Here is a 144179-nt window from a genome sequence, read left to right as displayed (position 1 = left end):
GAAGAAAAAACAACCGGAAACAATACAATTTAATAATTGATCAAAGCTAATACTACCTGGGCAGCTAGAACGGAAATAAAAGACCTCTCACAACATGGTATGCGATTCCACTTTGTCTCAATCAAATGATTGATATCTAGGCATGTGTGTATTACGACAGGATGAAAGCGATATGGTCACTTCCTTTTGAATACATGAAAATAACATTACATCTCCATGGGAACAGTGACTCCAATAACAGGGTAACTATGACAAACATATCTGTGTCGTATATCAGGAAGTGACCCTGTGATCACGTGACATAAACTCACTCTACAACATGTTTGTTGATAGCATATTAAATCACTTTGTCGATTACCGACAAAATCATTTGATATATAATAATGGAAGAACGGTATTTCATCATGCTTTTTGTTTCCGGGACAAGTAATACGTTTTCATGGGTGTCGGTTTTCCCTTCATTTTCGTTTCCCCTCTGTAAGTTAGCTCGATATTAGGATCAAAGCAATCTTTGTCTTCTGTTAAGTATCTGCAAAACGAAAATACAGGATGAATTTGTATACAAGCTAACATGTTGGTATCTTAAATTATTAAAGCACTACTTTCATTCATATTCTGTTATGATTCTATATTCAACACATACAGTCTTTCCTTTATATAACGTCAAAACTTTCACTGGCACATGTTACAACCACTTCGACTCAAAGGTCACCATATACAACACAAGGCTTCACAAGTGATACAAATCCTAATGGCATGCAAAGTATACCCGCTGAAATACCCTGCAATAAGCCCCGGGGCCAACTTGTTGAATGTATTCTCATGCTTGACCAATAAATGAAGTTATGAAAATGTGTTTGAAATGAAGTCGCTGGAGAGATAACATATTGTCTAAGATGCCGAAGGTTCTGCTGCATCACCCACCTAGTTATTGCAGTAATCATCACTAACAATTTTCATTTAAGTTATATTACAATTGTTTTCTTGCTGTCTCTCCCAACTTAATTTGGTCTATATCCTGTCATTCTTTAAGAAAAAAAGGATTTCTGATTTTTGTTTTTATATTTCCCCTTTTAGTCCCCATATCTCCGGCGAAAGGGATCCGCACCCTCTGTTTATACATTGCTATGTCTCATTTTATCTAATATCTAATTTAAAATTGGCAATACAATATTATGTGTTAAAATTATTGTATATATGAGGTTTTTTTTATTATTTTTAAAGAGATTTTTAATGCATAAATACATAAGATCCATTCCATCATCATCATCATCATCATCATCATCATCATCATCATCTTTTTAAAATATTTTGATTTATTTTCCATAGGTATACAAGTGATAATGCCCTGACGCTGGGTAACTCATAATCGACCGTTTACATAACCAGAATTTATAGATCTGCTTCCAGAAACATTTGAAAAACTCTGAAGTAAATCCATCCGACCCGAGGCTCTTATTATTTTTCTTGTTTTTAAGTGTTTCAGCTGCCTCATTTAGAGTTATCTTACCTTATAAACAAGTTGCCTTTTCTTCATTTAATTCAGGAATATCATAATTTTCCAGAAAATCTTCCGAGTTAACCTCACTAATATCACTATCAACCCCATATAATTGTTCGTATGAAGATTTAACCTCATCTAAAATAGCCCATTGTTCTGTTATTATTTCCCCATTATCTCGCTGTAACTTTAGAATTACTTTTGACATAAAGTTCCTATTTTCTAGACTGTAAAAACAATTTGTTAGTTTTTTCACCTTCCTCAAATCATAATGCTTTTGCTCTTATTATACTTCCCTTAATTCTATTTACTTAAATATTCTCTTATTTTTTCTTACCCAATTTTCCCTAATCTCCATTATTCTGACTTTCCATCTGCTGCATTTCATCTCTGAGATTGTTTTCACTTAACCTGCTTTGTTTTTTTTTAAAGATGTGTACGAAATTGTTTTTCCTCTAATTTCAATAGTTGATTGTCTTTAACTAATTGTAAATATCTGTCTGGAATATTATTTATAATTTTAGGATTGTAAATAGGAAGACAATATTGGGCTTTTATTTCTTTAAGGGTATTATTTATAATATCAAGATAATTTTGGTCATGTAACAGTGAACTAGTAAATTTCCACAAACCTCTACCTTTTTTAAACTAATTAAATTTCAATGTAATTTCTTGGAAGGAATGGTCAGATCTGTAACCGGAATATATGCCTGAATCAACAATACTTGGTAATAATCTTACAGATACTAAAATAATAGAGTATTACCTTACAGATTCTAAAGAAATTTAGCCTGGCTTTTTCTTGGTCTACTCTTCTGTTATGTATTTCTTGAAATATCAGGATGTTGCTCTCTGAAGACATCAACTAAATTAAAATTATCCGAGTTTGTATTACTCAGAAAAAGAAGGATTTTGACCGGTACCGGAGTAATACTTATAGTAAACAGGGTCTTCGAGTAATCAGAGTTCAGGTTAATAAAGTTTGACTGTAAGTGATTATAAAAATCTTCAAACGTTATAAATAGGTTTTGCTCTTGCATTTTTAGGTCATCTGACCCGAAGGGTCAGGATGACCTATAGTCATCATGCTTCGTCCGTCGTCGTGCGCCGTGCGCCGTGCGTCGTGCGTCGTGCGCCGTGCGCCGTGCGCCGTGCGTAAACTTTTCACATTTCAATCTTCTTCTCAAGTTCCACCAGTGGGATTAAGCTGAAACTTGCCTGAAATGATCCTGAGATGGTCCTGACCAAGTGTTGTTATTTTTCGGGTCAGTCCGAAATCCAAGATGGCCACCATAGCCGCCATTTTGAAAACACATTTTAAACTTCTTCTCAAGTTCCACCAGTGCTGTTGGGCTGAAACTTGCCAGAAATGATCCTGAGATGATCCCGACCAAGTGTTGTTATTTTTCGGGTCAGTCCGAAATCCAAGATGGCCGCCATAGCCGCCATCTTGAAAAACACATTTTAAACTTCTTCTCAAGTTCCACCAGTGCTATTGAGCTGAAACTGGCCTGAAATGATCCTGATATGATCCCGACCAAGTGTTGTTATTTTTCGGGTCGGTCCGAAATCCAAGATGGCCGCCATAGCCGCCATCTTGAAAAACTTATTTTAAACTTCTTCTCAAGTTCCACCAGTGCTGTTGGGCTGAAACTTGCCAGAAATGATCCTGAGATGATCCCGACCAAGTGTTATTATTTTTCGGGTTGGTCCAAAATCCAAGATGGCCGCCATAGCCGCCATCTTGAAAAACACATTTTAAACTTCTTCTCAAGTTCCACAAGTGCTATTGAGCTGAAACTTGCCTGAAATGATCCTGATATGATCCCGACCAAGTGTTGTTATTTTTCGGGTCGGTCCGAAATCCAAGATGGCCGCCATAGGCGCCATCTTGAAAAACACATTTTAAACTTCTTCTCAAGTTCCACCAGTGCTATTGAGCTAAAACTTACCTGAAATGATCCTGAGATGATCCCGACCAAGTGTTGTTATTTTTCGGGTCGGTCCGAAATCCAAGATGGCCGCCATAGCCGCCATCTTGAAAAACACATTTTAAACTTCTTCTCAAGTTCCACCAGTGCTATTGAGCTAAAACTTACCTGAAATGATCCTGAGATGATCCGGACCAAGTGTTGTTATTTTTCGGGTCGGTCCGAAATCCAAGATGGCCGCCATAGCCGCCATCTTGAAAAACACATTTTAAACTTCTTCTCCGGTTCCACCAGTGCTATTGAGCTGAAACTTGCCTGAAATGATCCTGATATGATCCCGACCAAGTGATGTTATTTTTCGGGTCGGTCCGAAATCCAAGATGGCCACCATAACCACCATCTTTAAAAACACATTTTAAACTTCTTCTCAAGTTCCATCAGTGCTGTTGGGCTGAAACTTGCCTGAAATGTTCCTGAGATGATCCCAACCAAGTGTTGTTATTTTTTAGATTGGTCTGAAATGCAAGATGGCCGCCATATCCGCCATCTTAAAAAACACATTTTAAACTTCTTCTCCAGTTCCACTGGTGCCATTGAGCTCGAAATTGGTGAGGATGTTAAGGAAGGAGTGCCAACAAAGTGTTGTTATTTTTTCTTGGCATGGCAACTTTGGCATGGCAGCAATGGCAGGCATTTTGTAACATGATTGCGCAATCATGGTTTTCCTGAACAACACCTATTTCAAACTTCTTCTCAAATTCCACCGGTGGGATTCAGCTCTAACTTACCAGAAATGATCCTTAGATGGTCCAGACCAAGTGTTATTATTTATTGGGTCGGTCAGATATCCAAGATGGCCACCGTGGCCAACAGTGCCACTATATACTTGCTACAGAGAATGCATACTACAATAATATAAGGGTTTTAATTTAGAGTCAGATGACCGTTAAGGCCCCTGGGCCTCTTGTTTATTTATTTTATTACTATTTAAAAAAACAAAACAAAAACAAAAAAAAAAGTTTTTGCCGTAGGTGCTCCAGCATATCGCCCTTAAACTTGCTATATTGCCTTTGCTGAGAGGTACATGTACATGTATATTCATTTTTAACTTTCTCTATATACATTTATATTTCAGATATTTAAACTTTAATGCATGCATGTATGTTGTAAGAAAATAGGGGAAAATACAATTCTGTATGCCGTGTGGAACACAGGTAAATCTCAGGTGACTGTACAGTAAAAAAGACAACTTATATGAAGCAGTATATAATTGCCTTCCCATTGTTTCCTGAAACAACACCTACCTATTGTTAAAAAAAATGTTGGCGTTCAGAGAAAAATTCATCAAAATCCATTCGGTCGTACAGGACTAGTAGCGATTCGAATGATTTAACACAGTTTCCCCTATTGGTCCCCGCCCCTCCAAACCCAAAAGGAACAACACTCTCCATCCAGTTAACATTATATCTCCTTTAGCCCAAATTATATTCCAGATCAGATGTCATCAAAATCCATTCAGTCGTTCAGGACTAGTAGCGATTTAAAGAAAATGTTGACGGACGCCGGACGCAGCGCCACAGGATAAGCTCACCGGCCCTTCGGGCCAGGCGGGCTAAAAAAAACGTAACAGTGACTTTGTCCTTAAGTCTGGCAACATGGCGTGCGAATTTGTTTGAAGTACCTTTAATTTTAACCAAATATATGGCGTTTAATTTATATGCATTGAGTAATGAAGTAGCCAGATCGCTGACAAAGATTTTGTGACCTTGTCCTTGAGCTTGACACCTGAAACACGAACTCGTTTGAAGTAAATAGAGTTGGAAAAAGTCCGTTTAAAATGAAGACGCTAGAGCTTACATACATAAAGTGTACACACGCACGTGCGCACGGAACGCTATATCCCCTCCCGACCTTGTTCTGAGGGAATTATTAGCATATAATTGAAGATCAATATTACATACTTATGAGCATACTCCGACACGTTGATTTTGCCTTTCTCTCCTGTTGTTTCAGTTCGACTTGTCAAGTTGACGGTGTTTCCGAACAGACAATATCTGGGCATGCGCTTTCCGATTACTCCAGTCACCACCTCACCCGAATGGATACCGATTGTTGTCTACAAAATAAAAATAGTGAAAAGATTGTACAAAAGCCATTTAAGATTTCGTATTTCTAAACAAACTGATATTTAGATACAGAAGATCCAAGATAAATTAATCTGCATCTTCGTCAGTGATGACAAGGGATAAAGTGTGGATAACTAGGAGACTGAGAAAACTACAATTAGGTCTGATATACGACCGTCACGGTATTACGGTATTTTGCTGTTTTGTTGAAGTTTTACATGCATTGTCATAACTTGTCTAAAGATGTATTAGAGACAAAGCACTAGTTATACCTTTTGAATTATACTCGTAGTGTTATTACTGTCGAACCATGACATTCCAAAGCTGTCTTAAATACACTAATCATTTCATCAAATTATCGACAAAATTGATATAAATAAAACGTTATCATTGCTTCTGGTTCTGATTTATAGCAATGTAATATCTAAAGTGCAAGATTAAAAAATTCAAACTCAATTACTTTTCCTGACGCTACAAAAAGTTTATTCTTTTGTCTAAAATTTCCAGTTTGATTCACTAAGAAAAATAAAGACTCGTGTATCCTATGTCAGACACTTAAGATTCAAACTTACAACAATCTTGTTTCCATCAGGGTCAATAAGATCCTTTGATATATCCATCATATCTAGTGCCAATCGAGCTATACATCGCGTATGTTCATTGCAGGGAACCGGAAGTCCACTCACCGCCATGTATTTGTCTCCTACAGTTTCAACCTATGCGATAAACATTAAACGTGTATATACAGTTAATGTAACTATGATGTTTTGCTTCATTTAAATACATATGAATAGCAATCAGTCTACCATTTATGTGAACATCAATATTCAATGTAATTTGCATAAACAGGAAATAGAGGGTAACTGTTAAGTATGCCACAGTTTGACACCATTTTCATGTTAGAAAGTATAATTATCTCCATAGCACGCCTTGACCAAATTATTTAAATCATAGAAGCCTAGTTCATATCACAGACCATCAACAATCGACGTGAATTCCACACGGCGATATTTGCATATTGAACGTTTTATCTTCATTTTGCTAATGGATTCTACACTAAAAACTCGATATATAGACTAACAACCCCATTGTGTATCATACGTGTAGTAATAGATATAGGGTTCCGTGTAACATTGTCTGAGATATCATTAGCCAATCAAATTTCCTATAATCACCTTATAGACATCCGGGTTATTCCCGAGCAGGTCGTCGAATTTCGTATAGACAATATTCAATAATTGAACGATAAGCTCGGCACCTTTAGCGTCAGAGTGCCGGGCACAAAACTCGTTGAAATCTTTGATACCGCTAAACAAGATTGTGACCTTCTCAAATTTTTTGGCGGGAACTGGACGTTGGTGTCGAAGCTCGTGAGCAACTGATTCCGGAAGTATCGAGTACATCAATCTAGGAAATAAAACAGCAAAAGTGGTTGTATATATCTTAAGAATTCTTGACAGCATACCCTATCAAATGTTATTGTTATACATATTATATAATTGGATATGTAACATTGAAACCCACATGCGAATAAAGACATATTCTGACCAATCAATTAAAACACACAGACAGTGCTATACATAGGCTATGTGCAACAACGTGGCAAAATGTCCGTCATGCATACGCAGACAGAAGAGAGAGAGTATTGCGTTCTTTGAGAGAATTAACGCATTCAATGTCCACAGAATTCACAGCTGGATTAGCAGAAAGCTCCCAGAAGATATAAAATGGAGATCTCGGCAACGGCGTTGGTTTAACGAGCGGATCCACTATCCCTGTTAATTACCAGGCTTTCACTGACGAGGTAGAAACAGCAACATCGTGTTATGAAAATCAACAAAGAATCGTGATCTTCTAAATGAAGAAATGACCATTCCACGGAAACTCGCCATGAGTACATGTACAAATGATCTATTCCGATTCAAATCAATAAAGTTTGTGGATTAACGGACAACATTCAGGAGTCAATATAGCATTAAAAGAAACATTAAAGCAAAGTCTAATTAGGTGTTTAGAGTACCAGGTTGTTGTCGGTAACAATCATTCTCTGACCTAAATCTATCGATATTCTCAAAACGGACCTGTCATTATTTGATCCAAATCAGTCAGTGTAACCATGGAAACAAATTCCATTACAGTAATTACAAATCGTACACAATGTTCAAATGTGGAAATAAATGCGAAATTTGGAATAACATCGAAATAGGTATAAATATAATAAATAAATATATCCCTGCGGAAATAAGTAATGAGCTTAAAGAAATAATAATTAAAAAACTACGCGAAAAAGATACGCAAAACTATTATGACGTGGACACAGTTGACAAGACACGGAATGGAAAAAAACAGTAAAGGATTTTACAGCTTTATTTCAGGCATATATGTTATCTGTAGTCGTTAATGTCTCTTCCAATGTAATATCAATGAAATTAATCTCGTGTCGTGTAAATGGCCAAAAAGAAGCACAAGCTGTAAAGAGATTTATTATCTCTACCCCGTTTAGAAGGAAAGTCCACACGAAAATCTTGCCTGTTATCGGTAAGTAAACAATTAACCAGATAGACTGCACACTTCTTTTCCATCATCGCAAGAGATCGAATCAGAATTAATTAGATAAATTAATGGCTTAAAATGCACGCTTGACTGCACACAATCACAAACGTCCTCGTAAAACTACACCAAAAATAGTTAAAACCTAGCAGATATTAACTTTGCGGAAAGGACTGTGAAAATTTTGAACAAGTGCAGAAAATTATGTAGCTATATCTGGTACTTATAAGTGCTACAAAGTTTGAGCTTAGTTTTAAAGACAAGCCTTGGTTGTTTAGGCCATTATTACATCTTAACGAAAACAGAAATCAGTCGAGTTTGCCAGTATTTAATATATTACATAAGAACAATACCGAAGTCATAGTAACAATAAACTTGTCGATGGTCTTTGCCATGACTAGTTGTGGATGGTCTTCGCCTCAGACGGTGAATAAATACACTAGCATGTGTCGTATGGTTGAGTCTAGGAACTACTAAGTGAATATGGGTCAAGTGTGACTCGATTATTGACGAATACCATCAAAGGACATATAGGTCGAGGTCAAATGTAAAAATCTGTTCTGGTTCCATCAATATGAATAATAAGACCGATCTTGGATTATTTACAAAGAAAACAGTGAACGTTATCGGAGTTTCCTCGAGACAAATCAGCATCAGTGTTACATTGAGTACATATTTACTGTAACGGTCAGGGATGTAAAGCTCCTGTCAGCGCTAATTTTCTCTGGCAACATCCATGGTCAAGGTCGGGCTTATTGTGAATCTAGTACTGTTAATGAAAGAGTTATAATGCCACCACTTTTATACAGACCTCATTCAGGCAGAAGGAAAATTGATATTGGAGAAAGCTTTAATCAAATTATCGCGGGATTATAAATAAAACTAAAACGAGTGTAAAAAGATCAGAATCACGTTCGCGATTCGTAGTGACTTAAGCAATAAAGAAATATACAAAAAGAAAAAAAAGAAACAAAATATATTATATTTATTAAACTAGGTATCCCTTGTCAATGTGTTAAGACTAGATATTCCTTATCAATGTATGATACTAGGTATTTCTTGTCAATGTATTAGACTAGGTAATTTCTTGTCAATGTATGAGACAAGGTATTCCTAGTCAATGTTTGAGACTAGGCGATCAAATATTTCAAACGAAATGTCAAAATCTGTTAGAGGGCGTGTAAAAGATCCATAATTCAAGTAAATTCAAAATGTTCAATATAAGATTTGCGAAAAACGTTGAATTGTAATACGAAGTTTCGTCGTATTGTATCCCTGTTGTAGGTTTTTGAAACTCAAATTTGTTTAATCAATTACTTCTGAAACTCTTTTAAAAAGATAAACCCGTGTTAAGTATAAAATTGTAATCTGTTAAACGTGTTTCAAAATCACGTCCAATATCGAATGCAGTCCGTGGTGAATGTATCCCGATGTTTCATTAGAACCCTGCGTAATTTACCCAAACTTTTAATTGAATTCATTGCTGTTTCAAATCTAATTTACGTAAGATGTGTGCTCCTCTTCATTTGACAATGACCTGTACATTTCTTGAATGTCAATATATAACGAGCTGGAATAATAAAGTATTTCGTTTGAATGGTATTTGAGTGTCTTTATATCCTTATAATGATATATGTGTTTGTGTATTATCAACCAAGAAGTTGTAACCCATATTACACATATAACAAAACAACAGAGAGTATCGATATAGTAACGAAATCGTAATTCTTACTCAAAACTGATAACACAAGGATAAAATACGTAAACATATGTACAAAATAATCTGGATTGCTTAATCCGGTTAAATCATACATTGTGTGTATGTACAAAATAAATAGCATTGGTAAATCTCCTTAAATCATGCTCTTGTCTGCATTTTCTTTGTCAATAGACGAAATTACGCAGTGATCAAGCGTCTGGTTGACCGAAATTTCGGCATGCCGTGTCCAACCACACAAACTCATTCGGATAATTTAGTATCTGGTAATGATGTGTCGAAACTGATACAAGCGAAAAAGAAACCACATTTTGTGTATAGGTAGGTGCCAGTACTACAAGGTATACTCTACACTGCAAAAGGGTCCATTTTATAATGGATGACGGTTCGAACCCTCAGCTTAAAAATCAGGTTAGTGATACATAATTAATTTCCTGTAACTCATGCCGAAATACCGTAACTCCGTGAGATTTAATATTAAGCACGGTTTTCCTTTTTTGATAATGGATAAGTTTTATCTTTTTGTACGTTACATGTTCGACATCTGCGGGTAGACATGTGCTTTCTGTCAACCCAAACTGATATCGAAGAGAATCTACATTTCGAACAAATTCATATCATTGGTTATGAATTATATCATTTGAATATAAATGATATTCCACCATGCAACTGTTTTCATCATATGTGTGAAAATTCAAAAGGGAAGTCTAGGGAAATCAAACAAAATATTAATAACCGCATGATTAGATAATTTGGTGTAAATTGGAAACTCGTTAATGTTGATGATGAAGTCATATTTAGCAACACAAGTCATTTTGGTTTGAATATTGCCCTTTGGCAGATGGTTCTTTATCAGTGTCAGTATTCGTGTGTAGTTTGATACTGAGGTGATGTTATGTTTTTAATCATCTGTTAATCTTTATTTATAATGAACATATATCGCTTCCAAAGGTAATGAATCATCTCGGGGAAAAACCAAGACAATTTTGTTATATTCAATAGCATGCCGTTATACTAACGGCTTACCTCTGGAACTAACGATGACACAGGACAACGTAAGCATAACTGGCAATATTTAAGGAACGGAATGAAAATCCGATACCGAGACAGATTCTAGATACACGACTCTGGGAATAAACATAGCAACACATACCAACACCGGCCACTTCACGTGACAAGCCCAAGGTTCCATCTTAGTAAAAAAAACATGTAACGAAATTGTTGTGTTATTTGTTCCGTCGCAGACTCGTGGCGTGCCCTGGTTAACATTAGGGCGTGTTTGTGACGTGTAAGATACGCAATGTCTGGGTAAAACAAATAACAATAACATTCATAGGTAGGTTAGCCCACGGATTTAACACATCAGTAATTAGGAAGAGTATTATAATAAGTGAACGTACCTAGAACATTGTAATAATCAAAATAAGTAAGCAATAAATTCTTAAATTGATTTCAATTTGATATTATTTTCGCATTTGTTCACTGTTTTCTTCAGACAATTACTAGAGCCATCCAAGGACTGCAGACAACACTGGCCACGTGATAATCTTCAAGTAATCACTCCATTAATTTTACTCATTATATCAGCCACAGCACACGCTTGTTTGCTACTGTTTAAAGTTTTTCTTTGTTAAACAAATCTATTCTGTCATGCTGCAGACCTTCGCGAACAAATTGCCATGTCTGACCATTATGCTAGCGTTTACACGGTAGTTGTGCGCCCAACATTAGATAGGCAGTCTACTTCATCATTACCAAAGACGGATGCGTCCTGATTTATAATTGTGAAAACGGTTGCAGGGAATACACAGAACACACATGTTTATTGTATTGTACCTTACTAAAGAAATATGAAAAACAATACAGTTTTGATTTCGTTTTTCGATAAAAACAGCGTACACAATCATCGTGGATTCTACCGATGGCGAGAATGATAGATCTATGGTTTGCGTATTGTCACTCGATTTAGATTGGTCTCTGTCGTTCGTGCATCCACCAAAGTTACAACATTCGCGACAATCTTTCCTGTAATACAATCCTATGTAGGCTACTGTCACCGTACGCGTATTGAGTAAATAAACGTTAAATCTATCAGTGATATATGACGCTCGGTCTTTAATAAATCTTTAATTTAAGATTTCAGAAGTCAATGATAACTTTTTCGTGAAAATAATAATAAAAACACCATTCATAATTGCAAAAGGTAAACTATGTAAAGACGCACTTCAATGTGACAGTTAAAAATAATATCCCATGACAATTAATTCAGAAATGGAACAGACAAACCAGACACACAATACGACAATATTTACCATTTAATAAAGTCCGGAAACAGGAAGTCATATTGCAGTAGGAAAACTATCTACTAAAATCCTTAATAATACTAAAACATATCCACTTAATTCACCTTCCAATATCGACTGTATTAGCCTGATTTGTATGTAAATATGTATCGTATTTTTTTTTTTTTTTCATTTATATTGATCTTTATTACACAAATATTTACCGAACATTTTGTTGATTTGCATATATTATGGTAATTGTGTTCACTGTATGTGTACATTATACTTATAAAAAAAAAAAAAAAGCGTCAGAGTATGAGATGTATAAATTGTGTCAGTTGTGTGGCGAGTGAGAGCCCCCCTGCGTGGGGACATTGTTTATATTTTGAAGGCTGACCCCAAGGCCCCAACCTTGGCAGCCTTCCAATGTAAACATGTTCTGGGGTATTAAATGTTTGTGTTAAAAAAAAAAAAAAATATCCCAGGTATGTCGTTACTTCTATCCATCAATACGACAACATGACGCCATACGGGGAGGGGTATTGACCGAGTGTAGAGAGTTAACAATTAGAGAGTGTGTCGTTTGCCTAGATACCTACTGACAAAATAAGCACTTTGATAACATTAAGTGAATGTGAGATACCAAATGTCCCTCAAGGCAGCTTCAGTAAGTGATGACAGCTGGGAGAAATTTATTCATCGGACACGCTGTACATTTAATTGATTACACACGGGCTATTTCCATCCATAAGCAGTGTCCCTTCAGACTGCTGATTTCCAATGCAACATTGAAAAACGGAATAAACATGCACTCTCAGTGGATTTCTTCGTAACCTGCCCCAACAACTGACCACGGTTTCATAAACATTCCTCAATCTAAGAAACTTTTATGGAAAAGAATCCTACTTTAGGAAACTTTTCTCCATATGATTATGTATATTCTATATTTTTTGATATTAAGATATAATTCTATAATGTTTTCCTTTTCCTATCAAAAGTATTTCAAGATATTACCTTAAGGTAAAGAATGCTGATTATTTTTTTCTCACATTGAAAAAAAGCAACAAAACAAATGCAAGCGCACTGGGACGCATGGAAAATTATATGTATACATACATCTGCATGTGCGTATCTGATAGTGCACTATGAAACTATATATATTTTACCTGTCTGTCTCCTTCTTTTCGTGTTCCAGTTCTCTGTGTGTCTGCTGTAATTGGTCGTTCAGTATTTCTAGTTTCTGTGTAAGTTTGTACCCGGCGGCAAACTGTTCTGAAAGCAGTACCAGATCTCTAGTGGCATCATGGAGAGGTATGTCACTAATGTATAATCCTCTCCTTCCTAGGTCATCAAGATTGGCAACACTGGGTGAACACATAAACAACAGACAGTCTGATTCGGGCACGTAGATCATTTGACCCTTCAGACGCATGCGCGAGTTTTCATCTTTGTCAACAAAGAGTCCTCCTCCGGTGTCGTTCTGATTGACTCTTAATACAAAAACAGTATTGATGTGAGACAAAATATGATCAAATTCGAATGTCATATGTGGTCGTACCATTTCGAAAAGGTCGTCAATTTTGGCACCTATCTTGGTGGTGTCGGGAACTACCCTAAGCAGGGAACTTCCTACTTGCTGGATTTCCATCTTTCGGTCAAACAGAATGTGGAAAGGAAAGGCCCGACTGAACGTAGCGGGACTTATCTTTTTTTCATGAGAAAGATTGTGTTCAAATTCATTCAATTCGGCTTTGGTCGCCAGGTCTTTTGAAGCATCGTCGATAATGACAAATTGCACGTGGTCACAATCCTCGCCCTTTTCTTTGAGGATCTCCACTTGCACCTCCGCCTGGTGTAGTTGCTTGGCAACTGTTCTCACTATACCTTTGACGATATGTTCTAAACCTGGTCTGTCAGAATAGTAGTGTAGAACGGTTGCACCATCACTTTCCCGCTCAGTACACCGGAAGGACGGGGCGCGCATGCCTGGGTATATCGTAGCGAGATGATCATGAAGTGCATCGAGGTTCTGAAGGAAATCTTTCGTGGTACCGCCTAAGACTTGTAAAATTTTGTCATATCCTGATTCCTGACAGAATTCGAAGAACATCTTGCCGAACATTTCCAAAATCGTATTAGCGGGCGTGTCTGTAAAATGACAGAATAATAGTACTTAGCTTTAATTATGCAACACAATAACAGAGCATGGCAAAGTCATTACCGGAACATGTATACCAGTTTTACTCTTATTTATACTTTTGGTTTGCATCCAAATCTTGAAATAACCGGACGAAACATCAACTATTTGTGGGTATTTTTGTCTAAGAAAGGGCGTTATCCGTTACACTATTCCCGGTATACTGATGTTACAATTTATTTGTCACAGGGACATTAAAGAAACTACAAATTATCATTATCTCTCGCGGACTACCAGCAATTGCTTGCCTGAGAACTGTTCGGCTCGTGCTGATATTCATACCTTCAAAATTATTTAGCGTAATACTATGCCCTAATCAGAATTACAAGTTCAAATCGTCAGTATATTACCATGTTTAAAACCACGTGTTGGGTTAGCAACCCACATAAGAAACGTCTGTCCCCCTTAATGCGATCATTAACTCACAATAACGGATTAGGGAAGTTAATCTACGGATTAGTGAAGTTAATCTAACGTCAGGGATGGTTTATGGTAATATTTTACTAAAGCTTCAGAGGCTTCAATAAAACCCTTCTTGTCATAGATAGATTGATTTACAAAGTCGGCCGAGAGGCAAGAAAATCTTTAGAGCTTTAGACTTAATTGGGTCACTGTCCTTGACATTGTTTACAAAACGTAAATGGCTGGATATCGTATAATTACAAAAAAGACCAAGTACCTTGAATTTTCTTTTTGTGCATATGTCAGACTAGACGAAAATAACCAAAAACTGTAATAACTTGCGCTGGGTAATAAAATCCCACTGGAAATATTTGTGACAAATAGAGTTATCTTAATCCCAGATACAGAAAAGAAAACGGGATATCTGTAATGAGTAAATGGACGATAATAAAATTCCTAATATGTTAAAATGATACGGCTGACTTCGGAGAGTTTCATTGCATGAGCATGCGGTTCCTACGACACGGGATATTGGTATTAACATGATTGGGGTCGGTTTGAACTTCCGGTGCGATAAAACCTTTCACAAATGGAATTACCGATGTGAGTGAATTGTCTGTGTCGAATGGTGGGAACGATGAGACTGTGTATGTTAGGCTGGACAGCAGAAGGGTTTGTATTGGAGATCATATCTGGACGCAGTAGCCCGGGAGAGTGTTAGGTATTGTGTCAGCCTCCCTAGGAATAGGGTCAATATTATAGATTAAAGGCTGGTCAACACAGGTTTAGTTAGCAGTGAGGTTAACAGTTGACATGGTAGGGCTAAATAGAACACGGATATTTTGTTTAGTGTGTTCTGCTAGTGGTTTCTCGTAGCAAGCTGTTTTGATGACTACACAATGAAGACTTATTAAGAAACATATTCTTGAATATCAGCTGTATCGTAAAATATTATTAATCCCCAACCTGATGTTTTGGGAATATCTATAGCAATCTAATCCATATGGACATTAGGTATTATTTTATGACATCACGAGGAATGTTCGATGCTTGAATATTAGCAATGTATCATTGTTTTGTCATGAAAGCATCTGCCACTAGAAAATATTCATTGTGAAGTCAGGATATCAAATAGCTGTGTAGTTGCTAAAGTGTTTATTATGCTGTGTAGGTATTTAAATGCTTCGTATCGTGGTGCTGTAGTACTTCGTATTTGTATGTTGACGCTGTTTGACTTTGGTTGTTGACATTGTCTTACTTCGTATTTGTAGGTAAACGCTATAGTACTTTGTATTTCTATATGGACACGGCAGCACTTTGTATTTGTACGTCGACACGGTAGTATTTTGTATTTGTATGTTGACGCTGTAGTTCCTTGTTGTTGTATGTATAAATAATAATATGGATTTGTATGTTGACGCTGTAGTTCTTTGTTTTTGTATGTATAAATAATAATATGGATTTGTATGTTGACGCTGTAGTTCTTTGTTTTTGTATGTATAAATAATAATATGGATTTGTGTACTGACGTTGTAGTTCCTTGTTTTTGTATGTATAAATAATATGGATTTGTGTTCTGACGTTGTAGTTCCTTGTTTTTGTATGTATAAATAATATGGATTTGTATGTTGACGCTGTAGTTCCTTGTTTTTGTATGTATAAATAATATGGATTTGTATGTTGACGCTGTAGTTCCTTGTTTTTGTATGTATAAATAGTAACATAGACTTGTGAGTTGACCCTGAAGTACCAATGTAGTGACATTGACTATAAGGTGTGTCGACATCGTTGTTATGTGGTTGTACTTGTGTTTTTAGTATTTGCTCTTGTGTTTACGTTACACATATGCGTATCACTAGTTGTTGACAAATCAAAATCTTACTATTAACATGGAAATGCCACAGTTGATAAGGAATATCGGTTAGCATACATAACAGCAGACATATTTAGCAGCACTTTCGAAAACTGTCATGATTTTTCCAGCAATGTTATTGATATAGAGACATATTAACAGAGGAACATATGTTAAGATACATGTGTATGTCATCGTATGTGACCTGGCTCACTTAAAATGCTATACATCTAAGTGACACAATCTAAAATGTATCATTTATCAAACCAGTTCGATGTACTGGTACACGAGATTTACACACTCGTGACATTTCTGGCCTACATTTCTCGGTCATATATCAGATAACAATCTGAGTGATTCCTACAATGAATCGGGATGGCGCTACATTAGTGTATTGGAGTTTCAAAGACTCCAAAGCACTTTCTGGTAATTCAGACCGTAAAATCTTATAGTGGTCCATTGATTCTCTATGTCTACACAGGCTTAGGAAAACATTTGTCTGACAATACCGAAAATTATAGGCACTGATTGATAAATACAGCGCCAACTCTACGACCACATGAGTGTTGGCCTGACATCTGGACTAGAGCAGTGTCAATATAGCGGCCGGTATATCTTATAGTCGCTGGACATGTCATGTTTTTATGACATTTGATTAAGAACATTTGAATCATCACGAGATGTGTGCTGTCATTTCAGATGTCGTGTTAACCGAGTCATACGCGTAAAACATACCTTGTTATCTATGTATCACAAGGCACGTGTGTCAACCGACACGTGTCCTGTCGTTTATCAAAGATATACCTGGATAGTTTAGCATGTGAATAAAACTGATCATACCAGAATAATCACACGGATCATTGATATCTCAGAAACGTATTCTATTTCGGGTGGTCGGTTGGCGCAGTGGTAATACACTTGCCTTTCACCTATGTAACCCTGGTTCGATTCCCCGATCGGAACTGAAAAGATACGTTGGTCACCTCCCCTGCGCGCTTCCATCAAGAGCCAAATATAGTGACTATTATCAGTTTAGTCCGGCGTTTTTACAAAAACATACATAACAATCGGTGATGAAAATTGTGTGCCTGGGTTATCTGATAACCGCAAACCTGTGGGGTTTTACGTATAATTATTCTGGTACAAAAGACTTGGATTAAACGTCTAATTATATGTTTCCATCTCACACTATCTTATTAACAACTCCTTTTCGACGGGATTATATATTAACAAGGAGACGCATTATTATGTGTTATATAGAAAATTAGTCTTTCAGAACATGTGATAGATTGCATATTGCATAACAAATGATATATCTATTATTTATACCATTGTAACGTATAATTATTTTATCATCACGTGTTACAGATACGGGATAATGATATACCACAGTCTGTCACGAGATGGTGGAGTACAAGCGTGTGAATACCTGTGACAGTATATGTTAACACGGAATACTGCAAACGTACCCAGAACCTTGACTGCTGCACCGACCAAATCGTAGGTGGCGCCATCGTCGTACACCATCCGGACGAGGAAGTGTCCGTCCATCTCCAAACCAGCTTCCTGTCTAAGAAAGAAATTCCGGATTAGCAACATATTTTAAATCGACATAGCTGTTTTAATTCATTTTGTACTTTAAAAGAACATATTCTAGCGTGTGGTGGTGGTGGTGGGGGGGGGGGGGGGGGGGGGATACTTAAATCATTGCGATGATTTGTTTTCAGTTTCTGTCCACTGCTGCGCACGGTCATGTTGTGTTGATATACGAATTAATTATTGCTCTAATGTAAATTCGTAATTTGCTAAAAGCTGAGCACGTGAAAAAAAAGAAGCATTTTCAGTAGTTTGTATCGAAATGCCGGTTTCAGTAATGTAATGTGTTTCAGTTACACACTATTACATTTTAAAAAGGGCGTTATTTAATTCCGCTTCTGTTCTTAGATCTCGTTCAGAAATAACGTTTCAGGTGTGTGATAAAAAAAAAAAATTATTCAAAACAACACCCCTTTATTAGTTACCAAATTTTTGTAAGTATGGATGAAAATTTTGTCTTATTTAACTATGATTATGACATTTATCTCATACCACTGATAACAATAAACTTTTTCGCATTGGTTTTTCAACATTCGAAATTTACAGCGTGGCTCCGAGACTAGGGACGTTGCTGTAATGATAGTATAATGATATTGAAAACATTGAACAAAAAGGGCATACGTGTACTTACAGCAAATTTGCGTAAGAGGCCAAAGAGTAAAACCTTAACAGCTGCTAGCGTACTTACAAAGAATTTAATGATGTGTAATATATGCATTGCATTCACCACAACAAGCATTTCATTCGGCCATGTCTGATGACGTTATCATGACTAATGATATGTTCCAATTAAAGTGGCGGGTTATATTTATGGTTACTTGTATTTGATTACGCCTTTCAAATAACAGCCAAACCGCAAAAGAGAAATGTTACTGCAAGAACAATTATAAAGTGCTAAATCTCTTTCACGGGGCATGAGTAAGTCTATAGTACTTTTGCTTCTCCAGCAATCTCTCTAGTTAGAGTAATAGATCTTTACTACAGGTTTCCGGTAGTCGACAATACCGCTTACAAATGAGAAAATGTCTACTAGCGTTCATGATTCGTTCGTTTCTGTAACACAATTGTAAACTCATTATCGGGATCTATGCTTTAACTGCTGCCTCTGCAGCCTCCCTGTAATTTGTCAGTTATTTCTAGACCCAATAGACCATAAACTAGACCCAGCAATGTAACAATTTTTCTTCTTTGGCAGCAACAGAACATTCATTTCACAAAAGCATTTATTTAGGATATCCGGGTGCCTTTTTGCCTCTTCATTAAACTGTCCAAGTGCTGTTGTTTATCTTTCAGCCAGAGCTGGTAGAATTACACGAGAACAGCTTGCGTTAGAAGCCTCGCCACCGTCGTGTAGGCGTATCTCAACAACACCTCCTTAAAATCTAATCAACACTTCCTATATAACCACACGTGCCATACGTAATCGCGAGCTTCAACTCTCTAAATGTTGCTCTTAGATGCATGAAGATGAAACTTGATCAAATTCATGTATCTGAACAACATCTTAAAACCTTATCGATATTATATATAAATAAACCTTACTGCACGTGTTTTATGTGATCGCGTGTCAAACTGACAAACAAGTAAACCCAGTCAGATGCATCATGCTATTTTTTATATTATGATTACAGCACGTTCCCTAAATAATCAGTTTATAACTTCATATGCTGCGTTTATAAAGTACATCACTGATATCATGAAGTGCAGATAAATTGATATTTTTAGGGTGACCGGAATAATTTCCATGAAACTACAGCGCACATAACATAACAAAAATAATCTATGTAATTATACACCTAAACATGATTTATATCTAGGTATGCTAGCGTTAATATCTCGACAGGGTAGCGCAAGGAAGGGAAGCGTTAAAATTAATATCCAGACAGGGTAGCGTTAGAATTAATATCCAGACAGGTTAGCATAATGTATGGTACCGTTAGGATTAATATCAAGACAGGGTAGCGTTAGAATAGAAATCTAGATATGTTAGCAACTTAGCAGATGAATTAATATCAAGATAAGGTTGCGTCAGAATGAATATCTAGACAGGGTAGCGTTATAATTAGTATCTAGAGAAGGACATTAAAATTAATATTCAGATATAGTAACATTAAAATCATATCCATATAGTAGCATTAAAATCAATAACCATTCAGAGTACCACTAGAATTAATATCTACACAGATATTTGTTCCGTTATGACCACCCTAGTTCACATTTTTTGAACGTGACTTAATCATGATTTGACCTAGATTTGAGTGGCAGGTATCATCCGTGAATCAGAAGAGACGCTTACCCTAAAAAACACCTGAATTACAGTTATTATGTCGGTATTCTTTATCAGTTGTATATATCGGTATTCTGTTTGATTCTGTGTTACCACAATGAGCGTTCATGAAGATATTGTTCTTACAGAGAACAACTACATTCGACTAATTAGCTATCATTAAACAGAAGTGGAACATGTTTATCATGCCATATCTATCCTTGTTATCGGCGGTTTACAGAACACAGGCCGTAATTGGGTGGTTATGGCAACTTCAAAGCATCGTTTATCTGGATTTTAATCCTAATCTCGAATACATAACGATGACAACGAGATAAACGCTTATTTATAAGATCTAGAAACTGCAAATTAAGAAGAATGTGTAAATGTCGGGAATTTTGAAATAAAAATTAATCGTGTATGTCAAAAACATTAAGTTAATTTATTACTCAGCGTTTGAACGTTTTGTCTCCATAAAGAGTTGAAACTTCATCTCTGATATTTGAATTCCGAATATCAATCTCGACTCGCTATGAGGGTTCTCAATAAAGCGTTAAACAGTTTATTTATCATCAAAGAATTATGTTATTTGTGTCTAACGCAAAATGATTATTGATCTACGTGTTTTATGAAAATATTTAATCAATTTTGTTCTTTCACAGGCGCTGAAAAAAATCCTTGACAAACACTTTAAAAAAAAAACTCGAAATACTATCCCGCTGATAATGGTGCTAGGGTATCATAAACACTGCATTGAATTACAATTTAGAGATCAGAAATTGACATCTCCCATCGCAAAATAAACGCCAGAAATGTCGTAACCACCAAACTGTGGTATTGACCTTTTGCCTAACGATTATGAAATGACTCACACGACTCCATTGCAAGATGTTAATGAATTGGCACGATGTGACCTCGACACTTCTTCAAGGTCTTATAATATTTTTATGTTGAGAGCAAGCCACGAACCACATTAATATATTATTTCAAATGCCTGCACACCACGTGGAAAGTCGATCTTTCATCATGCAGTGTTTTACTAGTATCACTAGTAGTGTGACCCATTGTGTGATGGTACGGGGCGGTTATCCTTAACAAATCAGGAACACAATAACGGTCTATAGTTCTATATGGATATTCTTAAGATAACAAACACTTATCTTCTTTTGGATCGAAGGCATTTCGAAAATTTCTGTTGTAGTAGTATTTTCAAGTAATTGAAAAAATTCAGTCGAACCATTACTTCTATTTAATAATGTCTTTTATTTTAAAATGATATCTCAATTATTTTCAAGTAATTAATAAAATTCATAAAAAGCGACTGGCTCTATAAATTACAGTGTGAACTATTTGTTCTTTGTGACAGAAACTAAGTACATTTAGATAAAAAAAAAATCCCGGTCCTTGTCCTTCTTGACATGTTTAAAGTACAGATGTATTCGTTGTATTGACAAGGCATTTGTTGTTGTGTGTTTTACATTGAATTTGGACTATTTACTGCCGTATCTTATCCTCCCAGTATACGTCCGGGAAACAAATTGACTGTTAAACTGTCCCAGGTGTGATAAACAGAAAACATAGATTAGCCGAGAGAAAGATCCCAACACATCGTCAAGGATAGATCGGACACAGCCTCCTGTCACTCTTAATAAGATAATCAGAACGGAAAATATATCACATGTCAGGTTTTATCAAGATGGTCCATATGATACAGTGTCTTTATCTTTACCAAGAATTGTTGACACTTTCTGCGTTATTTTTTATTTCTGATTAAACTTCCTCGTCTTTTCGTAATTTACTATTGCGTTGGTCCATTGGGTTATAAACATGTTTCGAAATAATGGGTTGAACTCTCTTTTATAGTACATTTTGTCAAAGTAGAAAAAAGGCAGTAGAAAAACTAATGTGCTTGGTTCACTAAATTGAATCATTGTATCGCATCGATGCCCAAATGGAAATCAAACGTTTACTCTTCCTTAAAGACGCGTGTCTGAGAACTGTGTTGCTATAACCCGTGACATCGCCGTACATGACAGACATAGGAAAATCAAATTGATGGCGTATATACACATGTCAGGCAATTGCTGTCGAAATGATATATGGAAATATTGCCGACCTCGTTAGGTTGCTTGATAAAATCTTGCTATAGGTGTCATTACAAATCCTACTTCGGTGCAAAGGAAGTTATATCTGAATACCATTCAACTTGCAATGAACCATGAGACGATGTAAAGCTACGATTTATAATGCTTCATGTTTTCGTACTTTCAAATAGGTATTCTTGTTTCAATCAACCTTTTTTAATTAAAGCATCAAGAATGGTACTACCAACAGAAAGCTCACAAATGTCCGTTGTGTCCAAACGTTGCTAACGATCACTTATTTGGTAACCAGTAATTAACTGTCAATATAAACATACCCTTCATCCGAGAAAATAACCGTAAATATATACTTACCCTACCTCAGAGGAAATAACCGTAAATATATACTTACCCTACCTCAGAGGAAATAACCGTAAATATACACTTACCCTACATCAGAGGAAATAACCGTAAATATATACTTACCCTACATCAGAGGAAATAATCGTAAATATACACTTACCCTACATCAGAGGAAATAATCGTAAATATACACATACCCTACATCTGAAGAAATAACCGTAAATATATACTTACCCTACATCCGAGAAAATAACCGTAAATATACACTTACTCTTCATCCGAGAAAATAACCGTAAATATACACTTACTCTTCATCCGAGAAAATAACCGTAAATATACACTTACTCTTCATCCGAGAAAATAACCGTAAATATATACTTACCCTTCATCTGAAGAAATAACCGTAAATATACACTTACCCTACATCAGAGGAAATAACCGTAAATATATACTTACCCTACATCAGAGGAAATAACCGTAAATATATACTTACCCTACATCAGAGGAAATAACCGTAAATATATACTTACCCTACATCAGAGGAAATAACCGTAAATATACACTTACCCTACATCAGAGAAAATAATCGTAAATATATACTTACCCTACATCAGAGGAAATAACCGTAAATATATACATACCCTACATCAGAGGAAATAACCGTAAATATACACTTACCCTACATCAGAGGAAATAACCGTAAATATATACATACCCTACATCAGAGGAAATAATCGTAAATATACACATACCCTACATCAGAGGAAATAACCGTAGATATATACTTACCCTACATCAGAGGAAATAATCGTAAATATACACATACCCTGCATCAGAGGAAATAACCGTAAATATACACTTACCCTACATCAGAGGAAATAACCGTAAATATATACTTACCCTACATCAGAGGAAATAACCGTAAATATATACTTACCCTACATCAGAGGAAATAACCGTAAATATATACTTACCCTACATCAGAGGAAATAATCGTAAATATACACTTACCCTACATCAGAGGAAATAACCGTAAATATACACATACCCTACATCAGAGGAAATAACCGTAAATATACACTTACCCTACATCAGAGGAAATAACCGTAGATATATACTTACCCTACATCAGAGGAAATAACCGTAAATATACACTTACCCTACATCAGAGGAAATAACCGTAAATATATACTTACCCTACATCAGAGGAAATAATCGTAAATATACACTTACCCTACATCAGAGGAAATAACCGTAAATATATACTTACCCTACATCAGAGGAAATAACCGTAAATATACACTTACCCTACAGCAGAGGAAATAACCGTAAATATATACTTACCCTACATCAGAGGAAATAACCGTAAATATATACTTACCCTACATCAGAGGAAATAACCGTAAATATATACTTACCCTACATCAGAGGAAATAACCGTAAATATATACTTACCCTACATCAGAGGAAATAATCGTAAATATACACTTACCCTACATCTTAGGAAATAATCGTAAATATATACTTACCCTACATCAGAGGAAATAATCGTAAATATACACTTACCCTACATCAGAGAAAATAACCGTAAATATACACTTACCCTACATCAGAGGAAATAACCGTAGATATATACTTACCCTACCTCAGAGGAAATAACCGTAAATATATACTTACCCTACATCAGAGGAAATAACCGTAAATATATACTTACTCTACCTCAGAGGAAATAACCGTAAATATACACATACCCTACATCCAGAAATAACCGTAAATATATACTTACCCTACATCAGAGGAAATAACCGTAAATATACACATTTTGAAAACTGCGAACCTAACAGTAATTTCTGTAATGTTATTACTTTGGTATGACAATTCTTTAACGTGTTAATTACGAAACTGTTGCCCTATCGACTGATTTACAACGCGGTTGATTGCAACGTAATTGAAATTTAAATACAGCTTATCTGTCGTAGACAATCTGTTAAAGGCTTTAAAAGAATCACGACATGCCAACACGAAAAATTAATATAAATATCAGAATTATCGGCGTCGACTTCAAATAACTTAATACCTGAAACTATCATGGTGTTCTAATCATACTTATCTTAATATGGGCTGTATTTCTAAACATGGTACAAGTAATTTTGTTTTCTGAAAGAGAAATAATCCTACTAGTGGATGAATTACGAGTTAGTTGTCCTAGCCTTATAAATTTCAACGCCTTCCAGTAAATTAGCATGGTAATACAGCGCTGCGAGTTTAATGTAACGACAAGACATTTTCCCTGTGAATAATGAGAATTTTACTCTCTTAATTGCTTCCTCTCGTGAAATATATCATAGAACAAAAACAATTTGATTGAAAATCGTAAATACGTTTCGCCAATAGTACACACGCTGCTAATTATATTATGTTGCATGTCAGGTTGCAATGAGCATGCAATGTACGTGTTAATCTATTTAAAGCTACCAGCACTTCAACTTTTGACAATTGGTGTACCTGTACAACTGCACGTATTCAAATTACGATAAATCATTGTAATTTAAAGCTCTTGGAGAGTATCTTTTTCACGTATCGGCATAAATAAAAAAAATAATGATTACCATGTGTTGAGACGGATAATGATAGGGTGTAATGTTGCGCGCCTGTTGCGCTTTCCTGCCAGGTTTAATAGATTTATCATAAATTTGTTGTCTTCCCCTGTTATTTGTGCCAGGGACGCGAGATATTATGTGTGAGATGAGAGAACGGACAACTATATTTATTGTAAGGCCTTCTACGATGGTTTCCCTACTATAACAAACTTCGCAAATATCTTGACGCCTTCAATAAGTTAAACAAAACATGACTTACACGTTTTGTGTCAAGGAAGTAAAATGCTGGAACAAACGAAGAAAGAAATATTGGGTTTGCTTGGTCAGACTGCTCAGGGAGAATACTTATAGGAAAGAGTATATGTAAGTGCATTGTATTAAACTAAAAGGTAATATACCATTTTAACCATCGTATTGTCCAGAATATGGACACATCTGGACAGCCTTCCTAACTGAAAAGGCTTTTCAAGTTCATTTGCCTGCACTCACAGCTGTCTGTATTATACTGCCAAGTATATAAATCACTGCAGCTCTGTCTTAAGGGAGACCTGGCTGGACCCGGCGAGTAAACCCCAAATCTACGAGAAATATCGGAAGGCAATCATTTTAGTCAAAGGCATAACTTTTTGCCAACTGATGTTGGGTTTTCTCCAATGTAAATAGGACATTATCACAGCGCAGGCATTTAATGGAGATTGATACAGACTGCAGGAGATTATTTTAGAGAAACATATAGTTGATTGAAAGATTAATAGAGACGTACATCTATTTTATATATCATATATATAGCATCGCTTCAAAACGACGGACTTGAATTATAGTACATAACATAGTAATATGGGTTAGTGGGGCGGCACAGTGGTAAAACACTTGCCTTCAACCTAGGCGATCGGGGTTCGATTCCCCGATCAGACCTAAAAGGTACGGAGGCAAATGGAGTAAACAGTTTAACATAGTAAATAGTTATATATAAATACATGTATGGTCTGCGATACAAAATTGTAGAAGTTATATCACTATCTTATTAGTGGAATCCAATAAAAATACACCGTCAGAGAACCGCTTCCTGACCGTACAGGATCTGTGTAAAGATTGTTCATATGATATCAGGTCAGTGTACCTGTTAACCCCGAGGATGCGATGAAGAATCACTTCTCGCTTTGTATATGCAAGCGACTTTACGACTTTTCTGTTTCAGATCAGACCGGAAGAGGATTTCTAAATTTAGGAACTAATTCGCTTTGTATATAAACAAACAGTCAGACAAAGACAAACATCGCTAAAGGTCGAACGTAGTAGTTTTGTTTCCATCAGAAAATTTACCCTAAAACTAAACATGTGCTTCGTATATATGTCAGCGCTTCACAGAGTTAAGACACCGGAGGAGCCATATGGTTCACAGCAACGGCGACCAGAACTCTCCTGTGATGGAGGTAGCAAATGTATGCCTTGTAAACAATGGTCGTGTATCAGAGCCTTGAAGGTAATTTCAGAGGACAAATATTTACACGTTTATAATTATATAAATTAGTTTATATATCTATATTGAGTCGGGAACAAACCCAACCTGTACACATGTACATTGCTGATAGTTAGATAGCAGCACATGGTCATGTAGCCAATAATAGATAAAGCACCTGCATGCATTGCAAGAGGCTAAAGTGTCTATAAATTCATCACACAGTATGGTTTCGGTTTAACAGTATATTACCGGATTGTAGGTCAGTAAATTTATCAATAAAATAATATGTACCCAATAAAGACATAAGGCAAAGTAATTATTTAAACATTACAACAAGGTTATTGCTTCAATTATGGTAAATTTATTTCACTGATGTTGACTGACGTCACTCATGCAGACGCCACACTTGGACACGGTATCATAATATCCCATCCGGTCACTTATACTAAAACATGGCGAACCATTCCGTTCATTGAAAGCAGATCATCAAGCACGCAGCATGTGCCAATTAACAGATTTAACAGACTTCAATTTGTCTCGGTTTGGGGACAAAACTCATGACCCTACACTTAGGCGGTGGTCAATACTTAGGTCAAATTAAGTGAGGCATTAAGAAAAACGGTTAGGAAGTATACAGAGCATTCTACATTCCTAATGTTGCAATGGGTCATCAAATCGCTCTCAGCACTGTCATGTCCCAATGTAATGATGTTTCCGTTTCTACAGGGAGTCCCTAGATGAGTCACCTATCATACACAATGTATTCAGGTAATTGCAGGTGTGATCTTTGCTCATTATCCGGTCTAGATGGGCGAGATTAAAGTTATTGATTCAAACTATTAAAAAGATAGCTTGTTTAGATGTTATGATATAACTAAAATTCAATAAAGAGATTGGGCATTATTTTATTGATTCAAATGTCAGTCAAGAGACTAAAGCTGTGAAAAAAAAACATGTTTAGGTTAGGTTTCACTGTTGATGGTATCCGATCATTTTTAAACATATTCGTTCGTTATGGACGTTTAAACAAGTTTTCCCAGTTCCCATTTCTAATTTTGGTTTGATGTGTTTCTTCGTAAGAGTATTTTTTCTAGATTTTATTCTTTTTCCTCTTAAATTATTTGAAATGTATGTTGATGTGCCATAAAACAATAAACAAGTCACTTAACTGAAACTTATATGTTAAAGGTAATCTCGCTTTCAAATATAGAACTGAAGTGTATACACTTGTTCATTCCCCATACACACCAAGTTATGCAGATGATTATGCACCATATATTACGGTCGAGAGATGTTACCATCATGTTTGAGTTATTGACGGACAAGTATATGTTAATGTGTATTTAACAATATATACATAGACACTTCTCAGGACTATTCCCGTTCATTATTACGTCATTTCCAGGCATACAATTTCACAGTTTTTCATCATAGGCCTCTTAAATTCTTCTCAAACGACTGTATATTTTAGCCGGTAACATTCTTGCTCTGTATTTGTCTTTGCTTTACGGATTTATATCTTTGACTGTGTTGTTTAGTGATGGGTCGATAGAAATATTCTCTCGTTATAAACCACATACCAAACATGAGTTGTAAATAATGAGCGTGGACATTTTAAACCGACATATTTACGATAATTATTTTCGCAAGCAATGTGTAAGTGTACGATGGGATTATTTGTTTTTGTGTAACATTTATTGACCCAATGAGCTGCTGAGAATATTAAATTAAAAAACACTGAATCTTACTTTGTATGATAAACATCCGAAAACAAAGTCCGATTTTATAATGCTTAGATAGAAAATATGTGTACGGTGGAATCTCAGGAGGTATTTTACCTTGGCATTTTTACTTTGGTATTTTCCGTTGACAGGGTTTACACCGAGATATTCCGGATTAATAAATTTTATTACGGGGTAATAAGGTTGGAGAGTATTATAATTTATTGAACATATTTATATACCTTTTGGAGCCAAAACTCAAGTCAACCGCCATCTTGATTATGAGGACATAGTGCGTGCACATGAACCCTGTGATTTGTGATTACGTAAAGGAGAGTTCTCCATGCGGGAGAGGGTAATTGCAAAATCAGATGCGCTGGCGGGTCCCCATTACAACCTAATCCCTTTGTGCTGGGAATGATCAAACGATTGGGTATATTGTCGATGGTTGATAGACTTCTTATATCTCTCATCAGACGATCTGAATCGAGTCCAAGATGGAAATTGATCACACCACACCCCAGCGACCCTACTTGATTGTTTTTTTTATTTTGTTTTATTTTACAGCCTAAATTCGTTGATTTGTTAAATATTAATTCTCCAGAGACACATTCTGACAGCCAATCCAATTGTATTCACACCATTCAGCCACTGCATTATTTCCGATTCCTTTTCTAATCGTCGTCCCGTATCTATTCTACATGTTTCATTTCTTTATGGAACAATTGTATCATGTTTCGTTTCTTTGTGGAACAATTTATCAAGCTATATGCATTTGCTGTTCATGCGAAAACAGGCAAGAGTTTGCCAATATAGGCCGGGGATATGAAATATTCGATAAAGATTGTGCTAATTCGTTCATTTTCAGAAACGAAAAACCTTTAACCAACTTTGAAGTTGGAGCTTTGCGTGAAGCTCGAAATGCGATCGATGAATAGTACAAATCGTTTTCGGTCAGGGACAAACATGAACCGTCACAAAGAAAAATATTATCAGATGAGTTGAACACCGACCAAATCGATACCATAGGCTTCTTAACACAAAATATTGAAATTATAACAGAAAAAGTATAATCATATATAAATGTGGCTGAAAATTGGTCTTTTACATTTTATTTTGAATTATAGTGTCCAATAACGCTTAATATTTAACCCTGCATTCCAATGCGGATGGTCTACCACCGCTCGGTTCAGAATTAAATCTTCAGAACACATAGGCTTCCCCTGTAGTGTCGACCACATCTCTCCTTAAGTGTGTTGTTCCGTATTAGGTGTCGATAATAGCCATCCTTGGAAAGGAGTTTAAAAGATCGATGTTAGATATTTCATATCCTAACTAAAGTATGCATACAAATACTAACACGCCCAGAGAACAGCGACATCGTAAACACGCGCAGAGAACAGCGACATCGTAAACACGCGCAGAGAACACCGACATCGTAAACAGAATCGTGATCCTACCTCAAAGTCGATTAAAATGCAAAATTTTGATACAATATTGATTTTCATGGTGATACTTGAAAAGGTACAGGAATAAGATCAAGTGCTCCGGAAGAGAACTAAGGGGTATCTAGACTTCGTATCGTAAATTTATTTCATTTTATTTTATTTATTTTATTTTTTTGCGATCGATACAAATAATTCCATGCAGAAATGACACAAAATCGTGCCACGGAAAAACTTAAAAGAAAAAAACAAAGAAGAAAATTAAAATGTTATCGTGTTTGTATAGGAAAGGACATAAACTTGTGCAATCGGACCCCAATGTCACATCGTAGCTACTATTTGTATTGACTTGGTTAACATGAATGGTCTAACAGAATAATTATGTGTTGGACACACCGTAAGGTAATGTTAATCTTCACTTCTTGCTTATTTAATTTCAGAAAACATCTGTAGTTGTTTGGATGATCAATCTCAAATAGATGAAATACTTATATAAAATATGATAAGTAGAATTGATTTAATTTGCTTTGATCTCTGCATCAACCTTATCAACTTTAAAAATTCTTAATTTTGACAGCTTTTGCTAAAACATGACTGACGAGGCCCTGAATGACGAAACCATTATATGATGGAGTTTATGTTCATTATTCGGCATTTACTGTATCTATAACCAAATCCGGATCTTTTGAAGAATTCTTCTCATGGTTACGGCCATTCTCCCCAGTAGAACAGACAGTTAATGAGTTCACTATCTATAGAACATGCATCACTTTTTCGGTGATTAAAGGACATAACACGAAACATTCGACAAGATCTCGGGGATTTTTACTTCTCGGAAAGGCTGTAGATCAACTTTACAGACTTGTAATATATAGTTACAGTTACAATACAGTTCTAATCACTTATCGCCTTCATTAATGTCTTATGGATTTTACGATTTTGATCACATATATCCCCCTTATCAATGTGTTCTAGATTTTACTCTTCTGATCGATTATCTCCCTTGATCAATGTGTTCTAGATTTTAATATTCTCATCACTTATCTCCCTTTATCAATGTGTTATACATTTTAATATTCTCATCACTTATCTCCCTTGATCAATGTGTTCTAGATTTTAATATTCTGATCGCTTATCTCCCTTTATCAATGTGTTCTAGATTTTACTCTTCTGATCGATTATCTCCCTTGATCAATGTGTTCTAGATTTTAATATTCTCATCACTTATCTCCCTTTATCAATGTGTTATACATTTTAATATTCTCATCACTTATCTCCCTTGATCAATGTGTTCTAGATTTTAATATTCTGATCACTTATCTCCCTTTATCAATGTGTTATAGATTTTACGATTCTCATCAGTTATCTCCCTTTATCAATGTGTTATAGATTTTAATATTCTGATCGCCTATCTCCCTTCATCAATGTGTTATAGATTTTAATATTCTCATCACTTATCTCCTTTGATCAATGTGTTATATATTTTAATATTCTGACCACTTATCTCCCTTTATCAATGTGTTATAGATTTTAATATTCTGATCGCTTATCTCCCTTTATCAATGTGTTATAGATTTTAATATTCTGATCGCTTATCTCCCTTTATCAATGTGTTATATATTTTAATATTATGATCGCTTATCTCCCTTTATCAATGTGTTACAGATTTTAATATTCTGATCACTTATCTCCCTTTATCAATGTGTTATTATTCTAATATTCTGACCACATAGATCCAGGATATAGATCTGATCATTCCTTCCCAAAAATAACTTTAGAATTTAATGAATTTAAAAAAGGTAAAGGCTTATGGAAATTCAATAATTCATTGTTGCATGATCAAAACTATCTTGAAATTATAAATGACACTATTGAACAAATCAAAATGCAATATAGTCTTCCAGTTTACAATCCTGAAAGGATAACTGATATCCCTGATTCATGTTTGCAATTTTTTATAAATGATCAGCTATTCCTAGAAACTCTTTTAATGGAAATCAGAGGCAAAACTATTTCCTACTCATCTTTTAAAAAGAAACAAAGTCGACTAAGAGAAAAAAAACTCCTACATGAAGTGCAATTGTTAGAAAGTCAAAATAATGTTGACATTGAAGTTTTAAATCTAAAAAAAAAAGAATTGGAAGATATAAGGTCACATAGAATTAAGGGCAGTATAGTGAGAGCTAAGGCTCAATGGACTGAGGAAGGGGAAAAACCCACTAATTATTTTTGTAATTTAGAAAATAGAAACTTTACATCGAAGATAATTCCAAAATTACAGCAAAATAATGGGGAAATAATAACAAAACAGGAAGATATTTTGACTGAGGTAAAAACTTTTTATGAAAATTTATATGGAATAGATAGTAACACCAATGAAGTAAATATTGATGAATTTCTTGATGAGTTTGATGTTCCTAAATTAGATAGAGAGGAAGCTTTGGGTCTAGAGGGTATGATATCTTTAAAAGAAGCTTCTGTAACTCTTAAAAATATGAAAAATAATAAGAGTCCTGGGTCTGATGGCTTTACCTCAGAGTTTTTTTAAATGTTTTTGGAAAAAGATAGGTAATTTTATTGTACGGTCTATAAATTTTGGTTTTGTAAATGGCCAATTATCCATTACCCAACGACAGGGCATTATTACTTGTATTCCTAAACAGAATAAATCTAAATATTTCATAAAAAAACTGGCGACCGATATCCCTTCTAAATATTGTTAAAAAATTGCCTCTGGATCAATTACAAGTAGATTTAAATCAGTCTTAGATAAACTAATTAACTCGGATCAGACTGGCTTTCTATCAGGTCGTTATCTTGGAGAAAATACTAGACTTATTTATGACATCATGCAATATACAGAAGAAAATAATATACCTGGTATGCTTTTGCTTATAGATTTTGAGAAGGCTTTTGATTCTGTGTCTTGGAAATTTATTGATAATGTTTTGAAATATTTCGGTTTTGGTAATGATATAAGAAAATGGGTTAAAATATTACATTATAACAGTAATTCTGCCATTAATCAAGGAGGTAATTTGTCATCTTTCTTCAATATCAAGCGAGGCTGTCGCCAAGGCGACCCGATCGCCCCATATTTATTTATAATGTGTGTAGAGATTCTGGCAATACGAATCCGAAATAACAAAGATATAAATGGTATAAATGTTAATAACTGCCCTATTTTAAACTCTCAATATGCAGATGACACTTCACTAATACTAGATGGAACCGAGAAATCAATGAAGAAATCAATTGAGGAATTGGATTTTTTTGCAAAAATTTCAGGTCTAAAAGTCAATACAGGTAAAACACAAGTTGTTTGGATAGGCAGCAAAAAATACAGTAATGACATTTTTCTACCAGAGTTGAATTTTAAATGGGGAGTAGATAGATTTACCCTTCTTGGGATTGAATTTCATGTAGATTTACATAAAATACCTAGAATGAATTTTGATAAAAAACTTACTAAGATGAAATCAATAATTAAGAGTTGGAGTAAAAGGTTACTTACTCCAATAGGAAGAATCACAATAATTAAATCACTATTAATATCACAGTTAAATCATTTGTTTATTTCCCTACCAAATCCAGATGGAAAGTTTGTAAAAGAACTGAATTCACTTCTGTTTAATTTTCTATGGAACAGTAAAACAGATAAAGTAAAGAGGGATGTAATTATTCAAAATTATAGTGATGGTGGCCTTAAAATGGTTAATTTGATAGCTTTTATTGAGTCTTTAAAGATAGGATGGATAAGAAGGATTTTCAATTCAAAAGGGAAATGGTTAGAAATTCTTAAGACCCGAATAAACCTTAACCTTTTGGCTGTTTCTGGAAGGAAATATCTTGACAAAATATTGACTTGTTGTAAAAATGTTTTTTGGGTGGATGTTTTTAAAGCCTGGAATAATCTTAGAGTAAGAGAAGAAATATATAAGAAAGATGGTTATTCTATTCTTAAATCACCGTTATGGTATAATAAAAATATAATTGTGGGTAAAAAAGTAATCTTTTTTCCAAACTGGTTTAAGAAAGGAATAATAATAATTAATGACCTAATTAAGGATAAAAGTGATGGTTCTTTCTTTTCATTTGAAGAATTTTGCAATATATATGGGAACATAGCTAACTACTTACAATATCATGGAGTAATTAGAAGCATAAAAGAGTTCCTTAATAACTATCCTATCCTAAATAGAACCCCACAATACCCGATCATCCCTTTAGATTTAGAAATTATTTTTAAACAGAAAAAGGGGTCTCAAGATTTTTACAAACTACTTATAAAACAAGAAAACATTGTTTTAGCTCAAAATAAGTGGGGAAATATATTTGATTTTAATAATGATGCATGGAAAAAGATATACTCTCTCCCATTTAGAATAACAAAAAATACAAAACTACAATGGCTACAGTTTAGAATAAATCATCACATATTAACCACTAATGCTTTTATTTACAAGATTGGCCTAACAAATAATCCTAACTGTACATTCTGTAATGGTGACAGGGAGACAATCACCCATATTTTATGGGAATGTAATGAAGTTCAACAATTTTTGTTCACTTTTGAATCACTTTTAGAGATCATTACTATTCCTTTTGCAATTAATAAACAAGCTATGATTTTTGGATTATTTGAACATAAAGGCATTTATAATAAAGTTGATAATGAAATTATTTTAATTTTTAAACAATACCTGTACCAAACCAGGTGCGCTCATAAATCATTAAATGTTATGGCATTGGTAAATTTGATAAAAGATTATTACAAAGTCCAAAAGTATATTGCTCAGGGAAAAGGTGAACAGTGCCTCAATGTTTTAAATAATGAATGGAAAAAATGGTTAAAACTTGTTGAACTTGCCTGATCAAAAACGTTAAATTTAATATTTTTTATATATAAACCAAAAGTCTGACCACCTCTCACCCTAATATCCCCCTATCTCCCTATCTTCTCTATCTTTTCCATCACCATCAACCCCCCCCCCCCCCCCCCCCCCCCCCCCCCCCCCCCCCCCCCCCCCCTCTTTTCTGTCTCTTTCTTTACTATAGCTCTTTTATATGTGTTATATTTTTGTTCTGCTGTTTCTTTGTGCTTTGTCTGATTCTGTATGTCTTCATGTTGTATGCGAGTGTGAATGTAAGGTGGGTTGGATCTAACGTAAGTATTAGTGTGATCAGTTAAACTGTTCAAATGAGAGAATGAAGAAAATTTGTGAGCAAGTAATTATATAAATGTACTTGTGAAATGTAACCTGTTTGATGTTTATCATGCAAAATGTTTAAAAAATAAAAGAAATATAAAAAAAATATTCTGACCACTTATCTCCCTTTATCAATGTGTTATATATTTTAATATTCTGATCGCCTATCTCCCTTTATCAATGTGTTATATATTTTAATATTCTGATCGCCTATCTCCCTTTATCAATGTGTTATATATTTTACGATTCTGATCACTTATCTCCCTTTATCAAAATTTTGCAACCGATTATACGCTTATACATGATTTAGACTAGTTTATCAAATAATTAGGAAATACTGAAATATCCCACACTGGCTTTTAATGAGACGCTCCAGGTCGACGGTCTATTATTATTCTGAAGTATGGCATCAATTCGACATGCGCAATAAATCGACTTTGATGAAAACAAAATGAGGCGGCTACGCTATCTATATGACTCCCAACACCAAACGTGTTGGAACGACTAGCACACTTCTTTATCAATATAATATAAATTATTTAAACAACTAATCACGTTAATGTGAAAACATGTTCCGTATCTTAGTTATAAGTTTTAATAGCCGCGTTGATCGGTTTCCAATAGGACGTCTCCTGCAGAGCTTTAAGAGGCTAGGCGAAATCAAGATTGTATCAAAGGGAAACTAAACAATATCAGAAACCACTGCTGGAAACCAGTCTAAATGAGATATTATATCAAAATGTAAGGAAAAACAACAAATATAGCTGTAATTTCCTCCATCACAGCGACGTGAAATGGCTAACGCCTACAACGACGGCAATGACAGCATGTTGGTTTTACGTGAGGTTCATGCCCAATTAGATCCTTTCGTGTTGGTAGGTAACCGACGGGAAAAGGTGCATGTGCTTATTGGATAGCCCGCAGGCCGGGGATGCATTAGCCTCGCTCTAGATAATGCCTGGAACATCAATAGAATCGGTGCCTTCTGTATGCGTAATGCTTTTTAAAACAACGTTTATTTATAGACATGTAAAGTACGTGTTTCTATCATTATATATTTACTTTGTTTTTTTTCTAATACTGCGCACGCATTTTATAATTATAATTTTATCAAATGCGGTATATTTTATAATTATACAATATTTTCCAATACTACTTGCACCTAAAAACGGATGAATGGACAGAGCGATCATTATAGGGTGTCGGTATTATGTGGCGGGGCACTAATAACAAACTGATATAACTAAATACATACCATACTACATTATAAAGGGGATTGTGCACGCTTAACCACAGTCTACAGATTTATTTCTGCAATCAGAAATGTTAATCCCTCTCCTCGCCACACACAGGGTATCACTCTCGTAAGTGAAAACGCGTACTCCTACACACACAAAAGTTAATATCTAAGGGGGCATATGAATCATCCCTTATGAATGGTCCCCGTATTACATCAGTTGACCCCCCCCCCCCCCCCCGCCAAAAAAAATTTATATATGCATAAATTTAGATAATGAACAACAGTGAAGTAGGATGATCGACTATTAAGCCTGGTAATGTCACACAACTTTCTGTTTAATGGCCGGTATCTCAATAACTCCCACGGCAATAGAGAGAGAGACACATTGTGTGCGTGTCGATAGGGATTCTCCAAATAGCCTTCAACACTTGTGTTAATGTTATACATGCTATTCTGCGTTATCGGTGTTTTTTGTTGGTTTTTTTTTTATTTTGCATTTTCGTAATTTTGGACCGGCAGGGGTATTTTAGGGTTTTATTAGTCAAAAGGGCTATGAGAAGGCCATATTCTTTGAGGTGTATACACGCGAAATGAGGTATTTAGATTGTGTGGAGGAGTTAATTAGGATCCGATTCAGTATTCAGCAGTCATTTCTGGTGTATTAGGGGACCTTGTCCATAGCATCCATCCGTCTCACAGCGAGAAACGATTGTAGCTGATTAATAAGAATAAAACAAACACATAAAAATCAGTAAATATGATTTGTACGTGTTATTGGAATACAAACATTCAACGCTATTATATGGATCAATTAACATAATTGTACTTAACATAGGAATAAACAACCCGCTAGACAAGTTGTTGATGTAACTAGATGATAGTGTATGGGCTGGTTTTAACTTTATATAAACAGCTGTTATTTCCGTTGTCGATATAGAGACCCACGAAGATAAAAAACAAGGAATTCAGTTGGTATGTTTCTGATTTATAAGGGGTACCCACGAAAGTTTGTACCACGAAACTATCTAAACAGCTTGAAACCGTGAAGGATGTAGCGACGAATATTTAATTTTATACCGTAAAAAAGAGAATTTTTAAATGTCGGGAAATAGCTGAATACATGTATATCTAAGTAACTGTTGACTCTCTAGGACTCCGCCAGGTTCGCTGTTCTCCGATCGAGAAGATTTGGTCCTGATGGAATCGTTCACAATTACAACATTCCTGTACCGGCGTATCTCCCGTGTTTAATTGAATGTATAGAGCTCCACACACACAGAAACCTACTGACGAGAATTAAATCTTGTTTGTGATAATTAAGCTGTAATTACACCAATCTGGAATGGCACAGAACTAAATTGAGGGATGTAGTAAATAAAAAAAAAATACAATTGTTTGCACACTTGTATAATTTATCAAGAATAGTTTAGTTCTTTTAAAGCTTTTAGCAGAAACGAATGTCAAGATGAAACAATTCAGAGTACATAAAATTGTAATGTAATACTTCAAGCAAATGACAAAATTAATATAGGCAACACGCTTCATCATTCACGGCCATTGGCGATATCATAAAATCCCGTGAAACACATTATGCTAGAATATCAATTTTCGATGACTAAAAAACAGTTGAAATAGATATGAAACATCTCATATTTTAAAGTTATAAACCTGTTTCTCAGACTGATATGCATTTATAACTGAAAAGTTAAATGAAACATATTTTTGATACAATTCGTATATAATTTGATAAATCGATAGACAATTTTTAACACAATTTAGACTTTTTAAAGCATAAATGTATCTTTGATAACTAATAAGGCTTCGTTGTATTCTTTTAAGTGACATATGATATGTTTTAACAAAACATTTTTACATTATGCCAAACAATAAAGAAGGAACCATATCTAGTTAGAGTGAGTTTACCTATAGCGATGATAGTATAGAATATGAGGCAGCTCAATCAAAATCAGTTTGTCTCTTTCTTTTCAAACTTAAATGATTTTGTGTATAGGCACTCTTTTCGAAAAAAAATATATCAAATTTCACTCAATATTTAATAATTAATCAAGCAAAGAAATAATTGATGCATCATCAATGTTTATACTTCAGAAAAGCAATTTATTTCAATAATATCATGATATATCTTGACAACATTATTTGATTTCAATGTAAATTTGTCAGCGTTTATGTAGATGTATGGTCACAATAATTGAAGGCAATGCTTCAATATCAACTTTAATAAAAGCAATCTTGCCCATGTACGCAAATCGTTGAATCATGAATGCCACTATTACATAACCGCGTTATAAGAAGACACCATGGAAGGCAAGTTTTACGCACTTTCTAATCTTTCCCAGAATGCATTGCTGTCTCGCCGTATCACATGCTGTAAATAGGAGTGCAATTATGCTCTCTATGAGAAACACACACAACTCTGTCTTTTTCATTTGTCAATGTCTCCCTATGCATCATATTTTCAGCGTCATGTACCCGGGGTGTCATGTAACGGGGTGTCATGTATCCGGGGTACCATGTATCCGGGGTGTCATGTATCCAGGGTGTCATGTACCCGGGATGTCATGTATCCGGGATGTCATGTATCCGGGGTGTCATGTTACCGGGGTGTCATGTATCCGGGGGGCCATGTATCCGGGGTGTCATGTATCCGGGGTGTCATGTACCCGGGGTGTCATGTATCCGGGGTGTCATGTATCCGGGGTGTCATGTATCCGGGGTGTCATGTACCCGGGGTGTCATGTAACGGGGGCGTCATGTATCCGGGGTGCCATGTATCCGGGGTGTCATGTACCCGGGGTATCATGTAACGGGGGTGTCATGTATCCGGGTTGTCATGTATCCGGGGTATCATGTACCCGGGGTGTCATGTATCCGGGGTGTCATGTATCCGGGGTGTCATGTACCCGGGGTGTCATGTTACCGGGATGACATGTATCCGGGGTGTCATGCTACTGGGATGTCATGTACCCGGGGCGTCATGTATCCGGGGCGTCATGTATCCGGGGTGTCATGTACCCGGGGTGTCATGTATCCGGGTTGTCATGTACCCGGGGTGTCATGTACCCGGGGTGTCATGTACCCGGGGTGTCATGCTACTGGGATGTCATGTACCCGGGGCGTCATGTATCCGGGGCGTCATGTATCCGGGGTGTCATGTACCCGGGGTGTCATGTATCCGGGGTGTCATGTACCCGGGGTGTCATGTACCCGGGGTGTCATGTATCCGGGATGTCATGTATCCGGGGTGTCATGTTTCCGGGGTGTCATGTAACCGGGGTGCCATGCAACTGTGAAAACTACATATATTATTAACACTGGCAAATTGTAGCGGTACTAATTCTCGGAGATGAAGGAGAGAAATGGTGGCTACGACTTCACAAATATTTTCTGAGATAACGTTATTGAAAATCCTCAAATGTGACAATGTTTAGTCAGAGGTTTGGTTTCAACGCCTTTCAGTATGTGAGTGGCATTATTCAAATCAATTTGACATTGTTAGACGTGTACTGTCCTTGTTAGAAAGTAACAACGACAAAATAATAGATTGTGTCACAGATACTAGGTTACAAGTGTAGGACATCCAGGCCATACTCAACGATTTATAACATTAAATATGATTTTAACAAAATCGAAAAATCCAGATCAGTGGATGCTGTAATATCAAATAATATCTCCCAATGGGAAATAACTCTCTAGATCATTAGACAGTTTCTATACATGTAATATATCAGTAGGTAATTGTACTGCCGCTGAAAACAGTATCGCTTAATGACAACACTTAACATCTTCACAGTCAATATACAATGTTATATGTACGTACGAGTCATATGAGGGATGGAATGTTGTGCGTGTATGCGCGTGTATAGTTTGCAAGTTGCATGCTTATCTTTTCAGGATAGGATCATTCGGAAGTATGCTCGTTTTCCGCCTATCCTGATCTAGGCCTCGTACAACGACAGTCTGGGCTAACTAAAAATGTAGGTAAAATACCAAGTGATTCCCACAGTACCAAAAGATCGCCATGGTATAATGGCGTGCTGTGCGTTGTAAACGGGTTATATGTCGTCAAGTACCATACGAAATTAACTAAAATTGACATTTTGAAAAGGAATTTTACACTACCCATCCATGTTTGCCTCTTGTCGACATGGCTGTTTGTGTCATTTTACTTTGAACGATATGGAGTAAAAGATGTCCATCTCAACACTTTTATCTGTATACTGAATACTTCGGAGAAACACTTTTTAACAAAACGATTTTAGTTGCCTTTTGGTACATATATTAAAATAAGACATTGTAAAGTTAGTCTTCCGATGCGCGCTTTGTCAAAAAAATAATTTGAATGTGGTAAACCCCATCGAAAGCTGCAAAAGCCCGATGAAATATCCATTGCAATAACAAAAACATTTTTTCACAAATAAGAAATTTTATATGCAATTAAGATAAAGTTTGCGTTCAAAGATTACAATATCTAAAGTTCTAAACTTTAAATTTGTATTGGTTCCTATTCATTTCTCTTTGATTACAATTTACCAGTTCCAACATTTACATTTTGAATTTTTCTATCTTAATCTTTTTTTTAGACAAGAGTTGAAGAATTGAAGACAGGATTTAGACAAAATCTTTTAATGGCCATTCACTCTCGCGTTTTATAATGGTAGTCATTATCCAGTAATAAACCTGCTCAATCAATAAATTCATCATCTATTGTTTTATACATTTTCACTCAGTCTTTTCTTTTTTATTATCTTTATTTTTAAGCTTACGTTTAACGCTGCGCTTTGTCACCACATACAATGCATGTAATAGCTGGGATCAAGTCACCACATCTTAAAAGACACGATTCATCTGATACATGTTCTTCTAATAGCAAAGTCGAGTTATCCTTCCACAGCCTCATTGTCATCAACAGACTCTCAACTTAATGCACTGTACTAGAGAATGAAAAATAACTCACTTGATTTTCTCCCAGATTTCATCTCCGAAATTCCGTACAACCAGGAGCTCCAAAGCGTAGTTCACGAACCCGTACTGAAATACAGCGAACATAAATAAAGTATAAATAATATGTTTTTGATGTACAACTCTTGACTGGTAAACCGGGGTACTTAGAACCTCTAATTGCAGTTATCTGTTTGAAGCTGTTAATAACCTCTCTTGAGATATTGGCGGTATCTTATATTTGTGATGTAAACGTTTTTGAAATTGTAGTTTGAATTGTGCCTGTTGTGTTCGCTGATCCCTGTCTTCTTCAGAATATTCAAATTACTAAAAATAAAAAACGAGACTCACATTTTTATCTCATAGAGATAACTCTGATTCTGGAGAGTTAAAAAAATAGATGGGGGATGAGGCTGATTGGTTATCACCTTAAACAACACATGCAGTTGTTGGTTCAAAGTAAATTATCTTAAATTTCAAAGTTGATGCCCAGATATATATGAGATGATATGTTATTGAATATGAAATTTAAAAAAAAAATACATTACACACAAAAACACAAAGTTTTTGTAAACAGACAGAAACAATCAGATAAAAGTGTCATCAATTATGAGCCCAACGATTATCACTGGTTGGGAAGGTGGATATAACCGTTACAGGACGACTCGTATTAATGGTGACCGGGACCTCCAGTTTGGATCATTATAACTTGTCAGACTCCTTTCTATTTTGGGAAGGAGGAACGATTTCAAAGTTTCTATATATATGTAGAGATTCTTGAAATGTACCGATTAGGTAAATCTATAGTCAGTGTGTCGTACTAGAAAACCTTAAAATATCCATCTAGTACTAAATACAGGCAGATACGTACTGAGACCATCCGACATCAATCAAGTATTTATGTCTAATAATACGGCACCATTAATCGAGCTTGATATCCCATCATGCATCTGTCCCTACAGGCTGTGCTATCGATTGCGCCCCGAGTGTTGGAGACATAGGGTTCTAGGTCTAAAATCACATAATCAACGTCCTAATTAGTCGATAAAATGTTCGTGAGAGAAAGTGAACAGCGTGCCTTTTGCTTGTGGGGATTCATTGCTTACTTTTGCCTTCTTTCATTGATATATAGCACATGGACTTGTAAGTCACAAGAGGACGTGCTGCAGCGAACGCGCACTGACTGACCCCAATTTCAGTATAAGATAATACACGTGAGCCCCATTGGCGTTGCTATAAATACTCAAATCGTTAAAAAAAATGTTTGAATAATTTACATCGCGAAAATCTTTGTTCCGTAATATCTCTTGTCAATTTAAAGAACGCACATGAACATGCATACATCTTAAACACACACAAAGTAAACCGGAAGTAAGCATATGTTTCCTGGTTCTTGAAATCATGCACTTGCTTGATCAGAGCAAACCGTTGCATCTAAATTATGTTGAGGGTCCAACCTAAGCTGACAAACGAATTAGTACGCATGAACTTCGAATGTTGAAATTCAGAATTAACAGGGAATTGTTTGAGAACATATTTACTGTTTGATGTCTTCATTGGAAATGTCCCAAATCAGAGTTTTTTGTGAATTGTTTCCATACAATCTATATAACCTTTATATTTTCTCTGAGATTTGATTTTCTCCCTAAAAAGCCTCATCGTTCGAAATAAGATAAAGAGTTTTTATCAAATTTTGTGTATTTGTTTTAATCAGAAGCCCGTCGATGGTTCCTAACTTGAAATATCTGCTCCACAAACATAAAAACAACAAATCCATTGTGTTTATTTATGAAAGGCGGCAGTATGCCTTCAACATATCTAGAATCTAGTTTTAAAACATAACCGGCGTTTTGTGTAAGGGAGATCATATTCACGACACTGTTGCATTAAGATATTTCAATATGTTATGATAAACATGCACGCGCTGTTTGAGTAGATATTTAACATTATATGAATAAACCTACCGAAATTGACAGGATATTGTATACCAATATAGTAAATAATGTATATATCATATGAATAATTAGCAATGTAAATAATAACCTAGTTGGAGGTCGATTCGGATTACCTCTATGAGAAATCCCTTGGCACAAACACAGCCTTGTCCATGTCTGCTTACACTTAACGACTGTTCATTGGTTTGGAGTTATTTTAAAGTAAACTTAACAAATCTCATGACTGAATCACAAACCAGCTCTCGCCTTAGACAGTACACTAGTTTGAATTCAGAATAAACTCGAGCCCCGCTGTCTATAGCCTAGTTCTTGACACCTGAAGACTATTGACTCTCGGCCCGAAATGCTGACTACCTAGTACAGACCATTGATTGTCCACTCCTTGCCAAAAGTGATGGTCGATTCACACAAGTATTGATACACGTCCAACCCCAGGACTTGTACTACACATATGTTAATACACAAAAGACACTAACGAACTATACTTGTACATAGTCCATGGTACTGTTGATACTACAATGAAGCCAATGTGTCCTGAGAGTATGTCTTTGGTGTTTATGATAAATGTTCCCGACCACTTTTACATTGAATTAATCCAAGCTGTCAGATCTATAGATTTATAATCTTATAAAGTTATACTAATAGTTTTAATCAAATAAATATACATGTATATCGTATAATGATTATCAGCAAAGGATATATCTGTATACTAGTGATATATATGTGGGGGGGGGGGGGAAGAAAAGAAAACAAAACAAAACTTTCTCGTCCAGTGCGCATTTTCCATGGTAACACATCTCTACACGACATATTTTAGCTGATTTGGTTCAACAGGATTTCAGATTGAGAAGTGGAATCTTTTCTTCAGCTTACTAGGCTCTCCTGAACGTCCCAAACACAACGAATACTATGCAACACACTAATGACATATTAGACATGCATTTGCCACTCAGTATGAGAGACTTTACCACGGCTATTATTTATTTATTTAAGATTATACTGGGAGCTTCCTTAAGCTAAATGAACGGTAAGATATAATGGTATTGGTTGAACACCTGTTACGCAGTACGAAATACTGAAAAGTGGGATAGAGTTACGTAAGTTTGCTGTAAATAAAACTAGTGTAGCCAGTAGCCATTCGTTGCAGCAATCTTTTGGAATGAAGGCGTTGGTTGCATCTTGAGAATTTTAGATAAACAAAATTAAAATCATATTAGATTTTTAATGATATGAAGTGCGAATTGATACGGTAGGACAATAATCCACGTGATTTCATGACAATGGTGAACCTAGAACAGCATTCCCACGCCAATATTTAAATTGGTGTTTCCGTATCGAGAAATATTCCTTAGACATAACATCGCATTTTCCAACAAAGATCCGGATGGCTAACCCTGATCGGGAGATCAGGATGGCTGAGAATTGTTACAGTACCGGAAAAAAAACTGAGCTTTAGAAAAGTCGATTATATCGCCTACAATCAGTTATGACGTGGATACATGTGAACTATAACGGTCTGGTAACTGATTTCACAAATATCAATAGATTGAACTCGGTCAAAGGTCTTAATCTTGAGAAACTGTTGCATATGGTGGCCGATCGGATTTCCAATGCCAACTTCCGGTACACTTCACGGAGGATGAATATCAAGAGAAATTAGTCTGCTTACTGAAGCCATAGTGTCGTGATTATGAGCAGTGAACTTCCTTTGTAAGACCCGGCGATACAGGGTATCTAAATATTGACAGAGCCGGCCATTTATAGGGTCCCACTACAGTTTCCATTTTCCTAAGCAGTCATTAATTGATCCGGTGCACAGCTGCGTTTACACTATATCTACGTCCTCTGTATTCGGTTAGCCGCCAAGCCTTTATGAGAATCAGACACATCTTTGACTACATGAAAATGTAAAAATATGAATTCAATTGGATATGTTTCTACGATACGTACTTAGTTATAGTTGTAGATAATACATGTATATCACAAACTGTTATCATGCTAGTGTATGCAGTCAGATTTTATTCTTACGATAGTTACATATCTAAGATTTCATTTTATTTTGCGAAGAATATGGCAAGGTGGCCGTTGATACATGTGGTACACATATACTATAAATGACTGTTTTTTATGCATAAATTATTCCTCCCTGGCCGTGATAACCTTTGATTGAAACACTCTATGTTAATGATATGAAAATATTTTTGCAATTTAAGAGAAACTATTGATAAATATAAATATCTGAAAAAAAAACTCTGAATTTCAGTTATATAGATATCTTTTTTCATGCTATGGCATTTCAGTGAAATAGCACCACAAAACTGCCCCTAACTCATCCAATGCATGGACGCCGTCTATATGACCTCAGCTGACCCCTTAAAATAATTAACACAACAACAACAAAATATTCGATGTTAACACGTTTCTGAAGAATTCAACTTTATGCAGCAATGTAAAAGTATATGCATTATGTAATGTAGCGATTTGCTGACAAACATAAAACACATTTAAGAAAACTGAAAAGCATTGTAGTCCAGGATACAAGGGAATATTTGGGTAAACTTAAAATATTCAGAACAAAGACTTTCAGGGGTCTAGATGTGCACAAGGTCATTTTACCTCAATTGGAAATCCAAAATGATCGCTAGGTTTGGGAGAATTATAGGATATAACGACTGGCCTAGTGAAGCTATTTGATCAAACTTGTTGTCAAGTGATTCAAAATTTGGTTGTCATGGTAACAAAAGGGAGGCTTTCGATTGATCGACATTTATTGGTGGAACATTAATAAGACAATATAAATATATCAAGAATAAGCCCGCTAACCCCACTTGAACAGAAGCCAGCACTGACAAAACGTTATACTTTAACGGAAACCAGCACTTACAAAACGTTATACTTAAACGGAAACCAGCGCAGACAAAATGTTACACTTAAATCGAAACCAGCACTGACAAACATTACACATTGATGGAAACCAGCACTGACAAAACGTTACACTAAAACGGAAACCAGCACTGACAAACATTACACTTTAACGGAAACCAGCACTGACAAACATTACACTTAAACGGAAACCAGCACTTACAAAACGTTACACTTGAAAACGGAAATCAGCGCAGACAAAACACTACACTTAAACTGAAACCAGCACAGACAAAACGTTAAACTTAAACGGAAACCAGCACTGACAAAATGTTACACTTCAACGGAAACCAGCACTTACAAAACGTTACACTTAAACGGAAACCAGCGCAGACAAAACGTTACACTTAAATCGAAACTAGCACTTACAAACATTACACTTAAACGGAAACCAGCACTTACAAAGCGTTATACTTAAACGGAAACCAGCACTGACAAAACGTTACACTAAAACGGAAACCAGCACTGACAAACGCTACACTTAAACGGAAACCAGCACTGACAAACATTACACTTTGCTGGAAACCAGCACTGACAAACGTTACACTTTAGCGGAAACCAGCACTGATAAAACGGTACACTTTAGTGGAAACCAGCACTGACAAAACGGTACACTTAAACGGAAAACAGCACTGACAAAACGTTACACTTAAACGGAAACCAGCATTAACAAACGTTACACTTAAACGGAAACCAGCAAAGAAAAACACGTTACACTTAAATCGAAACCAGCAAAGAAAAACGCGTTACATTTAAATCAAACCATCACTGACAAACGTTTCACTTAATGAAAACCAACACTGACAAAACGTTACACTTAAAGGGAAACCAGCACGGACAAAACGTTACACTTAAACGGAAGCCAGCACTGACAAACGTTACACTTAAACGAAAACCAGCACTGACAAACGTTACACGTAATGAAAACCAGCACTGACAAAACGTTACACCTAAATGGAAACCATCACAGACAAAACGTTACACTTAAATGGAAACCATCACAGACAAAACGTTACAGTTAAAATGAAAACTAGCTCTTACAAAACGTTACACTTTAATACAAACCAGCACTGACAAATCGTTACACTTAAATGGAAACCATCACTGACAAAACGTTACACTTAAATGAAAACCAACACTGACAAAACGTTACACTTAAAATGAAAACTAGCTCTTACAAAACGTTACACTTTAATACAAACCAGCACTGACAAATCGTTACACTTAAATGGAAACCATCACTGACAAATCGTTACACTTAAATGGAAACCATCACTGACAAAACGTTACACTTAAATGAAAACCAACACTGACAAAACGTTACAGTTAAAATGAAAACTAGCTCTTACAAAACGTTACACTTCAATGAAAACCAACACTGACAAAACGTTACACTTTAATGAAAACCAACACTGACAAAACATTACACTTAAATGAAAACCAACACTGACAAAACGTTATACTTTAAATGAAAACTAGCTCTAACAAAACATTACACTTTAATACAAACCAGCACTGACAAAACGTTACACCTAAATGAAAACCAACACTGACAAAACGTTACACTTTAATGAAAACCAACACTGACAAAACGTTACACTTTAATGAACACCAGCACTGACAAAATGTTACACTTTAATACAAACCAGCACTGACAAAACGTTACACCTAAATGAAAACCAACACTGACAAAACGTTACACTTTAATGAACACCAGCACTGACAAAATGTTACACTTTAATACAAACCAGCACTGACAAAACGTTACACTTAACTTGAAACCAGCACTGACAAAACGTTACACCTAAATGAAAACCAACACTGACAAAATGTTACACTTTAATGAACACCAGCACTGACAAAATGTTACACTTTAATACAAACCAGCACTGACAAAACGTTACACTTAACTTGAAACCAGCACTGACAAAACGTTACACCTAAATGAAAACCAACACTGACAAAACGTTACACTTTAATGAACCCCAGCACTGACAAAATGTTACACTTTAATACAAACCAGCACTCACAAAACGTTACACTTAACTTGAAACCAGCACTGACAAAACGTTACACCTAAATGAAAACCAGCACTGACAAAACGTTACACTTTAATGAAAACCAACACTGACAAAACATTACACTTTAATACAAACCAGCACTGACAAAACGTTACACTTAACTTGAAACCAACACTGACAAAACGTTACACTTTAATACAAACCAGCACTGACAAAACATTACACTTTAATACAAACCAGCACTGACAAAACGTTACACCTAAATGAAAACCAGCACTGACAAAACGTTACACTTTAATGGAAACCATCACTGACAAAACGTTACACTTAAAATGAAAACTAGCTCTTACAAAACGTTACACCTAAATGAAAACCAGCACTGACAAAACGCTACATTGACCATTCTATTAAGTAGTTGACAAGAAGACCAATGTGTGTAACAGTTGTACGAAAAGCAGGAAATTATCTAATAAAGACGTCCTGTATTGATAATAAATCTCTGAACCAACACAAAAATATCGAGGCACACATCATTGTATAAAGACTGTAATTGTGTCGAGAGCTTGAACCATACATTGCTTAACAGTCTGGAGTTTTGTTTCGGGTAAAATTAAAAATCCTATCATCAGTGATCGATCGATGTTTACCTTATCAACTGTACTTAACCCCATGAAAGATAGTCACACTTCTCTCTCGCTAAATGTAGGACGTTAAGGGGACACTTCACGGAAATCCTAGGACACTACAACTCTACACAAACTTTAATGGGGCGGTTTTGTGTAAATACCGAACATGTGTGAACACGAAATAAGAAGTCGTCAATAATTGTCTCCTGTTGATACCACCATATCCTTCCTAAGAATAGTAACAGGGACCACCCTTTAAGTACATAGTATACAATATATATTCAAATATAACCCATCTTTAAAGAGACACCTGACAGATCAAGCAACAGGCCGTGAGAGATATGATAAGGTGTTCTTATCCCGTATTTTTGTCTTGGCTCGAGTTGATGAGGGGAGGATACATTACGCATTCTTGTCACCGTACATGGGCCAGGCTTAGTGTAAGCCATTTCATTTTAAATCCATTTCATACGAAATATTCATCGGTTATTGCTTTCAATACGCGAAACAACCACTTAAGATTTAATCACGAGTCAGTTCAGGACATTTCAGCACTGTTTGTACTCAACGCACCCCAAAACCTGATTGATGTCCTTAAGAAGCCAAAAAATTTAAGACCAAAAAATTCACTCAAGTGATGAATTCCCGACGAAATAAATGTTTTCACTTCTCATGTGCATATAATTTTAGATATAAAAACTTTAATCGGTCGGTCAATATTCTATCCGATGTTTGGATAAGTGATAAATTCCTCAGAGATAAACAAACACAAATTTTCTCATCCAAAGTACATATATTTCAAAAATATTTTAAGTTTTCATTAAAATTAAAATACCTAAGAATATACACTCAAACATTCTGCAGTGAAACTGAAGAGGAACGACGGTATGTCATGAACTATACAGAATATATGAAAATGAAAGTGTGTGAAACTGTACATCGTGCGAGAAAGATTGTTCATAGTACTGTACATTGTATGAGAATGCTATTGTACGTGTGGTAATGATAGTGTGTGGTATGTATAATGTGTGGTAATGATAGTGTGTGGTATGTATAATGTGTAGTAATGATAGTGTGTGGTATGTATAATGTGTGGTATGTATAATGTGTGGTAATGATAGTGTGTGGTATGTATAGTGTGTGGTATGTATAGTGTGTGGTAATGATATTGTGTGGTATGATATTGTGTTGTAATGATAGTGTGTGGTAATGATAGTGTGTGGTTATGATAGTGTGTGGTAATGATAGTGTGTGGTATGTATAATGTGTGGTAATGATAGTGTGTGGTATGTATAATGTGTGGTAATGATAGTGTGTGGTATGTATAATGTGTGGTAATGATAGTGTGTGGTATGTTTATTGGTATGTGTATTGTGTGTGTATGTTATGTGTGGTATGTATGTGTGTGTTGTTTATGTGTGGTAATGATAGTGTGTGGTATTGTTATGTGGTTTTGTTGTTATGATAGTGTGTGTTTATGTGGTATGTGTTGGTATGTGTGTGTTGTATGTTAGTGTGTGGTAATGTGTGTGTTGTTTTGTATTGTGTGGTATGTAGTGTGTGGTCATGTATGTGTTGTCTATAGTGTGTGGTAATGATAGTGTGTGGTATGTATAATGTGTGGTAATGATAGTGTGTGGTATGTATAATGTGTGGAATGTATAGTGTGTGGTATGTTTAATGTGTGGTATGTATAATGTGTGGTATGTATAATGTGTGGTATGTGTAATGTGTGGTAATGATAGTGTGTGGTTATGATAATGTGTGGTATGTATAATGTGTGGTAATGATAGTGTGTGGTAATGATAGTGTGTGGTAATGATAGTGTGTGGTAATGATAGTGTGTGGTTATGATAATGTGTGGTAATGATAGTGTGTGGTAATGATAGTGTGTGGTAATGATAGTGTGTGGTATGTATAATATGTGGTATGTATAATGTGTGGTAATGATAGTGTGTGGTAATGATAGTGTGTGGTATGTATAATGTGTGGTATGATACTGTGTGGTATGTATAATGTGTGGTATGTATAATGTGTGGTAATGATAGTGTGTGGTATGTATGATGTGCGGTAATGATAGTGTGGGGTAATGATAGTGTGTGGTAATGATAGTGTGTGTCTGGTCTGACACTGCACAATGTGTGAGAATGATAATGTTACTACCTCATTTTAAAATCTAAAGATATCAAAATTATAAAAAGAAAATACTGTCAATGATATTAATGTTAAATATTTCTCTGAATGTATTAATGATTATATAATTTGATTATTAGAATATTACTGTATGAACCCTCAATGGACACCGAGTAGCATCCTTACCCCGTTCCCTCTACTTCCTGTCCTGCGCTCTTAATCTCTTTAATTGAAGAAGCATTCATTCCTTCAGTATATGTTATATACACATGGTGGTGCTCTTTTCAATATGTCCATTCCGGTATTGAAGAATTAAGAAACAGATAATTCAATGTATGGTACAAATGTATTATAAATAACAGGGATATCGTAGTCAAATGTACGGGGAAATTATGATTAGTCAGCTTTATATCAACACAATTTTTATTTCCTACAGCAGTCAAGAGTCGCGCGTCAAGCTAACAAATTTAACATGCATTATAGAACCAGCTAATAATACAGGTATTGATTGTAGGATAAAGAATGTTCGTATTGCCAATAAAGATATAAACTGAATCTTTTTTTCATTTTTAATTCCAATTTTAAATCTGTCAGGGAGATCGTAAATGAGATGTGCCACGCCTGTCAAACATTGTGTGTTTTAGGGGTATTTGTATATTTTCGTCGCTTATCTTTAGATTTTATCTTGTTGCGAGCAACTGCGGAGCATGTTCGCAAATAATCTTCTCTTTGTATATTTCGTACAAAAACTTTTATTTAAAACGATGAGTATTTTATCTGTGTAATATAAACCGAACAGCGACTTATAACATGCATTATGCATGAAGACAAGAATATGATTTTGGAAGAATAATCTCCATTTTTGTTTTGCAACGCACATTAAGATTAAAACCAAAATCTGACGATAATAGAAGGTCGTTGTACTCACCATGGTTCAGTTAGGCGATTCCTTGTGTTGATGTAACGTACGGAGTAGTCTGTTAAGAGTCCATCACAAACTGCTGTACAAGCTATATAGTCCGTTGTCAAAATGTTCACTGAAAGTTCACGACTTCACTGTACAAATGAAATCCAGAACTACTCTCCAGCGCGTGATCCTTGGTGTAGTAGAGTTTGTTGACACAATCGCATTTCCAGTGTTATGTGTATTACACCTACTCACACACGCACACAATGTACATACTTGTAGTATAGATGTAAGACTAGGTCAGCGTTTTAATATAAACATCGTATTGTTGTGGAGGTTTATTGACAGCTCCTAAGGTGGATTACTTGTCCTGCAGCTTACCTGTCCAGCTTACCTGTCCAGTAATATTACATCCGCTCCTCAGGTGAGACAGGCGATGGAATACTCCGTGTACATCAGCCACTCTCTCGCGTTCGACGGGGTTAAATATCTAATATCAAATCACAACAAAAAGAGCTTTCCAATAAAGTTACTTAACACTCCCCGTCCGATAATCCCTCCGGATTTGGTTTTCCCTCCTCATTCCCTGTGGCCTATCACTCTGTCCGTATGATGTATGAACTCAAAGCTCGGAGATGGGACTTGTTGAAACAAAATCTCACCGTTTTCGCAAATTGGATGGAAGACAGATTCAGCAAGCTATATGATGGAGAGGTTATAGTTCTTCATGAAAGCGAGACAAATAATCGGTGACTTTACGATAGGAAACAGCTATAAACAAACGTAGATTTCACGTGTTGATGAACTCGGTGTGGCAGCTTATATATAAAGTGTTCAGTGAGGAAATATATGTGCAGCTTAAAGGCAGCAGGCTAGCCGTGTGACTGGCAAGTCATCATTTGTCTCTCTACATTGTTTAATATGATAATATAAGTAGTAATAGCGTAACTTTATCTTCATAAAAAGTCTGGAATTTAATAGGGACATTTTAAAGACAAATGATGTTTGATATCGAGGAGAAAAAGAGTTGTATGGTGAAACCATACGACCCTTACATATATCAGGATAGATAAGTTTAAGACCCAGGACGGTCGGTTCGACTTGGTCGTGTGTATAGACATTCCATCACCACTGTTCTCTGGCTAAATCGATATCTATAGCAGGTCTTCACTGGCGTCTATTAAAGGGGTACGTTACCATGAAAGGGGAACACAAACGGAATCGAGATTCAATTTCGCCGGCATTGTAATTATTAGATCCTTCACAATAGAACGGCGTTTGTACGCGAATACATACAATGTAATTGTACATATAGACATCTACCAATATCGGGCGACATTATCTATGCATCAACGGTCCGCAATCGAGGGGCTATGAATAAAAGGGGAAAGAGCATTAACGGCGATTCAGTTTCGATTTCTCAGTTATTTTGCCTTCATGTGTTATTGGTAATATAAGCCTACCCTGGGATTGGTGACTGTCGTACAGAACATACTAGGGCCATCTGGAATATTACATATATAATAATTTGATGCGGCATGCAGCTTGTATCAGCCTAATATTAAACGTATCTAAGACCCGATACATATAACATGTGTAAATGCTACCTCGGTTTTAAGCGCCACACGAATTACATTTGTACATCATTAAATTATTGTTCACAAACTCTTTAAGGCAATGAAGTTTTTCTTGAATGTACTTTAAGTTGATTTTTTTTTTCAAATTACAAGTGAAAGTGATTTATACGGCACTGTCAAATTCACGTAGAAAATTAATTCAGTAATATGAACGATTCGGAATATTAATGATGATGTAATCAGATTTACACAGATAACTGCTACACACAAAGGATATTTCTATTTCTGTCGGGGATGTTTCCGTATCGAGGTAACTTATGTTCAGTTTTACAGTCCGTCTTACGTTATACCGTACGTCTTGATGTCATGTATCAGAAAATTCCAAAAATTGCGATTTGGGTCGACACAGTCATTAAGTCTCCCTATGACTTCAGCAAGCCCCAGTCATAAAGACTCCCTATTGACTTCAGCAAACCTCAGTCATAAAGACTCCCTTTAACTTCAACGAACCCCAGCCATCTTATAAAGTCTCCCTATTGACTTCAGCAAGCCCCAGTCATAAAGTCTCCCTTAAACTTCAGCAAGCCCCAGTCACAGTCTCCCTTTAGCTTCAGCAAGCCCCTGTCACAGTCTCCCTATTGACTTCAGCAAGCCCCAGTCACAGTCTCCCTATTGACTTCAGCAAGCCCCAGTCATAAAGACTCCCTATGATTTCAGCAAGCCCCAGTCATAAAGTCTCCCTATTGACTTCAGCAAGCCCCAGTCATAAAGTCTCCCTATTGCCTTCAGCAAGCCCAAGTCACAGTCTCCCTATTGACTTCAGCAAGCCCAAGTCATAAAGTCTCCCTATTGACTTCAGCAAGCCCAAGTCATAAAGTCTCCCTATTGACTTCAGCAAGCCCAAGTCATAAAGTCTCCCTATTGACTTCAGCGAACCCCAGTCACAGTCTCCCTATTGACTTCAGCAAGCCCAAGTCACAGTCTCCCTATTGACTTCAGCAAGCCCAAGTCATAAAGTCTCCCTATTGACTTCAGCAAGCCCAAGTCATAAAGTCTCCCTATTGACTTCAGCGAACCCCAGTAACAGTCTCCCTATTGACTTCAGCAAGCCCAAGTCACAGTCTCCCTATTGACTTCAGCAAGCCCCAGTCACAGTCTCCCTTTGACTTCAGCGAACCTAAGTCATGATGTCTCCCTATGTCTTTAGCCAGAATCAACATCCGGGTATTGCAAAATGTATTTATTCATTTAAAATGTTTAATAGATACAAGTTCAAGTTCTTTATTTACCAAAAACCCTAAGACCTATAGGTATACAAGATATATAACATTAAACAATTACAGATTTGTACAGGAGATACAATTGTACATGTACATAAACTTGATGAAAGATTTTTTTTAAAAAGACCCCGATTGGAGTGTCGATCATTGGTCAGGCATTCCTGTCTATCCATTCCAACCCTCGCCACTCCTGTAGAATAATGTCTAATTTATGCTGGTGTTAATTAAATCATACACAATGTTGTGAAACTCCTTTACCAATAGCCTTTAGGAACTAACTTTATAGAGAAACCACTGACGTATTGTTTGGCACAGTCATAACTCTATATCAATATACATAACGGGCCTTGCTCATCACAATTCCAAACCAACCTCTCAATTTGTTGACAATTTCGCTATCTGAAAGCTTTAGTCGTAAAACATTATAAGTAGCTTGTGAATGTAGGCGTTGTGGTGGTCGGGATTCCAATACAACGTGCAAACATGGCCATACGACACGTGGAAAACACTTTTACCATTACTTAACATATTAGGTCTGATTACACGGAATATATATTGGTGTATTTGCTACACGACATGCCTGCCATTATGGTTTATTACATTTGTTGCAGGACCTAATAGCAATTTCTAGATACGTAATTGCATATTTCAAATTACTAATTCTATAACCTGAAATCGTGTATAACCACAGAAACATTTCCGGAGTAAAGGGAGTATATGTATCGACTATATTACCTGTAATATCATCGACAGGGTCAGATAAAGGTAGCTACAGTAATGTAGAATACACGAGATCCCAGAGGGATCTGGGCGCCCATCAGTTAATGATCTGTATATTAGCTATATGTAAGACTGATCTTTTCTCGGCTTTTCCCTTCTTTCCACCTTTCCTCTGAACCATTTGATTAAAAACAAACATCGAAGAAGAACTATAGCGATAAGACATTTCAAGATGGCTACATGTTGGTCATTATTTGTTTTCCTAATTAGTCTTTAAACTGAGCATGAACAAGTTAGGACCAAAGAAAACGTATAGATGAACTCTGAGGAGGATTCATAGAGAACTTTCTGAGAAATAGTGATAACAAACTTAAACTGTAAGGAGGGAAACATGAAGTCTGAGAAATAATATCCTTCCTTCTCTAGAAATAGTCATAACATCCATCAACCGTCAAAATCCAGCCGCTGGTCTGTTTTCCGATTCTTCTCAAAATTTATGCAGTAACAAGGATTGTTTACAGACGAACAGACGGACGAATAGCGTTAATTTGTTCCATGACTTATGAGGATTCAACACACAGTTTTTGATATTGAATTTCCGTTCATTCCGTCGCTAGGAAAAACACATGCGCAGAGGAGATTCCCTGATGAATTGTGGGGAAAAACGTCTCCTCTAGGCGATGAAGATATTTGCACGACCGAGTCCACCGGGACATCAGCGTTCTAGTGGATGTAGTCTTTTGTCTACGGACTTGTTGCTTGTTATTCACATTAAAGGAATTTCTGTTTAATTTCCGAATTTCTGTTTAATTTCCGTTCCTTTTAATGATGAATTATGGGTAAATTGTGGAAAGTGAAAAAACACACACACAAATTTGCACTTAGTTACATCATTTTAGACGGAAGACACCGCTACTTCACCCCATGGACAAAGGTCGATTTCGATAATCTTCGCAAGACACATCAGGAGAAGAAATTTTCATGATAAACATGTTTCATTGAATTTCGCTCACCCTGCAAATTCTGGAGTTTAAGACATGGTTGATCGTAAAGACTCTTTATTTGAACTTTAAAACAATGGCAGCATAATGATATTACTATCAGAATGAATCTGAAACAGAAATGTTGTAATATATCACCTGTAGCCAAAGGAATGTTGAGGTGGACAAGACAATAGCAGAGGTACCAATCTACGTTATTGTTGTCCGTTTCGGTTGACCACCTCGTGCGATATGCATGTGATCTATTAAATCAGGCATTGTACGAAATAAATCAGATGATACATAGCTTCACTTTGTTTGTCTTGGTTCCGTGAAGTCTGTATTTTTCACACCAATGGCAGCTAAATATGACCAATACGGCGGTAAAAAGTGGCTGCCTTTTTTACTTAAAACACAATCGAGTGATGGAACACCTGAATAGGACAAGGGATAACATTCGACCGATACATGTTTAAATAATATAGGGACCTCGGGTTGTTACATTATATAGGGACCATGTATTGTTACATCATATAGGGACCATGTATTGTTATATCATATAGGGAACTTTGGGTTGTTACATTATATAGGGACTGTGGGTTGTTACATTATATAGGGACCGTGGGTTGTTATATTATATAGGGACTGTGGGTTGTTATATTATATAGGGACCGTGTATTGTTATATTATATAGGGACCGTGGGTTGTTATATTATATAGGGACTGTGGGTTGTTATATTATATAGGGACTGTGGGTTGTTATATTATATAGGGACTGTGGGTTGTTATATTATATAGGGACCATGTATTGTTACATCATATAGGGACCATGTATTGTTATATCATATAGGGAACTTTGGGTTGTTACATTATATAGGGACTGTGGGTTGTTACATTATATAGGGACCGTGGGTTGTTATATTATATAGGGACTGTGGGTTGTTACATTATATAGGGACCGTGAGTTGTTATATTATATAGGGACCGTGGGTTGTTATATTATATAGGGACTGTGGGTTGTTACATTATATAGGGACCATGGGTTGTTATATTATATAGGGACTGTGGGTTGTTATATTATATAGGGACTGTGGGTTGTTACATTATATAGGGACTGTGGGTTGTTATATTATATAGGGACTGTGGGTTGTTATATTATATAGGGACCGTGGGTTGTTATATTATATAGGGACCTTTGGTTGTTATATGATATAGGGACCGTGGGTTGTTACATTATATAGGGACCGTGGGTTGTTACGTTATATAGGGATCGTGGGTTGGTATATTATATAGGGACCTTGGTTGTTACATTATATAGGGACCGTTGGTTGTTATATTATATAGGGACTGTGGGTTGTTATATTATATAGGGACCGTGGGTTGTTATATTATATAGGGACTGTGGGTTGTTACATTATATAGGGACCGTGGGTTGTTATATTATATAGGGACTGTGGGTTGTTACATTATATAGGGACTGTGGTTTGTTATATTATACAGGGACCTTTGGTTGTTACATTATATAGGGACAGTGGGTTGTTATATTATATAGGGACTGTGGGTTGTTATATTATATAGGGACTGTGGGTTGTTATATTATATAGGGACCGTGGGTTGTTATATTATATAGGGACCGTGGGTTGTTACATTATATAGGGACTGTGGGTTGTTACATTATATAGGGACTGTGGGTTGTTATATTATATAGGGACTGTGTGTTGTTATATTATATAGGGACCTCGGGTTGTTACATTATATAGGGACTGTGGGTTGTTACATTATATAGGGACCGTGGGTTGTTATATTATATAGGGACTGTGGGTTGTTACATTATATAGGGACCGTGAGTTGTTATATTATATAGGGACCGTGGGTTGTTATATTATATAGGGACTGTGGGTTGTTACATTATATAGGGACCATGGGTTGTTATATTATATAGGGACTGTGGGTTGTTATATTATATAGGGACTGTGGGTTGTTATATTATATAGGGACTATGGGTTTTTACATTATATAGGGACCGTGGGTTATAGGGACTGTGGGTTGTTATATTATATAGGGACTGTGGGTTGTTATATTATATAGGGACTGTGGGTTGTTATATTATATAGGGACCGTGGGTTATAGGGACTGTGGGTTGTTATATTATATAGGGACTGTGGGTTGTTATATTTGTAGGGACTGTGGGTTATAGGGACTGTGGGTTGTTATATTATATAGGGACCTTTGGTTGTTACATTATATAGGGACCGTGGGTTGTTATATTATATAGGGACCGTGGGTTGTTATATTATATAGGGACTGTGGGTTGTTATATTATATAGGGACTGTGGGTTGTTATATTATATAGGGACTGTGGGTTGTTACATTATATAGGGACCGTGGGTTGTTATATTATATAGGGACTGTGGGTTGTTACATTATACAGGGACTGTGGGTTGTTATATTATATAGGGACCGTGGGTTGTTATATTATATAGGGACTGTGGGTTGTTATATTATATAGGGACTGTGGGTTGTTATATTATATAGGGACCGTGGGTTGTTATATTATATAGGGACCGTGGGTTGTTACATTATATAGGGACTGTGGGTTGTTATATTATATAGGGACTGTGGGTTGTTATATTATATAGGGACCTTTGGTTGTTATATGATATAGGGACCTTTGGTTGTTATACTATATAGGGACCGTGGGTTGTTATATTATATAGGGACTGTGGGTTGTTACATTATATAGGGACCGTGGGTTATTACATTATATAGGGACTGTGGGTTGTTATATTATATAGGGACTGTGGGTTGTTATATTATATAGGGACCGTGGGTTGTTATATAACATAGGGGCCGTGGGTTGTTACATTATATAGAGACCGTGGGTTGTTACATTATATAGGGACCGTGGGTTGTTATATTATATAGGGACTGTGGGTTGTTATATTATATAGTGACGGTGGGTTGTTATATTATATAGGGACCGTGGGTTGATATATTATATATGGACTGTGGGTTGTTATATTATATAGTGACTGTGGGTTGTTATATTATATAGAGACTGTGGGTTGTTATATTATATAGGGACCGTGGGTTGATATATTATATAGGGACTGTAGGTTGTTATATTAAATAGGGACCGTGGGTTGTTATAGTATATAGGGACTGTGGGTTGTTACATTATATAGGGACTGTGGGTTGTTACATTATATAGGGACTGTGGGTTGTTATATTATATAGGGACTGTGGGATGTTATATTATATAGGGACCGTGGGTTGTTATATTATATAGGGACTGTGGGTTGTTATATTATATAGGGACTGTGGGTTGTTACATTATATAGGGACCGTGGGTTGTTATATTATATAGGGACTGTGGGTTGTTACATTATATAGGGACTGTGGGTTGTTATATTATATAGGGACTGTGGGTTGTTACATTATATAGGGACCGTGGGTTGTTATATTATATAGGGACCGTGGGTTGTTATATTAAATAGGGACCTTTGGTTGTTATACTATATAGGGACCGTGGGTTGTTATATTATATAGGGATCGTGGGTTGGTATATTATATAGGGACCGTAGGTTGTTACATTATATAGGGACCGTGGGTTGTTATATTATATAGGGACTGTGGGTTGTTATATTATATAGGGACCGTGGGTTGTTATATTATATAGGGACCGTGGGTTGTTATATTATATAGGGACCTTTGGTTGTTATACTATATAGGGACCGTGGGTTGTTATATTATATAGGGACTGAGGGTTGTTACATTATATAGGGACTGTGGGTTGTTATATTATATAGGGACCGTGGGTTGTTATATTATAAAGGGACCGAGTTTATGTATTTACTATACCTTGCATTAAAAATGTGTCGCATTGTAAAAAAAATTCAAACGTTATTTATAAAATTTTCTTCATTTAAGACTGCATTTGAGATTTCCCTCTTTATACCTGCATTAACGTTGTACACACATGTACAGCGTACAGTTATCCTGGGTTAAACCCATCGATTTGTTGCGAGACGAATCCATACATCTCACAAACATGTGTCAAAGGTTTTTTTTCTCGGATTCATTAAGCACGTGTGTCGTACACAGTGTCAGTTCCTGTGTTATAAGTTTGTATGCTAACATCGCTTCAGTTCTATTTCACCGTTACAAAACAGCAGCTGATGAAAAAACTGTTAAAATCACGTTTAAACTACAGTGATAAATTAAAGTTCTACTCTTCAGTCAATATCTTAATCAAATTGATTTTATCATTTGAGTGTACAATTTTTATATTGTTTGATTAAACGTGTTTACAAAGACTTTACCACTCTTACAGGACATTTCGTTAATGAATTGTCCGCAATGAAAACAGACACTGTAAATACACTGGCGTAAACACTGGTGCGGCCGCCATTGTAATCAGACAGAAGTGAAATGTGCGTGCTTCTATTTACTCACCAATTGAAATCCACTTACTTAGTTTAGAGAAAATTAATCTGCTGTAAAACAAATGTCTTGATTAGGAAATCGGAAATATTATCACTACAAATAAAGAATTGGATGAAGAAGTAAACGTGCATAGACCTATATTCATGAATCCTATTGACCACACCTATACCCTGTATAGACCACACCTATACCCTGTATAGACCACACCTATACCCTGTATAGACCACACCTATACCCTGTATAGACCACACCTACAATATGTATACCCTGTATAGACCACACCTACAATATGTATACCCTGTATAGACCACACCTACAATATGTATACCCTGTATAGACCATACCTACAATATGTGTACCCTGTATAGACCACACCTGTACCCTGTATAGACCACACCTATACCCTGTATAGACCACACCTGTACCCTGTATAGACCACACCTATACCCTGTATAGACCACACCTACAATATGTATACCCTGTATAGACCACACCTGTACCCTGTATAGACCACACCTATACCCTGTATAGACCACACCTACAATATGTATACCCTGTATAGACCACCCTATACCCTGTATAGACCACACCTACAATATGTATACCCTGTATAGACCACACCTGTACCCTGTATAGACCACACCTATACCCTGTATAGACCACACCTACAATATGTATACCCTGTATAGACCACACCTATACCCTGTATAGACCACACCTACAATATGTATACCCTGTATAGACCACACCTATACCCTGTATAGACCACACCTACAATATGTATACCCTGTATAGACCACACCTACAATATGTATACCCTGTATAGACCACACCAGTACCCTGTATAGACCACACCTATACCCTGTATAGACCACACCTACAATATGTATACCCTGTATAGACCACACCTATACCCTGTATAGACCACACCTACAATATGTATACCCTGTATAGACCACACCTACAATATGTATACCCTGTATAGACCACACCTATACTCTGTATAGACCACACCTATACCCTGTATAGACCACACCTATACCCTGTATAGACCACACCTATACCCTGTATAGACCACACCTACAATATGTATACCCTGTATAGACCACACCTATACCCTGTATAGACCACACCTACAATATGTATACCCTGTATAGACCACCCTATACCCTGTATAGACCACACCTACAATATGTATACCCTGTATAGACCACACCTATACCCTGTATAGACCACACCTACAATATGTATACCCTGTATAGACCACCCTATACCCTGTATAGACCACACCTACAATATGTATACCCTGTATAGACCACATCTATACCCTGTATAGACCACACCTACAATATGTATACCCTGTATAGACCACCCTATACCCTGTATAGACCACACCTACAATATGTATACCCTGTATAGACCACATCTATACCCTGTATAGACCACACCCATACCCTATATAGACCACATCTATACCCTGTATAGACCACACCTATACCCTGTATATAGACCACACCCATACCCTGTATAGACCACATCTATACCCTGTATATAGACCACACCCATACCCTGTATAGACCACATCTATACCCTGTATATAGACCACACCCATACCCTGTATATAGACCACACCTATACCCTCTATAGACCACACCTATACCCTGTATAGACCACACCTATACCTTGTATAGACCAAACCTATACCCTGTATAGACCACACCCATACCCTGATTATAGACCACACCTATACCCTGTATAGACCACATCTATACCCTGTATAGACCACACCTATACCCTGTATAGACAACATTTACACCCTGTATAGACCACATCTATACCCTGTATAGACCACACCCATACCCTGTATATAGACCACACCTATACCCTGTATAGACCACACCTATACCCTGTATAGACCACACCTATACCCTGTATAGACCACACCTATACCCTGTATAGACCACACCTATACCCTGTATAGACCACATCTATACCCTGTATAGACCACAACTATACCCTGTATAGACCACACCTATACCCTGTATAGACCACACCTATACCCTGTATATAGACCTCACCTATACCCTGTATATAGACCACACCTATACCCTGTATAGACCACACCTATACCCTGTATAGACCACATCTATACCCTGTATAGACCACAACTATACCCTGTATAGACCACACCTATACCCTGTATAGACCATACCTATACACCCTGTATAGACCACAACTATACCCTGTATAGACCACACCTATACCCTGTATAGACCAAACCTATACCCTGTATAGACCACATCTATACCCTGTATAGACCACAACTATACCCTGTATAGACCACACCTATACCCTATATAGACCACACCTATACCCTGTATAGACCACCCTATACCCTGTATAGACCACACCAGTACCCTGTATAGACCACACCTATACCCTGTATAGACCACACATATACCCTGTATAGACCACACCTATACCCTGTATAGACCACACCTATACCCTGTATATAGACCACACCTATACCCTGTATAGACCACACCTATACCCTGTATATAGACCACACCTGTACCCTGTATAGACCACACCTATACCCTGTATAGACCACACCAGTACCCTGTATAGACCACACCTATACCCTGTATAGACCACACCTATACCATGTATGGACCACACCTATACCCTGTATAGACCACACCTTACCCTGTATAGACCAAACCTATACCCTGTATGGACCACACCTATACCCTATATAGACCACACCTATACCCTGTATAGACCACACCTATACCCTGTATAGACCACACCTATACCATGTATGGACCACACCTATACCCTGTATAGACCACACCTATACCCTGTATAGACCACACCAGTACACTGTATAGACCACACCTATACCCTGTATATAGACCACACCTATACCCTGTATAGACCACACCTATACCCTGTATAGACCACACCTATACCCTGTATAGACCACATCTATACCCTGTATAGACCACACCAGTACCCTGTATAGACCACACCTGTACCCTGTATAGACCACACCTATACCGTGTATAGACCACACCTATACCCTGTATAGACCATACCTATACCGTGTATAGACCACACCTATACCCTGTATAGACCACACCTATACCCTGTATAGACTACACCTATACCCTGTATAGACCACACCTGTACCCTGTATAGACCACAACTATACCCTGTATAGACCACACCTGTACCCTGTATAGACCACACCTATACCCTGTATAGACCAAACCTATACCCTGTATGGACCACACCTACAATATGTATACCCTGTATAGACCACACCTATACCCTGTATAGACCACACCTATACCCTGTATAGACCACACCTGTACCCTTTATAGACCACATCTATACCCTGTATAGACCACAACTATACCCTGTATAGACCACACCTATACCCTGTATAGACCACACCTATACCCTGTATAGACCACACCTATACCCTGTATAGACCACACCTATACACTGTATAGACCACACCTATACCCTGTATAGACCACACCTGTACCCTGTATAGACCATACCTATACCGTGTATAGACCACACCTATACCCTGTATAGACCACACCTGTACCCTGTATAGACCACACCTATACCCTGTATAGACCATACCTATACCGTGTATAGACCACACCTATACCCTGTATAGACCACACCTGTACCCTGTATAGACCATACCTATACCGTGTATAGACCACACCTATACCCTGTATAGACCACACCTGTACCCTGTATAGACCACCCTATACCCTGTATAATCAGGGATCTGTATAGACCACACCTATACCCTACATAGACCACACCTATACCCTGTATAGACCACACCTATACCGTGTATAGACCACATTTATACCCTGTATAGACCCCACCTATACCGTGTATAGACCACACCTGTACCCTGTATAGACCACACCTATACCCTGTATATAGACCACACCTATACCCTGTAAAGACCACACCTATACCCTGTATAGACAACATTCACACCCTGTATAGACCACACCTATACCCTGTATAGACAATATTCACACCCTGTATAGACCACACCAGTACCCTGTATAGACCACACCTATACCCTGTATAATCAGGGATCCATGTCCTACACACCTCTGTATAATAAATAATATGTGTAGACGGTACCATCAGGAATCTGCGTACAGCAATCTATATACTGTATAATCAGGAAAATGTGTAAACCATACCTGTATAATCAGGAATATGTGTACACCATACCTATACAATCAGGAGGATTTGTACACCATATGTACCTGTATAATGTGGAATATGTGCTCACCATACCTGTATAATTAGGAATATGTGCTCACCATACCTGTATAATGTGGAATATGTGCTCACCATACCTGTATAATGTGGAATATGTGCTCACCATACCTGTATAATTAGGAATATGTGCTCACCATACCTGTATAATGTGGAATATGTGCTCACCATACCTGTATAATTAGGAATATGTGCTCACCATACCTGTATAATGTGGAATATGTGCTCACCATACCTGTATAATGAGGAATATGTGCTCACCATACCTGTATAATGAGGAATATGTGTACACCATACCTGTATAATGAGGAATATGTGCTCACCATACCTGTATAATGAGGAATATGTGCTCACCATACCTGTATAATGTGGAATATGTGCTCACCATACCTGTATAATTAGGAATATGTGCTCACCATACCTGTATAATGTGGAATATGTGCTCACCATACCTGTATAATGAGGAATATGTGCTCACCATACCTGTATGATGAGGAATATGTGTACACCATACCTGTATGATGAGGAATATGTGTACACCATACCTGTATGATGGGGAATATGTGCTCACCATACCTGTATAATGTGGAATATGTGCTCACCATACCAAAATTAGGATTAAGAATATGTGTACACCATATCTCTATAACCAAAAAACTTCTGTATTTCGATCAATTAATTTTGGCTGATATTTATGAAAAATGTACAATATTATAGAAGGGCGGTTGCGTATGCAGGGAGTAGTACAGTGTAGAGATCTGCCTAGTAGTGTTCGAGGAATGGGAAAGGCTTTAGAGAAGGGACGGGGCCAGAGGGACCTAGGTTAGGGGTAGAGTTGGGGCTGGCTAGATTTTGAGAAGGGGTATATCAATAGAGAAGTGTATGGAGGGTGTGTTTGAGACGTAGGGGAGGGGCGATGGGAAAGAGGATCAGCAACACGTTATCGGAATGGATGACAGTTTGCAGTTGACAAAAATCACATGTTAATATTTTACAAGCTCTGGAATCTCCTACATCAGTTCACTAGAGGCCACACTGCATATCACATGACCTAATTTCACAAGCTCTTTCGTGTTCATCTCCTCATATTGCCTGATATAATCTCCGATGAGGGCAGACATAGAACACAGCAACTTTCAATCTTTATATAAATATAAACACTAGTCTTTGATCGTTGTTTTATGAAGAAACGGTGTTTATCTTGAGATCCAAAATAAAACTTTTATTCCGAACCATGAGAGAATTTACTATTTCGGGGAGTTATTAGAGTATATTATGTCTATATCGATAGGGGTTAGATTACGTACCGATAGCGTGGCCTTGTACATTGCTTATGTTTGCCCTTTTGAAATAGACTCCTTTCAATTATTGATTAAATATCTAGGGTTTTTATTTCTATATCTGGATTTTCAAAAGAAAATATTTATTTAAAACGATAAAGTTTATCTGACATTGACTTTCAACATCGTTAACTTTGTAGTACCATGGCGTCATAATTTGGTTTTCTGCGAAATTTGCGTCAAATATAACATTTACGACTCATAAAAACAACTTCTCTCTCAAACACAACTATTCCTACATTGTACTTAACTTTTCTGAGCCCTGAAACTCTCGTAAGGTGTTACAAACACATGCACCATTGCTCAGATTTTCGCTGGATTCTTTATCAGTCGGAGAACGGCCAGCATTTTCCCCCAAAAGTGACGAAAGAAAAAAATATATACATCGCGCACCTGCTGGCGAAAGTTTCAAGGGTGGTTTTTACGTCGTGACAGAGATAGCAACCACGACAGGTGATAACACGCATTCGAATATCTATATATATAGGCAACATGAATCGTCAATGACAACACATTTCGATGAACACTAAAGTTAGTACAACTTATGGGTAATTCTTCTTCGACGACTCCTGGATTCATATATAGACCGATGACTTCAGCAGCACTTATTTCATTTTTGCAAGTGAAATATAGAAAATTATCAAATTAATAAAACTTATATTTTCACGTCAGCGATGAGATACAATAATCACATTTACTACAAACAATCGCCACATAAGTGTACTTTTAGGTTAAAGTCTGTAATTGTAGGGATAACGTTTAAATGTATACTATCTACGATATTATCTCATATATGATATGAATATATGAATTGTAATGAAATTAAGTATGAAAGTTTTCTTTTTCTTGAATATTTACCTTGAAATGCGATTTCTGTATGTTGATAACCGGTAGATCATTATTACCGGTACGATGGTAGGGAGTTGGGGGGAAACAATCATCAATAATTCCTTAATTGCGGTCATGGCAGTGAAAACAAAACAAATTTAAATATATTTTTTTAAATCATTTATTTAACTTGAGTTAGATCAATTTCCCTGAAAACTGAAGATATATTTTTACACAAAAATCGTAGCATCGGAATCGTTTGAAATAAATTCTAATTGTTTGTATACCAAATTCGTGATGATTTTCAGAACACAACGATAAATGCCATTGTGTTTGTTACTCTAAAGTACATTTTCTTCACTGAAACTAAAAATAATCACTTTCAGAAATAACATATCGTATGCAAGCTATGATTATAAAACTCACTCTGGTGCTGTGTTAAAGTTGTCGTAAACATCTCAGTTATATGTGTGCTGGGCTCTAACGTAACGAGAGTCTAGTGAGTCAGGAATTATCATTGAAAATCACAGTTGGATGTAGAGGAACCGTAACCCATTCGTTAAACACGAAAACATAGCTCAAATATCTCGGGCTGAGTAGGCGCAATTAACCTATCTTTAAGCGCCTTATGAATGGAAACATACGATTAGGGAAATCGAAAATTGCCGCAAATTACATCGATATGTAATTAAAGTTTATGGAATTAGAGAGAGCGTTCGCTCTCCAAATCCAGTCTTCGACAGCTGTTTCTCTTCTTGCCATGATGAGGGATGGCAAACTCGATACAGCTTCCTTTCAATCATCCGACAACTCAGATCTGCCGATGTACGACGCTGTTCCGATATACTACTTTTGAAAACCAAAAAAGTGGAGATCTTTGGCAGGTGCACAGGGCGGGAATCACAATAAAAATATTCGATAGTATTTAAAACTTCACGGTAGTCCAAAACTCGCCAATTTAATAGACATTATAGCTTGTTTTTATCTCCTGGGTACTGCGATCAATTTTCGATTACAGGTATCATGTCATTAAAGGCTACCTTGTAAGCTTCTCGGCACAGAATTATTGTTTTGAAGTAATGTTTGTTTATTGGCTCTGTCCAGAAGTAGACATACATTGGTTTCTTTGTGGGCAGAAACATGCCTTTCCGTACTGATAACGTTCAGTTTTTCACGACGACTGCTCCTGTTGTTGTAGAAGCCAGGATCATCCCGCCCGGGTCTCGCAAATTATCGATCACGTGACCATTGGATCACTAAAGCACGAGGACACGCTATATGTATAGGCCCGATTACTATCTCGGTAATGAAAATATATCCCTTTCTTGTACTGTAAACTGGCTGCATGAAGTCTGGCATCGCTGAGATCCATCACAATTTACTCTGAGTTCTGGCGTTCGTGTAGCGAAAGGATGGGCAAAGATGGTCGGTCCAAAAACGTTCTAGTCAGATAGCGATTTATTGTTCAGGAGATGGCTGCTTCAAGGTCACAACGGTCAAATCCGGACAGATAATAAGATTTAGAAATACATATGTAAGTATCAACATGCATATGAACTGTGGTCTCTATCACCAACATCACACGGAAACGATGACAGCTAGACATGGCAACAAAGCATCACGCTGGAAGTATCTCAAAAAAGACAAAAAATCAGAATGATGTTACCGCAAAATGGTAAACATTATTTGCTCAATAGTAGTTATATTCTTCCCTTATTTCATTTCACTCATGACGTCATTTACTGTCCGTTGTCAGTATAATGTGACCGTGTGTGGGTCCTGCCGGGTGTATTTGGCAATACGCTTCAGTGACATCGCACTATAAATCCGGTATTAGTTCCTCGCTATCACAACGAGACAACCACATACACACCATCACACACACGCGCGCGCGCGCGCGCGCTCACACTCACCACACGCATGCATCTCGTGTACAGTTAAAGGACCATAACTGTTGATATAGCAGCAAATCATTACCGTTTAAAGGGACATTCCTTGGTTCGGACAGCAGAACCATGAAAAAAATTGTATATGTCCGAACAAGGAGTATATGAATGTTTGTGCCTACTAAGAAATTAACGCCGGAATGTACAGAAAAATGACGAATCGTACACAAATACCTTCTGTCTTTGCGATAATTAGTGATACTTTGGGACGAATTAACAATTTTTAGGACTTAATACTTGAAGAACTTCGGTTTTCCTTTCGAGTAAAACTGTCGTATTAATATAAAGATTATAACTTTAACTACATGGGGAAAATACATATATCCCATTAAGTTCCATTTTAACGACCTAAACTTTATTCAAACGAAGGAATCCCCGTGTGATATAGTTGTTTGTTAAGCTTATTCTGTCCGAAACGGTAAAAATCAATACCTTTTGATACAAAAGATGAATACTGAATTATAGAAAAGGACTGAAAAATATAAAGAGTCTTCAAACGTGTATGATTCTCAAGAGAAACTGTATTTATAATAGATGTCGCCACTTCAAGTGAAACAATAAATATTGATGAATTCAAATCTTATCTGTTGTATCTATCCAATATAAATGTTATACTGGAACTTTAAAATATTTTGAACTTCTTCGGTGGTGTATGTGGCGAGTGGGGAAAGATATGTACAAATCATGAATTCTAAATCAAAAAGAAGCATCAGAGGAGATGAATGTCTAATTCTGTTACATGTATGGACACCTAAGTATGGTCTTATTTGAAAATAGATTACATGATTAGACATTGACTTGTAATCTACGAGAACAAAATCATAAATTTGAGGCTTCAGAAAAATAAAGACTTTTGACGGACCGACATATATGATTGATGGCTGATCTTTAGATACGGCGATGTAAACATCTGTAGCCGTGACGGTGGAACTCTTGGATTATTAATGAGTGGACAAAGATCAGACGTCATCAGAGGCAGCAGAATTGCATTCACCGAGATATCATTTCGTTTTGTTAAGAAATACTTTTCTAACTGAGGAACTATGTATAAGATTAGCCGCTGTGTTCACTATTTTGGCCTTTTGATCTATTTCATTGTTAAATTTTACGAGAAACACAATATATATAAACCACAAAACAAAAACAAGAAGAAAAATTCGGGAAGGGTAATAACTCTTTATGAAGTTTGCGACATTAAGCTACATTAAAGACACTAGCATGCACAATGTTGGTAACGGAAAGTGGCAGGGTGTATGTAATACGTGTATACTCCATATAAAATTATAGACAAATACAAGGACCATAATTCTTGATATTCCCACTTTTTTACATTGAGTGACATATGCATGAATATATATATATATGAGAAGTGGCCTGGAAAACAGCAAAAACGATGAATGAACAATAAAGGGCGTTAACTCTCGCATATGCATGAAGTGAATCCTTACGAGTGCAACGATTCGCAATTCTAAGAGATTCTGGCAATCATATGATGTACTTGTGCACACGCAGACTAGATTGTAAGCATGGAAATGTTAAAATATTTTTTTTGACACTTTTTTAACGAATACCATTTAATATCAAGTGGGATCTTTGCCAATCGTAATGCACTGACTAAAATTACATACTAAATACAAACAAACAAAAAACAAAACAACAGACAAACACGTAGTATAATTCGCAATTAAAACAATGTTTGATTAGCTATCAGTGCGGAATTTTAGACGAAATTCACTGAAGATTGAGATCCCGGCCGTAACGCCACCCAATGAACTGATCATGGGAGATTGACTGGCTGGTCCCGCACTATACCTTCAGGTTCTGTAATTAATAGTCCTACAGAAATCAACTATTTCCGGTCGTCTACTTGTCATAACTCATCACAGGAATATGCTGTCTGAGTATAAACATCTTTGACTGACTTATTCATGTTTGAGATTCAATATCTCCTGCTAGCTTGGTTTAGACATGGATTCTATCCTTGGCATCGTGTCTTAATCAAACATCATGTATAAAGTGACGTATTGATGCACGTATAGGTCTAATATATATACGGCTAACATGGGAAACACCTGTCTTACCATTAAAAATAAATAAGATTAATGTCTTCTTACAATTTAATTTGAATTTATCCTGATAAGAAGGTTCATATTTTGTATGCGTCCGGTAGCTGCAGCCGGAAACTCTTTTTAATCAACTTCACGATTTGTGGCACATGTAACCAAAGAAGGATAACTCTTACAGCATTGTGAGTATCTGACGTCAAGGACCGAGTCGTATGTCGGCCAAAAGTCTGTGATCTTGTGACAGGGAGAGGAATTGATACATGTATAAGCTTTCAGCTTGTTTTTCAATCCCTTATTTTCACTGATTAAAAATGCTTGTTGTTGTAAAATTTCTGAAATAAATAGAATATGGTTGAACTAAAATTAAATGTGTAATTTAGTCCATTGCTTGTCCTCCATATATAAGGGTATGTATATGCGTTTTAATGTTGATTATTCTATGTATGTAAAGAGAATGAAATAAACTGTTAAAGGGAGAAGGGTTAGCCCTCAGGGTATACAAAAATCAAAAACTCATAAAATCAAAAAAAATATTTGAGAGGAGGGGCTGACGAGTAGCCTGCATGTACCTAGCTAGGTTGCGATAAAATTTCTTTACCAAAAGGACCTAACGTATGCCAGGGACAATGCCTTCAAACTCAGAGGTACGGATTACGGAATCAACGAAAGAAAAAAAAGTTATACCATCACGAAGAAAAAGATGCGTGAGGATCACAGAACGGGAAAAATTACGAAAAAATGCATCAACGGAAAATTGGTAAAATTACAAAACGTTGGCGTTCAGAGATACACCCCACAAAAACAATCTGGTGAGAGATAGACTTAGTAAGTGGTCAACTTTCCATATGAAGGAAGCCGAAGAAGGTTTGAGTTTAAACGTATTTTATTGTAACAAATTTACAACAGGATTGGGCACAAGTTATTACAACTTATAAACGCCCTCTCCTAACACAATGACATTTAAATAATTACAAAATGCTATAAAATACATATTTAGTATTGAATAATAGATATATATTTTTATAGAAAGATGGAGAGAGAGAGAGAGAGAGAGAGAGTGAGGGGAAGAGATAGGAGGAGAGGGAGAGAGAGATAATTAATGGATGGGCAATAAAAAAGAAAAACAAATGTACAAAATAACACAAGCATTAAATGGTATACATTCAATAACATATAACGCATATAACAAACAAGTAATAGGGATAAACATTATCATTTAAGACACAATGGCTACACGTTTTACTTTAAAATATAAATCGATTGACTTCTTAAAAACTGTTACTGTCCTTTATGAAATGTTGAACACATAAGAATACTTCAGAATTAATATTCAAAGACATTTCTTGATTACCATATAACAGAAAGTCTAAATCTGGGTATTTCGAAAGCATAAAAACACAAACATAATTAGTGAATTAATACACTTTTTTAAATGGTCAAAGTTAACAGTTTGATTTTGATACCTACTTGAATAAGGAGGTGTAGAATTACTTACAGTCGGACCACAACTGTCAAAGTCATCACATGACAGCACAAATTTAAGTAATAAAAGAAAAACTATACTGTTTTGCTTCACAAAGACTTGCATACATGTTAGATAAACGAAACGTACACTTGAATACACAACTGTTTTAAACAAATCAAAAAAGAATCACACGGTACCAATGGAACACCTCCACGTATCAGTGCAACTCAGAGGTACGGATTACGGAATCAACGAGCAATTCCCGGCCGAGGAGAAAGAAAAAAAGTTATACCATCACGAAGGAAAAGATGCGTGAGGATCACAGAACGGGAAAAATTACGAAAAAATGCATTAACGGAAAATTGGTAAAATTACAAAACGTTGGCGTTCAGAGATACATCCCACAAAAACAACTTTCCATATGAAGGAAGCCGAAGCAGGTGTTGGTCACTAAGGTGGGGAGACCACATTACCCGACTGCCCAACCTTCCAGTCAGCGAGCTGCCCAACCTTCAGTCAGCGAGCTCCCACAAATTTCGTCCATAATCTAAACAATGTATGTAGTCTTGCTCGAAACGCCATCGCTGTACGACCTGACATACTCGTAAGAGCCAAGTAATTTCGCGATCTTCGATCCATTGCTTTCGTAAAAGTATTGACCAAACAACCACGCACTTCAGAATAACACTTACAGTAGTTTAATGTCAATAATAGAATAACAGAGATATTTTACTGTATTACACGGTCATATCATGCTTCGTTGCTCTCATTTGTTATACAATATGACGGATATTATAGACTTGTGACGTCACAGCTGCGTTACAATTTAGGACGAATGACATTCGGGTACAGGTGTGCATTCCACAAAATCGCTCGTATCTCTAAAATGACAATATTTTGATATAATTTCTTCAAAGTACTCATTCGGGGTAAACTTTAATTTGGTGCTAAACCTACCACAAATCATAAAACATATTCAATCATAGAAATATTTAATGATCTAATCAAAATATATGTACAGGTGATTTGAAATAAAACATGCGATTAAAAGCAATAAGGCACCATTCATAACTTGCACTTCATTTTGCCTACCACCAGCGGTGTTCCATTCTGTTGGTACTTCCTGTAAAGAATGACAAACGGTCGTTACACAACCTTCAAAGGTTACCTGACACGGACTTCAATTATATGCTACAGTATTTTCCCTATAGCGCAACAGAGAATACCGACATAATAACAAAATTGTAATTATAGCTCAAAATTGAAAAAAAAGATACGAGCAAAAAATAAAGATTTGCATGGAGACCAATAAAAAGTACAATGATGGTATGATCAGATGTTCCAGAATGATAAGCGTCTTCCGTTTCATCGACGACATCCGCGATATATATCTAGGTCAAATCAGGGCATAAACAATATAAACATGATATAAGATACATCGACAATGTATGATGTAGCATTATGCCAAATTTTGCCCTATAAGATATTAACGTATATTTGATTTCATTCTGAAACTAAACAGAAAAGATTTCAAAATTAGATTTCGTAAAAACAGACAAAATAACTCTCATGGAACTCCTTGCTGTCAATAATCGAGGAAGTACCTGATATGGATGTTTGCCTTTTTCAGCATAAGTTGTGATGCCTTTGCCTCTGCTTTGTGGATATTTTTATCGTCGTAATAGATGATGGATTTGATCCCAGACTGTATCATAATCTTTGTACACTCATTACATGGGAATAGACTGACAAACATCGTACACCCGTTAACATTCGCTGAAAGTTTGTTCATTACGGCGTTCATTTCTGCATGACAAACTGGAAAATATGTAGAATATGTTAGACATTGTACATATCATTTCATAAACTATAATGAATTAAAGTATTGATTAAGAAAATGTTTTATATATATATACATAAAATGTTCCTGATATTTGTTTTATCTATATTACAGTAAAAAGCATTAAAACCAAACAATAGACATCTACAATGTATTCGTTTGTTCATGCATGGTTAGTACAAAATGTAATATTATTGATAAAATACTTCATAGACTACTAATAATAAATAGATATTCACAGCTGTGAAAATATTCTATAGCAGCATCAACAATTTCATATTCTCAAAATGACCTCTTGCAAATAAAAATATAAAGTAATTAATGAAAATGAAAAGAATTTCTTACGATATACTGTAAACTATTTATTTTGGTGCACTCAAATTTTAGCGTATACCTGAATTTAAACAGATTAGCGTACCTATAATTCAACGCGAAAATCGCTGAAATAGGACTACCACATAAATATACCGTTCACAGTACGTTTTCGTGATATCTCTCCTTACCATATAGCTTCTTTGTCTCGAGAATATTGGCGGAGCTTTTTCCCCACGGTAAATCGTCGTCACTACATCCGTTAGGCATACCGTTGTACCCCACGCCTACAATACGGTTCTCCTGATTCACGATACATGCTCCCACCTGTAAGAGAGGATTGAAATTTGCCTGAATTCTACTCATTAAAAACTAATTATACATATAGATCACTGTAAATGAGAGCTTGTTAAAGCCGCTAATAATCTAAAGAAAACTAGAATGATAGAATGAAAGTAAGGATAAGTTTATCTATGAAACTGCGTTCTTGGACTTTTTAAGACAATCGAATTTGTTACATAGCCTGTCTTGTTCGTATGGTTATAAACGGTAAAACGCTGGATATCCGCCTCCTATTATTGCTTATTAAGCCAAGACAAAGAAGAGTCATCTCATATAGCGGCTAAACGATTTCAGGAATAAGAAATTGAGGATAACGTAGAGAATGATTTCTGCGTCTCAACCAAGCAACAATATGTTGAGGCCTGCTATGAAAACACTCCTGGAAATATGAATATGATGCTGGTTAATTCAAACCACCAGTTCTGAACAAGATCCAGTTGTAGCGAAGTAAATGAAGAATCATTAGCCTGATAAACGGAAGCTAAACATCAAGTCCTCCTTCTTAGGTCTATCTAGGTATAGTTTATGGAGTTGCATGCATCGCATTAATATTGTATTATTTTATCACTATTTCGAAACCAGTGTCTGTTGTTATTGTTTAAGAACAAAAGAATCCAGAGTGAAGTCGTCTAGGTCATACCTACAAAACAACAGCAATACCGACATGACAACGAGACCGTAATTCTATCTCAGAGTTAATACAAATATAGCCATTATCCCTTTAAAAGTACAAAGAGAATAAGGCCATGTGTACTGAAAGGATAATAATCTTCTGCTTCATCCCTGACACCCACCATTAGCCACGAGACTTATCAAACAAGCCGGTATCCTCTCGGCTTTATTTGAGTAAACGGTACTTTGGTCGGTGACTTAATGAACAAGCAACAATAGCCTAATCAGCTACCGTATATGTCAAGATGTCAATTACATGACACATAACATGGATGGTATTGACTTCTCGAATTATTGAAATAATCACCCTATTTCTAAGCAAAAAGGGGCGTGTTTTCATATGCATTTGAATAATCACCCGGGAGTGGAATAAGAACGGCTGTGATGTAGAATTTTCAGTATCCTTGTAAAAAACGAGTACCATGTAAAGACGAGTACCATGTTAAGACGAGTACCATGTTAAAGAATGCTTTGAAAACGGTAGCCAAACCGGCAGAGACAAAAGAGTGTAGACATTCTGACAAGTATATTTAAAGACATTTGAATACAAGCATTAAAGGAAATGGAGTGGTGGGTAGATGTTTAAGGAAATGGAGTGGTGGGTAGATATATAAGGAAATGGGGTGGTGGGTAGATATATAAGGTAATGGAAAGGAGTGGGGGTAATATAGGAATGAGTGGTGGTATAGTATAAGAAATAGTAAGGTAAATGGAGTGGGGTAGTATATAAGGGTGTAGTGGTGGTAGATATTAGGAATGGTGGTGGGTAGATATATAGGAATGGAGGTGGGTTGGTGGGGTGTTCATATATACGGAATGGAGTGGTGGGTTGATATATAGGAGGGTGGTGGGGGTAGTATATAGGGTAATGGAGTGGTTGGGTGATATTAGAATGGGTGGTGGGTTTAATCTCTAGGAAATGGCAGTGTGGGCGATCTATCTACGGAAATGGGTGGTGGTCTAATGATAAGGAAATGGAGTGGTGGGTAGATATATAAGGAAATGGGTGGTGGGTTATTATAGGAATGGAGTGTGTGGTAGTAGTCTATAGCCTGGAGTTGTGCATCTTGGTGGCTAGTGGTGGGCTATTATAAGGCATGGAGTTGGTGGGTCTATCTCTCCAGGAAAATGGCGTTGGTGGGGTATATGTATACGGCAATGGAGTGGTGGTCGATGGTTGTAGGGCAATGGAGTGGTGGGTAGATGTATAAGGAACTGGGGTGGTGGGTAGATTCATAAGGAATGGCGGTGGTGGAGGGTCTATCCGATGGGGTGGGGTTGGCTGGGTGTGATGTCTATGCTGTATTCCCCGGAAATGTGGTGGTGGTGAATGTTTCAAGGACATGGGGTGGGGGTTCTGTCTCGGCCTGGGGGTGGATTTCACCTGTGATGGGATGGGTGGGTAGTTTAAGGCAATGGAGTGGGGGGTCTGATCTATACTTTGGGTTTCCAATGGAGTGGGTTCTGTACGGCTGGGGTGGTGCGTACATGTTGGCCTGGGGTGGTGGCTCCTCCGATGGTGTGGTATTTGCTGGTGGTGGGTCCTTCTTCTGTCCTGGATGGGTGGTGTTCTCCCTTTCTGTGCGTGTGCTCTCTCGGCTGGGTGGGTCGTATTTGGTCCTGGCGTGGTGGGTCGCTTCTACCGGACTGTGGCTGGTGGGGGTGTCTTACGGATCTGGGTGTGGTGGGTGGACATTATCAGACTGGTTGGTGTTTAGGCTCGTGTGGTCTATTAGGCACTGGGTGGTGGGTTATTGTACTAGGCCTGGGTTGTGGTGTCTCTCCGCCTGTATGGGGGTGGTGGTAATTACGGAATGGGGAGTGGTGGTAGATATATAAGGAATGGAGTGGTGGGTAGATGTATAAGGAAATGGAGTGGTGGGTAGATATATAAGGAAATGGGGTGGGGTAGATATATAAGGAAATGGAGTGGTGGGTAGATATATAAGGAAATGGAGTGGTGGTAGATATATAAGGAAATGGAGTGGTGGTAGATATATAAGGAGATGGAGTGGTGGGTAGATATATAAGGAAATGGAGTGGTGGGTAGATATATAAGGAAATGGAGTGGTGGGTAGATGTATAGCGAAAAGGAGTGCTTTGGTTTGGTTTGTTTGGTTTGTTTTAAACCAGACCAAATCCAACACCAACACCTACTTGACATCATAGCTGACAACTCACTCACCCAAACCACAAACATACCAACACGTGGTGACCACATACTTGACCTCGGACTAACTAACAGACCATCTATAGTAAACAAGACAGAGACAGCACCAGCCATTGGCAAAGCAGACCATGACATAATACACACAGAAATAGATATAAGACTGAAAAGAACACGCAAACAACCACGACACATATACACCTACCACAAAGCCAATTGGGACAATATAAAAGAAGACCTCGCCAAACTTGATATTGCACTTAACCAACAGACTGACAAAACAGCAAATGACATGTGGAACACGTTTAAATCGACACTCCACGAATCAGTAAGCAAAAACATACCTCAAAAACTCCTGACCTACAAACACCGAGTTCCATGGATGACACACCCCCTCCGTTGCCTCATAAAGCAGTCCAAACGTCTACACTCCAAAAGCCGCACTAACCACCACCTCACACAAAAATACAAAACCATAAAAGCAGAAGTACAGAAACAAACACGCAATGCATACCTAAACTACATAGAGAAAATGATCAAAGACATACCCATAAACGAACCAGATTCTCCACACTCTAACCGAAAATACAACCCCAAAAAACTATTCTCTTACATCAAAACCACAAGAAAAGAAAATACTGACATCACATCCCTTCGCAAAGACGGACATCTGACTACAGACCCAACCGTAAAAGCAAACATCCTCAATCATGAATTTCAAGCCGCATTCACAACAGAACACAACAACAATATACCAGACAAAGGACCATTGCCACACCCCACCATGCCGCAAATCCACATTACACGCAACGGAGTAGACAAATTACTAGGAAACATAAATCTCCACAAAGCGACAGGACCTGACCAAATACACGGCAAAATTCTTAAACAGCTCAAAGACCCCATAGCACCCATACTCACAAAAATCTTCAACACTTCACTCAGCACAGGGACACTACCACACGACTGGAAACACGCAAATGTAAACCCAATATACAAGAAAGGAGACAAACACAACCCCACTAACTACCGCCCAATCTCACTCACCTGCATCGCATGCAAAATCATGGAACACATCATCACAAGCGCAACAATGAAACATCTAGAGGACAATAACATACTCTACAACCTCCAACACGGCTTCCGCTCCTCAAGATCATGCGAAACACAACTCGCCACATTCATACACGACCTAACACTTAATAACAATACAAACAAACAGACAGACATTGTCATAATGGACTTTGCCAAAGCATTTGACAAATTCCCACACAAACGCCTCCAGTACAAACTCAAATACTACGGAATTACAGGGAACACACTCACATGGATTACAGACTTTCTAACACACCGCACCCAAACAGTGTTACTTGAAGGAAAACAATCGGACAAAGTACAAGTCACCTCAGGAGTACCTCAAGGAACCTGCTTGGGCCCCATACTCTTCCTCATATACATCAACGACCTACCAGACTACATCAAACACAGCACTCTCAGACTCTTCGCCGACGACAGCATCATCTACAAGACAATCCACAACATAAACGACGCACACAAATTACAACAAGACATAAACGCAGCAGGACAGTGGGAACAAGACTGGCTCATGAAATTTCACCCAAACAAAAGCAATATCATATCCACTTCAAACAAACGCACCAAAACAACATACAACTATAAACCGCACGACCACACACTGCAACAAGTCGACGCCAGCAAAAACTTAGGACTCACACTACAGAAAAATCTCAAATGGGATACACACATCAACAACATCACCGCAAACGCCAACAGATCACTAGGCTTCCTAAAACGCAACCTGAAAATAAACTCACAACATATAAAAGAACATGCATACAAAGCCCTAGTGAGACCCAAACTGGAATACTGCTCTTCCATATGGGACCCGCACAACACAAACCAAATCAACCAAATAGAAAAAATTCAACGCAGAGCAGCACGTTACGTACAAAACAGATACCACAACACAAGTTCAGTACAAGACATGATGGACAAACTCAACTGGCCCACACTTCAAACACGTAGACTCAAGACCAGACTCATACTAATATACAAAATCATTCACCATCATGTCGCAAAAGACCCACACGGCATCATGCACCCAGCAGACCCTAGGACAAGGCAAACACACCCCTACGCCTTCAGACACCTATCTGCCACCAATGACACATACAAATACTCCTTCTTCCCACACACAATAACACAATGGAACCTCCTCCCGGTGGCAGCAGTACAATGCACTACACTAGAGATCTTCAAGGCACATATACACAATGCAGCCCTTGATGATCTCAAACACACACCATAAACACACCCTCATAATGTTTTATCTTATAGTTTCCACTAAAAAAAATAATTTAAAAAAAAAAAACTCTCACTGTACCCAAATCCCTGCACTTTTTTAATTCTTTTAAAGCATAGTACAATCCTTCTCACAACCGTAATCGTCATTTTTGAAGGAGGTTAGTCAACCAAAGAAGAAGAAGGACGTGCCAGGTTTTGGAGGTGGAGGAAAGCCGGAGTACCCGGAGAAAAACCACCAACCTACGGTCATTACCTGGCAACTGCCCCACGTAGGTTTCGAAACGACAAGGAGTGCACTTTTTCGTTAATATATAATATGTCATGCTTATTCAAGGCATAAATGTAGATGCATACAAAATATGGTGTTCTGAATCTGATATGGTTCCCATGATTACCTGAGTCACCGGGTCTTTGCTCCTTTGGGCAGACACAAGAGCTACTGCCATGAAATACTCATCCCAGTTGATATACCAGTCTCTCTTCTCGGACAAGCCATTATGTGGAGAGTTATCTGGAACACGTTATGGTTAGATCATTTCACAATGGAAAAGAATACAACTTAACTCGTAAAAGGACTAAATAAGAAAGCACAAGGTCAAATGGCAACAAAACTACAAAGTGTCATAACTCTGCGAGTTTGAATTGGCCCGATTGTCCAACTCATTCGAGATCTTATTGATATAAGACTGTATACCAAGTTCCATGAAAATCCGATCATATTTATCAAGTTATCGTAAATAGAAGGAAAAGTTTTAGCACGACGCACGATGATAAAAGGTCATTGCGATAGGGTTCGAATTGATAATTTTTTATATTGATGACTAAATATGCAGGTTTCTTGTTTTTGATTTTCCATTTAAGCAAATTACCTCTAAAAACTTAAACAAAGGAACGATGTATACAACAGCGTCAACACAAAGGAACAAATTATACAACAACGTCAACACAAGGAAACACAGTATACAACAACGTCAACACAAAGGAACAAAGTATACAACAACGTCAACACAAAGGAACAAAGTATATAATAACGTCAACACAAAGGAGCAAAGTATACAACAACGTCAACACAAAGGAGCAAAGTATACAACAACGTCAATACAAAGTAAACAACAACGTCAACACAAAGTATACAACAACGTCAACACAATAAAACAAAATATACAACAGCGTCAACACAAAGGAACAAAGTATACAACGTGAACATAAAGTATACAATAACCTCAACACAAAGGAACGATGTATACAACAGCGTCAACACAAAGGAACAAATATACAACAACGTCAACACAAGGAAACACAGTATACAACAACGACAACACAAAGGAACAAAGTATACAACAACGTCAACATAAAATATACAATAACCTCAACATAAAGTATACAATAACGTCAAAACAAAGGAACAAGGTATACAACAACGTCAACACAAAGCAACAAAGTACACAACAACGTCAACACAAAGTATACAACAACGTCAACACAAAGTATACAACAACGTCAACACAAAGTATACAACAACGCAAACACAAAGGAACAAGGTATACAACAACGGCAACATAAAGGAACAAAGTATACAACAACGTCAACACAAAGGAACAAAGTATACAACAACGTCAACACAAAGGAGCAAAGTATACAACAACGTCAACACAAAGGAGCAAAGTATACAACAACGTCAATACAAAGTAAACAACAACGTCAACACAAAGTATACAACAACGTCAACACAATAAAACAAAATATACAACAGCGTCAACACAAAGGAACAAAGTATACAACGTGAACATAAAGTATACAATAACCTCAACACAAAGGAACGATGTATACAACAGCGTCAACACAAAGGAACAAATATACAACAACGTCAACACAAGGAAACACAGTATACAACAACGACAACACAAAGGAACAAAGTATACAACAACGTCAACATAAAATATACAATAACCTCAACATAAAGTATACAATAACGTCAAAACAAAGGAACAAGGTATACAACAACGTCAACACAAAGCAACAAAGTACACAACAACGTCAACACAAAGTATACAACAACGTCAACACAAAGTATACAACAACGTCAACACAAAGTATACAACAACGCAAACACAAAGGAACAAGGTATACAACAACGGCAACATAAAGGAACAAAGTATACAACAACGTCAACACAAAGGAACAAAGTATACAACAACGTCAACACAAAGGAGCAAAGTATACAACAACGTCAACACAAAGTATACAACAACGCCAACACAAAGTATACAACAACGTCAACACAATAAAACTAAGTATACAACAACCTCAACACAAAGTATACAACAACGTCAACACAAAGGAACAAAGTATACAACAACGTCAACACAAAGGAACAAAGTATACAACAACGTCAACACAAAGGAACAAAGTATACAACAACGTCAACACAAAGGAACAAAGTATACAACAACGTCAACACAAAGGAGCAAAGTATACAACAACGTCAACACAAAGTATACAACAAAGTCAACGCAAAGTATACAACAACGTCGACACAATAAAACAAAGTACACAACAGCGTCAACACAAAGCAACAAAGTATACAACAGCGTCAACACAAAGCAACAAAGTACACAACAACGTCAACACAAAGTATACAACAACGTCAACACAAAGTATACAACAACGTCAATACAAAGTATACAACAACATCAACACAAAGTATACAACAACGTCAACACAAAGGAGCAAAGTATACAACAACGTCAACACAAAGTATACAACAAAGTCAACGCAAAGTATACAACAACGTCAATACAAAGTATACAACAACTTCAACACAATAAAACAAAGTACACAACAGCGTCAACACAAAGCAACAAAGTATACAACAACGTCAACACAAAGCAACAAAGTATACAACAACGTCAACACAAAGCAACAAAGTACACAACAACGTCAACACAAAGTATACAACAACGTCAACACAAAGTATACAACAACGTCAACACAAAGTATACAACAACGTCAACACAAAGTATACAACAACGTCAACACAAAGCAACAAAGTACACAACAACGTCAACACGAAGTATACAACAACGTCAACACAATAAAACAAAGTACACAACAGCGTCAACACAATAAAACAAAGTACACAACAGCGTCAACACAAAGGAACAAAGTATACAACAACGTCAACACAATAAAACAAAGTACTCAACAGCGTCAACACAAAGGAACAAATTATACAACGTCAACACAAAGTATACCAAAACGTTAACACAAAGTATACAACAACATCAACACAATAAAACAAAGTACACAACAGCGTCAACACAAAGCAACAAAGTACACAACATCAACACAAAGTATACAACAACGTCAACACAAATTACACAACAACGACAACACAAAGCAACAAAGTATACAACAATGTCAACACAAAGCAACAAAGTATACAACAACGTCAACACAAAGCAACAAAGTACACAACAACGTCAACACAAAGCAACAAAGTATACAATAACATCAACACAAAGCAACAAAGTATACAACAACGTCAACACAAAGCAACAAAGTATACAACAACGTCAACACAAAGCAACAAAGTATACAACAACGTCAACACAAAGCAACAAAGTATACAACAACGTCAACACAAAGTATACAACAACGTCAACACAAAGTATACAACAACGTCAACAAAAGAAACAAAGTATACAATAACGTCAACACAAAGGAACAAGGTATACAATAACGTCAACACAAAGGAACAAGGTATTACAATAACGTCAACACAAAGGAACAAGGTATACAACAGCAATGATAAGCCCTGTCCAGCAAAAGGAAAGGTATGTCATTTTTGTAAAAAGAACATTTTCGAAGGTATATATGTAAATAAAGGAAAACTAGTCAAACAAGAATAATATAAATCTGGCCAAAAATGCACGGAAAGTTCATCGGATGAAGACTATCTTTATGGTATAAAGACAGTATACCAAGTTAAATCAAAACAACCTAAAACTGTGGTAACTGATGGATTGACTCTTAATATCCTTGCAGACACAGGATCGAGCATCAATGGCATGGATGAAACAAGCTACAACAAAATCAGAAATAAGAACAACTACATAAGTCATCAACAAAACTATTTGCGTCTGTTTGCGTCTGGCATAACAAAACTGTTACCTGTAATTGGAACTGAGCAAATTTATGTAATGAAGGGATGCAACGTTAGTAAATCGTGTTGTATCAGTAAGGAAAGTAGAGAAACTATGCGAAAAATACGCACATTTTTTTAAGGGTATCGGGAATTAAGAAGAAACACATTGATGACAATGTGAAACCTGTGGCCCAACCACACATACGTATCCCCTTTCATGTCAGGAAACATGTAGAATCTGAGCTAGACATACTTGAAAAGTTGGATATCATTGAGAAAGTGACTGGACCAACAGTTTATGTATCACCAATCGTCATGGTTCCTGACCCCAAAAGTCCAGGAGAAATTTGAATATGTGTAGACATGAGACTACCCAATAAGGCTATACAAAGAGAAAGACACATCACAACGACTATCGATGACTTGATAGTAGATTTAAACGGTGCAAACATTTTCTCCAAACTAGACCTCAGTGCAGTGTATTATCAACTTGAGTTGGCAGAAAACATCACAACATTCTCAACACACGTTTGACTTCGAAGATACAAACGACTGTGTTTTTGGAGTATCATCAGCAGCAGAAATTTTCCAAGATAAGTTACGAACTTGCCTGGAAGAACTCAAAGGAGTAAGAAACATCACAAACATCTCGAAGCAGTATTTCAAAAACAAGTGCGATTTCAACAAGAAAAAAGTTGGAATTTGATGGGTACTCATATTCATATATGGAAGGAATATCTACTGATCCGAAAAAGCAATCAATAATGTCTCTATTTCAACAAACCCCTGGAAACATTGTCAAGATTACGCAGTAATACGAGCGATAGAACTGTCCCATGGGGGACATCAGAGAATTATGAAAACAAAACAGTTACTGCGGGAAAACGTTTGCCCAGTATATACGAAAAAGTTTAGAAGATGTGTAAGGGCTGTATTTGTATTCCGTGCCTTGCATCAGTACCAAAGACAACTACTGAACCATTACGGACGACAGAACTTTCAGAAGCTCCATGGACCAGAGTAAGCATGTACGTTTTTGGATGATAACTCAAGATATCCAGTATAGTTGAGATGCTATCGAACGTGTCAGCACGTACTGCCATACTATTACTAGACAAAATCTTTGCAATGTTTGAAATTCCACAAAAGCTCAAAACGGGCAATGGACCGCCGTTTAATGGAAACGAATTTCAGAAATGCGGATGTAGGTTTCAAACATTAAAAGGTTACACCGTTATTGCCTTCAGCTAATGGAAAGTAGAGCGTTTCATAAGGAATCCAGGAAAGTTGACTCGCGCTGTTCATGCTTGAAAGTCCCGTGTGGACATAAGAACTGTTCCGTAAACGAAAGATGAAGGAACAACCAGATGGCACAAGACATGCAACTGAGTCAAAGAGTAGGTGATACCGTTCTTGTTAAACAGAACAAACATGACAAGCTGACAATGCCATTTGATCCAAAACCATATTGACAGCTGAAAAAAATGATCATAAAACATTACGATAAATTCTTCATTTGTCAAAAACATCACCATCGGAACAATGCCCTGTGGATGAAACATACATGAAACCCAAGCATCAAGAGGTTCACATGACGAAAGAAACCACCGAACCTATAGAAAGATTTTGTGAGTTGTGTTTCAAAGGACATAACATTCCCTTGTATTCTTACAAACATAAGTTTTCGTCGATAATTGTATCGAGGTTTAAAGCACGAGAAAACATAATTGTTCACCATACAGTCTTATTCACTAAAATCTCTCTTTGTATCTCTGGCATGTCAATTTATATTTATACATTGTGCTTGCTTTTCAATGTGTGACGTTCAATCACTATCGATTAACACTAATACATCTGGTTCACTTCCGCGTCACGTATCAATCTGCTACACATACGCCTCAATACATCCATAAACAGTGGTACAGCTGTGGATCTACGTGGCCATCTTTGGGGAATAAGACAAATCCCTGGTAGGATAAATCTAAAGGAGAAAAATATGCAACTACATACGTTGTACAAAAGATAAAGTTGTATGAGGATGGGGGATGCGGGTGTATAGGTAATGTCCTTAGGCTCCATGGGGTGTAGAAACTCTATCCAGATCACCGTAGTACATACGCATACAACAGGCATATGTGTAATTTACACTTACCTGTTTTAGTCCCGTTCATAGAGCGGGTGTTCATGGTTGTATCACATCAACATAGCACCATACCTCCTCTCACACACGTAGAGCAGCCACCACTGTTATAATATACGTGTGTACATACATGTACATATCCCCCTGCACAAAGAACAGAAGCGTCAGCTCAGACCGGGAAAGCTATGTTAGCTTAATGCCATAAGCTAAATGGGAATTATCGCAATATACATAATTCTAAATTCTTGATATGATTAAATAAGGTTTTTGTCATCAAACATATTCACAAGCAAAATCTTCATAAAGTAGTACAATATGTATGGATGATTACAAAAATGACATATTAGGAGAAAGGAAGTCAGCAATGTTTATACAACGTTTTACATTAAATATTTAAATGAATTGGCTGATCGTTACGAACATGTTTAACAACAAACTGTCGTATATAAAGGTAAGGAGAAACCACAAGTCTATGTAGGCTACACATTGGAATAAATGTAAGATAAACATTCCAATAAATGTAGGCTACACATTGGAATAAATGTAAGATAAACATTCCAATAAATGTAGGCTAAACATTGGAATAAATGTAAGATAAACATTCCAATAAATGTAGGCTAAACATTGGAATAAATGTAAGATAAACATTCCAATAAATGTAGGCTACACATTGGAATAAATGTAAGATAAACATTCCAATAAATGCAGTCTAAACATTGGAATAAATGTAAGATAAACATTCCAATAAATGTAGGCTACACATTGGAATAAATGTAAGATAAACATTCCAATAAATGTAGGCTACACATTGAAAAATGTAAGATAAACATTGGAATAAATGTAAGATAAACATTAAGAGTAAATGTAGGATAAACATTGCAGTAAATGTCGGCTAACCATTCGAGTAAATGTAGGGTAAATACTAGGAATGAATGAATGATTAACATTGGAGTAAATAAAGGATAAACATTGGAATAAAAATAATATAAACATTGAAATAAATGAAGGCTAAACATTTGAATAAATATAAGATAAACATCGGAGTAAATGTAGGATGTACATTGTGAGTAAATTTAGGGTAAATATAAGAGTAAATGTAGGATAAACATTAAGAACTAGAACTGTCGCCAGGATGGCTGACTAATACCCCCGCAATCTGCACGAGTCAATGGTGAATTGGAACAGTTAATTAGAGGCCAACTAAGACAACCCAGTAATATAGTGGCCATAGCAACCATAATTTTGAGAAAAAGAAAGTGGCATGCACATCTACACATGGTCCTCTATATTTGTGTGAAGTTTCATTGAAATCGGCCCTTCGGTTTAGGAGGAGTTGTCCGGACAAACTTAAAGTTATGGTTTTTATCGGAAAACCTATTCATAGTGACCAATTGCCATAGCAACCATAATTTTGAGAAAAAGAAAGTGGCATGTACATCTACACATGGTCCTCTATATTTGTGTTAAGTTTCATTGAAATCGGCCCTTCGGTTTAGGAGGAGTTGTCCAGACAACATAAAAGTTATGGTTCTTATCGGAAAACCTGTTTATAGTGACCAGTTTCCATAGCAACCATAATTTTGAGAAAAAGAAAGTGAGATGCACATCTACACATTGTCCTCTATATATGTGTGAAGTTTCATTGAAATCGGCCCTTCGGTTTAGGAGGAGTTGTCCGGACAAACTTAAAGTTATGGTTCTTATCGGAAAACCTGTTTATAGTAACCAGTTGCCATAGCAACCATAATTTTGAGAAAAAGAAAGTGGCTTGTACATCTACACATGGTCCTCTATATTTGTGTGAAGTTTCATTGAAATTGGCCCTTCGGTTTAGGAGGAGTTGTCCGGACAAACTTAAAGTTATGGTTCTTATCAGAAAACCTGTTTATAGTGACCAGTTGCCATAGCAACCATAATTTTGAGAAAAAGAAAGAGGCATGCACATCTACACATGGTCCTCTATATTTGTGTGAAGTTTCATTGAAATTGGCCCTTCGGTTTAGGAGGAGTTGTCCGGACAAACTTAAAGTTATGGTTCTTATCAGAAAACCTGTTTATAGTGACCAGTTGCCATAGCAACCATAATTTTGAGAAAAAGAAAGAGGCATGCACATCTACACATGGTCCTCTATATTTGTGTGAAGTTTCATTGAAATTGGCCCTTCGGTTTAGGAGGAGTTGTCCGGACAATCTTAAAGTTATGGTTCTTATCAGAAAACCTGTTTATAGTGACCAGTTGCCATAGCAACCATCATTTTGAGGGAAAAAAAGTGGCATGCACATCTACACATGGTCCTCTATATGTGTGTTAAGTTTCATTGAAATCGGGCCTTCGGTTTAGGAGGAGTTGTCCGGACAAACTTAAAGTTATGGTTCTTATCGGAAAACCTGTTTATAGTAACCAGTTGCCATAGCAACCACAATTTTGAGAAAAAGAAAGTGGCATGCACATCTACACATGGTCATTAATATGTGTGTGAAGTTTCATTGGAATCGGCCTTTCGGTTTAGGAGGAGTTGTCCGGACAAAATGCGTCTACAGACGGACGGACGGACGGACAACCTGATTCCAGTATACCCCCCTAACTTCGTTGCGGGGGTATAATGAATGTAGGATAAATTTTGGAGTTAATATAGGATAAACATTGGAGTAAATGTAGGATAAACATTGGAGTAAATGTAGGATAAACATTGAGAGTAAATATAGGATAAACATTGGAGTAAATGTAGGATAAATATTAAAATAAATGAAGGCTAAACATTTAAACATTGGAGTAAATGTAGGATAAATATTAGGAATGAATGAATGATAAACATTGGAGTAAATATAGGATAAACATTGGAGTAAATGAAGAATAAACATTGGGAGTAAATGTAAGATAAACATTGGAGTAAATGTAAGAAAAACATTAAGAGTAAATGTAGGATAAACATTGAGAATGAATGTAGGATACAAATAAATATAGAATAGAAACATTGGAGTAAATGTAAGATACACATAAATATACAATTAACATTGAAATAAATATTATATAAACATTGAAATAAATGAAGGCTAAACATTTGAATAAATACAAGATAAAAATTGGAGTAAATGTAGGCTGAACATTGAGAGTAAATGTAGGGTAAATATAAGAGTGTAACGTCCGTTCTCCATGAACACGGGACGTGAAAGTTCTTTTTGGGATGGTTGTGGTGTGATAAACATAATTCAACACTGGATATAAAGTTTACTTATATTTATTAATCCACAGGAAAATTCCGAAGGTACAATACAATCCAATGAAGTTTCATCCATCTTCCACACTATCGCCGGCGCATTCACACTTAACAGTTCACACACATTTAAACAAAACTAAGTCCTCACATCCTAAATATGTACATCCAAACGGCACTAAGTCCGTTTAGACTCAAAGCTGCTGGAGAACTCCTTATGCAAAACGCGCAAGTCTTTTTATATCCCCTAAGGGTTAATTAATATGTATGAATTGAGGATGTGGTCAATTGACCAATCCTGACCTTTAACCCGAAATATGGGCGTATCTAAACCCCTATCTCGTCATTTCCAAATATAGCCCTAGGCACTGACCACTGGTCCCACGGACCGTGTGCTACCTAATAACGACTGACTTTCAGGTTCTACCGTTTGGTTATATTTTACCTTGATATAGAATGAAGGGTGAAAACCTAAAACGGGTTAATTAACTACAGATCTAAGGGAAGCAACTCGAATAGATTTGGCTGACTATAGCGTATAGCTTTAACTACTCTAGGTAACTTTGAACACATAACATATAAAACTTGTCTATTTCCTAGTTCACTACAAGAGTAAATGTTGGATAAACATTGGAATAAATATAATATAAACATTGAAATAAATGAAGGCTACACATTTGAATAAATATAAGATAAACATCGGAGTAAATGTAGGATGCATATTGTGAGTAAATGTAGGATAAACATTAAGAGTAAATGTAGGATAAACATTGAGAGTAAATGTAGGATAAACATTGGAGTAAAGGTAGGATAAACATTAAGAGTAAATGTAGGATAAACATTGAGAGTAAATGTAGGATAAACATTGAGAGTTAATGTAGGATAAACATTGAGAGTAAATGTAGGATAAACATTGAGAGTTAATGTAGGATAAACATTGAGAGTTAATGTAGGATAAACATTGAGAGTAAATGTAGGATAAACATTGGAGTAAATATAGGATAAACATTGAGAGTTAATGTAGGATAAACATTGGAGTAAATGTAGGATAAACATTGAGAGTAAATGTAGGATAAACATTGAGAGTAAATGTAGGATAAACATTAAGAGTTAATGTAGGATAAACATTGAGAGTTAATGTAGGATAAACATTGAGAGTAAATGTAGGATAAACATTGAGAGTAAATGTAGGATAAACATTGAGAGTAAATGTAGGATAAACATTGAGAGTTAATGTAGGATAAACATTAAGAGTAAATGTAGGATAAACATTGAGAGTAAATGTAGGATAAACATTGAGAGTAAATGTAGGATAAACATTGAGAGTTAATGTAGGATAAACATTGAGAGTAAATGTAGGATAAACATTGAGAGTAAATGTAGGATGCATATTGTGAGTAAATGTAGGATAAACATTAAGAGGAAATGTAGGATAAATATTGAGAGGAAATGTGAGATAAACATTGAGAGTTAATGTAGGATAAACATTGAAAGTAAATGTAGGATAGACATTGAGAGTAAATGTATGATGAACATTGAGAGTAAACGTATGATGAGCATTGAGAGTAAATACATGATAAACATTGAGAGTAAATGTAGGATAGACATTGAGAGTTAATGTGAGATAAACATTGAGAGTAAATGTAGGATGCATATTGTGAGTAAATGTAGGATAAACATTAAGAGGAAATGTAGGATAAACATTGAGAGGAAATGTTAGATAAACATTGAGAGTTAATGTAGGATAAACATTGAGAGTAAATGTATGATGAACATTGAGAGTAAACGTATGATGAGCATTGAGAGTAAATACATGATAAACATTGAGAATAAATGTAGGATAGACATTGAGAGTTAATGTGAGATAAACATTGAGAGTTAATGTGAGATAAACATTGAGAGTTAATGTGAGATCAACATTGAGAGTAAATGTAGGATAAACATTGAGAGTAAATGTAGGATAAACATTGAGAGTTAATGTAGGATAAACATTGAGAGTAAATGTAGGATAAACATTGAGAGTTAATGTAGGATAAACATTGAGAGTTAATGTAGGATAAACATTGAGAGTAAATGTAGGATAAACATTGGAGTAAATATAGGATAAACATTGAGAGTTAATGTAGGATAAACATTGGAGTAAATGTAGGATAAACATTAAGAGTAAATGTAGGATAAACATTGAGAGTAAATGTAGGATAAACATTGAGAGTAAATGTAGGATAAACATTAAGAGTTAATGTAGGATAAACATTGAGAGTTAATGTAGGATAAACATTGAGAGTAAATGTAGGATAAACATTGAGAGTAAATGTAGGATAAACATTGAGAGTAAATGTAGGATAAACATTGAGAGTTAATGTAGGATAAACATTAAGAGTAAATGTAGGATAAACATTGAGAGTAAATGTAGGATAAACATTGAGAGTAAATGTAGGATAAACATTGAGAGTTAATGTAGGATAAACATTGAGAGTAAATGTAGGATAAACATTGAGAGTAAATGTAGGATGCATATTGTGAGTAAATGTAGGATAAACATTAAGAGGAAATGTAGGATAAATATTGAGAGGAAATGTGAGATAAACATTGAGAGTTAATGTAGGATAAACATTGAAAGTAAATGTAGGATAGACATTGAGAGTAAATGTATGATGAACATTGAGAGTAAACGTATGATGAGCATTGAGAGTAAATACATGATAAACATTGAGAGTAAATGTAGGATAGACATTGAGAGTTAATGTGAGATAAACATTGAGAGTAAATGTAGGATGCATATTGTGAGTAAATGTAGGATAAACATTAAGAGGAAATGTAGGATAAACATTGAGAGGAAATGTTAGATAAACATTGAGAGTTAATGTAGGATAAACATTGAGAGTAAATGTATGATGAACATTGAGAGTAAACGTATGATGAGCATTGAGAGTAAATACATGATAAACATTGAGAATAAATGTAGGATAGACATTGAGAGTTAATGTGAGATAAACATTGAGAGTTAATGTGAGATAAACATTGAGAGTTAATGTGAGATCAACATTGAGAGTAAATGTAGGATAAACATTGAGAGTAAATGTAGGATAAACATTGAGAGTAAATGTATGATGAACATTGAGAGTAAATGTATGATGAGCATTGAGAGTAAATACATGATAAACATTGAGAGTAAATGTATGATAGACATTGAGAGTAAATGTAGGATAAACATTGAGAGTAAATGTAGGATAAACATTGAGAGTAAATATAGGATAAACATTGAGAGTAAATGTAGGATAAACATTGAGAGTAAATGTAGGATGCATATTGTGAGTAAATGTAGGATAAACATTGAGAGTAATTGTAGGATAGACATTGAGAGTAAATGTAGGATAAACATTGAGAGTAAATATAGGATAAACATTGAGAGTAATTGTAGGATAAACATTAAGAGTAAATGTAGGATAGACATTGAGAGTAAATGTAGGATAAACATTGGAGTAAATGTAGGATAAACATTATCCGATCATTTCCAGTATCCAAGTTTTTCAAGTTTTCCGGGGTTTTTTTTGTTTTTTTTACTAGGATGAAGAGAGAATTCAGCCGGGACTGACGAAGAACTTCGAGTTAAGCGGGGTATTAGAGTTTTCCGCTGTATTTATATCGGTCTCATTTCGTTTTCCTATTCTTGAAACGCTTGTAAAAAACGTCTCCTCAGTTAATCCGCATACTCCCAAAATTCCAGTATTGTTGACTCCTCCGCTTCCAATCTTGTCCTGCCTTCGTGTTCTTGTTTCGCTGCACTTCCTAATACCATTAAATTATTATCTCGCCTTTTCCTTTCTCATAATTCTGATATAATGAAGTCTAGTGCCATTTGATCCTTTGGCTTTACTTTTGTGATTCCCTCCTTGACTAATATCATGTACCTGGCCTTTAGAACAGATTAATGCCACAGTTTTTTCCAGTTCCGATATACGATCCTCGAAGTCCCTGATGTTCTCTTTACACCTGTAGTCTATCGTCTTATCGGTTAAGATGTTGTTCTGTTCTCTTTCCTACGGCCACCCGACAGGAACAGCAAAACCACATCACATCCGATTTTCTCATCATGTCGATATCTTTATCCTCTTTCTTTAGGCATTGTGGTAGAATTACTGGTGACAATAATAACATTCCAGCATTTCCATGGAGGATTCTGCCGTTGTCTTAGAACATATTTTACACTTGTTCTTCCAACTCCTCCCATGGTATCTTAAAACGTCTTCTGAACTGGAATTTGGCTGGTAACCCTATTAGATTCAGTCGTGGAAGCTGACTTGGCCCTCTCTACTGCACCTCCTCGACTCCTTCCGGATACATAATACACCCGCCTTTCGTTTTGTTTGTCGGTTTAGATATTTTCTGTAATCATTTCCAGTAATTTACATATCAAAATGACTCCGCAAATCGCTTAGAACTTCAAAGGAACTGCTAAAAAGGGTAGGCAATTTGCAACTAATATAATTTTATCAGGATGTCTGATCAGGAACTTAACTTGTGAATATATGCGACTTGCACTTTTTATTACGGTAGGACAATATCGATTATAGAAAATATTTTATCTTGTGAATGTATTTTCTCATATCTCCCTAAACGTAATTTCTAATGAAACTGCACAAATGACATGTTCTTGTGTCTCCGCGAAAGCCATCAAGTTCCAGTACAAGTTTGACACGTCATGTCCGGAATAGTCCTCCAAACAGTTAATCAATTTCAATCAAACTACACAGGAATGTTAAGGAATGAGTGGAAATGTGCATACAGGTGTTTCCCCTGGAAAGTTTGGCTGCCATTGTAACAAAGTCACCATACAGAGATTTTGTATGATGGTCAATAGCCCATCAATCCTTAGATTCCATGGTTGCAATTGAGTGGTAGTCATTAGCTCACAGTTCTAGTTTGAACAAACTTGGCAGGCCATTCACCCTAGCATAGTACAGACCCAATATCAGGTCACTGGGCCTCTTGCTTATTGAGATGAAGTCGTTTAAAGATGTTAGCATATTTGCTCCCTGTAACCTTGGATGTAGGTCAAGGTAATTAATTTGAACAAATATTTTAATCCTTCACCCCAGCATGCCAATGGCCAAATATCGGGTCTCTTGGTTTTTGAAAAGATTTGAATCTATTTGACCTCTGTGACTTTGTATGTAGATCAAGGTCATTCATCTGCCTGGTCATTATTTAGAAATCTAACACAAGTGTCTATGTGATATGACCCTGTCCCTCTGTCTTCAGGGAGTCAGACCTGCCACATTTTTATAAAGTATGTTTGCTCTCTCCCATTGATGTTTCACACCAAATTTGGTAGAAATCAACTCAAAATGTTTAGGAGAAGGGTTTCTAAGCAAAATTACAGCAAAGTTTCCCTTTTGGGTCCCACCACTGGGGCCCAATGGGTTAGACCATCCTCACTTATATAACATATGATTGCCCTTCCTCAAGGATGTTTCCAAAATTTGGTTGTAAATTGTAATCTACTCAAAGGTTTAGGAGTACGGATTTTTTTGTGTTGGTTTAGTTTTTTTCAAAGTTGCCGAAATGGTAAGACAATGTAAATATAAGTATTGAACGGTGGTTTTAATGTTATGATAGTTGATATGGCAGCATGACTATATAACAACATTAAAACCACTGTCCATTGCTTAAATGGCAGACAGTGGACAGTGCATGACACAGATGGAGCATGGTGGCTATAGGTCATCCTGACTCTTTGGGTAAGATGACCTAAAAAGCACAAAGTCTTAACAATTTGCATAATTTCTCAATACATCATTTATTTTATTGAACATTCTATTTTCATAAAGCAAAAAACTCAACTATCTGTTGATATGTAGCTACACACTTTCACTTATAATATAATAATATACTTTTACCTATAATATGCATTTTACAATTGACTGACTGAATTGACTGAAGTGATCAACTTGTACAATAAGAAATACTGATGATGTCTCAGATGGAAATGTACAGGGGGCTGTATATTTAAGTAACTCTGAGTACCAAAAAAAGACTACATGGTTAGGCAGGTGAATGTAAAACTTTCTAAATTAATCAAAATTCAACCTGGCTGCTTCAGGGAAAATACAGATACCACCACACCACCATTGGGGATCTTACATAAAGAATCTCTTTAAATAGGAACAAAGTGCCCATTAAATCCAAATACAATGTATATCTTGATCCTGAATAATCTTGCAAAACATTGTATAAAACTATCATAAATATTTGTGTATACATAATATGAAAGTTAATGTACTGACCATGTAGGATGAAAAAGTCCCTGAAGGATACAAACATTCTAAGCATTTTTTTTTTTTTTTTTACTTTTGCTCAGGGGTCAATGAATGTCTTTCATTTTTCTTTCCGATGACACTGTAAATACACTTTTGCAAGAGGCTGCTACAGACCAAATATCAAGTGTTTTTGTTCTCAAGAAGAAGACGTTTAAATGATTTTGGCATATTTGACACCTGTGACCATGAATGAATATCAAGGTCATTCATTTCATCACTCTTGATAGTTCTTCACCCAAGCATGCTAAAGGCCCAATATCAGGTATCCAGACCTCCATTTAGTGAGAAGAAGGCCTCGAAAGTTTTCAACATATTTGACCCCTGTGACCTTGAATGAAGGTCAAGGTCATTCATTTCAACAATATTAAAAGTTCTAACCTCAGCATGCTAAAGGCCCAATATGAGTTCTCTGGACCTCTTGCTCAATTAGAAGTCATTGAAAGGTTTTAGCATATTTGACTCCAGTGACCTTAATGAAGGTCAAGGTAATTGATTTCAACGATCTTGATAGCCCTTCACCCCATCATGCTATAGGCCCGATTCTAGGTGTCTAGGCTTCTTGGTTATTGAGAAGGAGTTGTAAATGTAATTTTTTTTTGAATGGTGTTTAGAATATGTCAATTGAGACTTCATCTGAGGTGATATAAAATTCTCAATAATTGGATGAAACAAATTTGTTACACTTAACACAAACATTTGCAGCTGGTCAACACAATGGCTGACACATCAATAGGATTGTCCTGTAATAAGTCCATGCTGCTAATACATAAAATCTGACACAAAATAGCACAGTGGGCTTATTACAGGACATTAAAATAGTATTATTATCACGGAGCCATGGTAGTCTAGTGGTCTAGTGGTAGGATGCAGGGCTATGTGACCAAAGAGTCATTAGTTCGAGTCCCAGCATGCTTGCTGTGTTGTATCCTTGAACAAGATACTTTACTCTGTTGTGATACTGTCGACTCAGCTGTAAATGAGTACGTGTTAAGGCAGTGCAAGAAATGTCCTGTGTAATTTGTTAGTGCTGAAATGGCAGCTCCGGCTGTATGATCCTAAGGGAGATGACAAAGACATTGGCTGGTTGAATAATGGCCCAATAACCATGGATCATTTTACCAAACTCTTGTAGACATGAGTGAGCTTATTACCAGACAGAGGCTTATACAGATACACATGTAGTAATGTTGGTATAGTTGAGCTTCGTGAGTTTCTGATAATAACAACCCAATATACCATGTACTTGTATATATACTATACATAGTATATCATAGATATCAGATTTTAACTTGGGCTATTGGTTACCAGATACAAGCACATGTGATGAATAATACTAGTGAACGTTCACAACCTGTGCCATACATCCCCACACAGAAATAGTTCAGAGAAAACTAGCACTATAACATTTACTTAGATACATCAATATATGTCCTTCGCAATCAGATACTGTAGTCTATTTCATACATCATTTTGCATTTCCTTAACAGTGACAATCACTTCGCGTCTCCATTAGATGTAACCTGTCCTCCCTGGACAATCTTTGGTTCTTCAGTTGATGTGCTTACTCCATTAGTCACTGCCTCTATTGATGAGAAATCTATAACAATTCTACTCTGTTTTGGTCTATATTGTCTGAAAAATAGAAACAAAAATCTATAAATAATTTTTCATGAATATTTTGATAATTTCATATCAATATATATGTTTTTTTAATGTTGGTGAATATTGCAGACAACGGCATGTGTTACATGACAGATGCATGTAAATATCACACATAGATTTCTTTTCATTTCTATACTGAATTTTTCTGTAAATAAACCCCTACCCACAAATAAGCCCCCTTCTTCATTTTTGCAAAGTAATCAATTTCAAAATATTAAGCTACAGGTGGTTTACAAATCATTTCTCCCCAAACTTTAATACAAATGTACTAAACTTTTGCACTAGAGGAGGGGGCTTATCTGAGGATATATACGGTACTAAACTTTTGCACCAGAGGAAGGGGCTTATCTGAGGATATATACGGTACTAAACATTTACACCAGAGGAGGGGGCTTATCTGAGGATATATATGGTACTAAACTTTTACACCAGAGGAAGGACTTATCTGAGGATATATACAGTACTAAACTTTTACACCAGAGGAGGGGGCTTATCTGAGGATATATACGGTACTAAACATTTACACCAGAGGAAGGGCTTATCTGAGGATATATATACGGTACTAAACATTTACACCAGAGGGGGCTTATCTGAGGATATATACAGTACTAAACATTTACACCAGAGGAAGGGCTTATCTGAGGATATATAAAGTACATAGTTCTTAATCCAATCACTTAACACTGGTAAATTACACATCAACACTACATAGTTGATTAACAAATTCACTTGAAATTTAAATTCACAATATTCAGTCATTAAATATAGTTAACAAGAGGCCAATGGGCCTTAAGCTTAATGACGACCTGAGTTCTGAAATATTTTGGTAGGTTTACCCTTAGCCCATCAGCCCCTGAGGTCACGGCCAACATATATATACCATCAAACTGTCATTCCATATTGATTATTCTAAAAAAAGTTTTATAATTATTTCCAATGACAATGAAACAAATCATGTTCATAATGTGATTTCCCAATATTAACTCATGACACAGGGTCATGAAATTCACAATTTTTGTTGACCTTTGGCAATGGAAAGTTTCTGTAAAATTTCATTGAATCTGGGTTCAGGGTTTTCTGAGAATAAGTCTTAAATGTAAATTGTTTACGAATGGACGAAGGATGATGATGGACAAAAGGCAATTAGATTAAATATACTCTTTGAAAAAATAAATGCCCAGCAAATATTAATATTTACACACAAATGTTTGTATAGAAGTGTTTACTGTTGAATGTTTACAGGACATAGTTTCATGAAGACCTAGAAACTAAGTTTTTATAGGGCAAATGCAAAATATTACATTTAAAAGTTTTACCTTTCTGAAACACATATATTCAAGTTAACTAGAAAAATGAACAGATCACTCTCATTCAAAATATTCTGAAATATCCTTTTCTCAAATTAAAGAATTTTTCGGAATATTTTGAAAACTGAGCTTTCAAAGCTTAGCCCTAGAATCATACTATACAGTTATATAGCAAACATCAAGCCCCTAAAGACAACAAAAAAGCAGGAGATTGTCTATTATTAACCAACATATAGCTTATCTGTAACATGTAACAAACAAGTCTAGATCTCTTACCTGTGTTTGATGCCAGCCATGTCCAGCATCCTTCGAGAAGCCACAAACTCGACTTTGTGATGATATTTGTCAGAGTAGTACACTACTTCCTTTATCCGGGATTGAATGAGAACTTTGGCACACTCATTACAGGGGAAGAGAGCCACATACACTGTACAGTCCTTCACGTCAGTAGAGTTCTTGTTCAATACAGCATTCAACTCTGCATGGCACACTGAATAAATATACAGTATCTTTTGTATACAAAATAGCTAACCTGCTTTAACTGACATCTAAAGTGTCAGTGTTACTTCTACCTTAAATTTACAACAGCATGTGCCTGCATAAAATTGAAATATAAAGTTTATAATGTATTTTCTTTCAAACAGGGAAGATATTCATGCTTTTTAACAGAAAATAATCCTCTTTTTTGTTGGGAGTATAAACAGGACAAACTATATCACCATATACGTCCCAGTCCATCCGTCAAAATTGGTGGGAAAAAGATAATTCAGTAAATTACACCAAGGACTAATATATCAGGATCAGCCCAGTGTTACCTAATTTGACCACAATTTTTGCCATCAAGAATCTAGCAGTTTAAGCAGATATTGAAATCATTTTTAATAACAAGAATTCCAAGAGAGATTGCTTGCAATTGGTGTCCACCATTGAATGATCTTAATTTGTCCTATATATGATCTTTTCTCCACTTTAATGATCTGATAACAAGGAAGCCTTCATATAAAATCTAAGAGTTATCATAGAACTTTATTGTGAATTAGAAATCTTCATACTAAACTTTTACTGTCAGCCATTTTGTTTTCTGGATAAAACTCAAAATAAAGCTAGAACACTGATGGGTCAGCAAAGGCCCAATTATATGTCGTGGGAGCAAAATATACATCATACACATCCCCTCCATATCTAGTTAACAGAATTGGAAATACCTGTATAAAACCTTTTTCTTAGATTTGATTTGTTTCATTTTAATCCTAAATACATCTCCCACTAAGAACCAGGGTCATATTCAGGTATCCACCTTTTCCTTAACCTTTTTAACCAAATAACCTTTCATTTCCTCCCAGAGACCTTGATCTTTGGAGAATTGATTCCCTGTTTAATTCCAACCAAGTTTGCTTCATAAGGTCTTAATTAAATGTAGTCAATGAAAAGATACAAAAATGGACCTAGACCTTTGACCCAGTGACTTCATAATCTCGCAACAAAATGTTAAAATTGGGATCTTTGCCTATAACGCAGTCATCTTAACCTCTACACCATGATCTTAACACTAGGTCAGTTGTCTCTTTATTTAGTTCTATACAACTTTGATTAATCATGTCAAAACAAACTTCTCTGACATTAAAAAAAATATACAAAATGTGACTTTGACCTTTAGTCAGCTGATTCCTTACTTAATTCTGACCAACTTTGCTTCATAATGTCAAAACCTTCAGTACTCCAGTACTTTTAAAGAAAAACAAACTTCTATCATCAAAATGTAAGATGGCTGCCAGTAGGTCATCTTGTCTCCAGATCAAACTCAAAATCAAATGGGCACAACTAGCGAACAAGGGGAACCTACATATGAAGTTTGCGAAAAATTCTTCCAGTACTTCTACAGAATTAGCGATTACAATGATTGTTTATGGCTGGACGATTGACCAGACGCAGGGCGATTTGATTAGCCCACCATCGATGGATGAGATATAAACTTCTCCGTTTTTTTCTTGGCAAGCAGCAGGCTGTTAAACAAAATCACTAACAGCTTGCGAAACTCTGGGGGAGTACATCAAATAAAATCTCAAAATAGAAGGGTTGGCTTCTAGCATGACAAAGTAAATGACAAAGTAATAGCATCTCTTAAATAGCATTGTATACTGAACTGCAATAGACAAGAGTGGGCTTTATTGCCAGACATTGAATAACTGTCAGATAGATTCAGTTATATTTGTTAGTAAAATGTTCAGTTAAAAAAATTTGCTAATAAACTCCAAAATAGAATGCTGAATTTCAAAAGTAGTTCTCTGGTGTATCATAAATTTTGTGTTGCTCATAAAATAGTCGACTCCAAAAGACCTCAGTTAAGTTTGTTTTTTGCCTGTAACACTGTCAACAAGACTTTATATTGAAGACAGATAGCCAATAAAATATTGATGCTATTGCTTTGAAAAATGTAGGATAAGGAATCACCATAGAGCTGTTTTGTGTCAAGAATGCTGTCTGCATTTCTGTTCCATGGCATGAGGTCATCATTACAGCCCTGAGGCATTCCATTATAGCCAATTCCTACTATCTTGTTTTCTGTATTCACTATACATGCTCCAACCTGAAACAGATAGGACTAATTGACCGATTCCATTTTCATTTTTGTCTCATATTTTATTAGTAATTCATTTTTCAGTACAAAATTACACCAGAAGTCAATTCAAATTTTAATTAGATGTTGGTGCAGGCTAGTGTTTCCTAAACGTTCTTGAAATTTCTTAACTTAAATTTTTCGTATGAAAGCATTGAAGAATTTAAGGTGTTTTTTTCAAGTTTCATGATAGGCTTTTATTTCATTTTTTATAAGATATTAGATAGGTACACCTTGGTTTATCATTTATATAATTCATTGACATGCAAATACCACTACACAAAAGTAAGGGTTTGAATCTTCAAAAACCGGTGAGGAATTTCAATTTTCTTTTTTGTTGCTAAAGCAGAACAGGCAACACAAATATTGATTTATACCTGTGTTTTCGGGTCTTTACTCCGCTGCGCCGACAGAAAAGCTATAGCCATAAAATATTCTGGCCATTCCAGGTAACCCTCCCTCTTGTTACTTACAATCCTAAAGAGAAAAGCAACACAAAATTAAAGGCAAAAACAACAAAAATCAGTTATCTGTACCGACTATTGTAGTGAAAAAGCAATTGACACTTTTGACTACTTCAAAAGTGTCAAATGCTTTACTGCTACAGCAGTAATAATATTTTTTCTATGAATACTAACCAGATGCAGACGTCTGTGCACAAATTGTGTGGCTGATTAATCAAAAGACATTAGCAATAACAAGTAATCGTTAGTATTTTAAACAATCCTTAACAACTACAGCAGGTTTCCTCTGACGCAGCACCATACTGGAGATATTCTGACAGGTATAGATGCTGGTCTGGTGATCGTGTAGAGGGGCAGGATATAAATAGTCTGCAAGGGTCAGTATTTATTGAAAAAAAAATCCTCACTCCTAATATATTGACAATATGTTTCCTATAGGCCTAAATATTAACCAGATCATGGACAGGTAGACGCCAATGCCTCATCAGAAATATTTACACTCAAAAATACCCCAAACACGTATGCACCCCAAAAATATACCCTAACCCAAACATAAGACAAGAAAAGATTATAATGTGCAAAAAGATGAAATTATTTACTGATCATGACAATAAATAGGAAGACTTGCTTCATAAATCTCCTGTTACATATCTTTTGAGCTTTTAACAGATATTTAATAATTCACGAAGAACAACAGCCTGATGGGACATTATCATCATTTATACTACTCTAACAATGTTTGAGGATATATATACATGTATATATAACATGTCACGAAACTTGAGATGTGTAATTGTGCATTGTGTAACCTAATTATCTTCCCAAGGTGGATATACATTGCATAGCCTTTCAAAGTTTCCAAGTTATGATTTTTATTATATTAAAACACCTAAAGTACATTCAAATGTTTAAGTGTCTTGTGGCAAATTATTTATTAACTTGGTGTGAACAGAGACATATATACAGATATATGTCTCTGGTGTGAATTAGTGACTGGACTCTTTAAATGCGATATATAATACACAAACTGTAAGTACACACTGTTGACTGTAAGTACACACTGTTGTCATCAAGATTAGAGTTATACTGATATTAATGTATCTTTCTTTCCGCCCTGAAATCATGGTTCGGATGCTAATGGTCGGTTGGCGTCAGAACCAAAACCTTTATACACTTTTATCTAAGGGTTATCTCCCTTCCATTCCGTGCTTAATAACACAGACACCTGTGAAATTGTAAATCCACAAGAAATGCGCTAAACTTATATGAAAAACTTTCTTATTGGTTTCTTCTATCTGTAATGTACTTTGGGTGTTTTGGGGCATTTTTATGTGATTTGAGGTAAAAAGTTGTGCCTCTAGGCCTGTCCCAACTGACTGACTGACGCTCCAGACCAAGAGCCCACAGCTGGGGGACAGTCACACTTTTTATATAAGCCGTTACATGATCGGAATGTGGATGCCTAATAGATCGATGTGATCGGTTTAAAATTACACGTACGTTCCAAAGCCTTACCGGTAGTAAATTTCGAGTGTTGTTCATTGGTAGGAGTTATATGCACATGCATCTGGCTAGTATTTAGGCCTATCTAGATGCAGACACCTGCGATACATGCAAACACGTGGTAATTGCTTTGCAATTGCATCACGATTGTTTATGAGTAATAATCGTACTTATTTAACACACTGTCGTGTTCAGTTTCATCTGTAGGCTGTGTGGTGGTCTTATTCGACGACATCGTTCACGCATCGACAATTTACAATTTGGCGGGTGAAGATCAGATTCGCGCCTCTAAATTGATGAGTTATTCGGCAAGGGAAATAACTTCGTTCAAAAAGTGTTTGCGTTCAGACTACACTCGTTATAGTTTCCCTACCCTTGTAGTTTAGTTTAAACATATTTATTGTCAATACATAGACACGAGATTAGGCACAAGTTACAACAACTTATCAACGCCTTCTCCCAACATCTATATGTGTCTCTGATACAGTGTATTACAAGGCATAGTTACATTTACATGGCCCCGAGTGATGACAAAAATGATATATTATACGGTTTACCAAATAAACTGATCCAATTACAAAATTCAAAACCTATTACTGGATTTGATAAAACATTGCACATATCTAAAGATATTTCTATTAAGGTCAACGGAAAGTTGTGAGTTCCCATTTAACAAAACTTCTAAACTTATTGTAACATTCAGATTATTTAGGTTTTGCAACAAAATATGCCTTTCGTTAGTAAAACGGTGACATTCCATATAAAAGTGAAAGACATTCTCACAAGGATGACCACAAATACAAGCTGTGCTTTCTACAAGGTCTACTCTAAAAAGATCATAATTAAGGGAACTACATTGGTGTCTTAGTTTGGTATGCAATATATTAAGTTTGCGATTTCCAAATTTAAAATGCACTGGAGGACGTGACTGGACATTTTTCGATAATGATAATTTAAATGAATGCAAGGACGGCAAGGACCGAACAGAATTATCTAAATTATTCCAACAATGAAGGGTAGACGGTATAAAAGACGAGTTAGTAAGAGAGAGTCTGAATCGTGGAATTCTATAGTCATTCTTGTTACGTACGAATAGTTGATATTTTCTCCAATTAAAGGTGGTAAAAGGGTATTTAGATAACCAGGAGTTATTTGTTTATGCATCTTATACAACAACTGTAGTTTCCTCTTTTTTCTACGGTTACCTAATGTTTCAAGTCCTGTTTCGTCATACAAAATATTAATCGGTGTATAAGAAGGTAGTCTTAATATAATGCGATCAGCTTCGCGTTGAGCTTTAGTACTTACAACCGTCCCATAACTCACATACATATTCTAAAATTGTTAAAATAAAAGTCATGTATATTGACAAAAGAGAATCCCTGCTTAATAGATATTTCAGTTTCATTAAGACATTGATTTTTTTCATAACGGAAGTGTAAATAACCTTTGGACCCTTGTATATGGTTACTGGTATATATGACGGACCTACGCTTTCAGTGGAAAGTAAGATATTAAAACCTCACTCTTTATTATTGTGTATAGGAACAGCCCTATATTTCAGAGACCTACGTACATGTATACGTATATCTAGATGTCTCTGCCTATTTCTTATGATGCGTTCTTTATGGGCGTGGTCAGCAGCCGATCGGCTGTATTAAGTAAGACTCACCTGTGGTAAGACTTGCATTCATTTAAAATCGCATCCCCTCCTGTGAGCGCCGTTTTACTGTTAACTAACTTTTTTCTTTTTCCATGTATCAAAATATCTTTTTGACATAGACAATTACTTTTTGATGGCGGTATGTATTATTTGTAAGGCCCTCTTCCAAATGATTACAAATTAAATGCACTTGGGGCAAAATACATTTTTAAAACATGTACCAAAACGTATACATTGAATTGACCGTATTCTTTTATTTGGTAATATCACAAAAGCCGATTGGGCTTATTTTTGTAAGAGAAAAAGGAAACAATCTTTCGCTTAATATACAGTTTCGCGATTTACAATGCGCACTTTACAATATAACGCATACCATTCACGATGCAATACTGCTGTTAGTTTCACGGTATACAACACGGAACAATTTTCACTTACCAACCGGTTTTCAAATTGGTTAGACGGTACATAGTTTAAGAATGTATCGAGCTCTTTTCCAAGATGTGTGTGTGTAAAAAACTATTGAAGTTAAGGCTATGGTAAGGCAAGTTGTCATCAAAATATTGAGCAATTTCGGTCCACTTAAACAAATCATATAAGACATTTATTATGTGTCTCATAATTATGTTTGTAAGATGTGTTTTCTATAATGACCACTAAGCACTACCATGTCTCAGACCACATACAGAGACTGATCAGAAGCTATTTCAGCGGCATTCAACTTAGATTCTCTGTAGGTGACTTGACGACTTCATGGCAGAGGCTAGAGAAGGGTATAGTGACTGGCTGCACTATATCAGTAACCTTTTCGTTATGGGGATGGACATGCTGATAAAGGCAGGGAAAGAGAAACTAGGGGCCCTAAAGACTGACACTAACATCAGGCAACCACCAAGCAGAGGGTTTATGGATGACTTAACCATCATGACAGGAACCCATGTTCAAGCGCGGTTGGTACTGACTGCATTTGAGGAAACACTGACATCATAGGCGAGGATGCGCTTCAAACCATAGAAGTCGAGGTGCCTCATCATCAAGAAGGGGAAGATTACACAGCAGTTCCAGCTGAAAGTCCAAGGAGAGACGATTCTATCGATAGTCGGCAACCCGATTAAATGACTTAGGAAACGGTAAGATGAAAGCCTCCGCGACACTAGCAGCATCAAGCGGATAGAGCAGCAAACATCAGAGGGGATGACGAATATCGACAATAAGGGACTACCTGGCGAGTACAAGGCCTGGCCTGGCCACTGATATTGTACGAGATAGGGGTAACAACAGTAGAAGGATTGGAGAGAACCATCAACAGGCATTTACGGCGTTGGCTTGGAGTGCCACCATCTTTCTCTAACATAGGATTGTATAGCAGAGCGTCCAAGCTACAATTACCATTCACCTCGTTAGTAGAGGAGTACAAGGTAGGAAAGGCCAGACTCATCATGACACTGAAAACTTCAAGAGAAAGTCAGGCAGGCAGGCGTTCATGTGAGAACAGGGAGGAAGTGGTCGGCAAGCAGGGCTGTTGAGGACGCAGAAAGCAGGCCGAGATATACAAATATAGTTGGAACAGTATGTCAGGGCAGACAGGGTCTAGGAACAACACAGAGACAGTCATGGAGAACGGCAGACACAGGAGAGAGGAGAGGGATGGTACAGAGTGAGATTAGAGCTTAGGAGGAGGGGAGGAAGAAAAGCTGTGGAGCTGGGCTGTCAGGGCGCTTGGACAAGATTGGAGACCGAGGAACGGCATTTGAACCGAAAGGATATCTGGCGACATCAACCAACGCAATTGAAATTCCTGCTGCGGTCAGTCTATGACGTTCTTCCATCACCAGTCAATCTCCATAGATGGGGTTTGGTACCTGACCCAGACAGTGTGCTGTGCGGCAAGAGAGGGACCTTGGACCATGTGTTAACAAGCTGTTAGACGGCATTGACATAGGGCCGTATATCGCTATTTTGTTTTTTTTCTGCTCAAAAATCCAAATAGCACAACTAGGGACTGAGGGTAACCTACCTGGATACACATGAAGTATGAGGAATATCTCTCCAGTACTCCTCATAAAATAGCGGTAACAAAGATCATTTACAGACTGACAATGGATGATTTGATGATGGTGGGCTAAATATTTATGAATGATGGAGAGGTTGTCTGAAAGCAATCTTCAGAAAGTATACCTTTCTTGGATGTCTTAAGAAAATGTACCAGTTGATCCACAATGTATTTTGAAGTAAAATGTTGACTGGACAACACGTTTCTTTCACCAAGACATCAATTGTGTTTAAAGCAATTGAAGTCAAACAAGAGGCCCATGGGCCTTAACAGTCATCTGATAAACACTTACAGCAGGGACACGCCCCTCAATCCAGCATCAATACCATAAATTATTTATACGCAGTCTGTTATGTTTCAGATCAAATCTGGTTTTTATCCTTTTTAGTTCAAAATTGCTGCTATATTGCACCTTGTTGCTTAAAGGTTGAGCAGCATCTTAAAGCAAAATTTCAGCCAGGTTCCCATTTTTGGGGCATGCCCCTTTGTCCCAATGGGTCGGACAAGCCTCATTTATATCAATTAGGGATTTCCCTTCTCCAATGATGTTTCATACTAAATATTGTTGTGATCAATTAAGGCATTAATGAGTAGTAGCATTTCAAAACATTATTTAATCTAAGTGCTCCTTTTGGGCGCCCCACCCTTCTTTCCCCAGGGCTCAGATCTGTCTCATTTATATAAATTATGATTGCTGTTCTCTTAAAATGTTTCAAACCAAATTTGATTGTAATCAATAAAGGCATTAAGAAGGAGTACGATTTTAAAGCAAAATTTTTGTTAAGTTCTCCTTTAGGGGCCTCGCCCTTCTGTCCCCAGGAGCCCCACAAGCATCATTTATAAGAATTGTGATTGCCATCCTCTTATAATGTTTCAAACCAAATTTGGATGTAATCCAACAAAGGGTTAAAGAGGAGTAGGGTTTTAAAGCAATAACTTACCAAAAGTTCCCCTTTCGGGGCCCCGCCACTGTGGCCCCAGGAGTCAGACTTGCCTCATTTACATAAAATGTGATTGCCCTCCCCCAATGTTTTTTCACACCAAATTTGGATGAAATCCACCAAAGAGTTAAGGAGGAGTGGGATTTTATAGCAAAATTTCAGCAAAGTTCCCCTTTTTGGGCCTCGCCCCTCTGTCACTAGGGGTAAGCCCAGCCTCATTTTTATAAATTATGATTGCCCTCCTCCACTGATGTTTCACACCAAATTTGGATGAAATCCACCAAAGGGTTAAGGAGGAGTAGGATTTTAATGCAAAAATTCACCAAAGTTCCCCTTTTGGGGCCCCTCCACTTGGGCCCCAGGGCTCACACCAGCCTCATTTATATAAAATATGACTGCCCTCCCCCGGTGATGCTTCAAACCAAATTTAGTTGTAATCCACCCAAGGGTAAAGCCTCAGTTATATAAAATATGATTGCCCTCCCCCGGTGATGCTTCAAACCAAATTTGGAAGTAATCCACCCAAGGGTTAAGGAGAAGTAGCATTTTGAAAGAAAAAGTCTTGCGCACGGCGGACGACTGACAGAACACATGGCTATAGGTCATCCTGACCCTTTGGGTCAGATGACCTAAAAACAAACCAACAAATAAACTTTTTGCAGAGAAAACATGTATTTTTTTCAGGCAATATAAAAATGAAATCACATACATAATGTACTGTGTAAAATGGAATACCACTAAAGGTGGGGTTTCATATGACAAGTCAAAAATAGTACACAATAACAAACCCCTATAAATATCAGTAATCAAAATAAGGAACCATGGACATCCAGGATACCATTTAAGTCTGAAGATAAACAGAAAGTTGTATATAATTCCTAGAATTTCTTAAATTACATTCACATATTTCAAAGATGGTAAAGGTCATGTGCGAGTTTTGATATTTTTTAATTAAGTGTAATAAATCTATAATTTAAGCTGCCATTATACATAAATATGTCTTGATAAAGAAAGCTGTATTGTTATTCCATTGTCAAAACACAAGCATCAAATCAAGACTTTATAACATTCTATGTTTACTACAGGTAAGACATACTGCTTTGTATCAACATTTTCATGAATGCTCAACATTTCCACATCAATCTCAATATCCTGAAGCATAATTTCTCCTCAAATATCAAACTTGAATACAAAACACATGTTGGCAGTTTCCATTCACAACAAAAGCGGCTTAAATACAACACCTGTTTATCTATATATAATGCATGGACTTACTCATCAGGAAACGCAATCAATGCACACTCCCACTCTTGCAAAATATTGGGTTACTATTTTATAACAACATCATAAAGAAACTCACAACGAGCCAAATAGTTAAAACAATTCCTTTTGTCTCAGATTTGGAAGATAATAGACATAATAGACATTATACATGAATATCTATCTAACATTTATTTCTTAACATAGATTTAGTACATGTAGCCATATTTAAGATATTTTTCACAATGGAATTCATTATGGGAAATAAAAAAGTACAAAGGAACCTGTCTAATCTGACACCTTATGGGATATACTAGACAGGATATCATAATACACAGTATATCTATCTAATTAAGACACCTCATTTACCAGATTTCATGGAGTATCTGAATACACAGTGAATCTATCTAATTAGATACCACACTGGTCAGATGTCATGACCTGTCAGAATACAAAACAAACTATCTAATTTAACGCCATACTGGTAAGATTTTACAGGTTGTCAGAATACAGACTTGACCCGCAATTTTCAACATAAACACCAACCTCACATCCCAGGGGCAATTTCATTAATAAGAAATCCATCAGATTTTCGAAATTAGATATGGTGTGCGACGATGCATAAACACTACAACAATATACCATTGAATTACACAGTATGTTATAATGCAGAGTGTTTTCATTCTCAATGTAGTGGCAATAGTCAGTGACACATATATAGGATTTCAGCGTTGCCTTATTGGGCTCAGAATGTCACGTAACAACTCATTAGACTAGGAATAATGAGTTTGTTACAATTTGTAAAATTTAATCATGATTTACTTCAATAATGACACCCCACTTCTAACTTCTTTTATGTTGCTTTCAAAGATTTTAAATAAATAACAATTTTGACCAACCTCAGGTTCTCATGAAATGAAAAGATCAAGATTACTATAACTGTATTATTACTCAAACAGTTTTGTCAACTGGAATCAGAAAATGGAATAAGATGGTGTAAGATGGTAGTGTAAGATACATTGATGATGTTGATGTTGTTGTTGATGATGATGATGGGAGATGCATTGATGATTAAAGTGCATGATGATGCTGATGGTAATGATGGAAGTGGGAGACGTATTGATGATGATGATGGTGGTGGTGGTGTGAGATTTATTGATGACGATGATGATGAAAGCGCAAGATGGATGATGATGATGACTGCAGTGCGAAATGCATTGATGACGATGATGATGATGATGATGATCATGATAGTGTGAGTTATATTGATGATAATGGTAGTGCAAGAAGTATCAATGCAATGATGATGATAATGTTGGTAGTGTGAGATGTATACAATTTCGAGAAGCTTTTCCAGTACTTCAAGAATTAGTGATAACAAGGATTATTTTCAGACAGACGGACAAACAATGGACAAATCAAAGATTTAAATAGTCCACCACCTAAACAAAGATGATGATGTAATGATGATTATTATATGTGATGTAATGATAATGGTGCACTTACACGTACATATCCCATATTTGGGTGTGAAATAATGGTGCACTTACACGTACATATCCCATATTTGGGTGTGAAATGATAAACCTGAGGCTTTTATGCAATGTAGAAAAAAATGAAAAACTTAAAAAATAAAACAAAGGTCTTTTGATAAATGGCCATTTTAATTATAGATTTATTTTTCCTATTTCAAGGAAACTTTCAGGGCAATAATGGTAAAGTATCATAAATTATCAATTATAACAAAGAGTAATATTTTAAGTATTACAATGGGATACAAACTGAAGCTGAAACCACAATATAAAACAATGGCAATAAAATAATAACGAAAATTACGAGCAAATAAAAACAGAAGTATTTCAATTCCTCTCTTTAGTATAATGCAAAAACAAAAATCAATCCCTGTTAGAATAGAATCTAAACTTAGTTCTTGCATGAGCTTAATGATATGTATGTAACACTTTTTGGCTTGGACTTTCAAAGGAGGTAAATTGAATAAACACGGAAGGAATGACAACAGATAAAAAAATCATGAAATGTTAAAAGTAAACTAAAACTGGAATTATCAAGCGGAGAAAGGTTGGCTTGAGTTGATCAGCTGCCAATGAATCTGCAGTTCAAAACAATCAGCGTCGATTTCCTGTAATGATATCAGAGGAAATAAGTTTCTGGTAGTATCATTACGGGACTAGTACTACTCATTTTACTGATCTGTATACATGTAATTACTACTCTTGTGACGACTTGTATCTGTATACATGTAATTACTACTCTTGTGACTTGTATCTGTATACATGTAATTACTACTCTTGTGACTTGTATCTGTATACATGTAATTACTACTCTTGTGACTTGTATCTGTATACATGTAATTACTACTCTTGTGACTTGTATCTGTATACATGTAAGTACTACTCTTGTGACTTGTATCTGTATACATGTAATTACTACTCTTGTGACTTGTATCTGTATACATGTAATTACTACTCTTGTGACTTGTATCTGTATACATGTAATTACTACTCTTGTGACGTCTATCTGTATACATGTAATTACTACTCTTGTGACTTGTATCTGTATACATGTAATTACTACTCTTGTGACGTCTATCTGTATACATGTAATTACTACTCTTGTGACATGTATCTGTATACATGTAATTACTACTCTTGTGACTTGTATCTGTATACATGTAATTACTACTCTTGTGACTTGTATCTGTATACATGTAATTACTACTCTTGTGACTGTATCTGTATACATGTAATTACTACTCTTGTGAACATGTATCTGTATACATGTAATTACTACTCTTGTGACTTGTATCTGTATACATGTAATTACTACTCTTGTGACTTGTATCTGTATACATGTAATTACTACTCTTGTGACTTGTATCTGTATACATGTAATTACTACTCTTGTGACTTGTATCTGTATACATGTAATTACTACTCTTGTGACTTGTATCTGTATACATGTAATTACTACTCTTGTGACTGGTATCTGTATACATGTAATTACTACTCTTGTGACTTGTATCTGTATACATGTAATTACTACTCTTGTGACATGTATCTGTATACATGTAATTACTACTCTTGTGACTTGTATCTGTATACATGTAATTACTACTCTTGTGACTTGTATCTGTATACATGTAATTACTACTCTTGTGACTTGTATCTGTATACATGTAATTACTACTCTTGTGACTTGTATCTGTATACATGTAATTACTACTCTTGTGACTTGTATCTGTATATATACATGTAATTACTACTCTTGTGACTTGTATCTGTATATATGTATAAATTACTAATCTTGTGACTGGTATCTGTATACATGTAATTACTACTCTTGTGACTTGTATATGTATACATGTAATTACTACTCTTGTGACTTGTATCCATACAAAAGAAAATGCATGTCTGCTGTATTATAGCCAACAACTCAATGGGATTTCAGTATATCAAAACAAAGGATGTTTACAATTGTCCATAAATCAATATTATCATTATTTCGTTTACAACAGAACAACACAAAATCATTAAGAATACATCACACAACCTGTACAACATATTATAATCAAAGTATATGTCATTGAAGGTCTTTATAGTTTAAGTTTTACAGGTGATACACATTGCTGATCCTTACCGTCACGGAGTGGTGATGAAGGAGGTACCAGATTTTCCTTAGATTGTGAGAAAGCCTTTGAAGTGTCAAACCTTTTCTTGCCCTCAGCAGCCCTGACCTTATCCTCTAGTTTGCCTATCATTCTTTTATGCTTGTTGCATTGTTCACGTAGAGTAGATACCTCCTACAGAAAAGATGATATGCAAATAAGCTTGGTCTCCTAAGTAATTCCTGGTTTCTGTGATCTATAGATTATCAGCACAATAGATCAATGGTTTAAGACATGTGGGTGGAAGAACATTTTTACTGAGCTGTCTCTATCAAGCCATGTAGGCAGCTAAACAATTTTTAACAATTACATGTACATATATGTATTATGAAATTTCTTAAAATTTACATGAATATTTATGTTTATGTTGGCCTCGCTGTAACTGTCCAAGAGGCCTTAAATGAGAAAACTGAAAAGTGAGTGTTAGCATACATGTGCGGTTTCGTAAGATCGGATGATCAATATAGCAAAATGACAAAAATACAGAGTTAGTCTGATAAGGATGTATAGATATAGATATATGTAGATATGGATTACAATCACATTTTAAATTGTGTATTAAATTTGTCCATATGAAATTAAAAATGAAACTTTAATTATCTGCATAGACCTATTCAGATGTTTTTTGTATTAACATACATATTCAAAGTGGGTGTGTACATGTATGATATATTGTACACCCATATATACATAACCTTAGGTGTGTACTTCCCCATGCTTTGGAGAACAAAGAAATGTGATGGATTTGTAAGACTAGCGCAATCTGACTATAGTCAGTTTCTTATTTACTACAGGTAAAAACAAGGTAAACATACAGGTAAATATATTAGAGATAGATTATAATCCTTTCAACAGCATCACTCTCCATTTGTTTACAGCCTACCATGGGTTAGGGAATGATCCCAGAGTCAACAAATTTATTTATTTATATATTCATCTATCTATCAACAAAACATGGCATGAATTGAATAATTTTGTCATTTGTTATTATGTTAATTATGTTATCACTTGAAGTCTATATATTCGAGGGGATATTCGGTATGGCTTCTCCATGTGACACACAACACTTCACGTCTCCGACAATATAAATCCAAGACAGTATTTAATAATGTGGAGATAGATTCTGTCTCATCTTCTAGCTGCTGTTGAATTTGCTAACTTCAAGCTAAAATGCATTTTGATCTCGACAGTAAATTATCAACTTAACATTTGTTCAACATGTACAAGTGACACTTATGTATTACCCATAATTTGCAGTTCCCGACAATATCAACACTTACCTTTTTCAGTGTGTTATTTTCCTCTTTGATTTTGATGATGTGGTGAATTTTCTGTTTCTGGTTCTGGTGACCCAACAGCTTGGCATACTCCTTACTCAGCTTATCTACCTCAGCCTGGGCGTTCTTGCTTTGACCTATCAGAAAGTTTTAATCTATGTTATACAAACACTGGGTACATTTAGAGTAATAATAATGAGAGGTTCCAGAATGTATTTATTGGTTCTATGTAACACTAGTCTTTTCTCTACTTTTCTCATTTTTCTTCATTTCATCTAAACAATTTGATAAGAAGGAAAACCTTCATATAAAATATCAAAAAGATTTAAGAAGAGCTTAAACTGTCAAAATCCAAGATGGCTTCCAGCTGTCAGCCATTCTGTTTTCCTAAACAAACTAAAAATTGAACAGCCATAACAAGGGACAGAGGAAAACCTACATATGAAAATTGAAAGATTCATCAAGTAGCTATAGCTTTAGAGAAATATAGTGGTCACAAACTTCAACTGTCAGAATGAAAAAAACAAGAGGCCCATGGGGCCTGTATCGCTCACCTGGTTGGATTAGACCAAATGTCAAAATATTGTTCATATTCAATTTGTTTTATTTGTAAATCTCAAACAATGCTATATATGGTTATAGTGTGGGAATCCGAACTGCTTTAAAGATTAATGAAGTCCAGACTCTCTAAGGTCTGAAAGACCTCAAGAATTGTTTTTAGAACATGCATTCATCACTTTATGACTAGTACCGATTTAAAGGAACTACCTCTATTTCCCCTATTGGGCCCCGCCCCTTTGGCCCCTTTGGCCCCTTTGGGGTCAGAGTCACCATTTATGCAAAATCTGTTCCCCTTCCCCTAAGGATGTTTCTGACCAAATTGGGTTCAAATCCATTCATAACTTTATGACTAGTAGTGATTTAAAGGAATTACCTCTATTTCCCCTATTGGGCCCCGCCCCTTTGGCCCCTCGGGGGTCAGAGTCACCATTTATGCAAAATCTGTTCCCCTTCCCCCAAGGATGTTTCTGACCAAATTGGGTTCAAATCCATTCATAACTTTATGACTAGTAGCGATTTAAAGGAATTACCTCTATTTCCCCTATTGGGCCCCGCCCCTTTGGCCCCTTCGGGGTCAGAGTCACAATTTATGCAAAATCTGTTCCCCTTCTGCCAAGGATGTTTCTGGCCAAATTTGGTCAAAATCCAATTAGAACTTTTTGACTAGTAGCGATTTGAAGCAAATGTTGAAGGACGACGGACGGACAGACGACGGACGCTGCGCCATGACATAAGCTCACCGGACCTTCGGTCCAGGTGAGCTAAAAATTGTTTTCCAATCAGTCTCAAAATAGAATATGCGCTGGGGGCCAACAAATGAAATTTGAGAAAGATCCATTGAGTGCTTTCTTAGAAAAAGCAATAACAAGGAAAGTTTATAGACAGACGGACCACAGACAAAAGATATCATCAGCAGGAAAATTAACATAACACAGGTGTTACATGTACACCTCCAACAAAAAAGATATGTTTGAAAACAAGAACATATGTTTATACAATACTCAAAGTTACATACATTATGCTATTATCACCCTCCAGATGTATATTGTAACAAGTAAATTGTGTTTTCACAATAATAAAGTATATATAGGACAGCTGTATCACATAATTTAGTCCCCAGCCAGAGAAAACAAAAACAAAAAAAATGTGTATTAATGAATCTTTATAGACTGTTTATATATACAGTACAACAGGTTAGACTTTTGCAAGGAGTCAACAGTTATGTGAGAGAGGTTGCACTCAAATGTGGTATTGTAAAAACAAAAATATTTATATACCCATCAGAGCATGTTTCTCCAACTCAAAAGCATCCAACTGTTCCATAAATGGCTCTACCTTTGCCTGAAGATCCTCGTACAGTTTTCTCCATCTGTCATAAATGAACATGTCAACTGTACAACAACAAAATACCAAACAGTGGGAAGGTTTTGTGGTTTACACTTGTCATTGCTATTGTCTTTTATACTTGCACTTTCATCATATATTTTTGAATCTTGTACATGAACTTGCCCATTAATGATACCAATCTTCAACTTCTAATTTTTAGTATTTATAATCTATTATCATTCCATTCACAAGGAACTTTTACACATTTTAACTGATTGATTATAATAGACAAGAGTTGTTAGAAGACAACAAAGCTTACAGAGTGGGTTGAAATACATAAATTAGTTTTCTAAAAGTAGATTATAAATGAAGGTCACAGTTAATTATATGCTCAGAAGGTCCACAAATGTAATATCAACGGAAGGGTCTTGTCACAAGGAACACACTTGTGAAATTGTTTCTTCATTAGTGTTGACACAACATTGGTTTATAAAAACCTTAACTTAGATGACTAAGCCAATGCCAGGGTATAGCAACAATTCCCCAGAGCCCCACTCGATTTGCTCTCTTCTCAGAAGAGAAGCCTTCTAAGAAGATCGCATTCCGTTATATTGTAAATTTTTAAAGTTTTCTCAAACACTATGACACATACACGTGCATGTATGTGTCATAAATCCTTCTCTAGTGAAACTCATCACTCGCACACTTAAAACATGGTCGCCGCCATCTTGGAAGATAAATCTTCCAGCTTCGAGACAGAAGACATAGAAGATCTTCCAGAAGCAGAAGAGCTACAAATCGAGTGACCGGAAGATATATTCTAGAAGGAGAAGAGTGCAAATCGAGTGGGGCTCTGGATTTTGTCCGGGCAAGTTAGAAATCGGCCAGGCTCTATGTATAATACACAGTATGTACTCATTTTTCCATCTCCTCTAGGGTCTGCTCAAGGTCCTGTTTGTTGGCTCCCTCGGCTAGCTGCTCCTCTAAGGTTACTATATACTCCTTGTGTTTCTTGTCCTCATCCTCCATGTGTGACAGGTAGCTGAAAGTTGAAAACAAAGGCATTCTATAATAGTTTCTGTTTTTGTTTTTAATGTGCAAGTTTATATTAATTACAATATTATCACTAGATCACACTAAAAGCTTTGGTTTAGTTTGGTTTGGTTTATTTTGTTTAATGCCCTATTAACAGCTAAGGTCTTTATATAAATTACACTAAAAGCAAACTTGTATTACTTTAGCATTATCTAGACTAACCATCAGACAGCATCAAGGCACTCATGATCATGATGTGTTTTATTCAATGTTATGGTATTGTATATATCAACAAGCCATGGGTCTTTGACTTGTGAGGGAAAATTTTGTCACAGTAACATTCATCTAAATATGGCATATTCAAACATAATTTTTAATACAATTTAAAACAATGTAAAAGACACAAACAACTTCTTTTGAAAGATTGGCTTCTTAACACAAATTCTAAATGAATGATTAAAAAAGGAAAATTCAAAAATGAAATGAGATTGGGAAAATTTGCAAACAAAATTCAGTTTAATTCTCTGTTATAGGAAACAACCCAGTCTGTAAGAATATATATTAACAGGATTATAAATTAAAAGTTTCTTGAGGTAAGAAAATGTTTTTCATTTCAAAACTTAACTGGCTTTTCAATTGAAGCAACAATCATTTAGCTTCATTTCCCTTCCTAATTGATTATCAATGATAATCGTAATCAACCTACAACCATTATGTTATAATACACACAAGTATGTACATCAAACTGTTATCGACTAACACAATCCATCATTACCTTTTTAAATGAGAGGCTTCTTCCATCTTTGCCCTGAATTCTATCTGACTAGATTTCAATTGTTCCTCCAGAGTTGACACTTTCTGAGAGACGGCCTTTGAGCTGGCCTCACTATTAGATAACTGATCTTTAAGAACTGTTACAGTTTCACCCTGTGTATCATATTCTGACTGTAAATCTACCAGTTTGTCTGCTAACGAATCGACCTGCTTACAAAACGACTCCTTTTCTAACTCGACTGTGGACAACTCGCTTGCAAGTTCAGAAATTTGTTCTGAAAGCGCTTCTTTTTCCGCTTGCACAGAAACTAATTCCTCACAAAGTGCAGATTTTTCTTGTGTAATGGCTTCATTCAGGATCTGACTTGATTTCAGACCTTCCTCTAAAACAGCCACCTGGTCCTTCAGTCCAGAAACCTGACGTGTCAAACTGTCGTTGTGCTCCTCACTACAATCCAACTGTCCTTTCATGTCCACCAACTGTGTGTTTAATTCGTCTAATGTGGTTATCAAGCTCCTGGTTTTTAGTTTGACTAGATCCTAGTTTGTTTTCAAACTCTGTCACTTGCTCAGTCAACCCTGTGACCTGATTACTGAGAAAGAAGTTTACAGATTTCGCAGAGTCTATCTCCTCTTCCAGGTCAATTATTTTCTTCCCTAGAAATGCAACCTTGTCAGACATACTATCACTTGTAGACTGACTGCTGGTCAGGTCATCAGTAAGTTTGGAAACTTGTTCAGTCAAATCTGTCACTTTTTCTATGGCTGATGATCGCTCCATTACACTTGATGAGAGTTCCTCTTTTAGTGTAGAGAGCTGTTTCTCCATATCTGCTAGCTGATTCTCCAGTCTGTAAACATTTAACAATTACAGTAATAATGAGCTTCTGCTTACACTATAAAACATATAACAGTAGACTCCCCATATAGAAAACCTAACAGTAGACTCCCCGCATAGAAAACATAACAGTAGACTCCCCACATAGAAATTATAACAGTAGACTCCCCATATAGAAAACATAACAGTAGACTCCCCACATAGAAATTATAACAGTAGACTCCCCGCATAGAAAACATAACAGTAGACTCCCCATATAGAAATTATAACAGTAGACTCCCCACATAGAAATTATAACAGTAGACTCCCTATATAGAAAACCTAACAGTAGACTCCCTATATAGAAAACATAACAGTAGACTCCCCATATAGAAAACATAACAGTAGACTAGCCACATAGAAATTATAACAGTAGACTAGCCACATAGAAATTATAACAGTAGACTCCCCATATAGAAAACATAACAGTAGACTTCCCACATAGAAATTATAACAGTAGACTCCCTATATAGAAAACCTAACAGTAGACTCCCTATATAGAAAACATAACAGTAGACTCCCCATATAGAAAACATAACAGTAGACTCCCCATATAGAAAACCTTACAGTAGACTCCCCATATAGAAAACATAACAGTAGACTCCCCACATAGAAATTATAACAGTAGACTCCCCATATAGAAATTATAACAGTAGACTCCCCATATAGAAAACCTAACAGTAGACTCCCCATATAGAAATTATAACAGTAGAGTGCCCACATAGAAATTATAACAGTAGAGTGCCCACATAGAAATTATAACAGTAGAGTGCCCACATAGAAAACCTAATAGTAGACTCCGGCTTTGACTTGCATTGTAAAAGGTCCAATGTCTGTCCAACAGTTAACAGAGACAGTACTGAATTCAATGTAGAACCAGAAAGGAGTGAAATGAACAGCAAGGAGGAAGAAGATAAGTTTTAGTTTCATGTGGCCTTGGCAGAAAACAGAAGAAAACCTTGGACTCTGTAAGGAGGCCAAACATTTATATTCTCCCCCTTCTAACAGAAATGAGGCACAGACCTCTCAATTTTATCAAGATTGCATTGAAAATTTTGCACTTCATTGACGTTTTACCTTAAAAGATGGTTGCAGTGACCCGATTGTTGTAGAGAGCCTATACTATGGGTGATGCATTTGTATATGTTTCAAGTTTCCATAAGATTCATTTATACATGTATATAGTTACCTGTTCAGAAGTTAGGCCCAGGAAGATGTATTAGATTAATGTCAAAATCAACAACCATTACTTAAACAGTGGTTTCTCTTCTTAAACGATAATTATTGTATTTATACCAAAAGCACCATTCCTACTAACCTTTGTCTCTCCTCACCACACCCTTTGATCTGTTTTTGGTGTTGCTTTCCTTCTTCTGTAATGTCACTTTTCAGCTGTTCCGTGGATTTCTGTAGGTAGTCGATTTCACTCATCAGACTGCTGTTTTCACTCTGCAGACTTTTACAATTGGTTTGTTCTGTATGGAGCTGATGTTGTAAGCCATCCCTACTCTCACTTAGTGTAACTATATTGTCTGACAACTTTTGTGTGACCTCCTCAACAGTTCTTTTCTGTGATTCCAACTCTGCCTTAATCTCCTCAACATATTCACTGAGCCCGGTCCTCTGAGCTACTGCCTGTGCTAATTTCTGTTCCAACATTTGCTTTTCCTCTGTAATTGTCTCCAGGTTACTAGTCAGACGCTGCAGGTCATGTGACCACTCTGCCTCCTTCTGGGCAGCATTTACTGTAACACTCTCTTTAGTTTGCTGAAGCTCTTGTTTAACTGTATCTCTGTCAAGGGCGACCTGTTCCAGCTGTCGCAATAGTTCCAACTTTTCCTGACAAAGAGTCTCTATCTTGGTATTCATGTCGTCAATATTCTTAATCTGTTCACCGATGGTATTTTTATAGTCTACCTCACTGGCAGCCATCTTTTTCTCTATGGTTTCCTTGTCTTTAGAAAGAAGTACGACATCATCATCAAGAGCTGAGATTTTGTCTGTCTGTTCAATAATTTGTCTCTCCAGTCCATCCTTTTCTGCTCTTGTCCTTTAAGAATATAACAGCACAATAAACAGTTTTATCAAGGTATTTTCAGGATTAATATGTTTCAGAAAAACTTTCATTATACATGTATATGATAATAAAGATTCAAATGTCAAAATGATTTATGTACCTTGGAATCATTTGTAAATTTAGTTTTCAAATTACATATGTACTTAACAAAAACAAACAACAAAAAACAAAAAAAAAACACAAAAAAAATAAACACAGATAATTTCAATTTTACAGTACATATATTAGCTTGTGGTCAATATGTAAAAGGCCATCACTACCATGCAAACAGATTTAACAAGAAATATTTTACTGGTAATAGTATTTTTTTATTTAAATCATCTTTAACTCTTTCCGTACTATGTGTTCTTTCCGGATTCCGTACCGGAAGTAGTTATTAGGCTCGCCCCGGAAGTTTAAACAAAATGGCAGACTACATATGCATCTATGGTGTGGTTTTTTTTTTTTCCATATAGAAACAGAAAGGTTAGTGTTATCTTTGTACATGATTTAGAAATATTTAACAAAATAAGATCTAGATCATATTTATCACTGTGAAACGTCCTAGACTCAGATATCTTAACTGCAAATGTAGCAAGCCGCCATAGTGTTTACATTAAGAACATATTGAGAAAATATCAACTATTACTCTACCCAAAAACACTTAAAACAAACGAAATAAAAACTGATTTATCAACCAAAGTGTTTGTTTCAAAAGCTTTGAACACATTTTATATATCATTGCATTTGGTAATTGTATTTATCGGTTGATGCTGCCGACAAATCAACACTTTAAAAACGTCAACTTAGTCTGTCGACTATAGTCGACAACGGAGAAGACGGAGCTTGAAATCATGTCGACTATAGTCGACAACGGGGAAGAGGGAGCACATTTTTATGTCGACTATAGTCGACAACGGTACTGAAAGAGTTAATACTAGAAGTGAGAGATATTTGCCGTAGTCCCTGCCAGCCTTACCTGTCCACCGTTGCCATCAAATCTCTCAGCTCTTTCTCCTTGGTATGTTTCACCTCACTCACAGTGCATTCAAATTCTTCCTTTATATCACTAACTTGTACTGTAAGCCGATCGACCTGCTCCTCAAGACGCTCACACTTCCTCACAGCGGACTTGAAGTTCTCGTCCTTCTGGTGTGCTTCTTCCTTGAGAACCATCTCTTCCTGCTCAAGTTCCATAATTCTGTCAGCATGGGAGCGAGCTATCTGATTACTGCTCATACTTTCCTCTTTCAGTTGGTTTTGTAAGGATTCCTCCTTTGACTCCAGCTCAGAGATCTTATTGCGGAGGTCCTGTAGGAGTGTAGCGTTTTTCTCTGCCGTGTCCTTTGTATTCTGTAACTCTACTTTAGTTGCCTCAAGATGTATTTCTAGGTCTGTAATGATCTCCTCTTTGCTGTCCAGTAGGCTGCCAAGGTCGCCTGATAATTTCTTCTGCTCATCTACCTGGTAGATAAGTTTTTCCACCTCATCCTGTGTAAAAAATACATTTAAAGTTCAAATCTCCCATATCATATTCCATAGAATTCCAAAGTTTGTGTATATTTACTGTAAAACTTACCTCTGAAACAGTTTGTCATATTTGACCTTTGACCTTTTTAAATCATACCGAAACATCAAGACAATAATTTCTAACAAAAGACAAAACAAGACAGGAAGCCCATGGACCTTATCAGGCACATGCATTTTTAAGTACGTAACATATACCAACAGATCATGTTTTGCTTTTAAACTAAAATTGTATGCAAATCTTTTTGACCTTGGAAGTAAGTGAAGGTGCACATTCATTTATTTAAACAAAAGGTAATCCTTCATCCCATCATGCCACTGGCTCAATATCATGTCCCTGGCCCTTTTGGTTATTGAGAAGTAAAAAATATTTATTTTTGACACATTTAAATTAATGACCACAGACAAAAAAAAGATTAGAATATGTCACTTTAGAATCATCTAAAATTTTGTCAAATATTTTTCTTAAATAAATATTAATCAAATCAATTCAACTCAAAACAGAATATAAGCAAAAAAATAAAAAATAAATAGATGGGGGTTTACATAGATATTCTCTGAATACCATTATTAATCAAATATTTTAAGCTTGGTCACTAGCTTTTTATTTTGAAAGTGGTCCGATGTGACCTTTGACCCTCAATGACGACTACCAAAATGTTAAGAACAATGGTATAGACTTTAGCAATTTTAAGGTGATTTTTAGGGTGAGTAAATTACAAGGAATTTTTATGGTATACATATAACCCATATACTGAAGTGGCCATGGGGGCGAGGTGGCCGAGTGGTTAAGGTAGCCCTCCACCTCTGGGTTGCGAGTTCGAAACCTATGTGGGGCAGTTGCCAGGTACTGATCGTAGGCCGGTGGTTTTCCTCCAGGTACTCTGACTTTCCTCCACCTTCAAAACCTGGCACGTCCTTAAATGACCCTGGCTGTTAATAGGACGTTAAGCAAAAACAAACCATGGGGGCTATAAATATCAATACCACTGTATCCTAATTAATGTGATGATCCGGGTTAGATTTTCCAGGTGAGATTTTTTAGTTACCTTTTCCCTGTTAAGGCTGCGGAGAAGGTCACTGTTCCTTCGCTGAAGTTCAACACAATCTTCCTCCACCTCCTGTAGATTGGTCCGGGTGACTTCCAGTCGTGACTGAAGCTCCAGCTGGCGTTCCTTACCTTGACTTTGCTCCTCAGCTGCCGACAGAGATATAAGTTTAAAATCATAAATATTCAATAGATTGTCTTTAGATAACAAAAGTATACAATCAAGTTAGCTAGGGATGATTTAGAAAATCTCTCTTAGTTTGCTTTCTGAAAAAAACTCTTCTGAAATTGGTAAAAATAAAAGTACCAGAATCAACTTATAGGTTTCAAAATCAAGAAATATCTTTGATTATGTTGATAATATCCAGCTCAGTCTTCAATATTTAACATGCTTTTGACATTTTAAAGGCTTAATTAAGTGAATAGTGAGAGAGACCTAAACTTGTACAAGAGATGATGGTTATGAGCAAGTGTATTAAGTTTCAGGAGAATTGGATCATTAACGAAATTGGTAAAGCAAGGACGTCATTTGGTTAGGTACGAGCCATTAATGAAATTGATAAAGCAAGGACGTCATTTGGTTAGGTACGAGCCTATCCCTATGTCGCCTCACCGACTCGTCACAAGGAGATAATAATCGTTGAGAATGGCTGGGTGGTGGTAACAGAGGCAATTATTACTCAGAACCTTCCTTACTATTCACACCCTACCAAATGAGCTAAAAAAACAAATTCTCCATAGACAAAACAAATTCTCCATACCTATGTAATTGGGTGTGCCAAATAACACCATTCCCAAAAGATTTTCGACCTTCTTGCAATTCTGACAATTTTCAGGTGTTTTGACATATAAAAATACAGATGTAAAAGAAAGAATGCAAAATCAGTCAACCCACTATTAATTTTTAAATTGTAATCTTTTTGAGACTTTTGGACATATATTTGCCAGTGAAAAAATCCTGTTTATGAAGTAGCAAATGCAGTAACATAACTATTGATTGGAATATTTGTCCAGACCAAGATTTCAGAAATTTTTTTTTTTTACACAAAATCAGAAAGTAATCAAATCAATTGATGAAGTATTTATTTTGATCTAATGGACAGCTTATCTTTATATATTATTCATTATTATTCCCAAGTGAGTAAATAACTTATGATGATCTATTAAGATCTAAGATACCATCTCTATTAAGAGACCACTCTCCATTAAGAGACAGTTTTTCAGCTTCTCTTGAGTGGTCGCTTAATACAGATTAAGACTGTTCCTTAAAGGGAAATATTCGAAGAAAGGAAAAGTAATTTCAGAAATGATAGATATTCACTCACCTAGCTGCTTTTCTATAACCTCATACTTCTCCGACAATAAACGGATGTTCTCGTTGACAGTCTTTTCTTGCCTAGAAAAAGTTACACAAAGAATGATCAATAGACACATATCCAAGCCAGCCGACATGTTGATTTTATTTAAGTAGAAATGACATGCATTTCTGACTGTTATTCTCAGACATCTATTCAGGATAAATTACATCTTAACTTGAAAATGTCTGTAAGACATAAAGGCACCTGCTGCCACTTGATACCCTAAAACACAGTTTGCTGAGGATAGCATCAGCATTTCCTGAGATTAGCTAGTTACACTGCATCAGGTCAGACAGGATGGGAGGGGGATGGGACAGGACAAGCATTGGTAACACTAGTACTACAGTCTATATTGCCCCCCCCCCCCCCCCCCCAATTTCATGGCAGGGGCATAAAAACACAAAATTTCATTTAAACATTAAACTGCTTTCAGTTGGCAGTTATGGGCTGATGAATGCCAACTGGACAAAGGCAAATTTAATGAAGCGCACGACGATGAATGAACAAATTATTATCGTCAAAGACGGAACAGCCTTTTCAACAGCCATCTTTCGTTATCGCCGACCTGACAATTATGACGTCACTATAATAATGGCGTCATAATAAAGATTTGGAAGTTATGGACTCATGACATTCAAGTGAGCTTGGTAAAGTTATACAGTGGAACTGCAGTGTAAATGTAAATATTTAAAGATAATTTCAAGTAGATTCAGAAATCAAACAGGCCAGCTCAGGATGTAAACCAGACTCGGGAAGTAAACCAGATAAATAGTTAAATAGATTGTGGTTCTTTGTACTCAAAACGTTTGAAATAAAAGTATGTTGTTTTCATTTTATTTCATAAAACGCATCATAATTCGCTAAAACAAAAATTCAAAATAATTCTTTTTCATGATTTTATTCCATATTTGAAAATAGTAAAAGATAGAACTGTATAAATTATGAACTATTACAGAATAATATGGGAACAAAGCTTCACTTTTATAAAGTGCTATCACATAATACTCTGGCCAGGAAAATCACTTCTACAATGATAGTTTCCTATCTATTACCATAGTTGTACTCAAATATGTACCCCCTCCTCTACAGCAAGGTTAGCAATAAAGTTTGGGGAAGGTTTATTTGCAAACAAAGATTTCTTGCTACTCTAAACTTGATGATTGTGTAAAAATGAAGAAGGGGATTTCTTTGTGGGTAAGGACTTATTTGCTAATAAATACAATAATAATTTAAGAAATTTTATCAGCGGACTTGCATCCCTCCACTATACCTTGAAGCATGTGATATTTGACTAGCCATAAAAGTTTGGTATTAAATGTTTCAAACTTTCAATACCAAGTAAATACTTACTCCTCCAAGTGTTCAAACTTTTCTTTATACCCCGCAATCTCTGCGTTGGCCTCGAACAAGGCCTGTTCGCCTTGCAACATGTGGTCTGTGGTTGCAGACATCTCGCCTTTCAGGAACCTGTAACATATAAATCAGGACAATAGACAGAACTGTTTCAATTCAAACTTTAACAAGACCTGCAGGACAACAGTAATTTTTGAAACTCAGATATTTTAGTCCAGGACTGATGGACATGTGATTTGTTGTTATCGTTAACTAGTCCATTAGACAAGTAAATTTTGTTGTCAACTAGTGAAAATCAATCAGACAAGTAGATTTTTTCATGTTATTCTATGTAGTTTTTAAATGAAATTGTCTACCGATTGGCCGTTATGATTCCTTTGTTGTAAGAAAAATACGAAAATATCAGCTTGCCAACAAGGCTAGACTGAACCAAGAATGAAAGCTGAACAAGGCCAAACAAGCATTTCATTTTCCTTGATTGCCCTATATACATGGTATGTACTGCTGTGTTAACGGACGAGTGTTCCTAGTTATATGTAAGGGGGATGTCAGAATAAAAATGGTTCAATGAAAATTGGATTAGTCTTTTATGGCAGGCTAACCTAGGAAATACAAAGACAATTGTGCCTTAAGAGGCCTGATTCAAAAGAAAACCATAACCAAAATGATCTCTAACAAGTCTTTTCTCAAGACAGTGTTACGTTTTAATTATATAGATTCATTGAAAAAAATCTTGACAAAACATGACAGAACAAGTTTTTAGTAGAGCACAAACAGCAGAAAAAAATCTCTACACTTCCCTGAACAAAGTAACACACCAATTAGGACTGTGAAAGGTTTGGGACAGTACACGATTGTTATTTTTACTCCAGATATCACTCTGTACAGGACTTAACTTGTATATAACTACTCCAGATATCACTCTGTACAGGACTTAACTTGTATATAACTACTCTAGATATCACTCTGTACAGGACTTAACTATATAACTACCCAGATATCACTCTGTACAGGACTTAACTTGTATATAACTACCCAGATATCACTCTGTACATGACTTAACTTGTATATAACTACTCTAGATATCACTCTGTGCAGGACTTAACTTGTATATAACTACTCTAGATATCACTCTGTGCAGGACTTAACTTGTATATAACTACCCAGATATCACTCTGTACATGACTTAACTTGTATATAACTACTCTAGATATCACTCTGTACAGGACTTAACTTGTATATAACTACCCAGATATCACTCTGTACAGGACTTAACTTGTATATAACTACTCCAGATATCACTCTGTACAGGACTTAACTTGTATATAACTACTCCAGATATCACTCTGTACATGACTTAACTTGTATATAACTACTCCAGATATCACTCTGTACAGGACTTAACTTGTATATAACTACCCAGATATCACTCTGTACAGGACTTAACTTGTATATAACTACTCCAGATATCACTCTGTACATGACTTAACTTGTATATAACTACTCCAGATATCACTCTGTACAGGACTTAACTTGTATATAACTACCCAGATATCACTCTGTACAGGACTTAACTTGTATATAACTACCCAGATATCACTCTGTGCAGGATTTAACTTATATATAACTACTCTAGATATCACTCGGTACAGGACTTAACTTGTATATAACTACTCTAGATATCACTCTGTACAGGACTTAACTTGTATATAACTACTCTAGATATCACTCTGTACAGGACTTAACTTGTATATAACTACTCCAGATATCACTTGGTACAGGATTTAACTTGTATATAACTACCCAGATATCACTCTGTACAGGACTTAACTTGAATATAACTACCCAGATATCACTCTGTACAGGACTTAACTTGTATATAACTACTCCAGATATCACTCTGTACAGGACTTAACTTATATATAACTACCCAGATATCACTCTGTGCAGGATTTAACTTGTATATAACTACCCAGATATCACTCTGTGCAGGACTTAACTTGTATATAACTACTCTAGATATCACTCTGTACAGGACTTAACTTGTATATAACTACCCAGATATCACTCTGTACAGGACTTAACTTGTATATAACTACTCTAGATATCACTTGGTACAGGACTTAACTTGTATATAACTACTCTAGATATCACTCTGTGCAGGATTTAACTTGTATATAACTACCCAGATATCACTCTGTGCAGGACTTAACTTGTATATAACTACCCAGATATCACTCTGTACAGGACTTAACTTGAATATAACTACCCAGATATCACTCTGTACAGGACTTAACTTGTATATAACTACTCCAGATATCACTCTGTACAGGACTTAACTTGTATATAACTACCCAGATATCACTCTGTACAGGACTTAACTTGTATATAACTACTCTAGATATCACTCTGTACAGGACTTAACTTGTATATAACTACTCCAGATATCACTCTGTACAGGACTTAACTTGTATATAACTACCCAGATATCACTCTGTGCAGGATTTAACTTGTATATAACTACTCCAGATATCACTTGGTACAGGATTTAACTTGTATATAACTACCCAGATATCACTCTGTACAGGACTTAACTTGTATATAACTACCCAGATATCACTCTGTACAGGACTTAACTTGTATATAACTACTCTAGATATCACTCTGTACAGGACTTAACTTGAATATAACTACCCAGATATCACTCTGTGCAGGATTTAACTTATATATAACTACTCTAGATATCACTTGGTACAGGACTTAACTTGTATATAACTACTCTAGATATCACTCGGTACAAGACTTAACTTGTATTAACTACTCTAGATAACACTCTGGTATATATTGTACTTATAATTACTCCTAAACCATAGATTTTCTCAAAATTCTCACAAGAGGAATGCATCTAGTCAATACCTGCCAATGGACAACCTGAGACAGACAACCCGATAACAGCGTTTTGCTGCAGACAAGACAGACAACTTAGTGTGTGTGTAGACTGTGCAATACTGGTTTGAGTTTAAACTGTCCATTTATACCTGATAGAGTCATCCTTCTGCCAAGAGTCTAGTTCTAGCTCTCTTAGTTTTTCCTGCAGTCGAGACTTTTGGGCTTGTAAGGCCTCCCTTTCAAATAGAAACAAAAATGTCTTCATCACACTAATATCTTCTGTAATTTTTCTTTTAACAAACAATGGATACATCATGTGCATCTTCCATACATCAATGAAGTTTTGTTTTCCTGGAGTTTACCAGACACTCCTGTAAAAAGGGGTTAAGGTCTTACAACAACATGGAGTGAGTATAGAACAGCGAGGAACAAATACATTATTTTACTCTTACTTGCATTTCTTGAGAGATTGAGCCCAGTCCTTCGAGTCATGTTCAGCAAATAGTTTACAGCGCTCACACACTCCTCCATTTTTATCATTCTGAAAAATATTTCATAAATAATTAAGAGCAAGCATTTCTACAATGTTTCTAAAGCTTTATCAATCATACACAAAGTAAAGATATTCAAAGAGAAGAGGAATATACCATAAACCAAGTCAGTTTGACAGTAAGTATAGGAATATACTACAAACCAACCTACAACATAACAAAATGCACTACCCAAAAAGAAATCTATTAAACGCTATTAAAGTTTGGGACAGGCATAGGTAGAACTTAATAAGTTGTCAAACTGACCCTTTCATGGAATATTTGTATTAATTGATTGAATTTTGTATGCACACCAACCTGTTAATACTTCAGATGTACGAGAACAGTAGGCAACCCCCCCCCCACAAAAAAAAGGAAGAAAATTCACCATTGACTTGAAGATCAACATTTTATATATGAACTTCCTTAATTTAATTAACACGGACTAAAATTAACAGATTGCACTAACACTTGGGTAAAACAGAAGAATGTAGTGAGAAATTATTGAAGATTTTCACCCTATTATTGATATTCTATAGAAATATTTTCACCACCTTGTCCTTTCCTTTTGATGGCAATTGAATATCTAAGTTTGTACATTTTCAGCCCAATAATGATATTCTTAGATAATTTTCAACAACCTTGTCTTTTCCTTTTGATGATAAACTCTCTAGCGATGAGGATATGGAAGAGGACTGACTCAGTAATCGCTTTGATGCTGAGGGGGGCTGAAACATAACAAAACACTACTGCAGTATATCAACTGTATCCAGTGATACATAAACATTATTTACATGTCAAAATGGTAGTGGCATAAAAAGAAATATATGAAAGAAAGTTAGGGACGAGAAAAAAGACTAAACTATCACATTAATGCGCTGTCTATCAGAGTAGAAACTGCATATTTTAAAATTAAACATGTAATCGGTTTATAATTTTACAAATAGCCCCGCTCAAAATATTCCTGATTTATACCGATATTGTAAAACAGTTGAGGATATGGAGATGATAGTGTTACTGTACAAGTCATACTTGATTTCCCAGGCATGTTGCGTTGAGCCTGCAGCGGGTGTCGTTGAGACCCTTCTTACCAGGCGTCACAGATGAGATGTCAAATGATCCAGGACCAGGAGTTATCACTGAAAATGGCAGAAACAAAGGCTTGATTTGATTTACAAAAGGATAATATATATCAGATTAATAAAAGAGGATTTTTTAACTTTCATGTGAGGAAGTTTGAGGAGTATTTTCCACTATCAATACATATGTTATTTAATCTGAAATAGGGCATTTAGTAGACCCTTATAAGTGTATATAAATATATTATATATATTAGTCTTGGGTTTGAATGGGTATTGCCAATTTGAGTATTTGATTTCAGGGTAAACATGTTGCTTTTTCTTTCAAAATTACTATCAGTATGACAAAGTTTAGGATAGGCTTAAATATAAACAACTATTGGGGGGAAAGCTTTTTAGTTTGCCCTATGGCCATGTAGTTTGCAATCTACCTATCAAATTTGCCAAAACACCAGTGAACAATGTAATTGGTCAGAATGAACAGACAGATGATACATCAGAAAATTTCAGACAATGCTCCATGCTCACAAATTTAAACAAAGATGATTACATAACCCTTTTATGGACAAAACAAAATTGATCAATATGAAAATCACCCGTTGGCTCTTTGAACCGTTCTGTTGAAGAACTGATAAGCGCTGCTCCCTTTTTCTTCACAAGATCTTTAGGGTCATAGGCACCAACTGGTGGAGCACAAGCTAAAATGAGAGGTACCATGATTATAATAATGATTCATACAGCAAGGCCTAGAAATATAACTTAATTTACATATCAATGTACCTAAAAAAGATAGAAACTATCTCAAATTATGATTTAATATCTGATGGTCACAAGAATACCCCAAAGTTATCTTACTTTTAAATACTACCATAATGATTTCGTTGAAATATTCGAGGGTCAAGCAACCTTAATATATCCGTTCACGTCATGTAATTGTGAGTTGTATATAAGCAAGTCTTCAGTACTGGGACAAATAGTGTGACACCAGGTCAGAATTTTCAAAATGAATTTATTTTAGAACAGATTGTAGTTTTATATAGTTGACATATGTGCAATTCAAGAATTAAATGCTGCGAGATAATACAATGGATCATTTTAGCCTCATCTACCAATTCATTGAAGCCACATGAATCCTTACGTAAGTAATGTGGTGTCCAAGAAAGCACACTAGACCTTAAAAGTAAACACTAAATTGTTATTTATATAATGTATATTATAACGCAGTCTCTATATATTCAGGCAAAACTATTTCTAAAAAGTTTAATGTTAAAAAAAAAAATTATCAGATGAAAATATTTGGACACCATTAATTACGTAAGATTGAATATTTATTTTGAATATGGCGCTTCTATCTTCATTCAAGTCTATATATTATTTGATTAATCCAATGAATACAAAGTGTACACCTTTCCCATATCATTTGGTTGTTACTATTATATCATTTCAGTTGTAAATTAGTATTCTTATGTAAGTAACTGGGACACAAATGGTAAATCTGGACACCATTACTTAAGTAAGATTGAAACTTAATTGACATTCTCCACTAAAAGTCACACTAAGTTTATGACAAATTGTTTTTGTGAAATTTTTGAATGTCTGTCACAACAACAATATTACATTTTGAATGAAAGGAATTATAATTCATTGATGTTTATATGATTATTAATAAAGTCTTTATAATAGATAGTTACATGTTTTCAAATGATTTTTCTTTTACCTTAAAAACATGACTTGCATTGTGTTATGCTGTATCAGTAAATTAAACCATGGATAAATCAATCAGGTGGCGTAGGTGACAAGAGAGATTGATTTTGCATGGCTAACAGAAATTTTGGTAGGATGTACAAGAAATAGAAATTAAAGCAGGCATTGTATACTTGTGTTTGTGATTTTTTTTTACAGTGTGTGTGTTTATACACGACTGCTCTGGCAAAATGACACATTTAAACTGTACTGGGAGATTAAATAAATGTAAAAAAAACCGGTATCATATCACCAGTTGGAAATGTCACACTTTTGCTAGGTTTTATTTGTCTACAAAATAACCTATAACATGCAGACCAATCATTTATCATGATTTATTTGCAAGAAGTATGCCAAATACAACAAAACAAAACTTCTGCTTCAAATATGTTTATTTGATTAGATATTTACATTTTATATGCAATGTGCAAATTTGTCCCAGTACTGGAGATGGACTTATATATCTGTGTGTATAAAATGTGTGCTGTACGCATCATGTGCGTTACGTGTGTATCTGTTGGTCTATGAATATTATGACATGTGACCCGAGACTGACCTATAGTTTACGGCCACCGACTTAGGACATGTGCCACCTGTATATACCCAGGTGTGCACGAGACAGACAGACCAGAGATGTTGCGGTACATGTCCTATAGGCCAGAAATCCCATTTGGGTCATTCCTATCGTTAAACCTTCACACCAAAGCTGAGGTAAGTCTGTTTCATACTTTTATGGTATAATTTGGTTTAAATTTTCTAAAATTCTAATAGTCAAATTGCACTGAAAAGTAATTATTTTTACAGATAGTTTTTGTAGTCAACTAGTTTATAGTATTTTCTAGTTTATTAGACGATATTTGCCGCTGCTAATGATATGATTCATTGTAAAAGGTAAAGTATAATCCTTTATTTCTCTTATATAATTTATGCTTCATATGTCGTGAATTAGGTATACTCATACTCTTATAGGAGTTGTTTCCCTTTTCTTGTATACGGGCATATATATAGTCTCAGGTGTGTGCCCGAGTGTGATTTTATTAAGTTTGTCTTATGCAATTTACACTCAAGGGTATATTTTTGATGGCTCTGAATTAAATTTGCCAAGGAAACCTACCCCCGAGTTCTGGTTTTCATAAAGAGGAAAAATCGAGAACTGTTACAATTCCTACTAATGTGAATCACTTCTAAAGGTATATTTATGTGCAGTCTCTATTTTAGCATTATAAGCTGTTAAAAGTACTGAACTTTTTTCATCTTACAAATATTTCATTTTGACACATGGTATTTTCTCAGTTTATATATAATAACATTATCAACAAGTTTCCCAAACAGATGTAAACATCGCCTGAAAAAGCTTGCTAAAAACTTAACCTATATTGCATTGATGGACCACAGGGGCATGTCTTCCTATAGGCCTAGTCTTATATCAAAACATGCTCCTGTGAGTGGACAGACAGATGGAATCAGGACAAAAAACAGTGGTATGCCCCCACTATGTTGAAGGCATAAAAAATTAATAGTTTTCATTCATTAGTTATATTAATATATTATGATCAGTTAAAAAAGGAACAGGTTGGTGTCACTGGCTTATAAGAGGTTGTCACCATCACTCTGCTGATTGAAATTGCTTCTTTTATCGGTCAGTTATATTAGTAGAGATGGCATGCAATTTAATATCCAATTGTTTACCACTGTGGCTGCACATATAGTAAGGTGCTGGTGTGTGGTAAATTAATAAACAAGTTAAAACTACATTATGATAGATCCTTAACACGAGAGTTTAATTGCAGTATGAGTTTAATTGCAGTATGATTGATCCTAAATACACTATACATAGGCGTTATTTATCTGATTGGTTCATGATCAGTAAAATATGTACTGTAAAAGTGTAATTATAAGCGTCTTACAAAATAAAAGCACCAACGATTTACTAAAACATTCGAGAAAAAAAATAGGATGAAATGATCTTTCGGTCGTTAGCTAGAGCATAGAACCACGTCTAAAGCTAGTTGATGATGTAAAGCCTTTGTGCGTTTATAAAAACTTGACAGGACGTTGTCCCATTCAAAAATCCAGGGAGGGACCGAACTGGGGAGGGGCGTGGGGAGGGGGGGGGGGGGGTTACAAGGAAAATAATATGGCGGTAGGTTTGAGCTCGAGAACGATATGCGGTACAAAAAGATAATATGACTGCATGGATAATGATCAAATCGAAGGAATTATGCGTTCAATAATCAATTTATCAGAAGGATGATTCGGTCTCCACTGCAGACTCAGGTGATGCTGAAAAGCGAGAGAAAGATAAGTAGATTCTCTCTTCCATTCAAATAAGTTGTATGTATTAATTCTATTGCAAACATACACTACCTTTCACATCGGTGAATCGTTTACCCTTCGCAAAAGACATTATGTACGATTTCACAGTACAAAACACTTTGCAGAAGGGTTAGCCAACTGATCTGTGCCTTGAACAACACCGCCAAGATTTTGAACAATGTTTGGTTTCAGAAAAACTAGCCAATCAGATTAACTTCCGGTATATGGACTATTTTGAGGCCCGCCACAGGGTATATTGCTTATTTTTATATATACCAAATCCAACAATAACTTCAGCACCAAAGTTAAAAAAAAATAAAACTTTGTACATAAATTGCCAGGACACAGAATCAAATGCCTTTTCGAAATCTATTAATAGTAAAGTTCCTGGTATATTTTGTTGTTCTGTATAGTACATGATATCATACAACAATCGAGTATTTTCAACAATATTTCTACCAGAAAGGAATCCTTTCTGATTTTCATGAATTAATTTATCAAGAACTTTCTTCATTCTATTGGCAAGATAAATCGATGATATTTTTTAAGAAACATTGAGGAGAGATATTGGTCTCCAGGAATTCCCTGGGTTTATTTCCTTTTGGTAACATTGAGATTATTCCAAGTTTTTGAGTGATCGATAGAGCACCAAGTTCAAAGCTATATAATTCAAAGATCTAAGTTAAAAACAATTAATATCTGTCCAAAAAAAAATTGTAGAGGGCTTTTTCGTAATCTTTTTGATCAATAGACAGAAAGAATTGATTCATGCATTTTGTTATCACCTCTGTCATATTATTCTATACCATATGCTGCCTTCTATGAAAGTTTTTTTCCTCATGTATTATTCATCTATTATTTATAGCTAAGCTACATACTCTGTATTAAAGTTATATATTTATATATACAGTCTGTGTATGCAAGTGTGTGTGAAAGTTGTCTTTGTTTCTTTCTGTATCATGTATTTACTTTATGTGGAAAATCTGAATAAAAATGTAAAAAAAAACAACAACAACAACAAAAAAAAAAAAACAAAAAAAAACATATTACCTTTACCCAACTCAGCACAGTTCAATCAAAAATGCGTAATTATGTTTCTTTTAGTTAGAGCTAAGACAATCAAAGGCTTGACAAACTTTTCATGGACTCGGTAACAAGGCTAATGAGTTTTACCTAAATCTACTAAACATTTATTCAATCACTTAGATAAGTAAACAATAGTTTAAAAACTTTTGCCTATTCCTATGTGTGTTTATTTATGCAAACAAAATATGTTTCAATAAAAAAAATCATGTTAATAACATTCTGTGCATTAGGACCTATCACAACGGCAATTGTAAATTGGAGTGTTTTAAACAGTAATCTTAAGTGATCACTTTTTATTATTTTCATACCTCTTAAATCATATAATCATCTTTCCAAAAACATATGATGGATAGAGAAAACGTATAAACAATATTCAACAAATATAAACATCTAAAGGGGACAAATCATAAGACTTTTTGAAATAAAACTTTTGAAACTTACATACTCTGAAAACCTAGGAATATTTGACCGTTTTAATAATATTTTCCAAAAATCAATTTCTTTCATTCAATAGTAAAAACTAAAAAATGGAAATCGTATCAAATAATGAAAATATCATCTATTTCATGAGTATCACAGTATGGAGATATTACATTTCGTGTTTAATTATTCGAAATTCTATTTGCCAGTTTCCATTATAAATTAATGGAGTCCTACATGTATTTGTTCTAAACATGCTATGTATACAAAACAGTATTATTTTCATTATCATTTAAATTTCAAAATATTTTTCAAACTTGCAAATTATCTTTATTTATTCTATAATACGGATTTCGAAGAATCAAAAACATGAGAATTCCATTTTTTCGACGAAGCATTTTTATTTACTTTAATGGGTAGTAACTTTAACAAATAAAGTTGAATTTTGAAAGCAATTAGAGCATTTTCAAATGTCTGATTCTTATGCTATAATCAGTGGAAGTAGTACCGTACGGACAATATAAATATCCTCCCATATGCCCAATCCATTTGTATAAAATCAAAATGCAAATAAAATATGTTTAAATCAAATCCTCCAATATTTCTTAACAAGGAAAACCAGTCAATGAATTGTGATCTAATAAGAGACTAAAATCAACACAAGTATATACTGAAAGATTTCTTCAAACGAAGAAATTCATATAATATATTGTCAGTTATTCTTGTAAACAGACACGCGAGGATGCGTTCCATCTTGGGCATATTTTCATCAGCTAAAAGTCGATTAACTATACTGAAAGGGTGCTTATAACATAAATACCTGATCTGAAGATGTAAATAATCACTGCTTCGCAGTCGGTGTTTACATATAGAGCGGATTCGATTATTCAAAGATGACGGTCTCCAATATCACAATTTCTGTGATAGATGTGGACTGATAGAAGTTTCATTATCGACATCACGAACTCAATGAAATATTCTTTTCCCTGGTCCAATACGAAATTGGTACAATACCCGCCATAAAAATCTAGGTAACTAGGGTGGTATAACTAGGGTGGTATAACTAGAGTGGTATAACTAGGGTGGTATAACACTAGGGTGGTATAACTAGGGTGTGGTATAACAAGGGTGGTATAACTAGGGTGATATAACTAGGGTGGTATAACTAGGGTGTGGTATAACTAGGGTGGTATAACTAGGGTGTGGTATAACTAGGGTGGTATAACTAGGGTGGTATAACTAGGGTGGGGTATAACTAGGGTGGTATAACTAGGGTGGTATAACTAGGGTGTGGTATAACTAGGGTGGTATAACTAGGGTGTGGTATAACTAGGGTGGTATAACTAGGGTGATATAACTAGGGTGGTATAACTAGGGTGTGGTATAACTAGGGTGGTATAACTAGGGTGTGGTATAACTAGGGTGGTATAACTAGGGTGGTATAACTAGGGTGGGGTATAACTAGGGTGGTATAACTAGGGTGGTATAACTAGGGTGTGGTATAACTAGGGTGGTATAACTAGGGTGTGGTATAACAAGGGTGGTATAACTAGAGTGGTATAACTAGGGTGGTATAACTAGGGTGATATAACTAGGACGGTATAACTAGGGTGGTATAACACTAGGGTGGTATAACACTAGGGTGGTATAACACTAGGGTGTGGTATAACTAGGGTGTGGTATAACTAGGGTGGTATAACTAGGGTGGTATAACACTAGGGTGGTATAACACTAGGGTGTGGTATAACTAGGGTGGTATAACTAGGGTGTGGTATAACTAGGGTGGTATAACTAGGGTGATATAACTAGGACGGTATAACACTAGGGTGGTATAACTAGGGTGGTATAACTAGGGTGTGGTATAACTAGGGTGTGGTATAACTAGGGTGATATAACTAGGACGGTATAACACTAGGGTGGTATAACTAGGGTTAAGTGGTATAACTAGGGTGGTATAACTAGGGTGTGGTATAACTAGGGTGTGGTATAACTAGGGTTAAGTGGTATAACTAGGGTGGTATAACTAGGGTGTGGTATAACACTAGGGTGGTATAACTAGGGTGGTATAACTAGGGTGTGGTATAACTAGGGTGGTATAACTAGGGTGATATAACTAGGACGGTATAACACTAGGGTGGTATAATTAGGGTTAAGTGGTATAACTAGGGTGGTATAACTAGGGTGTGGTATAACTAGGGTGGTATAGGGTGGTATAACTAGGGTGGTATAACACTAGGGTGGTATAACTAGGGTGGTATAACTAGGGTGTGGTATAACTAGGGTGGTATAGGGTGGTATAACTAGGGTGTGGTATAACTAGGGTGGTATAGGGTGGTATAACTAGGGTGGTATAACTAGGGTGGTATAGGGTGGTATAACTAGGGTGATGTAAAATGGCCCACCATGCATGCATCAACCACCATTGGCTTCATATCGCGCACAAAAATAAATAAACGAATAAGTAAAAATTCTATACGAGAAATAATGTCGTCCATAAAACTTTCCCATGGTTTTCCAGCAGTAGTCGGCATCTGTCACGGAGATAGATTCATTGTATATTAAATCAACTGGGACATGTAAAAACCATAAGTACGGTAAGAAGGGATGTTACTATCATGAAATGTAAAATTCATAATTGTGAAATTGAAATCATACAACTTACAACATGCATGATCCCAGTTATAAGCTCTGACTATGCTGGTTAAGTTGTAAGTAAAGATCGTGGTAATTAAAGTGTCTCGCGTTGAAGAGTGCAAGTGTCCTTGATTTTAAGCTCTACAGGGTATGTCCGATCGACATGGCCAATAAAGTTTTGCTATTTAAAGATAACACATCATCGACATACTTATATGTAAATTGAAGGACTTTGTATGGTTTCAGTCAGCCACGAGATGATCACGGTTGTAAAGGTTGGTAACTGGGGCATTGCTTGATTTGCTCTTAACCATCATGTTATTTCTCATAAAAATGCCGACACCACGTGCACGGTACAAATTGTATTTAGTTAAGCATTGATGTCATTTTTTTTAGTTTCATCGGGGTATGAAAAACAAATTTTGTTTGCAAACTGTATGAATCCGCGTACTTGACAGACGATTTGCTGAAACTTCACTGTGGGGCTCATTGGGTTAAAGGCCAATAAGGTGAAATGTTCGGGGTTAAACCTTTCTACTTCACACGTAAAAAAACAAATAGGATGATATACATGTAGTAAATGCATGGGGTTCAATATGGTATGGCATATGAAATTGCGTATTGTCATCTTATATATTAATGTTTGCTTTTCTTTTATATATATGCATATATTTATATTATATCACATATGCTGCAATTTGTAAATGCCATTGTATACATGTAACGTTTATAAATTGTACAACTTGTGTCCAATTCCTTTCGAATATTTTCATATAAAATATGTTTAAACTATGACTTGGAGCTCGCTCGGCATTTCTTCAATTAATAATGGCAGAGTAATGACTCATTCCAAAGGCATCGTTGTAACGGCTTAACAGCCTCATCAGCCTGCAATCCTGTGAGCAGGAAAAGATAATTAAAGTTACCAGATGATATTTTTGTTTGTTTTATATTCTATTTTTAATTTCACAAAAATAACAAAATGTCAATAGTACACAAAAACAACATTAGTCTACGTTGAACATGGACAGCGATTTAAGACATTTATTTTGCTTTTTTAATTAATTTTCATAAGACCTGCATTTTAACACACTGAACAAGAGGTTCTCCCTTAAGGCCAGCCAAAACGTTCTTTGCAGTAAGGACAGACATGTTGTTTCTAGTCGCCGTTGTCGAACTTCCAATATGCAGTAATATAACACAGTTGTCCAGTTTGACAAGTGGGTGGTCCTTAGAGATTGGTTCGGGGGTTGTTGCATCCAACCCAGCGGCAAAGATCTGACCGGTTGTCAAAGCTTCGTACAAATCGTCTTGGTTGACCAGAACTCCTCGGGTGACGTTAACAAAAACTGCTGAATTCTTCATCTTCTTAAAAGCCGTCTTGTCAAATAAACCCCAGTTATCGGGATTACTTGAACAACAAGCAACGACGAAGTCTGAATCAGTTAAAAGCTCGTCGAATGACACAAATTCTGCTGAGACCTCGCTCGCCCACGGAACTTCTGTAACGTCATTATATAGAAACTTGGCGACATCAAACCCCTGTAGACGTTTGGCAACAGCCAAGCCAATTCTTCCTAAACCGACGATCCCAACAGTTGATCCTTTAGTCTCCGGCCCACATAGATAAAGACCGCTCTCCCACTTTCCATCAGCACTACCATTTGTAATGGCAGCCATACCTTAAAATAAAAAGATGATGTTTAGGTGCTTTTTCTTGACACCGGGATAGTGTCCGAGAAGAATCTTTAATCAATAACAAAATATGTTTAGGATGTTTTATTAACAGGTGTACATCATTGTTGCTTTGAACCTTAGTAACTTATGGCATAAATTATATGAAGCTAGGGAATGTTCGACCCTCGTTGCATGCCTGCTTGATATGTTGTACCCCGGTTCTCATTTTAAGAACATGACATTGCATGGTCGTTGTCTATAATGAAGTCGAAGGCGCGAACCCTTTCGGAACCTGATCCGGTTTATATCTACATACACAGGTATTACCTTACCATTGGTATAGATATACAACATGATTGGCCGTGAGTTGGAAATGTTTGGTTTATCAAAATTTTCTATTGGCTTATCACTTATCATCAGACAATTACATTTGACGTCATTTATCTCTTAATGTTCTAAACACTTGAACTGTGTCGTTCCAAGTGACATCCATGTTACAAATGAATACCAAGCAATGCAGCTCAAAGCTGAATTGACTTCTGACTGATAGGACGCCATGGCCATATAAGACATCAAACTGTTGACCAATCATTGCCGTTACCTTCACTAAGACGCCGTGACGAGGCCAGGAGTAACGCTACGGCTAGTTCAGCTACGGAGTCCGATAGCACATTTGGAGTGTGGCCAACCTGGACATTACGCTTGTGACAAGCATCTACGTCAATTAAGTCGTATCCAACAGCAAACGTAGCAACGACCTTGAGATTAGGACCTGAAGGTAAAAAATAAATATGAGAGGTGGTCATTATTTGGATAGTCGTCAAATTCTGCAATAGATCGTCAGAAAGACTTCCAGGGTCTCCTACTAAAGCAGGCGATATATAGGTTTCACTATGTCGGCGTCCGCGTCCGCACAGAGGTTTCTATCCGATAACTCAAGTTCCCATGGGCTGATCGATCAAACTCAAACTTCATGTAGATCTTTCTTACCATAAGTGCTTGCATGGGATTGTTCTTCAGGTCATAAGGTCAAAAGTCAAGGTTACTGTTACTAAAAATGGACAATTTGTTTCCGTGCGATAACTCAAGTTCCCTTGGGCCGATTAGACTCTAACTTCATGCAGATCTTCCTTACCACAAGTGTTTACATGCCTGGGATTTTTTACTGGTTCAAAGGTCAAAAGTCATGACTACTCTTACTATGAATATAAAATCTGTTTCCATGCAATAACTCTTGTAACCACCCAACTTTCTGCGCAGGCGACACATCCACATCCGTGGAATTCTTGTTTCTTAAAGTGTTTGTAAATCTTATACTACATCCAGACAAGTCAATCAAGCAATTCTGATGAACTAAACAGAACAAGACACGTACAATTTGGTACGATTATAGATTAATAGCTATGTATACATTATTACTGAAAATAATAATCTATATATTTACGGAGGCACCTAATTAGTAACCAGATCGGACACAAAGAATCCTATTTCCATCACCCGATACGTTAATCCGTAGGTTTCTGATGATTTATCGGCATTTTAAATCGTACATGGCCGACTTATTCAGAAATCTTCGGATTACCGATACGACTGTACAGGTATGCATTAGATAACATCCTACCTGCCGCGTCCAGAATCGGACCATCTATTTTGTTAATGTAGTGACACAGAATCCCGTCTACACCAGCCACATTTTCTGCCAACTCTTCATGGCTTATGATACGGTCATGGGGCCATACTGTGACATCACATTCTGCATGAAGCATGTCCATACCGGGGGATGGAATACCCCTGGTAGCGAATACCCTCGGGCGTGCAGACATTCTTGATGTTAAACCCGGCTTCTATCTACGACTGTAATACAGTGGATGAGAGCCAGGGAACTACTTGTTTAATGATAACACAAATATTCTATGTCAGTGGTTGAATACTTTTGAGGCCTAAAACGGGGATTTAAAATGTCCATTTCTTTGAAAAAATGTTTTGTTTTATATGATTCATTTAATCATAAATATATCAAAAGAACGTACGTTTCTGCTTTCTTCTGACGAAAATGCCTATGTTTGGAACCTTTTAAAGTTAAACCCGTTTACGTGTTACCCCGTCTCTTACTGGCCTATATACTATGTGGACAAGGGTATTATGCATAAACACACCTGAGGAACCAAGCACATAGAATAGTTGTGTAACCTAATTCTACCTCTACAAACACACGTGATTACAGACTGAAACGTTCCTTAGCTCAGTGAAATTCCATTAACTTAAAAGTTTCTGTAGGAAAGCATTATCGGATTAAACGAAACAATTTCTTTCAATAAACTTGAAATCAATGACACTACGTATGCATTCTCATCAATATCAGCCGCTTACATTGATCTTTAATTAAGACGTTACCAGCAGGGACAGCTAACAACTAAGTCTATGAAACACATAACGATTTCAATTTCCCATTTCTAGATAGCATATCCAAGGTCCTGTTTTCCAATGATCTCCACACAAATCTAGATTTTTTGTTCATATTTCGCCCTCGTTTTATCGATTTTGAGATAGAGTTACGATCGAGTTATTATGCCGTAATTCTCTGGATTTTTTTTTCAGGATTAGAAACCACTTTCTATAATAAATCATTCACAGTTTATTTCAAATTTGGGTTTCAGGATAAGAAACCACTTCCTCAAGATTCTACTCCTAGCTAACTGTAGGTGGTTCTCAGGATAAGAAACCACTTCCTCAAGATTCTACTCCCAGCTAACTGTAGGTGGTACTCAGGATAAGAAACCACTTCCTCAGTATTCCACTCCTAGCTAACTGTAGGTGGTTCTCAGGATAAGAAACCACTTCCTCAAGATTCCATTCCTAGCTAAATCTGTGGTTTACAGTATAAGAAACATATTCCTAAAGATTCCAATCCCAGCTAATTGTGCTGGTTATCAGGATAAGAA

General features: G+C 36.1%; 5 protein-coding genes across 8 annotated transcripts in view; all 5 read right to left on the bottom strand.

Moving 5' to 3' along the window:
* Nucleotides 1–52847, bottom strand: part of LOC117329069 (guanylate cyclase soluble subunit beta-1-like) — a 54453-nt gene extending 1606 nt beyond the window's left edge. The window contains exons 1-8 of the mRNA XM_033886780.1: nt 52087–52847; nt 41518–41591; nt 18028–18128; nt 13274–14255; nt 6734–6965; nt 6131–6274; nt 5394–5548; nt 1–529 (exon numbers count right to left, since the gene is read on the bottom strand). The exon at nt 1–529 is cut by the window's left edge and continues 1606 nt beyond it. Coding sequence (XP_033742671.1) covers nt 403–529; nt 5394–5548; nt 6131–6274; nt 6734–6965; nt 13274–14255; nt 18028–18128; nt 41518–41591; nt 52087–52089 — 1818 coding nt within the window. The 5' untranslated portion in view covers nt 52090–52847 and the 3' untranslated portion in view covers nt 1–402. The remainder of the gene's footprint in view (nt 530–5393; nt 5549–6130; nt 6275–6733; nt 6966–13273; nt 14256–18027; nt 18129–41517; nt 41592–52086) is intronic.
* Nucleotides 52848–72439: 19592 nt separating this feature from the next.
* Nucleotides 72440–87141, bottom strand: LOC117329068 (deoxycytidylate deaminase-like). Of its 2 annotated transcripts, none has more exons than XM_033886778.1 (5): nt 86997–87141; nt 81093–81208; nt 75383–75518; nt 74644–74857; nt 72440–74162 (listed from the first exon to the last, which is right to left on the bottom strand). In XM_033886778.1, exons 1-5 carry the CDS (start codon nt 87028–87030, stop codon nt 74105–74107), a joined length of 558 nt encoding a protein of 185 aa, XP_033742669.1. In that variant the 5' UTR covers nt 87031–87141; the 3' UTR covers nt 72440–74104. The 2 variants fall into 2 exon arrangements, with proteins under 2 accessions (XP_033742669.1, XP_033742670.1); XM_033886779.1 differs by lacking the exon at nt 86997–87141 and adding an exon at nt 86855–86874.
* Nucleotides 87142–95980: 8839 nt separating this feature from the next.
* On the bottom strand, nt 95981–104370 carry LOC117329067 (deoxycytidylate deaminase-like). 3 transcript variants are annotated; one of them, XM_033886774.1, is made up of 5 exons: nt 104243–104370; nt 102483–102582; nt 101940–102075; nt 99765–99978; nt 95981–98151 (listed from the first exon to the last, which is right to left on the bottom strand). In XM_033886774.1, exons 1-5 carry the CDS (start codon nt 104305–104307, stop codon nt 98013–98015), a joined length of 654 nt encoding a protein of 217 aa, XP_033742665.1. In that variant the 5' UTR covers nt 104308–104370; the 3' UTR covers nt 95981–98012. The 3 variants fall into 3 exon arrangements, with proteins under 3 accessions (XP_033742665.1, XP_033742668.1, XP_033742666.1); XM_033886777.1 differs by having other exon boundaries at nt 104256–104337; XM_033886775.1 differs by lacking the exon at nt 104243–104370 and adding an exon at nt 104085–104226.
* A 6014-nt stretch (nt 104371–110384) lies between these two features.
* LOC117329066 (hyaluronan mediated motility receptor-like) lies at nt 110385–135598 on the bottom strand. The gene is given in 18 exon segments (XM_033886773.1): nt 110385–112126; nt 113644–113806; nt 114952–115085; nt 116787–116878; nt 117755–117877; nt 118646–119087; nt 119089–119495; nt 120840–121571; nt 122557–123068; nt 124154–124302; nt 125478–125548; nt 126861–126977; nt 129902–129988; nt 130205–130293; nt 130924–131028; nt 131315–131421; nt 131958–132059; nt 135472–135598. Coding segments are annotated over 18 exon segments (3486 nt in total). The 5' UTR covers nt 135512–135598; the 3' UTR covers nt 110385–112112.
* Nucleotides 135599–140490: 4892 nt separating this feature from the next.
* LOC117329065 (glyoxylate reductase/hydroxypyruvate reductase-like) lies at nt 140491–143111 on the bottom strand. The gene is made up of 3 exons (XM_033886772.1): nt 142859–143111; nt 141839–142009; nt 140491–141242 (listed from the first exon to the last, which is right to left on the bottom strand). The coding sequence occupies exons 1-3, from the start codon at nt 143058–143060 to the stop codon at nt 140629–140631; spliced, it is 987 nt and encodes a 328-aa protein (XP_033742663.1). The 5' UTR covers nt 143061–143111; the 3' UTR covers nt 140491–140628.
* Between the last annotated feature and the right edge of the window lie 1068 nt (nt 143112–144179).

The sequence above is a fragment of the Pecten maximus genome, chromosome 6, assembly GCF_902652985.1.
Source record: "Pecten maximus chromosome 6, xPecMax1.1, whole genome shotgun sequence".
In the NCBI taxonomy this organism is placed as follows: domain Eukaryota; kingdom Metazoa; phylum Mollusca; class Bivalvia; order Pectinida; family Pectinidae; genus Pecten; species Pecten maximus.
This window is presented reverse-complemented; position numbering and strand designations above follow the sequence as displayed.

What these genes read in the sequence shown, in the direction of transcription:
- LOC117329068 (XM_033886778.1), bottom strand. Translation starts at nt 87,030, where the DNA reads ATGAACACCCGCTCTATGAACGGGACTAAAACAG. An exon ending in TATGAACGGGACTAAAACAG is followed by an intron (nt 81,209 to 86,996) that starts GTAAGTGTAAAT and finishes AACGTGTTCCAG; the next exon opens with ATAACTCTCCACATAATGGC. An exon ending in CGAGACAAAGAAGCTATATG is followed by an intron (nt 74,858 to 75,382) that starts GTAAGGAGAGAT and finishes CATATTTTCCAG; the next exon opens with TTTGTCATGCAGAAATGAAC.
- LOC117329067 (XM_033886774.1), bottom strand. Translation starts at nt 104,307, where the DNA reads ATGTCGTCGAATAAGACCACCACACAGCCTACAGATGAAACTGAACAC. An exon ending in CACGACAGTGTGTTAAATAA is followed by an intron (nt 102,583 to 104,242) that starts GTACGATTATTA and finishes TTTTCTCTTTAG; the next exon opens with GATTGTAAGTAACAAGAGGG. An exon ending in TGACACAAAACAGCTCTATG is followed by an intron (nt 99,979 to 101,939) that starts GTGATTCCTTAT and finishes ATATTTATTCAG; the next exon opens with TGTGCCATGCAGAGTTGAAT.
- LOC117329065 (XM_033886772.1), bottom strand. Translation starts at nt 143,060, where the DNA reads ATGTCTGCACGCCCGAGGGTATTCGCTACCAGGGGTATTCCATCCCCC. An exon ending in TCCGATTCTGGACGCGGCAG is followed by an intron (nt 142,010 to 142,858) that starts GTAGGATGTTAT and finishes TTTTACCTTCAG; the next exon opens with GTCCTAATCTCAAGGTCGTT. An exon ending in GTCACGGCGTCTTAGTGAAG is followed by an intron (nt 141,243 to 141,838) that starts GTAACGGCAATG and finishes TTTTATTTTAAG; the next exon opens with GTATGGCTGCCATTACAAAT.